Source organism: Lissotriton helveticus, chromosome 5_1 (genome assembly GCF_964261635.1).
Source record: "Lissotriton helveticus chromosome 5_1, aLisHel1.1, whole genome shotgun sequence".
Lineage (NCBI taxonomy): Eukaryota > Metazoa > Chordata > Amphibia > Caudata > Salamandridae > Lissotriton > Lissotriton helveticus.
The window spans coordinates 1,452,261,243-1,452,405,421 of record NC_136065.1 but is presented as its reverse complement, the minus strand read 5'-3'; the positions used below and the strand labels follow the sequence as shown (position 1 = coordinate 1,452,405,421).

The window sequence follows — 144,179 nt, the reverse complement described above, 5'->3', positions numbered from 1 at the left end:
GGGACTTTGGAATTAGCGTTTGTCACTGCACCAATATGGCCGCTATTGTTTCTAGTTCGTAGTTATAATAAGAAGACGCATTTCCGATTACGGCATATCAATTTGTATTTAACGGGCATTTACCGTGATTAGTCTATATACATAAATATATATTAATCCTACAAATTGTTAGGACGGTCGATAGATTTCGCTCAGCATTTTACGATGTAGGGATAGTCAGTTGACACCACTCCAAAATGGCTGCCGTAGTAGGTCGCTTTTTCCATTGCAAGCGCAACGGTGTATCACACAGGTGAACACGTTTAAACAATTACATGGGGTATATATATGAGCACAGACATGGGTCCTTTCCATCAGGCGCTATACGGACTGAGGGGACACCACGGCTGGGCTTCTTTCTCCAACACTTATTTTCTACACGGTGAGTGAACCTGCGCAATTCGGCTTTCCTTTGCTATCGATATAGGATTTTTAGTACTATGATCTCTCCTTAGATACTTTTTAACTTGTTTGTTTATGTACCCTGTTGATCACGTCTTTGTACAAATTGTTATCTTACTTACTCTTAATCTACATTTATTTTAATATGTTTAGGAGGCAGGCATTATTATTCGAATTTATGTCTATATGAAAGACACAACATGTCAATTACATTGTGTGGTTGGGTTCAGGCGTCCTTCGAATTATGTTTTGTTTCAACATCCTTCCCATTGGGAGTCCAATGGTTCGCCTTAAATATCGATCGTTTTCCCCTTTGGGGATCTATTTTGTTCAATATCTTTATTTGTTACTTCTCATATTGCATTATGTATTCTTATTCACTCCTTCTTAATTTTTCAGTAACTTGATGGAGATTTAAAGAGACATGTTTTGTATACCACACTATCAAGTCAAGTCAAGTCAAGTCAAAGAATTTATATAGCGCACTACATACCCAGAGGGTCTCAAGGCGCTTAGGGAGGGGAGGAGGATTACTTATCAAATATCCACGGTTTAAGTTGCTTTCTGAATGCTAGGTGGTTCTGGGTAAGGCGAAGGTAAGTGGGGAGTGAGTTCCATGTTTTAGCTGCCAGGTATGAGAAGGATCTACCTCCCATGGTGGTCTTGTTGATGCGAGGTACAGTGGCGAGGGCTTGGCTGGAGGAACGTAGTTGGCGGGAGGGGGTGTAGAAGGACAGTCGTGAGTTGAGGCATTCTGGTCCGATATCGTAGAGTGATTTGTGTGCGTGGGTTAGAAGTCGGAAAGTGATCCTCTTATTGACGGGTAGCCAGTGGAGGTTTTTCAGGTGACCAGAGATGTGTTCGTTACGCGGGATGTCTAATATGATCCTGGCTGAGGCGTTTTGGATGCGTTGGAGTTTTTTCTGGAGTTTAGCGGTAGTACCTGCGTAGAGGGTGTTTCCGTAGTCCAGTCGGCTCGTGACCAGAGCATGGGTGACTGTTTTTCTGGTTTCGGTGGGGATCCAGCGAAATGTTTTTTTGAGCATGCGAAGAATGTTGAAGCAGGATGAGGAGACGGCGCTAACTTGTCTGTTCATTGAAAGTGAAGAATCCAGGATAACGCCTAGGTTCCATGCGTGGTCTGTCGGGATGGGTGCTTTTCCAAGGGCTTCCGGCCACTAAGAGTCGTCCCATGCAGAGGGGGATGTACCTAAGATGAGGACTTCTGTTTTATCTGAGTTCAGTTTCAGACGGCTGTGTTTCATCCATTCGGCAACTTCTTTCATTCCTTCGTGTAGGTTAGTTTTGGCGGTGCTGGGGTCATTGGTGAGAGAAAGGATCAGTTGAGTGTCATCCGCGTAAGAGATGATGTTGAGGTTGTGTTGGCAGGCGATGGCCGCGAGGGGGCTCATGTATACGTTGAAGAGGGTGGGACTGAGTGAGGATCCTTGTGGTACACCACAGATGACTTCAGTGGCCTCGGACTTGAATGGTGGAAGGCGGACTCTCTGGGTTCTTCCGGTGAGGAACGAGGTGATCCATTCAAGTGCTTTTCCTTGTATTCCGATGTTTCTGAGGCGTTGTAAAAGGGTGCTGTGGCAGACTGTGTCGAAGGCTGCAGAGAGGTCGAGGAGGATGAGGGCGACTGTGTCTCCATTATCCAGCAGAGTTCGAATGTCGTCTGTTGCTGCGATGAGGGCGGTCTCAGTGCTGTGTTTTGCTCGGAAGCCGGACTGTGAGGAGTCGAGGGATTTGTTGGCTTCGAGGAAGGCGGCGAGCTGGTTGTTGACAGCTTTCTCGATGACTTTGGCCGGGAAAGGAAGGAGCGAGATGGGGCGGTAATTTTTGAGTTCGGTGGGGTCCGCTGTGGGTTTTTTCAGAAAGGCGGTGAGTTCGGCGTGTTTCCAGCTTTCCGGGAAGGTGGCGGAGTTGATGAGCAGTTGATGACGTCTCGGAGGTGCGGTGCTATGACGGAGTCTGCTTTGTTGAAGATGTGGTGAGGCCATGGGTCTGTGGGGGATCCTGAGTGGATGGAGTTCATCAGGCGGATGGTGTCCTCAGTGGAGATTGGGTTCCAGTCGTTAAGGGTGTTCAAGGGGGGAGAATGTTCAGCATATGGTTGGGTGGGTTGGTCTCCGGGTTGGTTGTCGAAGCTGTTGTGGATGTCTGCAATTTTGTTGTGGAAGAATAAAGCCAGGGAGTCGCAGAGGGCTTGAGAGGGGGTGATGTTGTTGGAGTTGGCCGAGGGATTGGTAAATTCCTTGACGATGTTGAAGAGTTCCTTGCTGTTGTGGGCGTTGTTGTCTAGTCGGTCCTTGAATGCTGATTTCTTGGCCTTTCGGATTAGTTGGTGGTGTGTGCGGGTGGCGTTTTTGAAGGCGTCCTTGGTGCTAGTGGTTGGGTCTTTTTTCCAGGCCTTTTCAAGGGAGCGGCAGAGTTTCTTGGACTTCTTAAGATCATCGTTGAACCATGAGGCCTTCTTGCTGCCAGGTTTGCTTTGACGTTTTTTCAGTGGTGCTAGGATGTCGGCGCTGTTGGATAACCATAGGGTGAAGTTGGTGGCGGCTTGGTCTGGGTTAGAAGAGTGGGCTGGGGTGTTAAGAAGGAGCGATGAGGAGATCTGGTCGATGGTGATTTTGTTCCAGTTTCTTTGCAGAGTTGGTTGGGGGTGGTTGATGGGTTTCGGCTTGTTGTAGGTGAAGTGAACGCAGCTGTGGTCAGTCCAGAGGAGATCCGTAGTGTGGCTGAAGGAGACATGGTTGCTGGAGGTGAAGATAGGGTCGAGTGTGTGACCAGCGATGTGGGTGGGGGAAGTGACCAGTTGTTTAAGTCCGAGGTTGGCGAGGTTGTCCAAGAGGGTGGTGGTGTTGCGGTCGTTGTTCTTTTCAAGGTGAAAGTTGAGGTCTCCCAGAAGGATGTAATCTTTGGAGGGGATCGCGTGTGGAGTGATGAAGTCCGTGATGTCTTCACTGAATTTTGCGCGGGATCCTGGTGGTCTGTAGAGGAGGGTGCCACAGATAGAAAGGTTCATTTGGACCCCCACAGGTGATTTCTTTCTTACATCAGTCCTTTTCTCTGTGCTATCCATCGCATTCTCCTCAGCCTTTCAGCTCTTTAATACATATTATTGTTTTTCCCTCATTTAGATTGAGGTGCACATCCCATGATTGGTGCACCCTATTTACGTTCATGTATATTTGGAATGAGATTTAACTTTATCTCAAATCTTGATAGCTTGTGTTTAGGTAAGCTATAGTGCCTTTATAACATTCACAAATTCTAATACAACAAGCATTTTACAATAATGTTTTCAATTCATTCAATATTAACCTCAGGAATAGCTCCTTTAATGAGTGATACTATCTGTGTTGTTCGTATCTTTAATGAACTATTTAGATCCTTCACAGATTTTTTGTATTCTCAAAATTTTAGAGTACAAATGTTAGCCCAGCTGAACATATAACTTCATAGGATCTAACACTGCCAGAGGACTACTATCTTCTACATATTTCAACAGTAAGTTATTGCCTTTGCTTGTCATATTCGTTTGAGAACATTAGGAAAAAGATTCATCGATGCCTCACCAGTCCATTTTTTACTTTTTTTTTACTTATCTTTCTCCAAACCCCCCCCCCCTGCCCCAACTAGGCTTGGTACTTGGTCCTCTTCGAATAACACTTTTTTTGTAATAATCTTTTTACCCAAATGTTGGTACAACATTGTTTCCAGTTAATTATTTTTGAATAAAAATTCTTTCCTTTATATCTTAAATTTTTATAGTTCTTATCTTTTCCATTTTTTTCTTTTCCAGTTATTGAACATTAATTACGATACGGGTTGTTACTCTCTGGCTCTCCCGCACCATCAAGGAGTTGATGCACGTTTTCGGTAGGTGTAGTATTTGACTGCTAATATATCAGTGGGGACCATATGTTACCTCACTTGTCAATCCTTTCTTTTTCTCAATTCTCTTTTTCATAGAGTAAAGCAATTTACAGTTATTTTCTCTTAAATAACTACCCAATCAGTGGGACTATCTTGAAATAAAGTAATTTACAACAAATATCCGTCCATATTACATGTTCACTTGATGAATGTTATCTCACTTTCTAGAATACTGTACCTTAAAACTATGGTCATACATGTATTGATGGGGTTTCTTGTAGAGATAAATCCTGTAATGAAAGAAACTAAAAATTGTTCGTTGCCTGACATTTGTTTGTAAAATGTCTTTTTAAATTTGTGACTATTTTCTTGCTCGGCTGAGTTATTGAATGGTCCAAGGTTTTAATGAAATGTATATGTCTTTTTCTTCTTTTTTGTAAATACAGCCCTGAAGAAGTCCCATCTGGGACGAAACGCGTCGGCTGTGCATTTTCGTTCTACTTTTGACAAATAAATTATCCAAACCAACCAGACTTTCGGACATTACTATTTGTGCTTTAGTAATAATTGTGTTATTCTAGCACTTGGTAATTTATGGTGCACCTGTGCTTATATTCAATACACGGGGTGCCGCAGGGTTCTGCGATCAGTCCCATTCTCTTTAATGTTTATTTGCAGCCCCTGCTTCCTATTATCAAATCCTTTGGAGTCAGCCTAGTTAACTATGCTGATGATACTCAGCTGGTGTTCTCCTTAGAAGGTGAACATGCGATCTCCCTGGATACTTTCCAGCAGTGCATGCAAAACACGGCTGGCTGGCTCAGGAGAAACTCCCTTCAATTTAACAGCGGAAAGACCGAGGTGTTGTACTGCTCCTCTGTGAGGATGCCCAAACCCCTACCTTGTAATTTTAAATTCACTCCTGAGGAGGAACCAATAGCGCTGGTTAAGAAGGTACGTAATCTGGGGGCTTTGGTTGATGACAACCTTCAGATGGAGTCTCATGCAAATAAGACCGCTAATGTTTGTTTCTCCTTAATACGTATGTTACGAAAAATACTTCCACGATTACCAACTGAGTCACGCCCACTGGTGGTAAGAAGCACCGTGTTAAATAGACTTGACTACTGTAACTCTCTGTATTCGGGTGCCCCACAATACATCATCCAGGGATTGCAGAGAGTACAGTATGCAGCAGCGAAATTAGCACTCAATAAGCCGCGAAGCTCATCCACCACCTTGGCTCTGAGAGAGCTGCATTGGTTGCCCATTAAGGAAAGGGTTCAGTTTAAATCCCTATGTCTGATTTTCAGAGCAGTGCATATGCTGGGCCCAATCCCTTTGCAGGAAAAGTTCATGTGGTACCAAACCAAGAGGCAACTTCGCTCCTCCAGTGCCAGCCTATTGTCGGTTTCCAGGTTTAAATGCGCCAGGTCAGGAGGGAGGGAATTCAATGTGGTGGGTGCCCGCCTTTGGAATGAACTTCCCCTGAATCTCAGACGAACGGACACTTTGATAGAATTTCGAAAGAGCTTAAAAATCTGGCTCTTCCCGAAAGCTTAATCTCCCTCTCCTACACACTATGGTCCGACCTTCTCTTCCACTCTGGTCACCCTCTACAGTCGGAAGCGCCAAGTTACCCGTAGGGTGACAGTATGTGCTATTTAAGTGCTCAATCATCATCATCATCATCAGTCTTTAAACAAGCCCAGGAGAAGGTGACTGAGGATGTCCAGTGGAAGCTGGAGGATTTTGAGAACCGACAGAGGCGGAACAATATAAGATTACTGGGGGTGGCTTAAGGGGTGGAGGGGCAGGATGCCAGGATGTTTGTGATTAATTTATTCAAAGGCGCATTCCCCGAGATAACCTCTTGGAATTGGGAGGCCAGGGTACAGAGAGCACACCGATACCCTCTGACCCTAAGGAGAGGGCATGGGGCATCTGATTCAGACAGGCCAAGAGCAATTCTGGTGTATGTAGGCAGTTACCTTCTGAGGCAGGAGATCATGGAAAAGGCAAAGTCTGAGTCAAAGCGTTCATTTAACCAAATCACGTTCTTTGCCCGCACAGACATCTGCCATGCCACTGTGGAAAGAATATGGAGTCTAAGGCAGTTGATAGTTCCCCTTCAGAGTCTTTGGTCTGAGGCATATCTGTTGTACCATGCAAGGCTTAATGTGATTACGGAGGGTCAGGTAAAAATGTTCTTCTCTGAGGTGAAAGCACAACAATATATGGAGGAACTGAAAGGGCAGGAGAGGGTATGAAGTAGGAGGTATGACTGCTGAGGAGTAGACAGTCCATATATCCTCCCTATGTTCCAATCATTGATAAATGGCAAATGTGATTATTGGATTATTCTGCAGTGCATGTAGCAAGGGGTACACCGTTTGGTTACATCTTGGCACCGGGAGGGAGGAGGCTGCGACAGCTGCGAGCTTAGTGGCCACACATAGGTCATGTTTGACCTATTTGCCCGTAAGGGGGGCTTTCGTGGGGGGGGCTTTGGGATGGGTGGGACTGGGCTGGGGGGGTCGGGGGAGGAGGGGGGACACAAAGGGGAGCACACACAGCACAGATCAGAACAATGTCTAAAACTTTCTATTTTACTGGTGGAAAAGGTGGGACTCCCATTCAATGTATTTTAATGAGTGTTCGGATTGCCTCAATTAACTTTTGTGGCCTCAATGATCACGTCAAAAGGCAGCAAGTCACTAGTGTGCTAAAGACAATGTGATTAGACCTGGTATGCTTACAAGAGACTCACATACAGGGGATGAGGGGCTATTGCCTGGAGCAGTTAGGATTTTCACTTCTGGCGCATACCAAGCAAGGCACCATTCATTGCTTGATTTTCCCCTGAGGCGGAAAGCCGGGGGTCTAGGCTCGCAAACCTAATTTTAAATGTGTGCATTTTATTTTGCTTTGTAACTTTTTAAAACTTGCTCGAATTATTGCACCCACCTTCCCCACGCCGCATCTCGAACCCTGCTCCCCGCGCAGCCGACTAGGTGCTGACGCGGTAGGAGAGAGGGGTAGCCGCCATATTGGGTGGACGGAAAGGGTTGCGGTCCAGCTGTTGGCTGCCTCCCGCCCTCCAGGATATTTAAACTGCGCTTGAGCGCCCGCGCGCTGATTTATTGCTTGATTTTCCCCTGAGGCGGAAAGCCGGGGTCTAGGCTCGCAAACCTAATTTTAAATGTGTGCATTTTATTTTGCTTTGTAACTTTTTAAAACTTGCTCAAATTACTGCGCCCACCTTCCCCACGCCGCATCTCGAACCCTGCTTCCCATGCAGCCGACTAAGTGCTGACGAGGTAGGAGAGAGGGGTATTCGCCATATTGGGTGGACGGAAAGGGTTGCGGTCCAGCTGTTGCCTGCCTCCCGCCCTCCCGGACATTTAAACTGCGCTTGAGCGCCCGCGCGCTGATTCATTGCTTGATTTTCCCCTGAGGCGGAAAGCCGGGGGTCCCGGCTCGCAAACCTAATTTTAAATGCGTGCATTTTATTTTGCTTTGTAACTTTTTAAAACGTGCTCGAATTACTGCACCCACCTTCCCCCGCCGCATCTCGAACCCTGCTCCCCGCGCAGCCGACTAGGTGCTGACGCGGTAGGAGAGAGGGGTAGCCACCATATTGGGTGGACGGAGAGGGTTGCGGTCCAGCTGTTGGCTGCCTTCCGCCCTCCCGGACATTTAAACTGCGCTTGAGCGCCCGCGCGCTGATTCATTGCTTGATTTTCTCCTGAGGCGGAAAGCCGGGGGTCTAGGCTCGCAAACCTAATTTTAAATGTGTGCATTTTGTTTTGCTTTGTAACTTTTTAAAACTTGCTCAAATTACTGCGCCCACCTTCCCCACGCCGCATCTCGAACCCTGCTTCCCGTGCAGCCGACTAAGTGCTGACGAGGTAGGAGAGAGGGGTAGCCGCCATATTGGGTGGACGGAAAGGGTTGCGGTCTAGCTGTTGGCTGCCTCCCGCCCTCCCGGACATTTAAACTGCGCTTGAGCGCCCGCGCGCTGATTCATTGCTTGATTTTCCCCTGAGGCGGAAAGCCGGGGGTCTAGGGCTCACAAACCTAATTTTAAATGTGTGCATTTTATTTTGCTTTGTAACTTTTTAAAACTTGCTCAAATTACTGCACCCACCTTCCCCAAGCCGCATCTCAAACCCTGCTCCCCGCGCTGCCGACTAGGTGCTGACGCGGTAGGAGAGAGGGGTAGCCACCATATTGGGTGGACGGAAAGGGTTGCGGTCCAGCTGTTGGCTGCCTCCCGGCCTCCCGGACATTTAAACTGCGCTTGAGCGCCCGCGTGCTGATTCATTGCTTGATTTTCCCCTGAGGCGGATAGCCGGGGGTCTAGGCTCGCAAACCTAATTTTAAATGTGTGCATTTTATTTTGCTTTGTAACTTTTTAAAACTTGCTCGAATTACTGCACCCACCTTCCCCACGCCGCATCTCGAACCCTGCTCCCTTCGCTGCCGACTAGGTGCTGACGCGGTAGGAGAGAGGGGTAGCCGCCATATTGGATGGACGGAAAGGGTTGTGGTCCAGCTGTTGGCTGCCTCCCGCCCTCCCAGACATTTAAACTGCGCTTGAGCGCCCGCGCGCTGATTCATTGCTTAATTTTCCCCTGAGGCGGAAAGCCGGGGGTCTAGGCTCGCAAACCTAATTTTAAATGTGTGCATTTTATTTTGCTTTGTAACTTTTTAAAACTTGCTCGAATTACTGCACCCACCTTCCCCACGCCGCATCTCGAACCCTGCTCCCCGCGCAGCCGACTAGGTGCTGACACGGTAGGAGAGAGGGTTAGCCGCCATATTGGGTGGACGGAAAGGGTTGCGGTCCAGCTGTTGGCTGCCTCCCGCCCTCCCGGACATTTAAACTGCGCTTGAGCGCCCGCGTGCTGATTCATTGCTTGATTTTCCCCTGAGGCGGAAAGCCGGGGGTCTAGGCTCGCAAACCTAATTTTAAATGTGTGCATTTCATTTTGCTTTGTAACTTTTTAAAACTTGCTCGAATTACTGCACCCACCTTCCCCTCGCCGCATCTCGAACCCTGCTCTCCGCGCAGCTGACTAGGTGCTGACGCGGTAGGAGAGAAGGGTAGCTGCCATATTGGGTGGACGGAAAGGGTTGCGGTCCAGCTGTTGGCTGCCTCCCGCCCTCCCGGACATTTAAACTGCGATTGAGCGCCAGCGTGCTGATTCATTGCTTGATTTTCCCCTGAGGCGGAAAGCCGGGGGTCTAGGCTCGCAAACCTAATTTTAAATGTGTGCATTTTATTTTGCTTTGTAACTTTTTTAAACTTGCTCGAATTACTGCACCCACCTTCCCCACACCGCATCTCGAACCCTGCTCCCCGCGCAGCCGACTAGGTGCTGACGCGGTAGGACAGAGGGGTAGCCGCCATATTGGGTGGACGGAAAGGGTTGCGGTCCAGCTGTTGGCTACCTTCCGCCCTCCCGGACATTTAAACTGCGCTTGAGCGCCCGCGCACTGATTCATTGCTTGATTTTCCCCTGAGGCGATAATGCCGGGGGTCTAGGCTCGCAAACCTAATTTTAAATGTGTGCATTTTATTTTGCTTCGTAACTTTTTAAAACTTGCTCGAATTACTGCACCCACCTTCCCCAAGCCGCATCTCGAACCCTGCTCCCCGCGCAGCCGACTAGGTGCTGACACGGTAGGAGAGAGGGGTAGCCACCATATTGGGTGGACGGAAAGGGTTGCGGTCCAGCTGTTGGCTGCCTCCCACCCTCCCGGACATTTAAACTGCGCTTGAGCGCCCGCACACTGATTCATTGCTTTATTTTCCCCTGAGGCGGAAAGCCAGGGGTCTAGGCTCGCAAACCTAATTTTAAATGTGTGCATTTTATTTTGCTTTGTAACTTTTTAAAACTTGCTCGAATTACTGCACCCACCATCCCCACGCCGCATCTCGAACCCTGCTCCCCGCGCAGCCGACTAGGTGCTGACGCGGTAGGAGAGAGGGGTAGCCACCATATTGGGTGGACGGAAAGGTTTGCGGTCCAGCTGTTGACTGCCTCCCGCCCTCCCGGACATTTAAACTGCGCTTGAGCGCCCGCGTGCTGATTCATTGCTTGATTTTCCCCTGAGGCAGATAGCCGGGGGTCTAGGCTCGCAAACCTAATTTTAAATGCGTGCATTTTATTTTGCTTTGTAACTTTTTAAAACTTGCTCGAATTACTGCACCCACCTTCCCCACGCCGCATCTCGAACCCTGCTCCCTTCGCTGCCGACTAGGTGCTGACGCGGTAGGAGAGAGGGGTAGCCGCCATATTGGATGGACGGAAAGGGTTGTGGTCCAGCTGTTGGCTGCCTCCCGCCCTCCCAGACATTTAAACTGCGCTTGAGCGCCCGCGCGCTGATTCATTGCTTAATTTTCCCCTGAGGCGGAATGCCGGGGGTCTAGGCTCGCAAACCTAATTTTAAATGTGTGCATTTTATTTTGCTTTGTAACTTTTTAAAACTTGCTCGAATTACTGCACCCACCTTCCCCACGCCGCATCTCGAACCCTGCTCCCCGCGCAGCCGACTAGGTGCTGACACGGTAGGAGAGAGGGGTAGCCGCCATATTGGGTGGACGGAAAGGGTTGCGGTCCAGCTGTTGGCTGCCTCCCGCCCTCCCGGACATTTAAACTGCGCTTGAGCGCCCGCGTGCTGATTCATTGCTTGATTTTCCCCTGAGGCGGAAAGCCGGGGGTCTAGGCTTGCAAACCTAATTTTAAATGTGTGCATTTCATTTTGCTTTGTAACTTTTTAAAACTTGCTCGAATTACTGCACCCACCTTCCCCTCGCCGCATCTCGAACCCTGCTCTCCGCGCAGCTGACTAGGTGCTGACGCGGTAGGAGAGAAGGGTAGCTGCCATATTGGGTGGACGGAAAGGGTTGCGGTCCAGCTGTTGGCTGCCTCCCGCCCTCCCGGACATTTAAACTGCGATTGAGCGCCAGCGTGCTGATTCATTGCTTGATTTTCCCCTGAGGCGGAAAGCCGGGGGTCTAGGCTCGCAAACCTAATTTTAAATGTGTGCATTTTATTTTGCTTTGTAACTTTTTAAAACTTGCTCGAATTACTGCACCCACCTTCCCCACACCGCATCTCGAACCCTGCTCCCCGCGCAGCCGACTAGGTGCTGACGCGGTAGGACAGAGGGGTAGCCGCCATATTGGGTGGACGGAAAGGGTTGCGGTCCAGCTGTTGGCTACCTCCCGCCCTCCCAGACATTTAAACTGCGCTTGAGCGCCCGCGCACTGATTCATTGCTTGATTTTCCCCTGAGGCTATAATGCCGGGGGTCTAGGCTCGCAAACCTAATTTTAAATGTGTGCATTTTATTTTGCTTTGTTACTTTTTAAAACTTGCTCGAATTACTGCACCCACCTTCCCCACGCCGCATCTCGAACCCTGCTCCCCGCGCAGCCGACTAGGTGCTGACGCGGTAGGAGAGAGGGGTAGCCGCCATATTGGGTGGACGGAAAGGGTTGCGGTCCAGCTGTTGGCTGCCTCCCACCCTCCCGGACATTTAAACTGCGCTTGAGCGCCCGCACACTGATTCATTGCTTTATTTTCCCCTGAGGCGGAAAGCCAGGGGTCTAGGCTCGCAAACCTAATTTTAAATGTGTGCATTTTATTTTGCTTTGTAACTTTTTAAAACTTGCTCGAATTACTGCACCCACCATCCCCACGCCGCATCTCGAACCCTGCTCCCCGCGCAGCCGACTAGGTGCTGACGCGGTAGGAGAGAGGGGTAGCCACCATATTGGGTGGACGGAAAGGTTTGCGGTCCAGCTGTTGACTGCCTCCCGCCCTCCCGGACATTTAAACTGCGCTTGAGCGCCTGTGTGCTGATTCATTGCTTGATTTTCCCCTGAGGCGGAAAGCCGGGGGTCTAGGCTCGCAAACCTAATTTTAAATGTGTGCATTTTATTTTGCTTTGTAACTTTTTAAAACTTGCTCGAATTACTGCACCCACCTTCCCCACGCCGCATCTCGAACCCTGCTCCCCGCGCAGCCGACTAGGTGCTGACGCGTTAGGAGAGAGGTGAAGCCGCCATATTGGGTGGACGGAAAGGGTTGCGGTCCAGCTGTTGGCTGCCTCCCACCCTCCCGGACATTTAAACTGCGCTTGAGCGCCCGTTCGCTGATTCATTGCTTGATTTTCCCCTGAGGCGGAAAGCCGGGGGTCTAGGCTCGCAAACCTAATTTTAATTGTGTGCATTTTATTTTGCTTTGTAACTTTTTAAAACTTGCTCGAATTACTTTACCCACCTTCTCCACGCCGCATCTTGAACCCTGCTCCCCGCGCAGCCGACTACGTGCTGACGCAGTAGGAGAGAGGGGTAGCCGCCATATTGGATGGACGGAAAGGGTTGCGGTCCAGCTGTTGGCTACCTCCGGCCCTCCCGGACTTTTAAACTGCGCTTGAGCGCCTGCGCCCTGATTCATTGCTTGATTTTCCCCTGAGGCGGAAAGCCGGGGGTCTAGGCTCGCAAACCTAATTTTGATTGTGTGCATTTTATTTTGCTTTGTAACTTTTTAAAACTTGCTCGAATTACTGCACCCACCTTCCCCACGCCACATCTCGATCCCTGCTCCCCGTGCAGCCGACTACGTGCTGACGTGGTAGGAGAGAGGGGTAGCCGCAAAAATGGGTGGACGGAAAGGGTTGTGGTGCAGCTGTTGGCTGCCTCCCGCCCTCCCGGACATTTAAACTGCGCTTGAGCGCCCGCACGGTGATTCACTGCTTGATTTTCCCCTGAGGTGGAAAGCCGGGGGTCTAGGCTCGCAAACCTAATTTTAAATGTGTGCATTTTATTTTGCTTTGTAACTTTTTAAAACTTGCTCAAATTACTGCACCCACCTTCTCCACGCCGCATCTCGAACCCTGCTCCCTGCGCAGCCGAATAGGTGCTGACGCGGTAGGAGAGAGGGGTAGCCGCCATATTGGGTGGACGGAAAGGGTTGCGGTCCAGCTGTTGGCTGCCTCCGGCCCTCCCGGACATTTAAACTGCGCTTGAGCGCCCGCACGCTGATTCATTGCTTGATTTTCCCCTGAGGCGGAAAGCCGGGGGTCTAGGCTCGCAAACCTAATTTTAAATGTGTGCATTTTATTTTGCTTTGTAACTTTTTAAAACTTGCTCGAATTACTGGACCCACCTTCCCCACGCGGCATCTCGAACCCTGCTCCCCGCGCTGCCGACTAGGTGCTGATGCGCTAGGAGAGAGGGGTAGCCGCCATATTGGGTGGACGGAAAGGGTTGCGGCCCAGCTGTTGGCTGCCTCCCACCCTCCTCGCCCCTCCACAAAATGATCACTTGTTCCCGTCCGCACAGCGGACGGGCGCAGCGGCGCGCCGGCAGCATGCCAAAGGCAAGCCCGACTGCGCCCGTCTGTGCCCATCTGCGCCGGGTCCGAGGCCTAGGGCCTTGACCCCTGGCCCCAGGAGGAAAAGAGCCCCTATCCCCTACTCTAGAAGTGAACTATTTCAGCATCGTCCTGCCCCATGTAGCAATTGTATACGGGTAGACCCAGAAAACATACCGAGGAACACAATAATAAGCTGCCCACATTGTAAGTCTGTTTTGCCTTTTTTTAACTATACTGTTAACTCTGGCAACGCTAATAACAATAAAAACTTAAATATAGTAATAGCACTTATTAATGCCCGTTCTTTGGGTAAACATAGACAGGACATAGCGGACTTGATTATCGACAGAAATATTGACCTATTATTTGTCACTGAGACATGGATGGACAATGCGTCCGATCCTGATCTAGCGGTTGCTGTTCCCGAAGGCTACAGGGTTCAACGACAGGACAGACAGGGAAAGCAAGGCGGTGGTCTGGCGATAATTTCCCGTAACATTTTCATTGTAAGAACCTCTCAAGTCCCTTCCCCTACATGTGAAGCTGTTAATTTCTCAGTTATGCTAAATCCCTCACATAATTTTAATGGAGTACTCCTCTATAGACCCCAGGAGCTCGCTCAGAATTCCTGTCGACCTTTAATACTATACTAGAATCCTTAGTGATAGAAGACTCTTTTACGGTTCTAGGCGATTTTAATTTCCATTTGGAGAATATTGATAACAATGAAACACAAGCCTTACTAACTGATATGGTAACTCTGGGGCTCACCCAGCTGGTCACCTCACCTACGCATGAGGCTGGCCACATGCTTGATGGCATATTTTCCAACCTAAAGGACATTCACATTCATGATATCCTTCCGCTTTCATGGTCCGATCATTACGCCATCATATTTACGATATCAACTAATTGTGTTCCAACAAAGAAGGTGGCCGAAATTAGTCAGGGCCTCTTAAGGTCTGGAAAGACATAAATAATACACGATTTAGAACACTTTTGAACAGTACTTGTCCAGCCATCTCCACTGATCCAAATACTGCCACTGATCAATATATTGGTTGGATAAGTAATGCCATGAACCTATTGGTGCCGAAAAAGACCATTTCTAAAAATCGGTCCTCCCCCTCTGCACCTTGGTTCTCGAACTCCCTCAGAGAACAGAAACAAAAATGCAGGAATCTTGAAAGACATTGGCGTAAAACCTATGCCACAGAAAATAAAATGCGCTACAAGGAGGAACTAGCTAAATATAAAAAGATGATCATCGAGGAAAAAAGAAAATTCTATAGTGAACACATTGAAACCGGTAAGAAATCTAATAAACAACTCTATTTAGTGGTGAAGCAACTAGCAGGTAAATCACCGGATGATGCTCCTCCCCCCTCACAGGCTCCCTGTGACGCCCTGGCTCACTATTTTTATGAAAAAGTAAACAACATTTACCTAGAATTCTCCACCAAGGTTAATCTTAACACCCTGTCAGCTAGTATCAAACCCTCCGACCAAAGCTTATTGCAATTTAGAGAAGTTAACGAACAGCAAATAGCTGATATTATCAAATTGATAAAATCAGGATCAGCTTTAGACCCCTGTCCCCCTAAAGTGTTTCCCCTGTAATTGACTCAATAACGCCGGTGATTACTCAAATCTGCAATGTCATGTTTGATGCCGGGATCTATCCAGATACGCTTACAAATACTCTCCTCAAACCGCTTCTAAGAAAACCACACCTGGATATGGACGAACTGAAGAATTACAGACCCATAGCCAGCCTACCCTTCCTGGCCAAGGTGGCAGAGAGAGCAATGAACACTCAGCTCTCAGAATTTATCGAGCAACATCACCTGTTGGATGACACGCAGTTCGGGTTCCGTAGGCTTCACGGGACCGAAACTGCCCTCATTAAAGTCACCAAAGATATCAGACTTATCAGAGACCCGGGAGGTACAGCGGTGCTTATACTGCTGGATTTATCAGAGGCCTTCGACACGGTCGATCATTCCATCCTGATCGACCGTGTCTCGAATATGGGCATTTAACATAGAGCCAAAAACCTGCTCGCCTCCTTCCTGTCCGGTAGAACACAGACAGTCACCTTAGGGCCCTTTCATTCGGCCGAATTAACCCTTCCGTGTGGAGTCCCCCAGGGCTCATCCCCAAGTCCGACACTCTTTAACATCTATGTGTCGGACTTAGCTAGAGTTATAAAAACTCATGGGATGAGCCTTACCTCCTATGCTGACGACACACAGTTGGTTTTAGCCATTAACAACAATCCAAAGAAGGGGGCGGAACGTTTCCAAGAAGGCATGCTGGCCATCAAGGACTGGATGGCCAGTAACTGCCTTAAACTTAACTCTGAGAAGATGGAGGTTGTTATTTTTGGGAAACTATCTCCGGTCTGGTCAAGTTCCTGTTGGCCACCATCACTGGGATCATTGCCTATCCCTGTTTCAAGGGTCAGGAATCTGGGAATCGTTTTTGACGATAACCTGAATTTCGTTTCTCATGCCAATCAAGTTGTATCAACAGCCTTTTACAAGCTTAGATTGATTAAAAAAATTATCCCATATTTACCAGAAAGAGCAGGAAAAACATTGGTCAGCACACTGGTAATGTCATCACTGGACTATTGTAATGGACTGTTTGCTAACGCACAATGTAGGGTCATCAATAAAATGCAGATGGTCCAAAATGCCGCGGCAAGAATGCTCTCAAGGACCCCCAAATTTAAACCGATTTCGCAGGTTATTCGAAACTATCATTGGCTGGCGATCAAGAATCGCATAAAATTCAAAGCTCTCTGCCTTTCCTACAAAGCGGTACACAAACAAGGCCCTCAATTTCTTATAAAACAGCTTATTGCCTATTAACCCACCAGACAACTGAGATCCTTGACAGCTCATCAACTAGTGGTACCACGCACCAAGACTGTCTCTTGGGGAGACAGACGATTTGTGGTGACAGCAGCCAGACTTTGGAATGCTCTACCACTACAGATTCGATCATGCCAATCCTTGTTCCAGTTTCGTAAACCGATAAAAACTTGGTTGTTCAATCAGTAAACTCCTTCCGGAATCTTGCATGGAATCCACAGTGCCGAGACGCCCACGGGCATTTGTTCGCGCTTTACAAATGTCAAAAATAAATAAATAAATAAAACTAGGGGGGTCGCGGTATTAGCCAAAAGAGGCGACATTATAGGGAACAGGAAACTGGAAGATAAACGAGGCAGATGGGTTCTTCTTGAGTGTATAATACACGGCAAAGTATTTACCATAGTTTCAGTCTATGGGTCAACGGATGATGACCCCGACATCTTTGAATACTCGGACACAGAATTAGCCTTATGGCCGAAACCAATAATATGCTGCGGAGATTTAAATATTAATGATTTGGCTGGCATAGGGATCGAGGGGGGACAGGTCTTTACGGGCCGTAAAAAAAAAACATGCCGCGCAATAGTTAACATGGCTCAACATAAATCTTTAGTAGATATCTGGGCATGATTGAATCCTACAGGTACTGGTAGCACATATTACTCAGCACCACATAAAATCTGTGTCAGTCTGGACTATTTTAGTTTCTAATTCTTTAATGGAAAGAACCCAGATAGAGAAATTCCCCCGGAATATATCCGACCATAACCCGTTAGTTATTCCCCTTAAACTGGACAAGTCAGTTAAAAAGGAGAGCTCTCATAGGGGAGGAGCCAAGCTCGTGACCGTAATGGCCGCTCTGTAGCTCGGCTCCGTCAGCCTTCCTGCCCAACACGCAAATCCTGACAAATATCATGCCCCGAGACGACACACTCGGGAAGAAACGGAAACGTGAAGCAACGCTCGTACTCACCGTCTGGCCTGGGGGCTCCTGCGTGCTGTGGATCCGAAGCTGTGCTCCTGCTTGGTCCGGGGCCTTCGCGGTGTGGAGATCGGAGCCTTGCCTGCGTGGGTCGGCCGGGGTGGCGATGTCGGCAGCGGCCCCCGGCGGGAGAGAGGGCCGACTGTGAGAGGCCGTTGTGCGATTGTTCCGGTGGATACTGACCGGGCCCGTGGATGGGGAACCGTGCAGGAGGACGCCCCCGTTGCTGCCTCGTCCGGCCATCTTGAAGCCCTGCACCCAGAGTCGGCTTGTGATGCCCGCGGGTGGTGGCGCAGGCGGACCCCCCGAATTTGGTGGCGCATCTTTCTGCACCAAGATTGCCATTCGTGGGGCCTGTGTGAACTCCAGGGGTGTTCTCGCTTAGGAGCCCGCTCCGGGAGTTGCGGAGGGTGGTGACGCGGCTGAATCCGCAAAATGGCGGCCGACGCCCTGGGACACGGATTTCCTCAGGGCGGCGGACTTTTGTGGCTGGAGTGCGCAGGGGCCTGGTCATGTGAGCTTGAGCCCACGATTGGTGATGTCCTGGACGTCCTGCAGTCTCTGCATGCGGCCTTGGCCCCCGGTGCTCCTGGGAAAGGTATACGGTCCGCCGCCATCTTTGATGGACCGTTCTTCATGGACGCGGCTCGACTTCGTGGTGGCGCTGCTTCGTCCCCCTCAATCGCTGCGAGGAGGGCTACCGCTGTGCATCGACAAGACTGCAAGTCTGCGGCCCCGAATCTCCTGGCAGTTGTGAGTGTGGAGTGCGAGGGCGTGGGCTCCATGTTGGGGCCCGATCCTGCTCGAGTGTTCGAGGAGCGTTGTGGACTGCTGCTCCGATCTACTTTGGTGAGGTCGTGCTGTTGTACTGCGGGGGAGCCTCTGCTTTCTTATACGGCGAGACTGAACTCCTGTTTTTTGCTGCTCTTGGTGTCATCGTTGGGAGTTCCGGACTGCAGAGAAGGATTCTTGTTTTGTTGCTGGTTGCCGGGGCGCCCTGGTCTACACCCTTGCCTTGTTTTGTTCCGATCGAGTAGCCTCTCCATCTTGAAATGTTTGCTTTCCACTGCTATATCATGTGTGGTAGTGATGACTAGGAAAGGCCAGGGGTGAGCCAAACTGAACCCTAAGGACTACTGGTGAACGGATTGTGATGAGGCAGACCCCCAATCATGATAATATGGACGATCCCTTTGAGAGTTTATGATACCTGAGATTGTGTCGATCTCGTTTAGACGCTGCATAATTGTGTGGGTGGGCGGGGGGCTGGGGCCGAACGACTCGATTGATGGTCTCCTTTCCCCCCTCTTGATTTCTTTCCCCCTTTTTTTTGCCTCTTTTTCCTCTCTCTTTCCTGACTTCTCTATATTTCGGGTTCTGATTTAGGGCGACAGGCACGCTGCTGGGGGGGTAGGCCGTAGCCTTCTGCAGGGGTGCAGGGTGGGGTGGGTGGGCGGGGGCTTTTTCTCTGTTTTCTTTTCCTTAGTTCTATGGCTCTTTTGCATCCTTTTATCGGAGAGCCGCGTCTGTGCTTGTCTCCCATGGTACGATTGAGGATGGGAACTGGAGGTGTGTTGTTCTTCTTCTTACGGTTTTGCCACATTGCTATTACGACTCACATGCCCACCTTGCTGGCGATATCCTTACTTTCTTTGCGTGCTTATTGCTGTGGGGCGCTTACCTCGGCGCGGCGTTCTCTCCTTCTTGCTTATATTACTTCTCCCCTTTCCTCCCTCCCTTCTCCCCTCCTTTTCTTTTTTAGGTTAGTATAGCGGATGATTATATTCACTGTTGCTATTCCGGTTCCTCCGTTCTGTCTAAAACATGTAACTGGGTGATAGGTAGACAAGAGACGAGCCACGGTGGGTACTGCTTTGATATATGATGCCCATATCCTGCTTGCTGTAAACTGTTGCTGATGATTATCCATATTGCTGCCCTTATGTTTTGCTGTTTGCTTCGTGGCCCGCTATGGGAACTCGGATATCCATACACTGCAATTGATCCTGCTATACTCCTTATTATAAAATTAACCTTCTTTGATCCTGCTCGATGGCCGTGCTTAACCTTTCCAGACTGAACTGATTGCTTCTATATTGTTGGCTGATTCCGAGGAACATCCCTCCGGAGTCATTGGCCTCTCATACTGTGTTGTGGCCGGCCTGACTGGTTGTAGGCCCATATTTGTATATTCCTAACTGCATAATAAAGGTTTTCAAAAAAACATTTAAGGCGGGTATAAGAGGCGAGACTCTGAGCTATAGCCTACATAAACAAAAACAGGAAGGAATAAAAGTGAAAGAGCTCTTTAAGGCGGTAGCAGTAGCAGAGGAGGAATTAAATATAGCAATCCAACAGGGGACATCCTTAGAGCAAATACTCCTTAAAATAATAGCCGCTAAAGCAGAGGCTGTCGAGAATATCGCTAGGAAGGCAGCAGCCAACTTTTTACTCAGGAAAGAACTATGCCACGAGTTAAGCGAGAGGGTGGGACACACTTTGGCGATACGTACAAGACAGAAGGCTGCAGCAGGAGAAATAAGGGATATTTTGGATGGCAGAGGCAGCACTATAACAGATTCTAGCGGGATTCAGGAGGTCTTTAGGCTATTTTATGCTGAGTTATATAAAGAAGACCAGCTATGGGATGCAACCGCGACCGATGCATATCTTAAAGATATACCAGTCACTGGCCTCTCTGAGGACGAGAAGGCGGCACTGTAACTCCCCATAACTATTGAAGAGTTGTTAGCGGCATTAAATAGTCTCCCTTCAGGTATAGCGGTAGGCCCCGATCAGGTACCCCTAGAATTTTATAAAGTTTTCCAAACAATCCTAAGTAAGGATATGGGAGATACGATGCTGCGGGTACAAATGGGAGAATCTATACCAAACTCTTGGGCAGGGTCAGAGATAGTAATAATACTGAAGAAGGGCAAACCATCGCTAGAGCCACGATCTTATAAACCCATAACTCTCATGAATACAGATGCAAAAATCTACTCCAAGATATTAGCTTCAAGGTTAGCCAGAGTAATAGAGGGACTGGTTAGTCCCACCCAGCATGGTTTTATACCAGGAAAGGGCACAGCGCACCACATAAGACAAGTTATCACTCTCTTTGATGCAGCGGAAGTCTCAGGAGACCCTATGGCTGTCCTACTTTTAGATGTGGAGAAGGCATTCGATAGGGTCTCCTGGGACTATCTCTGGGCGACCATGAGGTGGAACGGTATTGGGGAGGGATTTATAGAAGCCATTCAGGCTTTATATAGAGTTCCTACAGCCTGGCTCAGAATTAACAGAGGATATACTGCGCCCTCACTGATCAAGCGGGGGACTCGCCAAGTGTGCCCGTGCGCATCACTCCTCTTCGCCCTCTATATTGACCCACTGCTATGCAGACTGGAACTAAACAACAGGATTGAGCCATTAAAAACCTAACGGTGAGATTTTAAAACATTTGCATACGCGAATGATGTGGCAATTGTAACTTCAATGCCAGCTAGAACGGTTGAAGAGTCTTTTGGGCAGCTTTCATGATATGCCCTCAACAGGGCTAAAACCCAGATAATTAAGAATAATAGCGCAGTGTGTGATGACGAGAGGGTGACTGGTTCAGCTGTCTATCTCGGGATTAACATTTCAGCAGATCTTTACAAGACAGTGGAAAGGAATATTGGGCCTATGATCACTAAAACTAAACAAGATCTCGACAGAATGCATAATCTACACCTGTCATTAGTGGGGCGTGCGAACGTGATAAAAATGATTATTCTGCCTAAATTCCTGTACCTATTTAGGACAATTCTACTCTTTTCCGAGGTCAAATGGTTTGCGGCACTAGAACAAACTTTGAACAGGTTTATATGTGCTCACGGGAAGACAAGGAGAGCGCTGAGGTATATGACTTCCTAGGGCTAGAGGAGGCTGGGCGATCCCAGATTTTGAAATGTATTACTGGGCAGCGGCGCTCCAGTATATGTAGGGTCTGCTAGGGGGAACGGCAGGGGATTTAAGAGTAAAGATTGGTTCTACTAATGTATATGCAGCAATTCTGGACGAAGAAGCGGAGAACTGCCTTCTTAACTGTGCGATTTCAGCTATTATAAAAGAACAAGGTTCAAAACACTGCAGGCAGTTTGTAAGATATGGGCAGCTTTTCTAAAAAATACGGACTTGATAGGTTTAATTGGTATACGCACATGTTTAGGATTGTGTCCCTCCCAGGAGAAATATTTGCCGATACAGTAATGGCTGAATGGGGAAGGAAGGGTATCTTGAAACTGGTAGATGTGATGGGGCCTGATAGGATCTTCTAAATCGCTGAGCTGCAGGCTGTATATGGGGTCGATAGAAGGAGCTTCTTTAAATATCTGCATGTCCGGAGCTTCTTCTGGAAAAAACAGGGAGGGTCGGCAGGGTTTAATAATAATAACATTCTCGATGCTATAGAGAGTGGGGCGGACTGCTCTATCCGCAGATTCTCTTCAGAGCTCTCTGCTATAAAGGCGGACGATCTGGAGAAATATGGCACTAAATGAGTAGACAAGCTGGGGATAGAGCAGAACTACTTCCAGGAATCACTAGAATTAGGACAGACCTTACTGTGTTCAGCTGGGCTTCAGGCCCAACACTATAAGACAATATATTCTCTATACTACACACTGGCAAGGATAGCTCAGTGGGAGGGAACCACAGGGATTACCTGCCCATGTTGTGACTCCTTGGAGGCAGACATAATCCATATTTTCACCAGCTGCCCCCAGTTATATACGCTCCTCAGAGCCATGGAAACTCTTCTTTTCAGGTCCTTGGGAATCGAGATTACACTCACACCGGTCTGGATCATCCTTGGGGTTAGTGGAGAACCTGAGCAGGGACCTGATGCCCAGTTTCTATTCATGGCTATGGCGGTCCTACGGATGTGTATAGCGAGGGCATGGTTGGATAGAGCACCACCAACTCTACACCGGTGGTTGGCCTGCCTCCTCACTGTGTTCAATCTAGAAAAGGGCATATATGCAAGAAAAGGTAAAAGGGGCAGACTGGTAGGGAGGCGAATATGGGAACCTATCCAGAAATGGAAAGAAAATGTTAAAAACTGCCAGTAGGGTCCTAGCCATGAAGGATTGTATGTTTTTTTCTTGTTTTTTATCTTTTTCCTTTTTATTTCTGCTCCCGATTCTTTTTTCCTTCTCGTTGTTGTTGTTTTCTTTAAATTGATTGATTCACGCTCTCTGTACACTCCAGAAACATCCTAGAGAAAGTACTGTAATTCATTGAATTTTGTTTTTTGCTGTGCTGTAACACCTAAAAACTTTTAATAAAATGTTTTAAAAAAAACATTTTTAAAAGAAAAATGTACAATCAATACTGGGATACCTACATTTCGGCAGAAAATACATTTTAGAATACGCAGAAAGAGTAAAACCGTTCTACGGCTTAATAAAACCAGACATTTCAGTTAGACAACGGACACAGGAATACACAAAATTAATTAATTAATTAATTGTGGGTTTATATAGCGCTAGAATCAACTCCCGGAGGAGTATCTCCGCGCTTCGACCGCTGGGGAACCCGTCCTGGCTCACCCTGAGAGATGGTCCCTAATGGGTATCTCTAAGGTGCGACCAAGCATCCCCGGCGGTCTGGGGGGCCGTTGTGAAGATGAGGCAAGCTAATGCCCAGAGTTGCCGAGTGTGGTCCCTGACTGGAGTAGGCACCGAGGCGAGAATTATCGAGCCCGCTGACCCTGGTCCACGACCCTGCCGCGTCGGGAATCGAACCCTGGTCCCGGGCCGTCCTCTGCTTACGGGTCTGCTGCCTCTAACCAGTGAGCCACACCACTCCACAAACATCCTATGTTCGCTACAAGAAGACATGATAGCTTCAGAACACTTACAGACACGTGTAAATGTACGCACCTTAGTGATCCGTGTAATAGAGGGTCAATGTGGGCACACTTACTTAACCTTCAATGAAGGCGAAACAGTACCAATCGCTTACAAATCACACCTGTACACAAACGCAGAAATGCGTTTCACTTCCACAGAAAAAATCCTGACAGCAGTTAGGCTGCTGTAGCAAGAGAAAGAGCACTGGCTCAGGGAAAATGCATAATTGTCGTAACCCCAGTAACGCCTTTAGAAGCTATTACAAAGGCTAGCATTAAAAACGCATAAGCTTTACATCCGAGATGGATACAATGGACTAATTATCTTACTGCAACAGACGTTGAATACAGACATAATTAAGGCATAATTAAGCATAAAATGCTATGGGAACAGGTAGTTCAGTTGAAAAACTACCAAAGGCTCATGTGATACACACACTGAGTCATCAATGTGATGGTGTTCACGTTGAAGGGAATTCATTGGCTGATTAAGCTGCAAAGGGGCCTGTACGAGGATAGACAGTGAAATTATACGAGGGTAGACGGTGAGATTATGGTTGCTGTCGTTGCTTCGTGCAAGGGCAGCTCAGGAGTACCAAAGAAATTTCCACTCAAGTACTCCTACAAGTTAGATGCAAACAACATTCCATATGCTTAGTTTCCTGGAGTGGGAGATAGAATAATACCAAAAATGGATCATAGGCAAGGTTTGATTATTGCAGCACATGAGGGTTTGGGCTCTGCACATACAGGTGTTACAGCGACTATTTCATTATTGAAACAGCGCTATTGGTGGCCTAACAAAACAAACTAAAGACTATGTCTTGAAATGTGACATCTGCCACCAGATGAAAGGCTCCACAATAACACGCCCGGCACAGACACCATTATTAAAATCAGACAAACTTCTCACTTGTGTGTATCTGGACCACTGCAGCCCCTTACAATCTGATGGGGCTTACAAGTATATCTTGGTGGCAGTGGATTAATGCTCCAGATTCCTATGGGTTTGGCCTCAGCGCTCGGCTGACGCTCAAACTGTTATCAAAGATTTGTGAGTCTTTATAGGGATATACGCAGTTGGCACATTACATTCTGACCGCGGCCAGCATTTAGCTCTCGGGCTTACAAGAGGCCATGGAAAGTATGGGCGTAGCATTGCGGTACTCCTCTCCATACCATCCTGAGGGAAATTTGGTTGTGGAGAGGAAAAACCGGGACATACAGCAATCTTTAACAGCTAGGATATTAGGCAAGGGCGGTGGTTGGGTGAATCATTTGTATGGGGTACAGCGAGCTCTCCACAATCAGCCAAGAAGTTCTCCAGGGGGTGTTAAGCCAAACAAGGTCCTATTCAGGACCAGATTGTGGGTACCTGTTCTTGATTGTGAAGACACAGTGGCAGATGAGAAACAATTTGATATCCATGATCGTTTGGCTGTTTTAGAGGATCTAAATGAAACCAGGACACAACAAAGTAATGTCCACCTTAAACAGACTACCACTGAGGAAGTCAAGGCAGTCACGGCAAGACCTGTCTGGATCCCAAAAGCTGGGTATCTGGCCAGAGAGAAAAAAGCATATAAAAAAGAATTTGGGCCATGCTACAGAAATCCTGTACTGGCCCTAGCAGTACAAAGAACAAGAATTGTTCTTCTGCCGCCTCTTGCCAGGAAAAAGGAGAAAAGATGTGTCTCAATTGACTTAATCAAACCACACTATGTGGCCAATACTAAGCAGTAGGCCTCGTGGACTCCATAGTATCAGCCTCCCTCCTCTAGCTACAATCGAAGAAGTTCAACCAGAGAGATTCATCACGTTTGAATATCCTCCTGTATGGAATGAAGGACTATTCAATAATGCTATGGAACTTGTTCCCCTTGAACCCGAAGTTCAACTTCAAAACCAAACTCAAAATAATTCTCAAGTTTCAATCAGACCTAAAACAGATATCTACATCAACATGCCTCAACTAGAGCAAAATGCGATTTCAACAAATCCTGATGCAATTCCTACAATTGATCGAATTGCCTCTGGCTACTTCATGAACTTAGATATGTTTTCCTTGGATCAAAGTGAACCAGAAACAACACCAGCCCCAAAATCACACAAGCAGCAGGTAAAAGACTTTTTAAACTTTCTTAGGAAGACTTACCTGGTATCGCCTTGGGTAGAACTTTGGGTAATTACAAGGATACTGTTCTTTCTCTTCTGACTAGGATTAGTTATAACTTTTAGCATGCTTCTTAAAGGAAGATACCTTCAGCAAAGCTCTAGTCAAAAAAGTTAGTTTGATTTTGAAACCACATCATTCCTCACATCGTGAACAAAGAGACTTGTCATCAGTGAACATTACGGCAGTTCCTATACTGGACGGTATAATTTGGGACAAGGTTGATTTCAATATATTCGGTCCAACTGAACTTTTAAAACTTTCTCATGTATTTAAAATTTCATTAAGTGATATCATTGCCTCCAGTACACTTTCTGATGATTGGGACTCTGAAACTATTAACAGCATGTTGTTTGATTTAGAGACAACTGCTGCATTTCCTAATACTGAAATGTTAGAAATTCTTCAAACTATGACACTTTGTACTGTTACCAACATTATGGTCACCGTTTCTTATACAAATCTATAACACCTAGAAATGTTTTTGTATATCACCAGTGAAAACATTGCCCTACACCACCAAAAAGTAGGTTGAAAACCGTTGCACAGAAATTCTCACACTTTTTAGGATTTTACACTTCTGACCCAATGTCCATTTTATTATAAAGTTTCACCGACATCTGCACTGAAAATTATGCTGACAAACACTAAACAGATTTACTCTGCTTCCTGCAACATCTGGGCACACCTTGCCTTCGGGAAATAAGCGCATCTTGGCTCCTATTGTTTAGACCGGTCTGGATGGACTGCATCTTACCTGTTCTTCGATGCCTGTTCTGCGGAGAAGAATGCGTGTTGGATCTCTGTCTGACACTTACATCGGACACACCTGCGGACTTGAATACCAGGCTGAAACCTGTGAGGTCCCATGCTCGGCAATGTCACCAGCGTATTCCTATGCTGATGGCCGCATTCCTCGAGAACCTACAGGTGCCTTTTGCTACAACTGGGTTGAGCATCAGCTCTACCACTAGCATGCAGGTATCAACTACAGCACCAGCTGCCTCTACACCAGCTGTTGGCAGAACTGAATGTCATCTATGCTCCAATGACATACTCTGCAAGGTGTTACAGGGACCATCCTCTGTAGCGGCGGGCAACAGCTATGATGCGTCTCCCCGCCATGACACTTAGGGCCAGATGTAGGTAGCCCTTTACCGGTCTGAAACGGCCGAAAATACCGATTTTCTGACGTTTTCGACCAGTAAAGGGCTATGGAGATGTAGGGGCTAGAAAAATGTACATTTTTGGTAATTTTACCGAATCAGTAATTTTACCGAATCGGTAAAATTACAGAATCGGTAAATTTACCGATTCTGTAAATTTTACCGATTCGGTAAATTTGCCATTCGGTAAAAATACCGAAAATGTATTTTGTGATGTAGGTAGCACTTCTAACAGTGCTACAGGGCCTTTAGAATTCGGTATTTACCATGCAATAAAATTGCATGGTAAATTACGAATTCTTGTGTACATGCACATCTGTGCATGCACACCTGTGACACGTGGCACAGGGCATGTCTGTGTGCCTAGGGGCATGTCTGTGTGCCACATGGCGCAAACGCCAGTTACAGGGGTGCAACAGGGTGTCAAAGTGACACCCTGTCCCCCTTAGCAATTCGGTATTTTTACCGATTCGGTAAATACCGAATCGGTATTTGCTATTGAATCCTATGGGCTTCAAGGCCCATAGGTTTCAATAGCAAATACCGATTCGGTATTTACCGATTCGGTAAATACCGAATCTTACCGATTCGGTAAAAAATACCGAATTTTTACCTACATCTCATTTACAGATTCATAAATACCGAATCGGTAAAATTCGGTATTTATGGATCGGTAAATGAGATTTACCTACATCTGGCCCTTAATCTGTAATTGTCTCATCGTGTGCTGGGAAAGAATTCGGATTCCTCCTTTTCATTTCAAAACTCGACTACGTGTGGCACTCGTATTTATTGATCCTTTGTTTAGGAAAATTGAATCTAACCCTGAGATAGTAGCAGTGAGCTGGTTTGGCTTTGACACAAAGATTATGGCGTATGCCGATGATCTAGCCTTGGTAACTCCAGAAGCAGAAAGGGCCATTAAGGCTATGGAACTAGAGGCCCAAGAATTCGGGGAGATCTCTGGCTATGCCCTCAATAAATCTAACACTCATATTGGGCTGAATGAATACATAAACTGGAATGATGATAGAGTAACCAAGAAGGCTAAATACCTTGGGGTCAATATAGTTTCCAACTTGGATCCAATCTGTCTCCGCTGTATCCGATATGAAAAAATCACTTAAAAGGATTAACAATATGCTCCTGACAATCATGGAGAGATGTAATGTTTTAAAAATGACTTTTTTCCCAAATTGCTATATATTTTTAAAGACCATTCCCCTAGAATTTAACAATATAATGCTCCATATGTTTGATCAAATTTTCTCTCAGTTTATCTGGGCTTATGCTCAACCAAGAAGGGCTTTTAGATTTCTTTCACTGCGCAGAGAAAGAGGAGGGTGGGCTTTCACCAATATCAAACCATATTACTGGGCTGCGGTTTTGCAATATAGATCTGAGCTATTGCAAGACTCTCTTACCGAGAACCCCTCTGGTCTCCCGTCGCCTCCTAGGGGAAAGGGTAAGAGGATGTCTTTGGTGACAGCTAGATTATGGCTACTTCAAATGGGTCAAATTCAAAACTCTTTTGAATGCCTATAAAGTTTTTTCAAACATACGTAAATCGCTTGGGCTTACTAAATCAAATTACTGATTAGTGGTTTCAAGCGGGCTTCTCCAAACTAGGCGATGTGATCACCTCTGAAGGCATATTGCCTTTTAGTATCCTGAAAACTCTGTATAATTTAGACAATTGACAATTATTTCAGTAACATGCAATTTCAGGATATCTAACAAACAAAAGTGGTGGTCCCGCAGGATTCGTCAAGATGGCTTTAATAGATAAAATTCTAGCTCCCAGTAGACCACGGATCGGAAGCATCTACACAATGCTAAATGAGCGGAGGCCAGATGACATTAATGGAATTGACGAAAAATGGCAGCAGAAACTGAATGTACCTCCTAAAACCTTTTGTCATGCCCTAAGTCTCGCACAAACACACCTCCTGTCTTCAAAGCTGCAAGCACAATTCTAAAAAACTGGCTTCTTCTTATATATAACTCCAAGCAGAGTGGCTAAATGGGGCTCTGGCAACGGAACAACCTGCCTGAGATGTGCTGTATACAGTGCAGACTCAGTGCACATGTTTGCCACATGTTCAAAATTGCCCCCATTACTTGAAAGGGTGCAACAATTCATCAACAGAGTTCTCTTACAAGATATACAACTGATGCCAGTTACTGTGTTGATAGGATTAAACAACATGATTAATTTAAAATCTGGGGGTGCCTTTCTGTTCCTGGCCATGACTATTCTTCGGATCTGTATAGCCTCTAATTGGAAGGATCCAAACCCTCCCCCTTTTGCCCAATGGCAGGCTCGACGGCTTTCCACTCATAAACTAGAGTCAGCTATATATGCTAGGAAGGGCAGGGCCAGGAAAAAAAAGGGATTAGAGATATGGGTACCTTTGAACAGGTGGCTTAACACATTGAATATAGAGGAGGTGTAGCCACGCTTGGAAACAGGTAGTAATGGGTTTTTGATATGCAACCTAGTTTTACTTGTCGCCCTCGTCTCTTATTCTGTCACATGTCTGTGCCCCATCCCCTTCTACCTGGAGTCTTTCATCTCCTCCGTCTTTTGTCTCTGGACCTTTTGTGCTCTACGGTCAATTCTTACGTCCTTACCCTCTTTTGATATTTTTGTCTAATTGATTAATTGTTAATTTGATTTACTTATTCTTACTGCTTGCTTTATGTATTGACAATGGTTTCTGTTGGACTTGGGGTGGGGGGGTTTGTGGGGTCTGGAAAATTAAGATAATGTATTATTTTCTTTTTGTCTTGAATAAAAAATTTTTACAAAAAAACTCTACTACTAAGTGTGGAACATTTTCCTAAAAATTGACACTCGTAGCTGACAAAACCATGGCCTTCTGACACTTGGAGTGGTTTGACTTATATAAACGAACTCAACTAGAACTTTGGCTTAGAGTGACATTTCCAATACTAACTCACGGAAATATTTACCCCCATTATACCTTTTAAACTATTTTTAAAACAATATTTTATGAAGCTCACTGATTGTTTTTATGCACTGCTACCTAGTGCAAAGAATGGTTCGCTAGCATTTTTTATCATTATTGTCTGTTCGGAAGAGGACTGGGTGTTAGGTTTCATAAAGGTACCCTAATAATGCCCGGGTGATAACATACACCTTCACCTACATTACCTCCCTTATACTACATAGTAACAAGCCTTTAGGATTGAACCTTTACCTAGTTCTAGTCCTGGGTGCAGAAGGAGTGTTTCTCCTGAACAGTAGTGTTCTATGACTTCATCAGGATCTGTGGGATCTCTTTGTGTGGTGTTATCAATGTTTTAATGTTTGAAGTGTTGCACAGATACTGTGCACATTTGCCTTCAAGTTAAGCCTGACTGCTTTGTGCTAAACTACCAGAGGGTTGCGCACAGATTAATTTGGGGTGTGCTTGTGCCACACCCTGACAGGGATTGTGGTTGCTGCATGACGAGGGCTCACACTCAAGTCAACCAACAACCCAATTTGTTACAGGGAGAAGCTGCATCTGGCAATTAGCTGTCACCCTGCACTTAGGATGGGACAGCCCAGGTCCACTGAACAAAGGTATTATGTTTCATATAGGTACCCTAATATAGGCCCGGGTAATATCATACACCATCACCTACATTACCTCCCTTATATTGCACAGTAACAACCCTTTAGGATTGAACCTTTACCTATTTCGAATCTTGGGTGCAGAAAGAGGGTTTCTCCTGAACAATAGTGTTCTATGACTTTATCAATAGACTCACACAGTATGAATGAATATTCATGAGGGTTCTTGGAAACCAGGCAGGGGCTCCACACCACCAACATAATATTTACACACAAGGTTCAACCCATACGTCATCCTCAAATCCAACAATGGCTAACTACAAGTAGCAAGGGACAAAGGAACCCTAGAAACTTCAGTGTATAAATACAGCATATCTTGCTAGGGCTAAACAGAGGGAACCAAGTCTTCCAGGCCGACACACTGACCAGAGATGCTGAGGCTCCTGCATACAGACGCTCAAGCTGACAGTGGCCTAACACATCCCTTGTGGGGTGTCCAAATCGAGACCCGGACGTGGTCTCATACTCTCTCAATTCAGGTAATAGATTTAGACAAAATCTTGGAGGGATTCTTGGCTTCACACCTACTCACATGCTGTTACACTTAGGTACGTCTACATAGGCACCGTAGGAGTACGTGCACCTTTTTATCATGCATTTTATATTCATGTATGTATTCATGATTATTACAAGATTGTAGAACTGTACTATATTTTATATTCACTGTACTGCTAATCATATATATCTGCGACTGTCTAACGGTTGTTGCAGCACATATACTTTACACTAGAAGAACAACTGTGCAATAAATTCTTATTGTAACACGCCCAACTGTTTCTTCTGTGTAACCCTCTGAGACCTAACAAGTTAGTATGAGTGACTGAGCAAAAAGTAGGATTTTGTTTCCATGGTCCTGAGGGATCAGGGTTGTCATGATCTTAGGTTGCCAGACACTATTCTCTCCACAATAAGAGGAGATTCCAGTGGCACTGTGAGCCAGCTAATGCAAACAGGTTAACATTCTCTGTGGGGGTGCACGGAACCAGTCTGCCACCAATCCCACAGTTTATGTTATTTAAATGCGCAGGTCCTGCATGTGTAATATAGAAATTATACGACAAAGGAGGAGCCCCAGATATCTGAAGTAAACATAGGGCGGTGCTAGTGTTTGATGTTTTTGTTGGAAAGTGCCTGGCAGGGATATTAGCGAGGGCTGAAGCTGAGGCCTCCAGATGAGCTATGCACAGAGACCACTTGAAGGCACCATTTTGGACTGTGATGCTGTGCATGAGAGTTGGGACGGGGTGGAGGGGGGATGTGGAACTCTAGGATTGACCGGGGTACTTTGCATCTAGAACTTTCCACCCCAACTTAAACATTCTTGCGCAGAAGAGACAGAGCATTGGACACTGGAATTAGACAGTAGCAACACCATGGAGAGCTGGAAGAACAAGACTTCTGCTGCCCTAATGGACTATGGTCTCTGCCTGCAGCTGACCCCAGGACAAGTTGGTTGAAGCTGCTCATTCAGCCTTGATGCTCCTCGGAGAGAATGCCTCATACTGCTCTCTGGGGCTTTTTTTGGCTACAGCTAGCTTCCTTTTGGTGAGCCCAAGAGGGAAGAGGCTCCACCAACGCCACAAAATAGAGATGTAGGGGGCGGAAGGAGTTCCAGCAGCCCCCCAATAGGAATATTAAAAGTGACCCTAAGTTGCCAGGGTCTAGAATCCATGACCCCAGAATTGTATTCACTATTTTAAACTCTCATAAGGCTAGAACTTTTGGTCTACATCCTGAGAGTGCAGAGACCTCTAGTGGTTGGTTCTAACTTCTATGGCTACACGAAATGTGGACTAAAGTGGTTCAAGAAAGACACAGAAGTTATTTTGTTTTGCAATGCTTTATTTGCAAATGTATTGCTGACAATGACTTTTTTTTTAACACACTTTATTAGCGACTGCAAAGATGACATTTACAGTAACAGGGTTATTCAATCGATACAGTCTTTTCCAATTTATAACAATCCCCATTAAGCAAACCCTAGTAATATTTCGTGCTCAGTCCAACACATGTTGTCAGAAGACAATCAATGCCATCCAAATATAACCCTCAGTATCATTTGAGGAATAGGCAATGTACACCCTAGGCGTCAGTGCAGTGATGTGCATTTTATATATTTGAACAGGAACTTATAGAAACCCCTTACCCATACCCTCCCTAACCCACCCCATCCCTTTCCTAGTCTATCTGGCCACAGCTTCTTTATTGCCAGTGGTAATTCTGTATCAATTCTCAAGCTATAGGGTGCATTAGCCATAATAAATTACCATGTTTTGAGCTGAAAGGGCCCGTTACTCAAAAACTCCTGTATGCCCGTGCGTATTACTGGGACGCAGCCTCTTGTGTTGGGGACAAATCAAGTGTTTCTAGCGCAATCAGCATGGCTTCCCAATCTCGGGCTATAGGTTGCTTTCTCAGACCACTCCCCTCCTCCTTTCAGGGAGCCTCTCCCTCCGCCTGACCCCACTGCAGCATATCCGCCTGCCAAGTGGCAACCTCAGGGGATCTGGGAGACTTCCATCTCATCGTTAAAGCCCTGATCGCTAAAATAAGTGCTAGATCCAAGAATCACAGCCTAACTTTTTGCATCCCTGAGAGTCTACGCAGTCCCGTAAGGCAGAGTAGGACCTCATCGGGGACCGGTAGTTGTGTCACAGTAGTGAGGGCTCGACGGACCCCATCCCAGTATCCCCGTAACCAAGGGCAGGACCACATCATGTAAATAAAATCCACCTCGTCCCCCCTACAGCGAGGGCAACAGTGAGGGGAGTCCGGGAACATACGATGTAGTTTCTTGGGTGTAAGATATGATCTATGAAGTACCATCGTCTGAATAAATTTAAGTCTTGCATTACGTGATACTCTTTTGGGGTGTTCTAGCATATTCTTCCATGCCTTGTCCGTAATCTCAGTCCTGGAATCATCCGCCCAGTGTCTCCTAAGGGATGTGAGCGGAATCGCTGTGTGTGCCGGTACCCCCGTATATAGTCAACGCACTAAATGACTCCCCGCTCCCATATAATATAAAAGGCGTACCAGTTCATGTTGTCTGGATTCAGTTCTCTGTGGTGCCCATGTGGTCCTGATATAATGTGTCACCGTGGCGTGTAACAAATACAGGCGTGGTAGTGCTCCAGTGGCCTGCACGAAAGAGTCGTGGTTCAACAGAGCATTGTCTCCAAAAAACGCTCCCACATCTTCCACCCCACTATCCGTCCAGCCTGTAGTCTGGTTCGTGTAAGTCTTCCATGTGGTGTAGGAATGCCTAATAGAGAAATATTTGCTGCATATGGTGTTACCGCCGACGTGTAGGATAGGGCTTTCTTCCAGCAGCTCAAGGCGGTCTTTAGCAGGGGGGGACAGTCCAGGGGAACCCGGGCCCTTGGCAGCAGGAAAGAGTGAAGCTCTCCTCGGTCTAGTCTCTCCGGTGTGAAGCCGATTTCTTGCAAATTCCTACCCGCAGTCTGGCATGAAAGCCACTGAAGCTGACTATCATAGTAGAATCCTCAGAAATCGGGGACCCCCAAACCGCCCATCGTTGTCCCAAGCTGGAGTTTCCGAAGGCTTATCCGTCTCCAGCCAGCTCCCCAGATAAGACTAATCAAAATGGTGTTCAGTGTATTAAAAATAGATTGAGGGAAGACCACCGGTAGATTCACAAAGTAATATAAAAGGCGAGGGAGCATCACCATTTTTGAAATGGCAATTCGGCCCATCCCTGATAAGGATAGGGAAGACCAGAACCCCACACTAGTACGGAGCCTTGTTATTACTCGTAGAATATTACCGTCTATCTGATCTTCTAGTGTCCTATATACCTGTAATCCAAGGTATTCAAAAGTGGTGGGGGCCACTGGGATGGAGTAGGTGCTAAACCGTAGATAAGTTAAGTGTGGCATCTCCCGGGAGAAGAAACTGGTCGACTTTACGGGGTTTATTGCCAGACCCGACAGCCGCTCAAAATTAGCAAATATGGCAGGGAGCGGAGCGTTGTCGGTTGTCAGATCACGTAAATAGATATCAGATGCTGCATCCCGTCGACAGAGATGCCCAGGCAGTCTGCTGACCTCCGGAGGGCTAGGGCCAAGGGTTCAAGAGCGAGCATGAACAACAATGGGGACAGAGGGCATCCCTGTCTCGTGCCTCTGTAAACAGTGTATTGATCTGAGATATAGCGGCCGGTGCGGGCCCTGGCTGTTGGAGACGTGTACAATAGGCAAACCCACTTAAGGAAGTTGTCTGGGAACCCGAATCGTTTCAAGGACTCAAACATAACTTCCCAAGATAAAGAAGCGAATGCTTGTCTAAGATCTAATGCTATACATCCCACTCAGGGGAGGTCACAAGCGGTAGCCGTCATTATAGAGTGTAATCGGCGAGTGTTCGGGGATGTGCTGCGGTCCAGGAGGAATCCGCACTGGTCCCGGTGAATGAGTGTGGGGAGGTGTAGTTGTATACGGTTAGCGAGGGCCTTACTTAAAATCTTATATTCAGTGGAGAGTAAAGAGAGAGGTGTATAGTTGGACATTTCTAGTACGTCCCGTCCCGGCTTAGGTATGGACGTAACCAGTGCCTGCATGGTGGAATCAGGCAGGTGGCCAGTCTCCAACACAGGTACTAGGGACTCCGAGTAGGTTAGGTAAAACTCTACAGGGAGGCCGTCCATCCCAGGTGTCTTATTATGATTCAGACCTTTAATTGCCGTATATCTTGTTGGGTAATGGGGCAGTCAATATCTTTCTGTATATCCTTCGGGAGCACCGGGAAATGGAGTTCCTGTAGGAACTCATCAATCAAGGCAACGTCTACTGGTGCGGAGGGTGCATAGAGTGCCTTAAGATGGTCATGAAATGCCGCATTTATATCTGATTGTGTATTGACCAATTATCCCGTCTGGTTACGAATGCTGGTTATATTTGGCGAGTCAGGTCGATCCCTTACCAGGTGGGCAAGCAGTGTGGTGTATCTGTCAGCCTCAGTGTGTTTCCGATGGAGATACTCCCTATAGTCAATTGTCCGTAATGTCTCTAGCGTTTCAGCATGGTCTATATGGGCGGACTGTAATGCCCCCATCTTTCCAGGATCAAGGGCTGCCTCCCTCTCCAGTGTCTGTAGCCTATCCTCAACATCATGTAGTTTCTGATGTACCTCCTGCCTGCCCCCACTAACTGTCCGATCGTCGCCCCTCTTACCACTACTTTCAGAGCATCCCATTCGATCAGGTTCGAGGAAGCAGTGTTCCAGTTTTCCTTCAAGTAGTTAGAAATAGCATTGGACAATGACGTGCGGAAGGGAGCGTCTTCGAGTAGGAGAAGGTGCAATCTCCAGGCGGGCACTGGGGTCGGTACCCTACCCCAGTGAAGTGTGAGTTTTAGGGGTCTATGATCGGAAAAGGTCTTAGCCAGATACATGGATTCATGAGCCTTTAGTGATAATGGATCTGGAGCACAGGAACCTATCTATTCTAGTATGGAAGCTATGCACCGGAGCGTAGAAGGAGTATTCCTTATGGTTTGGGTGGAGACACCGCCAGGCATCAGAGAGTGTCCACCCATTTGGCCAGGTAGTGAATTGCCCGGCCAGTTTGCTAGCAAAAGAGGCCTGAAGTGGAGGATGTGATCTATCTAATCCTGTGTCTAATACTGCATTCCAGTCTGCTCCCAGCACCCAGGGGATCCCGTCCCAATCCGCCAAAACCGTACCCAGCTTGTACAAGAACTGATCCTGTTCAAAGTTAGGAACTTAAATGCTCCCTAGGACCAACAGAGAACCATCAAGAGTGCCCTTCACTAGGATATATCGTCCCTGATCATCCACTCGGGGTTCAAGCTCCACAAATGGGATCCCATGGCGTACCCAGATAGTCACCCCCCTAGCAAAAGCGGAATAAGTTGTAGAATAAATATATCCCCTCCATTTTTTCCGCATCTTCTGTGTTTCAGAATCCGTGAGATGGGATTCCTGAAGGAACGCAATATGTGCTTGATGTCTAAGGAGAAATGCATGAATTCGGCGACGCTTCTGAATTGCTCCCAGTCCCCGCACATTCCATGTGAGTAGATTATAGGACCCTTTGGTCTTAGCTATCCCTTCCATGCTCCCTAGTATAAGGTGTTGTTCCCCATCGTGCCAAGTAACCAGGCAGATCTGACCAGGAGCCCCATTTCCCCACAACTGTAACTAAACCTGGCACATCGCTTGAACTGCCCTGGGCCCAACAATGGTGTATAAAAAATACAAAACAAATAACGGTGCGTACGCTAAGAGGGAGGTGAACAGTCGTTTGCCTGACCATAGTGCACTAAAAAACTGCCACCCAATGGCTCAACAGTACCTCACCCCAGGGGGGGGGGGGTAAAAGATGTAAGTGTGGTGGGATTGGTAGTATGAACACATTCCTGCATCAAATCATGAGTGACCAGGAGCCCCCCCGGGCACCGGCTCAAATCCTTAGTCCACTTGAGTCTGTTGAAAATACAAATGTGGTGCGCAATCATGGAATCAAACCCCCCGTGCACTACAAGGGAGTGGACCAGTTTGCATCATAATTAACGCAACAGAAAGATATAACAGTTCCTCCAATACCAGACATAACATAAGCAATAGTAGAAATGATTACAGCAATAGCCTCCAGTGACTGCGGTTCAGGGTCTACATTCAGCATTCATGATAAGAAGCCGACGGGCATAGTGGCATCGCCGTTGGAGAGACGGGCCATTATGCCCATTGGCTTCTTATCATGGAACTGCTGATTTGTACTTGCACGGATATTGCTTTTCAACCTTTTGGGACCTTACTCCTTTGATATTGCTGCCCATTGTATTCACTTGAAATTCTTGGAATCGTCGGGTTTCCCTCATTTGCACTGCTAAAGAATTTCTTCTTTCCAGTAGGGTTACTATCGCTTTTCTTGTGTGACGCTCATTTGGCTTCCACGTACGGATACACACTATACTTCGGTCCGGTTATTGGAAACCCTTCTTTTCATCCTATTAGCCCTGACAAAGTTCCCGTGGCACGGGAGAACGAAACGCGTTGGCTGTCTGTGTGCTGTTGTTGTTTTCCAAAGAAACTCAATAAAAAGAAGAACCTTCAAAGCACTTACCTCTTATTGACTTTTTATGTAGTGCACCTTTCTTTTGTCTTGAATTAAATGTCTTAGTTTAGCTATAATAGGGTATCCACACACAATAAGAATCAATCCATAGCATACGTCGTGTCAAAAAATCTCATTTCACCCAATAATTTGATTCTTTTGCCCCTATCCTTAATATTATATTTAATACAAATGAGTTTTAAAAAACTTCCATTGGGCTAAATACCATAAACACTCCACGAGGGTATGAATTAGATTTCCTTTTGAATCGAGACCAGAATCACATATTTTCCCTGCATTTAACAATGCACCATATCTTTCAGACAACAAAAGTTGATTTATCCCACATCTAAATCTCAGAAGGCTTTTACGCATATTAATGTTGCGAAGGCTTTCCATATCACCTCCCAACTTTGAATTAATCAAGTGGAAAATAGATGTTTTCTTCCTCAGATATATGAGATCCTCCTCTCATGAGACCTGTTTTATTACTATTCTCAGTCCCTCCTTCCTCACGGCTATCGGGCTAATCCCATCTGCTAATTCTATTTTTAGTTCCCTACAAATAGTTAGTATTCTTTCTTTCATTAATATTTATTTCGGCAGTCTGCCATAAAAGATACAATAAAATGATACAAGAATCAACAATACTTTTAACTCAATAGCAAACCAAAAGAGGATGCAAAAAGGAAGCCATCACATATTCTGGAAAGCAATACAAAATCACTGCTTGATGCCTCAATCATCTACAATGGTACTAAATGCAAAAAAAACAGTCTATCATGAATACTAAAAATGATGCTGAAATACATTAAAACAATATGTCATAGGGCTGAGATCATGCATATAGTGTCATAATTTCGAGCTTGAATAACACAAGCACGGGCTAAAGTTAGGGTGCCCTGGAAATTAGGAGCAGTCTCTTGTGCCAAACTGCCTCTAGAAATTTGGCCATTGCAAACACAGTTACTTTGGACAAGTCAGTTTTGAGGATTCTAAAGGCCTCGGAGCATTTGCAAAACCCAAGGTTCTTACATAAAGGGATTACCCAAGATCTTCTGGCAGCAGTGTAGGCAGGACAAAAGAAGACTAGATGAAGTTCGTCTTCCAGCCTACAATTGCAGCCCGGGCAATTCTCCGGGGTTGACTGCTTCCATTTGCTCGTGAATGCTCTTAACGGAAGAGTACTGTAGCGCCACTGGAGGAATAACTTTCGGGCCAGGTTTGGGAAGATGTCATCGAGGACTGGCTCGAACCTGTAGGAATCTTTCACCGCAAGAAATGTGTTAGCCAGTGAATCTGGGCGTATGCCCTGTGTGTGGGATGCCAGATTGCATGCATAGTAAGTTGCCACAAGATGTTTCCGGGGCATACCCTGGCAGGCGACTAGAGGATCGCTCCACAGGGACGGAAGGCTCAACCGGTCAAATTCAGATTTAATATATTTGAACCATGGGATATTCTCTACAGCTGGTAGAGCAAGAATTCCCTGCAATTCCTGCCTATAGTTGACTAGCTCAGGGGTAGACCATAGTCTTCTCCAAAAGGTTAATGGTTTCACACCCACCACTTGATCCAAAGGCTTTAGACCCAAATCCAGCCTTAGTGGCAGGAGCGGTGTGCTTGACGGTAGCTTTAATAATTGCCTGAGAAATTTATTTTCTAAGGTAACCAGATCTTTTTTACAAGCATACCCCCAGAGTTCGCTACCATGGAGGATCGCTCCTCTGGCCTGGAGTCTATAGATCTCCAGGGGAGGGGCTAGCGGCCTGATGGATGATCTGTTGGAATTCGCTAGCCTAATTATTCCCCCTGTTAATGGCGCCAGTCTGAGCTGTGACTTAACCTGGTGATCGCCCCATTCCAGTTTGTCATTAATAGTCATGCCCAGATATAGAAAGTGTAGACTCTTTCTAATTTATTAGGGCCTATAGACGGATTGGGATGTGTCTTTTTGGGGGGGTTGAAAATCATAAACTTAGTTTTCATGGCGTTTATTTCAAGCCCATGCTCTCGGCAGAATGCCTCAAACCCCTCCAGAATACGCTGAATCCCCATAGGGGATTTTGAGAGCAGTAGGGTGTCATCCGCGAACATAATCGCGGGCACCCTAGTGCCACCAAGCCTGGGTGCATCTGTGTTGTTAACATTATTTAAAAAATCGATTACCCCATTGACAAAGAGGCAAAACAGGGTCGGCGCAAGGACGCAGCCCTGCCTTACCCCTCTGCCAACAGGGAATCTATTGGAGAGACAGCCCAGCCTCCCACACCTTACCTGTGCATAATTTTGGGTGTGCAAGCAAATGATGACATCTAGGAGAGCGTGGGGGAGCCCGAGTTTAGCCAGTACCGTCCAGAGTTTACTCCGCGGAACAAGATCAAATGCCGCTCTGAGATCGACAAAGACGGTATATAGGGTACCCCCCTCCACCCTCACAGTCTTCCAAAAAATAAGGGCCAACCGGAAAAGTTGGTCCGTAGTTGAGACCTTGCTCCTAAAGCCCGCCTGGAATGTACTCAAGACTGAGTGGTCTGTTATCCAATCCTGGAGGCGGTCAAGAATCAGCCTCGCAAAAAGTTTTTGCGAGACGTCAATGAGGCTGATTGGCCTGTAGTTGGCTGGGAGCAGAGGAGAGCCTTTCTTGAAGATTGGTACAATCTCTGCTCCCAGCCAAGTATTAGGAACCGCCATTCCTGCCAGGACTGCATTAAAAACCGCTAACAGATATTGAGCCCAGACCATGGGTTGATGTTTAAATAGATCACCCGGGATTTTGTCTAATCCGGGGGCTTTCCCTGACGGTTGGTTAGATATTGCAACAATTACCTCACCTAAAGAGAACTGCAAAGGGTCAACGCCTTCCACGTTTGAAGATTAGATAGTTAGGCCACCCGGCGACAAAGGATGTTCCAGTAGTACACCGGCATGCGGCATGGGCAGACCCAGGGCAGCCTCTTCATAAAGGCAGCGGAAATGGTCCTCCCAGACCGCAGCCGCAATGTTGGCCTCAACTGCTTGAGTCGGCTCAGCTGAACCTGTTTTCACAATTTGCTAAAACTTGCGAGTGTCTCTTGTCTGGAGGGTGGTCAACATGTTTTCCCAGTTTGTGTGGTTCCATGCCACCTTCGCGTTGTGGATGGCTTGCTTTAACTCCACCCTCCTTGACCTGATTGCCCCAGAGTCCCTAGAGTGCTTCAGTGCAGCGATCAGTTTACCCTTTGCCTCCCTGCAAGCTGAATTGTACCATGACTGCCTTTGTGCCCTGCGGGGCCCTTTGCTCACAACTGGGTTCAAGAGCTCCGCAAGGGTGCCCACCAGGTCCATGTGAAGAGTGCCCAACTTCAGAAAATATTCTTCGGAGGGAGGATGGTTTATAATTGTCCCCACGGATTCTAATGTGGGGAGTATCCTCTCGTAGAGCTCCGAAATGTGGGCAGGATTATCTAGAAGTTTGGTCCAGCAAACTCTGCGCCTGTCATTAGTTAAAGTTAAGTTATTCACTGATGTCGCCTGGTCCAGCTGGTCATCCGTGGGCCCAGATGGCAGGGCCAACGAGAGAGTCAGCGCATTGTGGTCGCTCTCACTTCTTTGTACCACATCAAAGGCCAAGACCCTATTCCAGTCCAGGGTCTGTACCAAGATGTAGTCCAAGTGGGACTCCTGGCCGGGCCTTTTGAAGGTCGGTTTAGAAGGGATATCCCTCCCAGATCTGCCATTACAGGCCCTCAAAGAGTTGCTAAGGGTAAATGCCAGGATTTGTGTCGCTAAAGGCGTCGATGGTTTTGCTGGGGGACCCACCAATTGCGGTATTCCCCACTGACCATCCTCTTTCCCAAATGCTCCCTCCAACATCAGGGTGAGCGGCTCGAACTGACAGTTGAAGTCTCCCCCTACCAAAATCCTAGCGCCCTTTGGGAGGTGTGGGAAGAATGCAGAGAGCTCCTCAAAGGTGGGTGATGGGATTGTTAGACCCACCGGTCTGGAATAGACATTGATCAGTGCGAGTTTTGTATGGTTGAGCCATTCCAATAGTACGCACTGAACATCCAGTGAGGTAGTTTTGAGGGCCCTAGCCTTGCAACCCAAATAAGATGCCACCCAGATACAGAGGCCCCCCGAGGGCCGTCCTCTCCCCTCCCATTTTGCTGGGATGGTAAAACTCGCATATCCCAAGCGCCATTTGTCCTCCCGTGCCCATGTCTCCTGGAACATGCAAACGTCTTGGGTGTCGATAAAGGATCCCCAATCAGGAGAGTCTAGTTTGTTCTGTAACCCCGCTACGTTCCAGGAGAGAATAGACACACTTGAAGTGCACCCGCTTATAGCCAGAACTTGGTCAGATGGCGGAGGCATAGTGGTAGGTGTCGGCTCATAAGACGGATCGTTAAAATAGGCTCCCCCACCAGACACACCATCGACCATTGGTTTGGTTTGGACACCCGTGGACTGATCATGCTGTAAACTTCAATCGCAACTGTCCAAACCAGAAAAGACATCAAACCTGTTTGCTGTCTCCAAGGGTGTAAAAGGTCTCAAGTGATCCATTCTACTATTAGGATTACTCTTTGACCGAACTGGTATCGTGTTCCACCCAAAGGGATCGGTAGCGTGATGGAAATATGGAATTTGAGGCGGGTAGGTGGGATTATAAGGCAGTTGGGGGGCAATGTGGATGGGTAACTGACCACCAATATAGGTAGGAGGAAGCAACGGAGATCTAGGATAAAAATAGGTCAGGGAGCGTGGGATGATACAGTTACTGCCACCACCCTGAGGCCAATTTAGAATATAGTTAACTGCTCGAGGGTCCCTGAAATTTATGACAACAAGATCACCATCGTTGTCCTTGACGCTACTACCCAACCATGAGAGTCGTCTTACATGCACAATATCCCCATTGATATTATGCGTAAGTGGTCTATACTGGGCAAGCCAGTGCAATATTTTATTTTTGAGTTGGAAATACCCCTCCCTTTTATTGACTGGAAGGGTGGGTACTCCCATCAGGACAACCACATATGGGGCAGCTTCAGGGGGCAATTCTGTTTGATGGGTTCTCTGAGGTGGTCTGGTAGGTCTGATAGAAGCCCTTGTATTCTGCTGTGGGATCCCAGCAGAGGGTTTTACCGGACGAGCCTGAGTTGAATTAGATGGCAAGGGAACTGGATTAGTAATCTGTTTGGTGGTGGGAGCCTTCTGCTGCTTGGAGTTCGTAATACTACTAATTTGAGGAGTGCCTTTAGAGGTGCTAGAGGTGCAGGAGGTCACCTCAGTTGATGGTACAAGGACACTACTCGGCGGTCCGTTTATAGCCGCAGCTTCGAGCGCTTCAAGCTTTTTCTCCACCCTCCTCAGCCTCTCTATAATAGGTAAAATGAAAGACCTTTTTAGATGTTCCAAGTTATCCAGGGAGGCGACATTAGAAACAAGCATTGGAGAGGGATCAGCAAGAATGTCAATTGGGCCATTGGTGGTCGTTGGTTGTCCAGCTTGTTCCAATAGTTGCGGGGAAACCGGTTTAGGGATATTAGCATGGGTTACCACTGAGGCCAGGTCAGTTTTGGTGATTAATTTAGAAGATTTTCCAAAGTCCGAATGGCTGATCTTTGGCTTTAGCGGGCCCCCCCCCTTCCGTCTTCTCTTTGCAGGTGGTGGATGATGGATGTTTACCTGCACGTGTTTCCTCAATTTGGTTTGAGCATATTTAACCTGAGCCGGGGGTTAGTATTCTCCCTCTAGCTTTACGGGTGCAGGCTAGCTTGCTTCGCAATATCTCCTTTTTACATAACAGGGAGACTTTTTAGACTTCTGCTCTATCTATTTGTAACCAAAATGTATTATCTTTGCATGTCCTACATGCGTCCATGTTGTTTCCATTCTGAGTGCCTTAAACATAGATGATGATGGGAGAGAGAGTAGCCTTTTCAGGCACCTGCCTTCTTCAAGGTCCCACCAATGTTTGTCCCCTTAGCCAATCACCTCAGCACCAACTGAAACTGAGGCTGTATTCTTTCCTGGTACTCCACCAGCGCTGGCCGCAGGGAGGGTCCTCCATAACGATTATCACATTTCTTCAGATCCCCTACTGATGAAAGTGTTTAGGCTTGTGTCGAGTAGAGGTGATCCTTCCATCCTAAAATTATGATAGACCCATACCCCTAAATATTTGTATATTTTAACACTTTCGATCTTGGCTTTATTTATTGCCCAACACAAGCTGTGACTTTGTTTCCCTACCAAGAGCACTTTGTTTTTTTCATATTTCTTTTAAATTTCTTCTTCTGGCAATAATCTGCAAATATATCAAATTTGCTTTGCAGCCCTATTCCTGTCAAAGAAAAAAATCACAAAATTGTCTGCTTATAAAAGACAGCTAATGTGCTGACCATTTATTATGTGGCTAAACGTATTTGATTGATTGAGAATTTTGGAAAGGTCAGCCAGAAACAAGGAAAATAGTAGTGGTGTCAATACACACCCATGTCTCAGGCCATATTTCATGTTTATTCTTTTGGTAAGGGATCCATCATTATCCAGTTCCACTTGAGCCCAATTATCTCTATAAAGTTCCTGTAAAATTAAAATAAATCTGTTTGAATCCCATATGCAATAACGCTTCCCATAGCAGGGTTCGATCATCAGAATCGAACGGAGAGCTAAAATCTACAAAGCAACAATACAGGACTCCACACTGCTCCATAGACTTCTTGGCAAAAGCCCATAGACTAAAGCGGTGCTCAATCGTTGAGTGGTTCTGCTTCAAATCACCCTGTTCGTGTAGAATAATAGAATTTACTTTAACCCACTCCTTTAACATCCCCAACAGAATTTTTTTTAAAGATCTTTCCACTTACATCCAACAGGTTTATTTGCCAGTAGTTTCCAGTGGGGGCATTCTCCCCTTTTTTAGGTCTCGGCAGCATAGAGAAAAGACCTTTTGGAATCGATTCACTTTTCGCCCTAAAAACGTGCATGCGTTGCATTGCTTTCAATATCAACGCGTGCACGTTTGTCGATTCCCTTGCGGGAGCAAGCTTTGGCGCCATGTGTTAGCAATTATCGCTCCTGGTGCTGCTCTCTCCCGCAAGGGAAACGCTTTCACTTTTGCCGACACTTTTGTTTTTTAAACTTTTAGCTCGAGGCGCACGCACTTGTTATGGATAGCTAAGGGGGAGTGCATTGGGTCTGGTGTTATTGTTTGTTTTTAAGTTTCGCTTGTTAGACTTCTGTCCCTTGTAGAGTACAATTCTCATTTCTAAGGGTTGAGATGGGGAATGAGTAGGGCGCGGTGTAATGAACACTACTCTTAAATAATCCAGGCATTACTCGTGGAGTTTCTGCAGGGATTTAAAATTCGTAAAAGCATGCAAACACATGTTTACGAGTCCCGGCCTTCAAAAACTTCATATTTTATCATGAAGTTGCAGCTGTCCAGTAAATTAGGGACAGCTGTTAGGAGCAAACACTGTCAATACTTTGGAAGGACTGTAATGTAACCAATCTGAATGCTAATGTGTAAGTCACTGTGAAGCGTGCTCCCTGCTTACTTGCTGTTATTGACACCTGTTCTGAATGCCACCTTGGCACCTAATGGTGAGTCTGACTAAGATACACACATGCTTAGCATGCTGGCATGCACCACACAGTTGTTTATCTGCATTTTAAGCTCAGTGCAAGGGTGAGTCATGAGCATGTAGCAGTCAGAGAATGGGGGCAAGTCTGTATGTCTGTGGTGGGTGGCAATAGAGGACGTGTGCTAATTGGCTCATTGTCCACTTGCTCATAAGCTGTTAATTGCCCTTTGATCTATCATGATGGTGAGATGGGTGCTTGCACATTTATTACCCAAGGGCAGTGAGGCCTTCACAGCTAAAAGTTTCCCTTTTACCTCATGATGCGCCTTCGCCTTTGGTTAAGGCCCTTAACAGCGGGCATTAACTGTTGTTCATACTGTGAGTGAGCACGGCAATAACACGTAATGCTTGGCTTCAAGGTTTGCAAACAAATTAAACATGTTGCTTGGTCCTACCTGGGTCTAACAATTCACTTCGGGTCACCTGCAGTGTGCTTGTCGCTGTTCTGCTTCCCTCCAGTAATTATAAGTATGAATCTTACCGGCTCCTTGCAGTGTGGCCGAGGGCAGACAGGGAGTACTCTCTGCAGCCAAAACCCAAGTTTAAAAGTAACTAGGAGATTCCTTAAGGAACTGACACAGAAAACTACCTTTAGTAAGACTACTATTTTGTTTATGCTTTTTATAGCACTAGCTGAGTCGCAACCTGCTTTAGAGACCTTCTCTACTCCTTTACTTGATCTTCCATTTCCGCCAAAGTACGTTTTAATAGCGCTGCTTGCTGCTGAATGCAACACAAAACAAAGAATGTGACTTGACATTTAGACCTCTGGTCGACTCTCTACACTTGATTGTGACTAGAGATGTATTACTTTTAGTTGGAAATGTAGCAGTATTAGTTGAAATCTTTCAAAGTACGCAACAGAACATTACACAATATTAGAACATTGGAATGTTGGGAGCTCCATTGAAAACAATGGAGTCCTCTGGGTTTATAATGGCTGGTATAAGCCTGGAGCTCCAACATTCCAAAGTTTCTTTGTTCACAGCTCTGGCTGTCAACAAAAGCTTCAGGGAGCCTGAGGGGATTCCAATCCTCTCACGCTCCCATAAGGCTTTGTTCTTTTTTGTTAGAACATTCTGCCCTCTGGTGCCAGAATGTTCTAATAGCCTTATAGCCCTTCGTAGCAGGGCTATACCGGCTATTAAAGTCCCTCTCCCTTGTTAAAGGCCCTCGCCTTCGGCTCAGGCCTTTAACGCTGGAGAGGGCCTTTAATATAGCCTTATAGCCCGCCGTAGAGGGCTATACCGGCTATTAAAGGCCCTCTCCAGCGTTAAAGGCCCCGAGCCGAAGGCGAGGGCCTTTAACAAGGGAGAGGGACTTTAATAGCGGTATAGCCCATCTACGAAGGGCTATCAGGCTATTAGAACATTCTGCCACTAGAGGGCAGAATGTTGTTACAAAAAAATAAAACCTTTTGGGAGCGTGAGGGGATTGGAATCCCCTCAGGTTCCCTGAAGCCTTTGTTCACAGCCAGAGCTGTGAACAAAGAAACATTGGAATGTTGGAGCTCCAGGCTTATACCAGCCATTATAAGCCCAGAGCACTCCATTGTTTTCAATGGAGCTCCCAACATTCCAATGTTCTAATAGCCTGTAAAGCCCTCTACGGCGGGCTATAAGACTATAATATAACACAAAGCAACGCAACAAAACCATAACAGGGCATAGCACAACAATACACTTAGAAAATTACGCAAAACAACAGACAGTGCAATGTAACAAAAACCCAATGCAATAATGCAAAACAAACAAGCATTAGCGTGGCCAATAGGGCTCGCCTTTGGGACCTTATAATTGTTTAGCCATGCAACGGTTGATATTGTTGCACCAAGGATATTGTGCTGCATAACTAAATACTTATATAGTCCCAAAAGCTAGACCTATTGGCTATGCCAATGCTTGGTATATATTGGTTTGATCCCTGCTCCCTTCCAACTATCCGGATATATGCCTGTCACAAGTATTTCTTGGAATAGGAAATGAAACAAGCTGGACCACCATGAAGAAGTTGACTTTATTACTACTGTCGTTAGATTGTGTGGGCACTGGATGATTGTGGCACCATTATTATAGGCCTCCTCTAAAAACAATTCTCATGAGTTTTCACCCATGGAGCCGGTTGTCTGCTCAGGGGACATTCCCATCCCACTCTGTACCATCCTCCCAAATTTTCGAATGTATTTCGTTTCTGTAGTCACCATCATTTATTCCTAACATTTTGCATTTTCCCTCTTCTTCTTTGTGACCATATTTTTTAATTCTGTCTTTAAACTAAGCCACCAACTTTATTTCTTGAGTATCTAGTGTGTCTTTCTAGATTTCGAATATTTATTTTTAAGATTCTACATTCTTTATTCAACCAACTGTTTCTGGCCTGCTTCATGGATCTAAATTTATTTTGTGTAGTATTAATGGTCAACACTTCCATTTTTAAACAAGCTACAATCTTTCTTATTACTTCATCGTACCAGGATTTAAAAAATCAGACGGGATCATCCCTTGTTTTATTCCTTTAAACTTGTTTTGAAGGGTCTTCAGTAATCTTAAATGCTTCTCTGAGAGACTTGTTCTCAGACACTTTGACCAGCCAACCTTTAACACAATGTCTCTTGCCCGCCTAGGTACCATATCTAATCTAAGAATTGTACTTAATGGGTAGTGATCACTCCCTTTCATCAGGAGAACCTTAAACGTTATAGTTAGTTCAAAAGCCCATACCAGTACAAAGACGCGATCAATTGGGCAATTCTGATTACCCTGCTGAAACTTTTTTTTAGGGGGGTGTCCCCGGGCACTCGCCCATTTAGACTCACAAAGTTATTTGATATAGCAATTCTAACAATATTTGCTGTCGTCTAATTGACCACTGTATGCTGGTTTCACTCCCTCTTCTTTTGGCTGGAGCATTGACCAAGTACTGATTGCTTCAGCTTTATGGCTTTCCTTTCAAATCATACTGTGATAGAGGCACTACTATTCTTTCTTCTACCCTGTCGTCCTTGTTAAACCTCTTGCCATTTGAAGCTATGCTTTACTATGTCACATGTACTTGAAAGTAGCCTCTTTCTCCTTTGAAATGGGTATTAATTGTGATTACATATGTTTTCTACTTTTATTGTGGTGCATGTAATCTTTTTCCAAACGTAGGACATGGGTGCAATTGCTTTCTTTATGTGAGAGGATTTTTTTGCCAAATGCTGTATGCTTTTTTTTCAAGCATTGGAGATTAACTCATGTGCTCAGAATCACAAGGATGTTGTGCCAAGACCTAACAAGCATGCATAAAGCCAACAGCTCTCGCCTTAGAGACTATTGGCTCTGCTGTTGCCTTTATTCATGCTGTACAGCATGGACACTGCTGACTTTGGCAATTATTTGTAGCTGTGCTGTGTAGCAGTGTGGGTGTTGTGCAGCAGGGCTGCAAATAATAATGAAATAAAAAAGGACTACTCCTCAATCGTAGACATAAACTGCCCACCTATAGAATCTTTATCCCCCAATGCAATTCACCTTGGGAGTGGTTAAAGTGTACTCTGGAAAATTGTATTTGATTTCAGCAAAATACATTTTTGAAGTGGCTATAAGTCCCTCCTTCTTCTCTACTCACAACCAAAGCTGTGGTTTCGTATCTTCTTGAAAATGTGGAAGCTGCTGAATATCATGCTCGCAGACATTTACTGAGAGCTTTCTCTGCTGGACAGATACCTAAAGAAGTGATGGCAAAGCGCTAAAGCTGGCTCACCCTTGCATTTCAGAACCCATGCTTCCGGCCACATATTTTTTTTCTGTTTCAAAAACCACCAATGCCCATTTGTTTGTGACGGAACCAAACTACGGAAGTCCATATTGCTAGTACAATTGTTGGTGGAAGTTACAATTTACAAATTCGTTTGGTTGCAGCGGTTACCAAGTGGGTTCTTGACATCTTCTCAACATCCAGGGAGAAAGTTCCAGTTGAAACCAGTTCCATGTTGGCGCCGGCTATTGGCGTCTGAAGATGTTTATTGCCGAAGAGTGAAGCATCCCACCGTTCTGGAGTGAAGTGACCGCCTTGTTTATTCTGCTCGTCCCATAAGCTCATACATCCAATAGCTCACACTCGGCACCTGCAACTAGGAAAATGGAATTTCCACCTGCCTACGATTTATTTCGAAATCTAGCCACCACAGTACTTGTCGAAAGGGGGTGCTAGTACGCCACAACAGTACCTGTAGGTGCCTCAGACAGTCGAGCGCTATCTGAAGGACTACTTTCGAAAGTTACTTTTGACCGTGCATCAATGTTGAAAAAGGAGGAGCACAACAAAACTTTTAAGTTCTAGTGTTTTTTTCTGTACTTTTCGATGGGAGTAGAAAAACACTCTTTTTCTCCGTTCCGTCTGGAGCTTTATGCTGTGTTGTATCTTCTGCGAGCTGCTCTGTAACCGCCAGCCATGGCCAACAGCACGGCGACTGAGAGCCCGTACAACGCGGCCTACATTACGGTGGAAACCATCATAGCCGGGCTCGCGGTGCTGGGCAATGCACTGGTCATCGGGGCAGTGAAGCGCAACCGGGGCCTGAGGAACGTCACCTTCTGCTGCCTCGGGTCTTTGGCCCTGGCCGATATGGCCGTGGGGCTCGTCGTCATCCCGCTCTCCATCGCGGTGGACAGCGCGCTCCAGACCAACTTCTACGCGTGTCTCTTCATGTGCTGCAACCTGATCATATTCACCAACGCCTCCATCCTCTCTCTCCTGGCGATAGCCGTGGACAGGTATTTAAGGATAAAGATGCCCACCAGGTAGGTGTACTAAGCATGCTTGTGTTATATTTTAAGTAACGTTTGCATAGCGCTTTCCTGCTCCTGGAGAGGTCGCACAGCGAGTTCAGGTGAACTAGTAAGAAGCTGCTCCGTTAATTGCGCACGCTCAGTAAATGTTGTATAGAAACACGACGTTTGCTTTAGTGTATTGATGAAGCATGTTTCATTTTTTTTATTGTTGCACTTATTTTAGAGAACGTTCGACAGTAAAGGAGCCACGCTACTTAAAACATGCACCGGTGCATTGCAATTGTGCACTGAAATTTGCAAAGGCCAACTAGTGCAAAAATACATTGGAGGTGAAAGAAGGCACTTTTGCCCTGGTTGGTGGTGGTGCACGTTCGGGTTGTGCAGAAATTCCATGTGCGCACCCTGTGAGCAGTGGCTGTCTCAGTTTCTCTATATATAACCGCAATGCACTGGTGCACATTGGCCTCGTTATTATTCTTAGATATAGGACTCGATCACGCTGAATGTGTTCTGTTTTACTGTATACCAATAAATAGTGGAGTGATATAAATGGTTTTCAAACTCACTCCTAGTTTCCACATTAAAGGTGTAGAGCAACTTGTATTTAATCATTAGCTTTCTACCAGTGCTTATATTGAAAAAAAATGCCAGAGTCCTCGTCAGGCATTGCATCACCCCTGCCCTTGCAAGTGTTGCCAATGACAGCAGTACCAACAAAACTACAAACCAAGAGTGACAATCCTGACTATTCCAGACCCCAATAGCTGTATGAATGGTTTGGGAATTAGACGTTTAAATCTATTGGGTTGATAGTAGGTGCTGTAGTGCTCATCTCTAAACTAGTCAAACAGCGCCACCACGGGGATAATGTCAGATGTGCCAGTTTTGACAATTACGATGCTGGTGCTGAACACCAAAAATCACCGGCTCAAATTAGACACTGCTTACTACATGAGCTTTAACTATGGTACCACGTTAGGATACTCTTGCCCTCCCATCTAAAATATTTATTTTATACTCCATGCCAAGTTTGGGGAAACCCTATTTAAAGCTATTCATTGATTATAGAAGCCACAACAGTTGAGTAGAAAGAATTAACCGTATTTTTACATTATATGGCCACATCCTTGGAGGAGTGGGAAGACACAAGTGGCAGACACGGTCTAAATCAAAGTGCAGTGACTACTTTGTCATTTGTGAAACCAGACGTCCCCAACACCATGGCTGGTCTGTGATCCTGCCAACTTATTTTTCCTCCTAGGGCTTAATTTAGTTTTGAGGTCATCTGCTAAATGATGAAATTAAATGAAAAAAGAATATATGAAGCACGTTGAACCCGAGGTACGTCACATCTGATTTCAAAACCCTAGCTAACATCACCAAACTAACATTCTACAATGCCTATTGTTGCCAACTGCTACAGAAGCAAGTCTGGGCACAGAGAACATTTTGTTCGCTACACTTATCTGCCCAAATTAGGCAGGGAAAGGCTAGCCCTCACTAGGCACGGCATACAGTGTTCAGCACTTGCACAGTGAAGTGCTTTTTTAAAAGTGATTTAATTATCAAAATTTGGTTAGAATTTCACCGAGGACGACGTTATATAAGGTTCCCTAACATGTAGAGAAAACAAACGGAGGGCAAATGCAACAGATGTTGCAGCAGTGAGGTTTTTAGGAGGAGGACGAGACCCACATCTGGGCATGATCCTAGCACTTAGGATGTCTCACTGAGAAAGGCAGCTATGTGTTGAACATAATGCTTCAATTAATCTCAGGCCGTGCTAATTACTCTGGATAACATTTAACTCTACAGGTTGTTGATCACTGATTTCTGCCATCCTTATGAAAGGATTGGCAGCAAATGTATCAAGCGTCTCAAGAATCTGTCTCGATTGCCACTATTATGCCAGTGCCACCATTTCAGCAATGGCATCCATAATGCCAGGCTTGCCCACAAAATGCAAAGGATCTCCTTCAAATTGCAAGGGGTCGGCACTGTCTTGCTATAGATGCCTATACTGTGCCACTATTGGAGAACATTATGCCCAGGTCACCATTATGCGAGGGATGGCTCTGCCATGCAAATGATGCTTACAATATGCCAAGAATGCCCACCAACATTAAAAGTGAGGGTCCATTGTGTGAGAGATAGACTTAATATATCAAGTGTGGTCCCATTATGCGAGGATATGTATTATTATGCCAGCTTTGGGCACAGTTGTGACATAGACTCTGATGTAGTGTTTCCTGGGCCCCATTAAACAAGAATTATCAATGCAAGCACACACCTCTTGAAGAAATGTAGGCGAGCCAAAATGAATCATACCATGAGTCCAGCTAAAGGTATACAGGAAAATAACATTAGAATTTGATGCTCTGACATCTCTCTATTCGGATCGCCTCTAGTCATTAGTAAGCTCAAATTGGAAATGTACTCTCACTTATATAAGGATAAAACATGACAGCTGAGACAAAGTAATACATGTAGTTTAATTTATCAAATATTAGAAAGATAAGTGCATCAATAGACAAATAAAGAAAGGTCCAAATAAGTACCAAAATCTCAAGAGTTCAGAAAAGGGAAAATTGTGCCAGTTCCAGTAGCCTCCAAAGGAAGAGACCACAACCACATGTAGCATATGTGTCAATTCGGAAAGATGCCAGATGAGTCTGCAGCAGACTAGTTAATTTGTCAGGTAAGTTCTGAAAAAATCTCTGTTAGCAGTTCGTAATCAGCAGGCAATGCAGGACAGCAGATCTTCTGTCACCACCTTCATAGCCATAATAATGTTTGAGAGCGAGAGAGAGAGAGTAATAGAGAGAGTGCCAGCCATCCATTCGGTCAGACAATAATTTATTCTTAGCATTTCCGAGGTTGACACCACCTGGAGTCCCCTCAGCTGGTCAGACCACTCAGCTAATTGGTCAGCTCGTATGGAGTGTGTGTCAGGCTACATAAAGTAGACACAAAATACAGAGAAATAGATGGGGCAATTGTGCAGTCCTTAAGCCATCCAGTATTCGAAATGTTAGAACAATGCTCCTTTAGTTAGAGCATAGAAGAAAGTTAAAGAGGGCACGTTGCCAGAATCTTTTATTCAATACATGTCAATTCAGTAAGGAAAAACGCTGTTGCACACAATTTGTTATACTGGTGAGATTTCTCACAGGCAGTGAACTTAGCAAGGCAGAAAACTTTGTGAGTGTATTCAGGCATATATTAATTTGAGCTAATATAATGCAGTATATTGCATTATAAGCTTACATTCATAAAAGAATATGAAAATGTTACGTTTTAGTATGTCTTCTGATGCACTTAGCAACATTTAGTAGGATTACAAATATTACGTGCCAATATAGTGTACTTATAACTTTTGCATGTCCCAACATGTAAATACATTTCAAATCATACAATTTTAATATTGGTTTGGACAAATAAGATTGTAACATAGATGAAGTACATTCTCTATAAATTTCATGGAAGCATCATCAAATAGAAATGGGTAGCACCTACTTTTCATTTGTCATTTTTGGTGCACATGGTTACACACACACAAAGAGGTAGACTTTAGTACATTTTAAACTATTTGATACATCTTATTAGTTATGCTTTCATATAAATGATGTTCAGAAAACTTAAGGTAAACTTTATAATGCAAAGGTTCATCATTTGAAATGAAAATTAAATTTATAAAGCGCTCGAATGCCGTGGCATCTTGGCGCTGAAAGTGGTGAGACAGTGGTGGTCTGCAGATGATGTAGCTAATTTGGGAGGGAAACAGCCAGTATTTATGTGATTTCCTAAAAAGCTGCAAGTTAGGTTGCAGCCTCATGACAGTTGGCATTTTATTCCATAGCTTGGATGCACAGTAGGAAAAACTCCTGCCACCCCATCTGGCTCTGCAAAATTTGGGAGTATGAACAAGATCCACAGTAGTTGATCTTAGGTTCCTCATAGGTACAGACCGTGGGAACAATTTTTGGATGTCAGTGGCTCCGTCACCATAAAGTGCCTTATAGACCTGACAAAGGGCCTTAAACTCCACTCGTTGCTGAATGGGGAGCCAATGTAATGCTCTAATTCCAGCTGAGGTAGAATGATCTTTGGAGATATTTAAAAGCCGATGAGCAGCTGCATTTTGTTGAGACTGTAATTTGGACAACTGAGCTTTGTCAATGCCCACAAAAAGAGTGTTACAGTAGTTAATTCTGGATAGAATAAGAGCCCCCACCACCGTTCTCCTGAGTTCCTGAGGGATAAAGAGGAAAATCTATCATAGAACTTTTTAGCAAGGAAAAACAGGAAGACGAGAGGCGGTTTATCTGGCCTGCGAAATTTAATTCATTGTCCAAGATGATTCCTAAATTCCGAACCTTGGCTGTTGGACAGGGACACTAACTCTCCTCTGTTGGCCACCAATTTTGGTTCCACACGGAAGGGCCCTTACCAAATTCCATCAAGTCAGTTTTCTCGGCATTAATATTATGGAAGTTTTGACCCATCCAGCTCATCATTTCAGTCAAGCAGGAATGGAAGCTATGAGCAGTGACTTCTGGATTTTTTGATACAGATATAATGAGTTGGGAATCATCCGCATAGGAGACCAAGGTGAAACCATACTCTCTAATGATTCTGGCCAGTGGAGTGACATAGATGTTAAAGTGGGTGGGTGATGGGGCCGAGCCCTGTGGCATGCCGCAAGGAAGCTGAAAAGTGTCAGATTGCAGATTGCCCCAGACTATACTCTGCTCTCTGGAGGCTAGGAAGAAGGTGAGGAGGGCCAGGGCCATACCCCCAATCCCAAGAACCTTCCGCCGCTGCACTAACACCGTGTGATTCACAGTGTCAAATGCTGCAGATAGGACTAAGAGGACGAGGATGGTCTGGCCCCCCCTGTCAACCTGACTGCGAATCCTTTCTGTAGCCATTATCAGCGCCAACTCGGTAGATTGGCATGATCAAAAGCCATGCTGACTAGGATCTAGTAAATTGTTAGATTCAAGGAATTGAGTCAGTTCCATATTCATTGATTTTTAAAAAATGTTGGCAGCTACTGGCAAACAAGAGATTGGTCGGTAGTTCTTAACCTCAGTCAGGTCCAGGTCAGTTTTTTTTAGGATCGGCCTGATACAAGCTTTTTTCCAGGCACATGAGAAGCTCCCTGAGTCAACTACTTTACTAATGAGGGGAGTTAAGTAGCTGCTGATTGTATCTGAAACTTAATGTAAAATCGCGGGAGACAGGGATCATTGGGTGAGCCTGACTTAGTAGTTAAAAGAAGGTGATTCACCTTCTCTGGTGAGAAGCTAAGAAAACTTGTGAGTTGGCTCTGAGAGCTAAACTCCTCCACTGGTGACTTAGTAAAAGCAGTTGCGGGGGTTACTGAGAGAAGGAGATCATCATAAATACCTTGGACTTTTGTTTGAAAAAAAACGAGTCAGCTTGTTACAGAAGGCTTGATCAGGCCTAAACTAATTGGACTGTTGCGGCTTGGATAGAGCTTGGACTGTTTTAAAAAGTTGCTTAGAGAAGTTTTTGGCCTCCCTAATTTTAGCCGTAAAGTAGTCCTGTTTGGCCCTTATAATACCTTCCTTGTATTGCTCCAAAGCTAAGTTATAAGCTAATTTGTTCTCCTTACTATATTTGGATCTCCATAATCGTTCAGCTCTCCTACAGTTACATTTAATGCTTTTAAGACCTTGTCCAAATCATGGAGATGTCGCCTGACATCTTTGAGTTTTAGAGATTTTTTCCGGAGCTACCCGATTTACCACTTGTCTAATCCAGTCCTCAAATTGGGAAGCTTTATTGTTGTCAATGACCAGTAGGGGCGGGGTGATGTTGAGCGCCTGTTTTAGCTCACTTCCCTCTATTTTATGCCAGGTAAGGTTTTTACCACAGAGAGTCTGTTTAGGGTGGAATTATTGGAGTTGATGTGATTGAGTTTAAAGTATACAGCCTTATGGTCAGTCCAGGGTAGTGGGGCGATTTTGACCAAAGTAATATCTGGGTTGTTAGTAAAAATGCCATTGAGTGTGTTGCCGGCCAAGTGGGTTGAGTCCCATACAATTTGTGTAAGGCCGTAGGCAGCCAGGTTATCACGTAGCCTTGTGGTGTCACTATTGTTGTTAAGATCTAAGTGAAAATTAAAATCACCCAGAATAGTAAAAGTGGCAGACTCTAAACAGGATTCAAGGAGAGCATGTAACGCACGTTTTCTAACACAATTTCTAACACATGTTAATAACATATTGGGCCATATTATCAAGAAAGGGCGATACAGTATCGCTGCTTTTATCGGCAGGAAACTGCCGCTAAAGCGGCGATAATGGGCTTGATAATATGTCCTTGTGAATTCCCATAGAAGCCCAGGTTAACACCAGAACCTGGGCTTCTATGGGATTTCACATGGGCATATTATCAAGCCCATTATCGCCGCTTTAGCGGCAGTTTCCCCGCTGATAAAAGTGGCGATAATGTATCACCCTTTCTTGATAATATGGCCCATAGTTATTTTTTTCGTAAAGCACAACATATGTTACTTATACATATGACATCTTCAAAACTACTCTTTTTCTGTATGCTTTTATGATGCAGTAACTAAAATTCTAAAATTCTTTATTATTGCCATCTTTTTCTATTATGTGTATTTGACGCACGTTTATTAATTTTTCTCTAAAAAAGTGTCATATTCAGTTGGTCTTGTCATTAATGGTAAACATGATTTTTCCTTTGTAACAATTCCCCATTTGAGCCATCATACTCTTATCTTTAGCACATTCGATTTCACTTCATAGTTCTGTTGTTCTCATTAGTTTTAATCTAGATTGTTCTCGAGCCTTCATCTCCTCGTAATAACCACATTGTCTATCTTCTAACTCTATCTCATCTCTCTTTCCTTTCACTCCTCTTGTCTCTTTGCTTGTTTTTAAGCGTTTGTAGATTTTAATAGAGATTTTTAATATTAGTATGCAAGCAGAAATTGTTAATATGGGCTTCAAAATCTGTCCCATTGATCCATTTCCCAGGGTAGTAAACCATTTTTCCATTGAAGAAATTCCCTTCCCAAGCACCATTAATTTTTAATCCGCTCAAATCTTTTTCCAGGTGAATTATGTTGGGAATATACCCCTTCAAATCTTTACTTTTGTCAGGGATCTACGTGCAACATTTTTGAACCTTCAGGATTCAACATACAGCTTTCTTTTGGGGAAAGGATGTCTAATTCAAGTCTATTTTGGAGTACCATAGATCTCAAAGCAATAATTTCAGTATCTATTGCTAAGAACCCTCCTGCAATATCAGTTGACAATCTGTCAACTAGAGTAGTAAGTTTCTGAATTTTTGTTAGAATATTAATATTACCTCAACTGATGGAATTATTGCGCCAAATATATCTCCTACAACTTCAGCAGCAGCTGCACCTCTTTTGAGTAACATAACATAACATAACATAACATAACATAACATAACATAAAATAACATAACATAACATGATATGTGTACTTGGAAAGAGCACGTTCACCTGTAGGCATCTTGGTGATGAATAACATATGTTTATTGTTACCCAACTAAATGGAAGTATGTTTTACTTCATTCAACTGATCCATATGGTTCATTTTTTGTAAAAACGATTCTCATATAACACCATTTCCTAGGCAGCTTGAAACAGGCATTTTTGTCCCATAAATATAGTAAATACCTGGAAATACAGGAGCCATGCCACCCAAGTATAATCCCTAACCACCTACAATTTGGAAAGTGTGATCACACTTGTTGGACCTAATAAAGATATTACTGTATTCAGTTCTGCACTGTAATATGCATAGCGTCCCTTTATGTTGACAGTCCAAAGCGATAGCAGCTTGTGTTCCTGCCTGTTTAAATGCAGGTTCTCTAAAAACCAATGGTGGGACTTTTGTCTGTTAGCAACTTTTCCAGTGATATCTCTTTGTCTATCCTCTATAGAATCTATAAATTCCTTTTCTACTCTATGTAAATGGTAGTTTAGATTGTGTTGATATGCTTATGCAATATATAAGCTTTGTGTAGGTTGGTAAAATTCGCCCATGATTTCTGCAGTCTGAGTATCAGGCACATGATTCAAATGCTTTCTAATGGTGCAGAGAAATAATATTGAGGTAAAAATAACGAATTGCACAAATATCGTGATAAAATGATTGTGGGTCAGGAATATCAACAGTAAATTCCTCATGGTCAAGAATATCAGTTTTAGGCAAGTACTGTCGATTTAAAAAATATCAAAGTGTTTAATATCGTTTGTAAAAATATAGTTGTTAAAAATATTGATTTTTTTTATTAATGTTATGTATTTTAGTATATACTTTATATGTGTGTGATGTTTGTTTTTTTGTATAAGAATTGTTTGTATTTTTATTATACGTGTTAAACTTTTAGGGCCCAATTCCGATGACATTGGTCGGGAACCGTGACCGACCGACCTACTGTCGTCGGCTACCACCCTGCAAGTAGGATGCAACTGAACCCTGTTTGATCGCAATCGTATGTCAAACAATGGGAGCATGCATTCCGCCCGGAATGCATGCCCGCATTGTGAAATGGAGGGGTGCAGTTCATCCCTGCACCCTGTGGCCGTCACCCCAAGGTGCCTGCAACTGGGTGCAGGGATCAACAGGGAGGCACCTTAGGTGCCTCCAGGCCGCCATTTGGCAGTCTCACACCCATGGGGGCCCTACTGGGGGCTCCAAAAGACAGTTTCCAACCTCCTTTTCGTGCTGTAAACACTGGTACGAAAAGGCAGTGAAAAACTGCCATCGTACTCCCTCTGTCGTAAAGGGGCGACTGGGGGAGTACTGAAGGATTTCTGAATGGAGGAGAGGCTCTCCGAGTCTGTCGTAAGCCATCCGGGGATCTGAGTTGTATTCCTTTCTGACTGAGCCCATCGGAATGGCTCGGTCAGAAAGGAATCCAGCCGGCACATTCCGATGCGGGCGGAAGGGCTCCGAAAGTCGGTTGGAGCCCTTCCGTCCAAAATCAGAATCGGCCCCTTAGTAGTTATTATTTTTTTTTAATTGAATTTTGCGTTTTTAGTTCCTTAGCAGGTTGTGGGTTTATAGGGGAATAGGGTGGGAAGTCGTTTATTTATTTATTTAGTGTTCTATAGAGCCGAACGTGACCTGTTAGGGTATCACAGCGTTTTACAGGGATAACACATTGTATACAAGTATGAAATAGTCAAAGAAAAAAAATAACATAACTAGGAGTAGAAGAAGGTGAAACATTTGGGGAATAACAGGTTGTATACAATGTTCAGATCATAATGCAGAGAAATCCAGCAAACACATTTGTGGGAGTACAAGGTCAGTAGATGGATAGCAGCCAGTCAGTCCAAACTCTAGCGGCAACAAAAATGAGCAAAGCCACTGAACGGTATATGCAATGCATGATTTATGGGAGAAACATTCCCATTAGGAAGGTTTTGGCTTCCTTTTTAAATATTGACAGAGAGGGAATTTTTCCGATGAGAGACGGGAGCAAGTTCCAGATTCTTGGTGTGGCCCCAGAGAAAGCACGATTGTACGTTTTTTCCTTTAGGAAGCGGGGTGGCTGGAGCACAAAGTCTCTGGCGGACCTGGAGTTTCTGGCTCCTTCAGAAACCATGATTTTCTGGGGGAGATATGCTGGGGATTTCGTGTGAGGTGCTTTGTGGGTGATAAATGCCTGTTTGAGTTGGATTCTGGCTTCAAGATGAAGCCAGTTCAGCGCCTTCAGATACGGTTAGATGCGGTTGAATTTTCTTGAGTCTGTTAAAAGTCTGGTGGCAGCGTTGAGGCAAGCTTTCAGGGGGGATGTGGAGATCTTGGACAGGACTGAAAGGGTTAAGCATCCGTATTTGATTCTGGAGATAACTTGAACTTAGGTCCAAGGCATCAAGGAAAGGTTTTAGTTACCTCAGGTAGCTCAGGTGAAACCTGGCAGTTTAAGCCACTGAGTTGATGTGGTCTTGCATATTCAGGTTGCTGTCTAGGATTATTCCGAGAGATTTGGCAGATTCCACTATGGTCCGTTTGCAGTTTAGTGCTGTGAGTGACTTTGTCCATTCCCGGATGTCAGTGTTACTTTTAGGGGGGGAGATTAGAAGGAACTCCGTTTGTTGTGGTTTTAGTTTGAGCTGGTTGCAGGCGAGCCATTGAAAGTCAGCTTTAGGGCTTCATTCAAAGAGTAGATCTACTCTAGAGATGAGATTTTGATGTAGATCTGGGTGTCATCGGCATACATGTGGAAGGAGATGTTGGCGGTACATAGTAATTCAACTAACGGTTTAAGGTAGAGATTGAAGAGGGTTGAGGAAAGAGTTGATCCTTGGGGGACTCCGATCGATATCGGTGAAGGAACAGATAGGGGATATGTTGCCCATAGTGTTGTCTTGCGTTGGGAACACCATGGGTAGAGTGGGGTCAGTCTGAACCTTAGGAGAGGGGGTAAAAGGGGGAGTGACTGTAGCTTTGAGGGATATTAATGGGAAACCCTTAGCCTTGTCCTTAGAGCTGCATTGACCGGAGCTATGAAAAGAGTCAGATGGCATCAGCAGGCACTGGGTGAGCATAGAGGGATAGGAGTTATGCACATGTTTTTTAAGGAAGGTAAAAAAGTCAGCAAATTTGTTGAGATCTGTGTGGCGCTTGGATCAGAACGGTACATTTTTGTATGGGTAATGGTACGGTCAGCTCCTTGATTATGGGGGGGCATGATCGTGAATTTGGCGCCGTATGGACTGTTCCTGGATTCATGTACGTTAAGTAGGTTTGATATGGCTGTGCGCCACAGTCGTGTTTTTCCGAGAGATTTCACAGATTCTACTATGGTCGGTGTGCAGTTTAGTGCTGTGATCGACTTGGTGCATTCCCGGATTTCAGTGTTACTTTTAGGGGAGGAGATTAGAAGGAACTCTGTTTTTTGTGCATTTAGTTTGAGCTGGTTGCAGGCGAGCCATTGAACAGTCAGCTCATTCAAAGAGTAGATCTTCTCTAGACATGAGATTTTGATGTAGATCTGGTTATCATCAGTATACATATGGAAGGAGATGTTGGTGGTACTTCGTAATTCACCTAACGGTTCAAGGTAGAGATTGAAGAGGGCTGGGGAAAGAGTTGGTCCTTGGGGGACTCCGAGAGTTATCGGGGGAAGGAACAGATTTACATTTAATTATATAAATATAAAAATTCGGCACCGAAACTGTGGAATACCTTGCCGCCGTCAAATAGGACAAGTCATTCTCTCTTGTTATTCCGCAAAAGGCTAAAAACTTGGCTGTTTAATCAGTAACCCTCATATGAACCATTAAGAAGAATTTCGCAAGAAGTCTTAGCGCCGAGACGCCCATGGGCATTTGTTCGCGCTCAATAAATAAATAAATAAATAAATAAATAAATAAATAAATAAAAATAAATGTGATTGATTTTTTCTAGTAGTTATAAAAAGAATTATTTGACATTTGCGTTTTTAGTTCCGTAGCGGAATGTGGGTTTATTGGGGAATAGGGTGGGAAGTAATTTAATTATATAAAATGTATTGAATAATTTTTATGTAATAATATTTGTTTAATTGTGATGTTATAGTGTTAAATGTGTAAAGTAATGTTTTAATAATTCTTTAAGAATTAGTTGTTAATTAATTTTAATTAATTATTCAGTAATTAATTATGGTAATTGTGTAAATAATTGTGGGTGTGTTTTGTGGTGTTTATAGGTGTAAATGGTGTGAAGGGTGGGAAGTAATTTATTTTTTATTGATGAATTATTAATTAGTTTTTAATTAATTTAAATTAATTACTTAGTAATTAATGATGGTAATTGTGTAATTAATTTTAGGTGTGTGTTGTTGTGGATATAGGTGTAAATGGTGGGAAGGGTGTGAAGTAATTTTTTTATTGATGAATTATTAATTAGTTGTTAGTTAATTTGGAATTAGTTTATTAGTAATTAATTATGGTAATTGTGAAATAAATTTTTAGTGTGTGTTGTGGTGTTTATAGGTGTAAATGGTGTGAAGGGTGGCAAGTAATTTATTTTTTATTGATACATTATTAATTGGTTTAGTTAATTAGTAATTAATTATGGTAATTGTGTAATTAATTTTAGGTGTGTGCTGTGGTGTTTATAGGTATAAATCGTGTGAAGATGGGAAGTAATTTATTATTTATTGGTGAATTCTTAATTATTTGTTAATGAATTTGAATTATTAATTAGTAATTAATAATCGTAATTGTGTAATTAATTGTAGGTGTGTGTTGTGGATATTATAGCGTTAAAGAATGTGTACTTCATGAATGTTTATCATCTTTTTTTAATAAGAATATATTTAAAATTATTTCTTAATTATGTTAAGTATGGAATTACATTTCAATAAAAATGTTGATATCTATTTTTATTGACCTGGTGTTATAGGATCGGAAATAAAATGAATACATTTATGTTTTAAATAATTTGTTTGAGAACATTGTTTCCTTTAAAAAAAATATGGTTTATAAATGTATGTATTATTTTTTTATATAATATTTGTAGGTTTTTGTTATATGTAATTAACAATATAATATGTGTTATTTTTATATGTTTAATATATAATTGTATATTTTTAAAATATTATTTACTTTTAAGATATTTTTTAATTGTTTAAATGTTATTAGTATTTTTTGTTTTTCTGCTATCCACTCCTTTCCATACTGTAGCACTCACTGGAGTGGGAATAGTAATGTTTACCCCTCTACTATCCAGTACTTTCCCTACTGTTGCACTCACATGAGTGGGAATAGTAATTCTTACCCCTCAGCTAGACAACATTTTCCCTTCTGTTGCAATCACTGGAGTTGGAATAGTAAATTAAATGCTTCTGCTATCTAGCATTTAGCCTACTTTTGCACCTCAATGGAGTGGGAATAGTAAATCTTACCCCTCCACTATCCAACACTTTCCAACCAGTTGCAGTCTTTGGATTGAGAATAGTAATTTGTACCCCTCTGCTCTCCAACAATTTCCCTATTGTTGCACTTATTGCGGAAGGAATACTACATTTAATTGTTTCACTATCCAACATTTTCCCTACTATTGTATTTATTGTGTTGCGAAATGTATGTTTTAATGTTGTTTTAGAAGTTTAATGTTTTAATTCATTATAGAATGATTTATTTTAATTTTACATTATTGATATATGTATATATTTTATTTTGTTATAACTTAAAAGCTTCAAAATTAAACAAACATAATAGTTAATAAAATATTTTAAAGTAAATATGTGTATATGTATAAATTCGTATATTTGTGTTTATATTTTTCAAATTAAGTTACATTTTCATATTTAGTTAAAATATATATTTAATTTATTTTGTTAACAATAATATTTATATTTTATATTTTTAATATATATTATTTTATTTCATTTATATTTTCAAATCAATATTCTTTACATCTATATTTTTAACTTCGATATTTTTGATTCAATATTTTTTACTTACATGTTTAATTATAGGGAGTCGATATTTTTTCTATCAATATCTTTTTTTCGATATTTTTGCCATCAAGGTTTTCACCATCGATATTCTATCAGTGAACCCTTTCTAATAGGTACTTCAGAAAGGAGCAGATCATAATTAGAATATAATATTGAAAGTGTCATTTGCTAATAATAATAATAATAATCCACATTTGTAAAGCGCACAATCACCCGTAAGGGTCTCTAGGCGCTGGGGGCCGTCGGGAAGAATAAGCAAGTTATTGCCCAGAGTCACATGGTGCTGGGCTAACTTGCCGCCGGTGCCGGGGATCGAACCGTGGTCCCCAGATTCCAGCGTCAGTTGCCCTGGCCGCGACGCCACACCTCTTCCTATTGCTATAGAACAAAATAGTTAGTACACTTCAAGAAATTCCATAAGTAGCAGGCAAGTGGTGGCAAGTCACTCCCTTTGAGACGTCCGAAGTAGGGAATTGTAAACACACATAAGAATTTTGTGCATCCATGGTCTCCACATACTCATAGAGGAGCTTGGTGAAAGTATTCAATGAAAAATCACTAGTAGATTGATCTCAATGCAAAGTCCTTTCAGCTAACATACGTAGGGCCTGATTCCGATCCGGTTAGGGAAACATTCCCACCTAGGGACCGATAAGGATGCGGTTACGAAAGCCTCCTAAGGACATTTGCTCCCTCCAAATCGAATCGGGAACGTGTCTTCCTGACCAAGGGCCAGATTATGATGCGGTTAGGAACATAGGCTTCCATAGAAGTCAATGGGAGTCCAACCAAATCTTATCTAGAAGCTTTTGGATACATCATAGTCAGTCGGTTAGACTCTCCCGATCCAAGTTGATCGGGAACTATTTCCAAACCGATTAGATCGGGAAGATTTTCTAACCACATCAGATCAGGCCCATAGTCTGTTATTATTATTTTCTAATGAAGATTTAGGAACAGAAGTAGGTTTAGCTTTCTCTAGATACACATAATGTGGCAAATTCAGAATTATAAGAAATATGACAAGAACTATAGAAAATGCAGCAAGTATACAGGCACAAATGCGTTTGCGTTTCACTGATGATGACCCTGAATACCATGACATTAACAGAATCAGACTATGTGAGTTTGTTAAAATTTGGATTAGATGTTAGCAGCGTTTGCAGCAAAGGTGAAAATCAGGAACTTTTATCACTCACGTGTCAGCTGCTCTGCTCCTTTCATTTGGGTCAATACCTTGCCTAGTCAGCTCTTCTTTGCTTGCCTCTTCTGTGCCTACAAAATCTGATTCTCTAGGGCCCTTCTTGGGATTAGTGGCAAGAATCTCAGTAGTTGGAGCCCCCTCAAAAGTTTGGCTAAAAAGAGAAGGCTGTTCGACTGTATTCACCGGCACATCTGAAACAGGCACTGTATCTTCAAGGGGACATGGGACTCGGTCAGAGAGGTCAGCGAGAACCAAGTTTTGAAGGCCACCACATTTGACAGCAATTGTGGTTACCAGTATCACTTGGAATGGCCCAAGCCAACAACATTCCAGGCATGACTTGCGTATATGCTTCTTCACCAGGACCCAGTCTCCAGGACTGAGGTTGTGGACTTGTGACACTGCTCCTGTTTAGGCAAAATTGCAGCTCCCCCAACCTGCTGGGACACAGACCGTACCACGTCAGCCAGTCCTTTACAGTAAATGAGCACCAAATCATCTGTTATGTTTACTAATTGGCTCGAAGGGACTGCAGGCTGTCTCATGGCTCTCCCCATGATAATTTTATGAGGAAAGAGTCCCGTTCTTCTGTCTGGGGTTCATCACAAACTCATCAGCACAAGAGGCTATGCATCAGTCCATTTTAGGGATGTCGAAGCACAGACCGTTTCCAACCTGATTTTAATATTCCGTTCACCTATTCAACTATGCCTGATGCTTCTGGACATTGAGCACAATATAGTTGTTGATCAATTTGCAATGCTGCACATGTCATCTTTAGAACCTCATTGTTAAAGTGAGCCCCTTGGTCTGATTCCAAATAAGTCAGAAATCTGAAACGCAGTATGAGCTCTGACAACTGTAATTTGGCTACAGTCAAACTGTCAATATGGCAGGTGGGGTAGGAGTCTTCCGAGTGAGAAAAGACACCTACAGTTACAAGGATGTATTTCAGACCATTACAAGTAGGCATCTAGAATACAATTGAGTTGATTTCTGTTAATCGGTCCTCCAGAGCTTCCTACTTGACTCATTATAACTTGTGTTCTCCTACCCACATTTGGTTGTTGACAAACTATACATCATTGACACATGGCTTCTGCTACTGCTTTGAATCTGGGGTTAAACCATGTTTGTCTAAAGAGCTGCATCATAGCATTCCTTCAAACATGTGCAGGACCATGGTGGTGACGAGCTATGGGGGAACAGGCCCCCATCTATGTATGCTTATACCTCAACTTCTTGTCTCTGGATGCAACCTGCTCTCATCCATTCCTGTCTCTCAGTATTTTATAATTCATTGTGTAATGCTTTTACTTCCTCCCAAGTTTCTACAGTTGACCACTACAGTTTACATTTAGTAACATCAGTGTTCTCTTGAAAGGGTTCTCCATTGAAAGTATAATCATTTAGAAAGCAATAGTGTGCAGTCTCATCTACATAGTGGTTGCCGACTGTGACATAATCATTGCCCTGCCAATGGGCACTGCACTTTACCATGGCAATTTGGGCAGGCTGTTGTAATGACAGCAGAAGGATCCTTATGCCTTCCACATTTCGGAAGGGGTATCCTGACAATGTAATGAACCCACACTGTGACCACAACTACCCAAAGTCGTGTATGACTCCCAACCCGTACTGACTGTCGGTGAAGATGGTACCTCACAATTTTTCAGATAAATTGCATGCTTTCTACAATGCACCCAACTCATTAACTTGGGCAGTGTATGCACCTTGCAACCAAAAAGCTTCAATCACATCTACTGCTGTGCATACTGCATATGCAGCTTTCAGGTTTCCTTCTGAATCATGCAAACATGATCCATTCACAAACATCATGGATATCAGGTTGAGGTTTTGTACACAATTCAGTCACATCCAGGCAATCATGATCTGCTTAATTAAATACAATTTTGTTTCTAGGCAATGGCATCAATGTTGCTAGATTCAAACTCTTACACCTCATCAGAGTCACATTTTCGGGTCCCAAAATCACTGGTTCATACTTTATAAGGTGGCTATTGGTGAGATGTTGCATATGAGTAAGCATTATTTCAACATAATTGGGCACATACATTTTCAACAGATGTCTCATTAAAATGCTCTCGCTCTGGTACAGACTCACACATGTTGCAGCAACAGCTTTAAGACATCCAGGCGAAAACATATGCTACAGGTCTACGGGCAGCACCATACATTTGGGCTAGACAGACAATGCGCAACCTTTGTGCTCACTGCGAAATAGAGTAAAGCTTCTATTGTAGTTGGGCTTCTCAAAGCTGGCGCTTGACAAAGACTTTCTGATAGATACATCTGCCGTGTGGATTCCTCACCTTGTGAATATCCCCTTGCGTCAGCAACATTCGGAAATTCTTTTTTGTAGCCTCGCGCCGACGTGGACTCGGATGCCATAGAGACGCGACCTCGCTCGCGACTCCGCTGACGTCACCGACGCCTATAACAGGCCCACGCCGGCGTGATGACATCAGTTCCCTTTTTTCCGCGTCGTCGACGCTAACGGTTTCGGGATACTCTGTAGCTTTACTAGTGACTTTGTTACTATTTTTCTTAGATTCTCCATTCTCTGCCCTTTTTCTTCGATTGTCATGTCGACAAAGAAAACAGGTTTTAAGCCTTGTAGAGAATGTGGAAAGATGATGTCCGTTACGGACCCACACCAAGACTGCATTTGGTGTCTGAGCTCTGACCACGACGTGGATGGGTGTTCGTCGTGTCAGAAAATGAATCCGAAGGCTCTGCGAGAAAGGGAGTCAAAACTTCTTGTGGCTAAGCTGAAGGCGAGTAAAGTTAGAAGATCTTCAAAACACTCGAAGAGGTCGAAGTCGAGGTTCAGGTCGAGATCTCGTGAGGCGTCGGTCTCGAAGTCTTCATCTGATCATGCTTCCGGCTCTCGTAGAAAACATAAGAAGAGGAGACATGAGTCCCGAGGTCATTCGGATGATAGGTCTGGCTCAAGATCGAAATCTCCAAAGAAACTGAAGTCGAAGGTAATTCCTGCACAAGTGTCTGATCAGGAAGGTGAGGCCTCACCTTCGGAGTCGATAGTCCATTCTCCGACTCCGGTTCCGGATCCGACTCCGGCTCCGTCTCCGGCTCCATGTTCGAATCCGGAGGACGCCGATGGAGTTCCTGTTGAAGAGGAGACTTCGAATCCTGTTAAATTAACAGATTCTAATCTGCCTCGAGGTCAACCTGAGCATCCACCATTTCCAGCTCCAGGTCAGGACCCTTCTGCGTTTCTATACGCAATGTATGGTGTTTTCTCAAGATCATGGCACCCCTCTGGAGCACCTTCGGGTCCCATGGGTCCAATGGCTTTTATTTTGGGTGTACCTCACTCATATGCTCCGGCACCTTTCATGCCATATATGCCAGCCCCGACCCCGCTGTGGCAGTACCAGGCTCCACCGAGGTCGACGCCGTTATCGACGCCGGTTCGACCGAAGTCGACGACTCCGGCATCCTTCCAAGCCTTCGGATTCGATTCCGATGTCGGCTCCAGCGCCGTCGGATTCGGCTTTGGATCCGGCTGCACTTCGATTTAAACTGAGGTCTAGGAGAGAGGCTCAACGTCTCCTAGATGAACAGAGATTTTGTGAGTCTCATTCAGACTTGGAAGAAGGTGAGCTGGATGGGAATGATTTCGAGGACCTGGCAGAGGCGAGTGGTCTTGAATTTTCTCCAGAATGGGCTTTACCTTCGGGGTCTGATACACCCTCTAGAGATGTTCAGCCATACCACGTTGTTATGAAGAAGGCAGCAGGACTTTTAGGTTTGACTTTACCTACTGTCGAATTTAAGTCAAATTTATTGACTGAGGTTCTTCATTCTCCAAACTCAGCGGTGGAACCTTTACTACCATTTAATGATGCTTTAACAGAGCCCATTATGGAAGTATGGAAGAAACCTTTTTCTGCTCCTGCAGTTTCAAAGAGTGTGGCTAGGAGGTATAGAGTGGCTTCTGAAGATCCTGCCTTCTTGTCATCTCACCCTTCTCCTGAGAGCTTGGTGATTCAGGCTGCTTGTTCTAAGAAGTTGGTTGGTGCTTTTCCGCAGGTGCCTGGCAACAAAGAGGCCAGGAAACAGGATCAAGTCGCCAAAAAGACTTTTTCTTCTGCTAGTATGGCATTAAAATCATCTAATGCCACTTGCCTTATGGGTAGATATGTACATGCACTTATGGACTCTATGCGTTCTTTGATCCCTAAGGTTCCGGAGGATAGCAGAAAAGACTTTGAGGAAGTTTTATCTGACTCTCAAGCGGCAGCCCGTCAGGTCATACAAAGCGGCCTCGATACTGCTGATTCGGTGGCAAGAATCATGGGCACAGCGGTTGCCACAAGGCGTTCTGCTTGGTTGAAGTCATCTGATTTTTCAGCTGATGTGCAGTCTTTTTTATTGGATTTGCCTTTCGATGGTGAAGGACTTTTTGGAAAGAAAGCTGACACGGCCTTGGAGAGATTCAAGGATAGCAGAGCAACCGCTAGATCTCTTGGCCTTTAGATCAGAGGTTCTACAACCAGGAAATTCAGAGGGTTTGGTCGCTCTTCCTTTCGTTCATATAGACAAGGTCAGCAGCAGCAGCAGCAACAGCAGCAGAATAACTTGTATAGGTCATACAGGGGAAAGCAGAGAGCACGTCCTCGAGGACGTCAAGCCTCTTCCTCCTCCACCTCCTCCAACCCCCCAGCCACAGAAAAGCAGCCCTAGATCCGCCATTCAGGATCATGTGGGTCCGGTGGGGGGTCGGCTTACCCACTTTCTACGGGATTGGGAATCGGTTACATCAGATCTTTGGGTTCTCAATCTCGTAGAAAATGGGTATGCCCTTCCCTTTCGGGAATTCCCTCCAAATTACCCTCCTTGTCAGGGATATTTCTCAGAGGAACACCTGTTACTCCTTCAGGAGGAAGTTCAAACTTTATTGAGAAAAGGTGCGATAGAGGTGGTTCCGGAGCAGGAAAGGGGTCAGGGATGCTACTCCCGGTATTTCCTGATACCCAAGAAGGATGGCAGACTTTGTCCAATCCTGGATCTCAGGATCTTGAATTTTTATCTAAAGCAGGAGAAATTCAAGATGCTCACCCTTGCTCAGGTTCTTCAGGCTCTGCTGGAAGAAGACTGGATGGTGTCGCTCGACTTGCAGGATGCGTATTTTCATATCCCAATCCTGAAGTCGCACAAGAAGTATCTCCGTTTTACGGTGGGATCGCAGCACTATCAGTTTGCGGTCCTTCCGTTTGGTCTTACTACAGCACCTCGAGTCTTCACCAAGGTGATGGCAGTGGTGGCGGCGCATCTCAGAAGATCAGGGATTCCTGTATTCCCTTATTTGGAAGACCGGCTGATCAAGACAGAGTCGTCAGAGAGAGTGCTCCATCATCTGCAGGAGACAACCCAGTTGTTGTACAGGTTGGGTTTTTCGATAAATGTACCCAAGTCTCACCTGGTGCCCTCCCAGCGCAACCTGTTCATAGGTGCTGTACTGGACACAACTGTATGTCGTGCATTCCCTCCACTGCAAAGGATTCACGACATACAGGCAATGATTCCTTTATTTTACAATGGAGCGGTTGTTCCAGTCCTGAAGGTCCTTCGCCTGCTCGGTCTGATGGCTTCATGCATTCTGTTGGTCAACCATGCACGCTGGCACATGAGGGCGCTCCAGTGGTGGCTCCGCAGGCAGTGGTATCAGCACAACGGAGATCTCAGGGAGTCAGTGAGGATCTCCAGAGAAGCTGCGGCGGATCTGTCTTGGTGGGGCGTGGAAGGCAACCTGTCTCAGGGGAAGCCTTTTCAGCTGCCTCCTCCGGTGGCCACAGTGATAACGGATGCATCCACTCTAGGGTGGGGTGCTCATCTGGGGGATCTGGAGGTCAAGGGTCTTTGGTCTCCAGAGGAAAGGTTGCTTCACATCAACCTTCTAGAATTGCGGGCGATACGTTTGGCGCTCAAGGCCTTCCTCCCTTCCCTTCGCGGTTGTTCGGTTCAAGTCCTGACGGACAACACGACCGCGATGTGGTATATCAACAAACAGGGAGGATGGGGTCGCAGTGTCTCTGCAGAGAGGCTCTGCGTCTCTGGTCCTGGGTTCAGGACCATCAGATTTGTCTGATGGCAAATCATCTGGCCGGGGTTCTGAACGTTCGTGCAGACAGTCTCAGTCGGCAGTTCTCTGCCGACCACGAGTGGAGGCTTCACCCAGAGGTAGTTCACAACATCTTTCGGATGTGGGGGACTCCTCGGGTGAACCTGTTCGCCACTCGCGAGAATGCTCACTGCCTGTCGTTCTGCAGTCTCCAGTATCCGATGCAAGGAGCCTTGGGGGATGCGTTTCAGTTGAGTTGGAGAAATCAACTCCTTTACGCGTTTCCTTCCATACCTTTGATTCCTCGGGTTCTGAGGAAGATTCGCCAAGACCGGGCCCAAGTCATATTGGTCGCCCCGGACTGGCCAAGAAGGGTGGGATGTATGACGTTACAACGCATACTTTTACAACGACTACCTTTACAACGCATTTTTTACAATGCAGGATCCATTACAACGAAGTACCATTACAACGCATGTATTTACAACGCAGATACCTTTACAATGCATACCATTACAACGTAAGTATTAGTAAGTATATAATTTTTTTGAAATATAAATTAATTAAAATTAATTTAATTTAATGTAATTTAATTAATTTATTTAATTTGAATAATTTAATTTAATTAATTTAATTTAATGTAATTTAATATAATTTATTTATTTTAATTTAATGTAATTAATTTTATGTAATTTAATGTAATTTAATGTAATTTATTTAATTTAATTAAGTTAATTTAATTAATTTAATTTAATTTAATTTAATGTAATTTAATTAAATTAATTAATTTAAATAATTTAATTTAATTAATTTAATTTAATGTAATTTAATATAATTAATTTATTTTAATTTAATTTAATTCATTTTATGTAATTTAATGTAATGTAATTAAATTAAATAATTTAATTTATTTTAATTAATTTAATTTAATTAATTTAATTAATTCTAATTTAATTTAATTATTTAATTTAATTTAATTTAATTAATTTTAATGTAATTTAATTATTTTATTTTATTTTATTTAATTAATTTTTTTTAATTTTATTTAATTTAATTATTTAATTTAATTTAATTTATCCTGTACACCTTTACGCCAAAAACCCAAAACTGACCCTGAACCCTAAAAATACCCCTTTACCCAAAAACCCAAACCTGACCCTGAACCCTAAAAATACCCCTTTACCCAAAAACCCAAAATTGACCCTAAAACCTAAAAATACCCCTTTACCCAAAAACCCAAAACTAACCCTGAACCCTAAAAATACCCCTTTACCCAAAAACTGAAAACTGACCCTGAACCCTAAAAATACCCATTTACCCAAAATCTGAAAACTGACCCTGAACCCTAAAAATACACCTTTACCCAAAAACTGAAAACTGACCCTGAACCCTAAAAATACCCCTTTACCCAAAAACTGAAAACTGACCCTGAACCCTAAAAATACCCCTTTTCCCAAAAACTGAAAACTGACCCTGAACCCTAAAAATACCCCTTTACCCAAAAACTGAAAACTGACCCTGAACCCTAAAAATACCCGTTTTCCCAAAAACTGAAAACTGACCCTGAACCCTAAAAATACCCCTTTACCCAAAAACTGAAAACTGACCCTGAACCCTAAAAATACCCCTTTACCCAAAAACTGAAAACTGACCCTGAACCCTAAAAATACCCCTTAACAAAACCCAAACATATAACATTTTAAATATAATTATATACTTACCAATACTTACGTTGTAATGGTATGCGTTGTAAAGGTACCTGCGTTGTAAAAACATGCGTTGTAAATACATGCGTTGTAATAGTTTTTGCGTTGTAAAAGTTTCGTTGTAATGGTACTGCGTTGTAAAAGTTGCGTTGTAAAGGTTGTTTCCCAGAAGGGTGTGGTATACAGATCTTCTCCACCTCTCCTCTCACCCGCCGCTCCGTCTCCCTCTCAGGGCAGACCTCCTCTCTCAGATGGAGGGGCAGGTTCTACACCCCCACCTCCAGACATTACACCTTCATGCCTGGAGATTGAACGGGGCAACCTGAATTCCTTTTCCCTCCCGCCTGACGTTGTGGATGTCATCTTGTCAGCCAGGCGTGACTCCACTAAGTCCATTTATTCTTATAGATGGCCATAATTTGTCATGTGGTGTGGGGAAAAGTCTATTGACCCTTTAAGAGCCCATTTGTCGGATGTTCTCCAGTTTGCCCTTTCTCTGGCGCAACAGGGGCTTGCTGTTGCCACAGTGAAGGGCTATCTTTCTGCGCTGTCGGCATTTCTCTGCTTGCCTGACCAGCCATCTCTTTTTAAGTCTCCTGCGGTTTTAAGATTTTTGAAGGGCCTCACAAATAAGTTCCCTCCTTCTCCTTTCATTGTGCCTCAGTGGGACTTAAATCTTGTCTTGACTTTTCTGATGGGTACTCCCTTTGAGCCTCTTCACAAATGTCCCATGAGACTTCTTACTTTTAAAACAGTCTTCCTTGTTGCAATAACCTCGGCAAGGAGGGTAAGTGAGCTTCAAGCTCTTAGTTTCAAGCCCCCTTTCTTGACCATTCATGCTGATCGAATGGTTCTTAGGACCAGGGCTGCTTTTCTGCCTAAGGTGGTAACTCCTTTCTATTTAGGACAGTACATTACCCTACCTACCTTCTATCCTCCCCCTCACCCTTCTATTGAGGAAGAGAGACTACACCGTCTGGACCCCAAGAGGGCGGTGTCTTTTTACTTGGACAGATCTAAAGACTTTCGTTTGGATGACCAGCTCTTCATTGGGTTTGCTGGCTGCAAGAAAGGAAGAGCGGTCCATAAAAGAACCTTGTCAAGATGGATCGTCCTCTGCATTAAGATCTGCTACTCTGTGGCCGGTAAGGAACCTCCAGAGGGTATAAGGGCTCATTCAACTAGAGCTAAATCTTCGACCTCAGCATTGGCTAGAGCTGTGCCTGTTGAGGATATATGTAGAGCGGCAACTTGGTCTTCCCTCCACACTTTCGCGAAGCATTACTGCTTGGATTCCGAAGTGAGGAGGGACAGCTACTTTGCTCGTTCTGTCCTTCAGGATTTCCTGGTTTAGAAGAGTGGACACCCTCCTCCGGGAGTGGGGACTGCTGTGGGACTCTATTCACAAGGTGAGGAATCCACACGGCAGATGTATCTATCAGAAGAACAAGTTACTTACCTTCGGTAACGCTTTTTCTGGTAGATACAATATCTGCCTGTGGATTCCTCACTGACTCACCCGCCTCCCCGTTGTCCACTCTTCTATGCCAGAGTTACTGTAATGTAATGTATATTTATTTTGTTGTCAAGGTAATGTTACAATTGCTTTCCTGCATTTGCTTTACACTGTGTGTTTTGCCTTGACTATTGTGTACTGTGTATACTGTATACCTTTCTACTGTCATTGGTCCGTCCGTGTGCCTTGATGGCACGGAAAAAATGGCGGAACTGATGTCATCATGCCGGCGTGGGCCTGTTATAGGCGTCGGTGACGTCAGCGGAGTCGCGAGCGAGTTCGTGTCTCTATGACGTCCGAGTCCACGTTGGCGCGAGGCTACAAAAAAGAATTTCCGAATGTTGCTGACGCAAGGGGATATTCACAAGGTGAGGAATCCACAGGCAGATATTGTATCTACCAGAAAAAGCGTTACCGAAGGTAAGTAACTTGTTCTTCTCGCAGTTCGGTAAATGAGAGCATGCATTCTTCAGTCGATCGTCCACATCCTTGTGCGTAAGCCTTTGAAGAAGCTTTACTGTCATAGAGAATATAGGAATCCATTGTCAACAGTAACAAACCATTCCCAAAAACATGTAGGCTTCTTTCTGTGTACTGGGAGGTTTCATCTGCAAAATCGCAGTACTCCTGTCATGTGACACCTTCCGGGCTCCATTCTCCATGTGATGTCCCTAATGTAGCCCAGTGAACTTGGAGTATTCCCTTGAGTGAGAATAATTGGGAGAAGCCCAAAAGGGGTCAGGGGAAAACAATACCACAATACAAATATATATAAAGAATTCTTACAATTTATTGAAGTATACAAATGTTAAAAGGAGAGTGAACCAAAAATGGAACTCACTCAGCATTAATAAAACAATAAAAACAATTAATAAAAAGGTTTCAATTTTGGCCAGCAAGATTGAATCACAAAAACAGAAAAAACAGTAAGACATGAAATTAGTGCAATACTTCTTGTATATTCGGACTCTATTGTGAACACCTAAGCTATATGTACTATAATACAATATTTCAGCAAAGATGTCGAGATCCTGAATTATACTGGTATGAAGCGTCGACGCGTTTCGGTGGTTTTCCAAATTATTGTCCACCTTTATCAAGACACCTTTTGGTTTCTGTCGTGGTGTTGGGGTCTATATAATTGCCCTTGAAGTCCGTATGTCTAAATTGAATTTCTATATTGTTCCATTTTTAAATGCCGAATGTATAGACTGTGTCTCTGGGTTGTGTATCCGGTATGGTACTCCTGTAGATATAGGTACCTAGGCGTATAATCAATTCAGAGTTGTTGTGCCTAAAATATATATTGCTGGTCTTCTTTACTTGTTTAAAATCCAGAGGCGCCTAAGTCTTGTCCTTGCAGGATTTGGTTCTGTTTCTCCAGTGCTCCGCCAAGGACTGCTCACTTCTCTGATTATAGATAGTCTTAAAAATATAGAACCAGGGGCATTACTATAATGTCCTCAAGTTGTGTGGTTCTGTTGTTTCACGACGGACTGCCTGCTTCTCTGGTTCTGCCGGGCACCTATATCTACAGGAGTACCATACCGGATACACAACCCAGAGACACAGCCCTATACATTCGGCATTTAAAAATGGAACAATATAGAAATTCAATTTAGACATACGGACTTCAAGGGCAATTATATAGACCCCAACACCACGACAGAAACCAAAAGGTGTCTTGATAAAGGTGGACAATAATTTGGAAAACCACCGAAACGCGTCGACGCTTCATACCAGTATAATTCAGGATCTCGACATCTTTGCTGAAATATTGTATTATAGTACATATAGCTTAGGTATTCACAATAGAGTCCGAATATACAAGAAGTATTGCACTAATTTCATGTCTTACTGTTTTTTCTGTCTTTTGTGATTCAATCTTGCTGGCCAAAATTGAAACCTTTTTATTAATTGTTTTTATTGTTTTATTAATGCTGAGTGAGTTCCATTTTTGGTTCACTCTCCTTTTAACATTTGTATACTTCAATAAATTGTAAGAATTCTTTATATATATTTGTATTGTGGTATTGTTTTACCCTGACCCCTTTTGGGCTTCTCCCAATTATTCTCACTCAAGGGAATACTCCTAGTTCACTGGTCTAATAACCCTACTTCCCTTGACTTTTGTTAAGGGGTACCTCTCACATTTACCCTCATGTCCCTAATGTAGAACATCCCTTTTGCAAAACTTCAATTTTGTTGGTTACACTTTATGGTCATTTTCTGCCAAATGATTCAACAATGCTATTGTGCCACTTATGCAAGTCTCCTCTGTACCTGATTCTACCAACAGGTCATTAGTGTACTGAACAAGGACAGAGTAATTTGGCACCATCAATGACTCCAAAATATTTTTCAAGATTTGATTGAAAATCGAGGGACTTTCTGTACACTCTTGAGGGACTCTGCACCATGCCAAAATAAGATTGCCGAACGGAAGGCAAAATAAAAAGTGACTATCCTCATACAATGGGATAGAAAACAAGGCTTTACACAGATCAAAGACAGAAAACTATCCAGCTTCACATGGAATCTGGAAAAGCATCACAGCTGGATTTGGCACAATTAGGCAACTTAGTATTACAATATGGTTAATCCAGTGCAGGCCCTAGACTATCTGGTACTTCACATTGGGTTTTTTCATACACATAATAGGAGAATTGCAAGGACTGCCCTTTATTTTCTATAGGATTCCCTGCTCTATCAATGACTCAATTAATGGAGTAATTCCTGCAACAGTTTCTGGACTCAGATTGTACTGAGGTGTTCGAGGAAATTGAGCATTTTGCTTCACAGTAATTTGTACTGAAGTCACCCCTTGATCAAACCAATGTCTTTCCCTGTGAAATCCCACACTTCTGGAAATACATTTTCTCTAAATTCATTAGGTAAGTTATCATTGGTTAACACAGGAAATAATCCTTCAACTCCAGATTTTTGCTTTGCCACTTCAAAAACAATATTCATATAATTAGTATGGAACTGTTCCCTTTCGGTGGACAGTACATTGAACAGTTGAGCTTTCACAGTAAGTCTCATCCCAACAAATTCACAGGGTTTTAGTCACATACCACAAATGAATGCAAGTCCTCAAAGGACCCAATTTGAACTGGTATGGCCTAGTTTTGGGGATGGACATTAATCAATTTGAGATGCCCACAAGTTGAATTCTTTCTCCCAAGAGGGGTAAGTTCTCACAGTGGTACAGGTAGCACCAGTTTCATCAAGAAATGAGACCCCTTTTCCTTGTCATCCTTATAGAGATCACAGTGGTCAACCTCCAAGGATGCACCAAGTACGCATTCTTCTTCCCCTCCCAGGCACCATCATTGTGACATATCTGAATCTGTGTCATCCATCAGATATTACTGAGCTACATTCTGATTTGGATCGCCCTGAAAATCTGTATGAAACCCTTTGTTCAAATTATATTTCTGAACCTGACCATTCATTTGAGGCAACGGGGTTTGAGGCATGATTGGACTCTGATTTCTCTAACTATGAGTTTGCTGACTCTGTACCATATCTCCTCCTTTTGATTGTACATCTGCAGCTTGTTGACCCTGTCCATTTATCTGATTAAGAGGATTAAATCGACACTCGCGCATTCAATGCAAATATTTGCCGCAAACGTGACACACATTTCTCTTTTTCATCATTTCAATAGAAACACCTCGGCCCCTACCTTGCAGTTGCAGACCTTGTTGTTGTCCTCCATTTACTCCTTGCATTCCAGAATTCAACTGATCATTTCCCTGTACCACATTTGTAAAATCACTACTGCAACCTTTCTTGGCAGCTATCATTTGAGCTATCATCAATTTCTCTTTAGTCTTTTATGTTTGGATTCAAGTTCATCTCCGCAATATTTGACATATCAAAGAATTTCATCTATGGGCTTGCTTTGCCAGCAAATCAAATGCTGCTGTATCATGTTGATGATTTCAAGTCTCAATCCGTACACAAATCGGTAGGCGATATATCCCATATCCTTCTCTGATACAGTCGCCATTCCATTATATTGTTTTAACACTTGTCATAACCTTTCATAGTAAGCATGCACTGTTTCAGTGCATGCTTACTATGGGTTTTTGGGGGAAAATGGGAAAAAAGTGCTGCAAATGAAAGCGTCTGGGTTTTTCCCTGCAAATGGTATCAAAAAAGGGTTTGTGGGACTGAAATTACTATTTTCCCAGCTTTTAGGGAATGACAGACGTTTGTCAGAAAACCAAAATGTTTAACACAGTTTTGCCATTTTTCTGGGACATAGCCTATTCTTGTTATTTTTCGTGCTTTCCACCTCCTTCCAGTTAATGGTAGAAATGGGTATGAAAGCAATAATGGATCCTGCTATACATGTTAGAAAAATAGACAACATTTTGAATTCAGCATGGGTTCATTTGTGTAGATTCATCAAGGTTTCTTTATAGAAACTAGCAGTTAAATATAGGAAAAATTGAAAATGAGTTGAAAAAAACAGCCTTTTGTGTCAACGTTTTCACCTGTAACTTCTTCTAATTATGACATTTGTTTGAAGGCAATGTACCATCACATCCGCTGGACCTTTATGGTTGTGGGAATACATAGGACTTGTAGGTTAACCAAGAACTCAACAAACCCAGAGTCAAAAACTGAGCCACAACTTGCAATGTTTTTTTATTATGTCCAGGGTATATAGCAATTATTCTGGGAAAATGTATACATGGAAAAATCGGTATGAAAGACACTATGTATTTCTGAAATGGGAATAAAATATAGAGTTTAGAAACAGTAGATATTTGCACATTTCGGAAATTGGGAATACTTATACTAGCATGAGAATTATCGGTCATTTTTTAAAATGACTTCTTTTTTACACATTGTCTTCCATTTGGAAGGCAGAAATGCATCGAAAGTTAATAGGTAATAAAAGTTGCTTTACAAATCTGAATTGCCCTAAGTCTCCTGATAAAAATGGCACCTCACTTGTGTGGGTAGGCATAGTGCCCACAACAGGAAACGGCTCAAAACGCAACGTGAACACACCACATTTTCACAATGAAGAATTACCCTTTTTTTTGCAAAGTGCCAAGCTGTAGTTTTTGAACCGTAGCTCTGTCGGCACCTAGGGAAACCTAGAACACCTATACAGTTTTTTAAAACTAGACACCAACGGTTCTCCAGGATGGGGTGACTTGACTAGCTCTCACCAGGTTCCGTTACCTAGAATCCCAAAAAAATTGTCAAAATAAACACATTTTCCTCACATTTCCGTGGTGAAAATTTCTAGAATCAGCATGGATCCACACATTTCTACCAACCCCGCTTTCCCCAAAGTCTTCCATGAAAAATGGTACCTCTCACTTGTGTGGGTAGGCCCAGTGCCCGCAACAGGAAACGGCGCAAATGCAACATGGACACACCTCAATTTCACAGTGAAAAATGACCCTTTTTTGGCAAAGTGCCTAGCTGTAGTTTTTGAACCCTAGCACAGCCGGCACTGAGGGAAACCTAGCAAACCTATATATGTTTTATAACTAGACACCCAGGGAAATCCAGGATGGGGTAACTTGACTGCCTCTCACCAGGTTCTGTTACACAGAATCCCTTGCAAACCTAACAAATTGTCCAAAAAACCACATTTTCCTCATATTTCTGTGTTGGAAAGTTCTGGAATCTGTGTGGAACCACAAATTCCCACTCACCCTGCGTTTCCCAAAGTCTTCAGAGAAAAATGTTACCTCACTTGTGTGGGTAGGTCTAGTGCCTGCGACAGGAAACGGTGCAAAACGCAACGTGGACACACCAAAATTTCACTGTGAAAAATTACCCTTTTTTTGCAAAGTGCCAAGCTGTAGTTTTTTAACCGTAGCTCTGCCGGCACCTAGGGAAACCTAGAACACCTATACAGTTTTTTAAAACTAGACACCAACAGTTCTCCAGGATGGGTTGACTTGACTGGCTCTCACCAGGTTCTGTTACCCAGAATCCCTTGCAAACCTAACAAATTGTCAAAAAAACACATTTTCCTCACATTTCTGTGGTGGAAAGTTCTGGAATCTGCGTGGATCCACAAATTTTCACCCGCCCAGCGTTCCCCAATGTCTTCCAAAAAAAATGGTACCTCACTTGTGTGGGTAGGTCTAGTGCCCGCGACAGTAAATGGTGCAAAACGCAACGTGGACACACCAAAATTTCACTGTGAAAATTGACTCTTTTTTGGCAAAGTGCCTAGTTTAACCCTAGCTCTGCCGGCACCTAGGGAAACCTAGCGAACCTATACAATTTTGAAAACTATACACCCAGGGGAATCCAGGATGGGGTGACTTGACTAGCTCTTACCAGGTTCCGTTACCCAGAATCCCTTGCAAACCTAGAAAATTGTCAAAAAAACACATTGTCCTCACATTTCTGGAATCTGCATGGATCCACAAATTTCCTCCCAACCTGCGTTCCCCAAAGTTTTCAAAGAAAAATGGCACCTCATTTGTGTGGGTAGGCCTAGTGCCCGTGACAGGAAATGGTGTAAAACGCAACGTGGACAAACCACAATTTCACAGTGAAAAATTACACTTTTTTGGCAAAGTGCCTAGCTGTCGTTTTTTAACCCTAGCTCTGCCGGCACAGAGGGGAACCTACCAAATCTATACATTTTTGAAAACTGGCGGAAAGTTCTGGAATCTTTGTGGATCCACAAATTTCCACCCACCCTGCGTTCCCCAAAGTCTTCCGAGAAAAATGGTACCTCACTTGTGTGGGTAAGCCTCGTGCCTTCGACAGGAAAAGGACCCTTTTTTGGCAAAGTGCCTAGCTGTAGTTTTTGAGCCCTAGCTCTGCCGGCACCTATGTAAACTTAGAAAACCTATACATTTTTAAAAACTAGACACCCAGGGAAATCCAGGATGGGGTGACTTGACTGCCTCCCACCAGGTTCTATTACCCAGAATCCCTTGCAATCCTAAAAAAAATGGTCAAAATAAACACATTTTCCTCACATTTCTGTGGTGGAAAGTTCTGGAATCTGCATGGATCCACAAATTTCCACCAACCCCGCTTTCCCCAAAGTCTTCCGTGAAAAATGGTACCTCACTTGTGTGGGTAGGCCCAGTGCCCGCAACAGGAAACGGCGCAAAATGCAACATGGACACACCTCAATTTCACAGAGAAAAATGACCCTTTTTTGGCAAAGTGCCTAGCTGTAGTTTTTTAACCCTAGCACAGCCGGCACTGAGGGAAACCTAGCAAACCTATACATTTTTTAAAACTAGACACCCAGGGAAATCCAGGATGGGGTAACTTGACTGCCTCTCACCAGGTTCTGTTACACAGAATCCCTTGCAAACCTAAAAAATTGTCCATAAAAACACAATTTCCTCATATTTCTGTGTTGGAAAGTTCTGGAATCTGTGTGGAACCACAAATTCCCACCCACCCCGCGTTTCCCAAAGTCTTCCAAGAAAAATGGTACCTCACTTGTGTGTGTAGGCCTAGTGCCCGCAACAGGAAATGGCACAAACTGCAATGTTGACACACCACAATTTCACAGTGAAAAATGACCCTTTTTTGGCCTAACTGTAGTTTTTGACCCTAGAACAGCTGGCACCAAGGAAAACCTACCAAACCTATAAATTCTTTAAAACAAAATACTCAGGGGAATCCAGGATGGGGTAACTTGACTGGCTCTCACCAGGTTCTGTTACCCAGAATCCGTTGCAAACCTAAAAAATTGTCCAAAAACCCACTTGTTCCTCACATTTCTCTGGTGCAAAGTTCTGGAATTTGCGTGGATCCACAAATTTGCACTCACCCCGTGTCCCCCAAAGTCTTCCAAGAAAAATGTTACCTCACTTGTGTGGGTGGGTCAAGGACCCGCGACAGGCAAGGGCCAAAACCTATTGAGGCAACATAAAAATTACCTATCACAAAACAACCTGGTTTTGCCAGGGGGTTCCCATGAGTTTTTGGCCGGGTGCTCGGCGGTCATCTAGGGAAACCTACCAAACCCACACATTTCTGTAAAGTAGACACTGGGGGAGTCCAGCAAGGTATGGCTTGTGTGGGTCCCCCAACATTCTCCTTGCCAGAATCCCCTGCAAACCGCAGATTTTGCTGAGAAAATTAAATTTTCCTCACATTTCTGTGGTGGAAAGTTCTGGAATCTGCGTGGATCCACAAATTTCCACCCACCACGTTCCTCAAAGTCTTGGGAGAACAATGGTACCTCACTTGTGTGGATAGGTCTAGTGCCCTCTTACCTGCTGACATTGTTTTGTGTTTGGCTGCGACAGGGAGTGCCATTGCTGCCCGAGCCCCGGGCCAACTTGCCTGCTGACTCTTGGCTTGTCCCCGGCGACGAGGTCCGCTACTGCCGCCATTGCTGCTTGAGCCCCTAGGACTCTATTCCCCGGCATTCTTTGCGGCGCGCACGCCACGTTCTGTAATGTTCAGCGCCAGGAGGCGCTCATAAGGGGGGCGGGAGCCCTCTTACCTGCTGACATTGTTTTGTGTTTGGCTGTGACAGGGAGTGCCATTGCTGCCCGAGCCCCGGACCAACTTGCCTGCTGACTCTTGGCTTGTCCCCGGCGACGAGATCCGCTTCTGCCGCCATTGCTGCTTGAGCCCTGGGACTCATTCCCCGGCATTCTGTGCGGCGCGCACGCCGGTCTCCGCAACGCTCTGCGCCAGGAGGCGCTCATAAGGGGGGCCAGCGCTCCAGCAGCGCGGGATGCGCGCGGGTGTAACCTGGGCCAAGGGCAGGCCCGACCGTGCCCGTCAGGGGCTGGAAGAGGCCGGGCTGGGCCATGTCATTTTCATTCCTCGATTAATGCTTTATGGTTAAGCTTTTAAATTACATGTTGATGCCTTCTTTCTTTTGGTTTTAGCAGGTGGTTAAAACCTATTACTCAAGTCCCTGCAGGTGGGATAAGTGGATCTTTCTGGGGGTCTTTAAAAAAAAAAAAAAAAAGAGGATTCTCATTTTGTTTGTTTCTGGTATTGCGGCCACACCCGATAAAGGTTATAAATAGCGGGGAGGAGAAAGACACAGGTAAATCAAGAGGGGTCTACAGCTGCATCTAGAGCAACAGTAACCAGCATGGACGCCTTTTTGTCAAGGGCTGCCTCAGTCATTGACAAAGAGATTGAATTGGTTAATAGGCGTCTATCTAGATCCCCTTCCAGTGGTCTTTACTTCCTTCTGGGTGGCCCCAACAACGGTTCTAAGGAAAATATTGACAAATTACAGGGCACTTCTCTTTCCCCGGGGTTGGGCAGCGATACACAGGCCAAGGATTTGCTTCTCCCCATTCCGGAAGTTCTGGGGGAGGTACCCCCCAGGCCCTTGTACCCAGTAGTGATAATTGCATATAGGAAGGGTTAAAGCAGGGAAGGGGGAGATTGGTGGGAAGATTATTGACCCCCTAACAGAGGAACACCGTAGCCCTATACTACCTCAACAATTGGGAGAGATTAGTCGTCCCGCTGGAAGCCTGAAAAGAAAATGTAAAGCAATCGGTAGCCAAGACAAAAAGACAAAACCTAATGCGTCGTTAAAACTTCCATTTGAGATAGGGGTATCTCCGGTAGTAGTGGCCCCTATGTTAGAACATCCCACGTTGGAAGTTTTTATATCCATTCTGAGCTCTATGTTGGAGGAAAGGTTGTCCCCCATAGTGGCCAAGCTAAATTTTATAGAGCAAAACATAGCAGATCAGTTTAAAATTCTGCAATCAACTCGACCACCAGATAGAATTACCACTGTGTTAACCAATCTCAAAACTACATTAGACATTCCGGGCCCATCAGGGGTATCTAGGGACCCTTGTTCTTCTAGTATTACTTTGACCAGTGGTATAAACTCGGATTATAGTAGCTTAGGGGGGATGCCGATACTACAATATAGGGTTGGTGACGAATGGGGCACGACCAGTAAGGCAAGATGATCAAGCTACTCAGGACCCGGGGAAAAACACGGGAAAGCCGCAGGGATATTCCACCAATACCTTGCCGAATTCCGTAGTCATTAACCTAGGTCCCCAATCCACCCCTTTGGTGGTCATCCTTGGGAACGTCCCGCCACTCTCACGGGGTAACAATGAGGACAAGTCAAGAACAAGGTCACCCACTGGTTGTCTACTAACACCGCTGTGGGCCTAGCAGTAGAACGAAATATCATCATGGTGCGCGGCGTAGGCTGGCTGGGTAATACTAAGAAAACAGGAGGGGGTGATTGCATAATCGTGAATTTGAATAATTCAATGATTGTGGAGAGACTCTTTAGGGAGGTCCTTGGCAGTTTGGCTAATAGGGACCACGGCACCGAGATTCTGCCGCTGTTTTTTTTTTATAAGCCTGAGCTTCCAAGGTCTAATAACTCAACTTTATTACGTAATTGGCAGCTTCAAGGACCTGCTGAAGCATTTGGGGCCAGACAATTTATCTCCATGGTAGCGAGGCATAACACTCTGGGGGATCGCCACTTTTCCCCCATTTGTCAGGGGTCAAATAGATTCGCAGTACTTTTGAGATTGGACGACTGCGATTGACTGAATACAAGTTTAGAACCCATTGTGCCTTCTGTCCAACACCAGGTGTCCTACCACCCCCCCTCAATAGTGCTGGACCCCTTATGCAGATGTCACCCAGGGCGCCTATTCCTGAGTTAAGTGAGGTTTTATCTACTGTACCCCCAGGGGAGTCAATGGAGCAAGTTGATTGTATTGTTCTTTCTTGAAACATTGCAGGGCTAGCGGGGAAGTTTCATGATCCGATGTGGGTGCAGTTCATCAGGCAATTCCCTGTGATTTGCCTCCAGGAGACCTGGCGGTGAACTGTAACTTGTTCCTAGAGGGTTATAAAGCCTTTTTTCGTGCCGGCATCCCTGTCAGATAGTGGCAGAGCTAGGGGCGGTTTGGTTATTTTTACAGCATTAGCTAAGAATTGCAGGATCAAGGAACTTGCCACCAATCATAATGACCTTAAAGCTCTCATTTTAAAGCGAGGAAACATGAGCCTGTGCATGATTAGCTTTTACAATGCAGTAAATACCCCGGGGGTTTGTAAGATTGCTCAGTTGAGTAACTTTATCAGACAATATTGTGGTCATGTTGAACTTCTAGATCCAAGCACGCTAGGTAGGAGCACAAGGTTTCGGGGACTAATTAATAGACCCTTGTTTGAGAGGGAGGGGGCAGAGGATATAGGCTCCAATATAAACGAAGATGAATGGGTATCCCACTTCGGGTCTATATTCAAGAGTGCCATAACCCATATACATCCCCATACTGCAGCTCAAAAGGAATCCTTGATCCCATTTACGGAGAGTGAGGTGGAGAAAGGTATTTCTGGGTTGACATGTAACAAGGCTCCAGGCCCGGACGGTATTCCGCCGGACCTTTTTAAATCAAATCCATCCCTCTGGGCCCCGGTCCTCGTGGTCGTGTTTAATGCGGTGGCGGGGAGCGGCTGCCCAGAGTCATGGTGTACATCAACATATGTCCCGGTATTCAAGAAGGGCGATCTCAATAGTACTTCTTGTTATAGACCGATCTCCCTTATTGATTCTGTGGTCAAGGTCATGGGCGGAGTTGTGCTTAATAGACTGTCAGCCTGGGCAGAAGGTAATAGGATTATTCCTGACATTCAATATGGGTTTCGCCCAGGGCACTCCACCTTAGCACAATGCCTTAACCTATACATGATTCTCGGGAAGTACACGGTTGCCCGCCAGGGTACGATCTACATGGCGTTCATGGATCTTTCCTCTGCTTTTGATTGCATTAACCGGGGGAAATTGTGGCAGTCCATGAGGGCCATGGGGGTGGAGGCTAGCCTGGTTGACTTCCTGAGGGATCTACACAGGGACACAAAGGCAAACGTAAGATTCGCTCAGGATCATAGGGTATCTAGGAATTTCAATACCGAAAGGGGAGTAGGGCAGGGGTGTATCATGGCCCCGTTTCTTTTTAACTTGCACAGTAACGATTTGGACAAGACTTTGGTAGAAACTGGGACCGATTTCCCCTGTGTGGGGCGTAGGGGTCTGCCCATCCTGCTTTATGCAGATGACGCGGTCCTCCTCGTCAGAACCGCCAGAGGTTTGCAGTCTCTACTCAATACCTTTCGTAGCTTCTTGGTTGAATGTGACCTAGCAATAAACATTTCTAAATCTTATATAATGCAGGTTGGTTCGCGCCCCAAGAAGCAGTACCCTTTCATAGTGAACGCTGAGAAAGTGCCCATAATGTCAACCTTTTCATACCTGGGCGTCCTTTTTGATGACCATTTAAATTGGAGCGCTCTAGTTCAGAGAAAAAGGGGGGAGATCACAAGAGCGAACACAGCTATCTTCAACTTTGTCGCTAAAATGGGTAAGCGCCCAATTGCGGCAATGCTGAAAATATATCAGGCAAAAAGTGTCTAAATTGCTAGCTACGGCACCGAGCTATAGGGCTATGCAGCATCTGAGGGTATCCAGGTGGCCAGGAATAACTTTTTAAAACAGCTTCTGGGAGTACCAAAAGGAACCTCAAACTTAGTAGTTCATGAAGAAACAGGGTTATTATTTATTTGCGATACCCTGGCAATGCGCCCTTTGCTTTTCTGGCTTAACTGTTGGTTAAATAAAGAACTGGACCTTAACCATCAGATACTGAAAGAATTCTTGTGCCTGGATCATATGCTTAATATTCCATGGCTAAAATATTTAAAAGGTTGTTTTGCGGAGCTGGGGCGATCTGGCCTTTTTTTAAGACCCTATTTTATTACCGCTGCGGATGTGGAGTTCGTAAAGAAGTCTTTTATCACACTCAACATTTTTTATAGAGATGGGGTAGATCTGTGCAAACCAAGCATCCATAAATTTTTGATGCTTAAAACTACACCATCCACGGAGCTATATCTTTTGTGGCCCTTGTCGGCCTACGAGCGGTTTTTATTAACTAGGTTCCGAATGGATTATTTCCATTTTTTACTTGCAGTACCGAAGGGATGCCACAGAGGCCAGGTGCTACCACCCTGTGGCTGCGACGGAGTGTCTCCTCAGGACCTGGTGCACTTTATGTTTTTTTGCCACTTCTATGACGCTCCCCGGAGGTTCTTTTTAAAGCCACTTTTAATAAGGTTGAATTTTATTCAGGTCTGCCCAGCCCTTTGCTTCTTACAAATGTTGAAGACCGAATCCATTTTATTTGTGGTTGGTTATTTGAAATCTTCATTGAAAATCAGAAACTGCATGGTGAATTAATAGATCCCCATATTGCAGCTGTCACCCCAGTAGCTATCCCCTGAGAGTTTACATGTTTTCTATAGTCGATGGATTTTATTGTATAAATACCCCTTTAAATTTATAGGAATGAACATTTATGCATTGTGTTTAGAAATTAGGTATATGAGTTCTCATAAATCCTATACATTTTACTGGATGTAATGTAACTTTTATGGTTTTTCAATTTTTAAAACTGAATAAAGTATTTTGAATTGAATTGACTGGCTCTCACCAGGTTCTGTTACCCAGAATCCCTTGCAAACCTAAAAAATTGTCCAAAAACCCATATGTTCCTCACATTTCTGTGGTGGAAAGTTCTGGAATCTGCGCGGATCCTCAACTTTCCACCCAGAACGCGTTTCCCAAAGTCTTCCGAGAAAAATGTTACCTCACTTGCTTGGGTGGGTCATGGACCCGTGACAGGCAAGGGCCCAAAACCTTTTGAGGCGACATCAAAATTACCTATCACTAACTAACCTGGTTTTGCAAGGTGGGGGGTCCCATGAGTTTTTGGCCCGGGGCTCGGCGGCCATCTATGGAAACCTACCAAACCCATACATTTCTGGAAACTAGACACCCCGGGGAGTCCAGTGAGGTATGGCTTCCCTGGGTCCCCCAACATTCTCTTACCCAGAATCTCCTGCAAACCTCAAATTTTGCTGAAACAATCACTTTTTTCTCAAATTTCTGTGTGGGAAAGTTCTGGAATCTGTGTAGATCCACAAATTTCCTCCCACCCAGCGTTATCCCAGGTCTTCAGATAAAAATGGTACCTCATTTGCGTGGGTGGGTCAAAGACCCGCGACAGGAAAGGGCCCAAAACCTATTGAGGCGACATCAAAATTACCTATCACAAACCAACCTGGTTTTGCAAAGGGGTTCCCATGAGTTTTTGGCCCTGGGCGCGGCAGCCATCTAGGGAAACCTATCAAACCAACACATTTCTGGAAACTAGACACCCAGGGGAGTTCAGCGAGGTATGGTCCCCCAACATTCTCCTACCCAGAATCCCTTGTAAACCTCAAAAGTTGCTAAAAAAATCACTTTTTTCTCACATTTCTGTGTGGGAATGTTCTGGAATCTGTGTGGATCCACAAATTTCCTCCCTGGTCTCCTGATAAAAATGGTACCTCACTCGCGTGGGTGGGCATAGTGGCTGCAACAAGAAATGGCCCAAATTGTACTGTGGAGACTTCAAAATTTCCTATAAGAAAACTACCTGGTTTTGGGGGGGGGGGTCACCTGAGATTTTGGCCCTTGGCTCTGCGGCCATCTTGGGAAAGTACCAAACTCAAATATTTTTAAAAACTAGACCCCCAGGGGAGTCCAATAAGGTAAGGCTTGCGTGGATCCCCCAACGTTTTCCTACCCAATTCAGGTCTTGGACATACTCTTATTATTTAGAACTTTCAACATTCTGTGACAGCCCATCAGCAGGGGTGGGGAGTTAATAAAATGTATATTACTGACTAGATATATGTCCAGGAAAATAATATAAACATGAAATGAAATCTGCACAAGCTTTATTCTATGACTCTAAAATTAATTCAGCCGCAAACTCTCCCAAAGAAATTTTTAAAATAGCAAAATCTTTAATTTCTCCTGCTCCTGAGCGTTTGTCATCAGTGGGCGCTCAATCCCGTTGCAATAACCTGGCCACCTACTTCTTTCAGAAGATTCAGACCATCTACTCCTCATTCACTTGTGGCAATGACGTTGGGGCATCTACCAACACCACTGAGCCTGTCCCCACTGCCCTTTGCACGTTGGACAAATTCCCTCCCTTAGACTCCTTTACACTAGATAAAATGATCTCCAAAGTTACTGACCCTGCACCTCCGCGGATTCTTATCAAGGCCCTGGATGCTATCCGTCCGGTCATCCTGGATGTTCTCAATGCGTCCATCACCACTAACTCTGTCCCTGCCCCTTGGAAGTGTGCGATGGTCAAGGCCCTATTAAAAAAGCCCTCTCTGGACCAGAACAACTTGGCCAACTTCCGCCCAATCTCCTTACTCCCCTGGATGAGTAAACTGCTTGAGAGGCACGTCAACACCATCTTAGTAGACTACTTGGAATCAGGGGGTCTGCTATGTGCCTCTCAGACAGGGTTCCGCCCCCAGCACGGAACCGAAACTGCCCTTATAGCGGTGACGGAGGAAACCCGAGCCGTGCTGGACCGGGGAGGAAAGGCAGCCATCATCTTACTTGATCTCAGTGCCGCGTTCGACACAGTTAACCATACCACTTTATTACATCGTCTAATGGGTTTGGGTGTGTCGGGCGCGGCACTGGAGTGGCTGTCCGCCTTCCTGGATGAGCGTTTCTTCCAGGTGTTTGAGGATGAGGTAGTCTCCCCCAAACATCCTCTTAGCTGTGGGGTGCCTCAGGGCTCCTCCCTGAGCCCCAAGCTTTTTAACGTTTACATGCAACCTCTAGCAGGGATAGTCCAACCCTTTGGTGTGCGTATTGTCACCTACGCGGAGGACACCCAACTGGTGGTCTCTCTTGACCACACGGAAGGATCGTCCAACACCTTAGGTCCCTGTCTGGAGGCTGTTGCTAAGTGGATGCAACTCTCCTGTCTCAAACTTAACGGAGAGAAGACGGAGATTATGCTTCTGGGCAACTCCCCGCCTACCCCTTTGGCCTTCATTTGGCCCACCTGCCTCGGTGTCCCCCCCCCCATAAACCTCAGATAAAGAGCCTGGGCATCTGGCTCGATAAAGCGCTCGACTTCTCGGTTCAAGCCACCAAAACAGCTGCTACCTGTGTAGGGCTTATGAAGATGCTCCGCAAAGTGCTCCCTCTGCTTCCTCTCCAGGCGAGGAGGGTCATGGTTCAGGCCTTGATCCTCTCTCGCCTGGATTATGGAAATGCTTTATATCTAGGAGCCCCGGCAGCAGTGACCAACAGGCTTCAGGTTACACAAAACTGTGCCGCTCGACTACTGTACAACATTCCTCGTTGGCAGTCAGTCGAAGTATACCTTAAAAGATCTGCACTGGCTTCCAGTTGCTGCAAGAGCACAGTTTAAGGCCATGTGCATTGTGCACAAATCTTTCCATCGAACTGGCCCTGCCATCCTGTTCCCCTTAGTTGTGCCTTATATCCCCTCCAGAGCCCTTCGCTCCGGATCATTGCATCTAGTGACCACAACAAAAATTAACAAAGCACGGTGGGGTGGTCGCTCTTTCTCCCATACGGCTTCAAGGCTCTGGAATTCCCTTCCCCTCGCCCTGAGAGGGAACCCAAATAGGATGGCTTTCAGGAAAGCGCTGAAAACACACTTGTACGCAAAAACATGTTAATTTCTTCTGGTAGCCCGCCTTAGCAATCAGTGTAAGCGCTGTGAGGCCTCCGGGTAGTCTGGCGCTATATAAATATAATTTTTCATTTCATTTCATTTTCATGATGGGAAGAAATGTTATATTCGAATGATAACTATCAATTTGGGTGCCAAGAAGGTGTGACTGTTATTGTGGTACTCGGTTGCAATATGTTATGATTGTACGCAAGTTATGTCACTATCATGTATATTTGTATGATCTTACTACGTAGAAATAGATCATCGATAAATTCCTTACTCTGTACTGTTACTGGAGAAAATGAATAAAGATTGTTATAAAAAAAAATAAGAGACTTGGCCGCCTTGTACTTCTTGCGTGTTTATGTCAGTTTACATAGATTGAAGAGCAGCCCTTTATGTCCTCTACCTCCCTCTTTACTGTGTTAGCTACGTGTGCTGTACCTTCATGTATGTGTGAGAGAGTTAAGTGATGTTGATTTACATGTGAAACAAGCAGTTTTTGAAGTGAACTAGAAGTTTTAGTAAAATTTTAAAACATAGCTAACATGTGTCTCCATGTCATGCAGAATACCTTCTACCATTTCAGGCATTTGAGCCAACACACTGTGTGTTCCAGGGTTTTCGATCCATAATGGAAGGATTAATATCAAAACTACAAGCCCTGCATTGTACATGCTATTAGTATTAAATGTCAAACTACCAGTTAGTAGATATGTGAAATGCAAAATAAAATGTAGCTCCTGACTCACTGCCTTTTTCCTTGCAGAAAATATATGGTTAACCAGCTCAGTCGGTGAAAGGGTAGAGATTGCCTTTCAAATGCAAATGCTAGCATTTCATTGTTAATTGTTAATGGGCTTACATTAATACCCCTTGGAAAAAGCAAACTATATGCTAAAAGGCGCTATTTACCAGAACAAGGTAAGTAGCAGCACCCAAACCTTTACTAAAAGATAAAGAGAAAGGAAAAACAATTGGCTGGCACCACACTTTACGACACCCGTTCTCTGCCTATGTTTTGAGGTGAAATAAAGACAGTGGAGCACCAGCTCCAACGTGAAGCACCCTGCCTTGAAGAGGAGTAGCATGTGCTGCAGGTGCTGCCATGTGAGGGCCTCCAGTGCTCTTTGGATTGGCTGCATAGGACCAGGGCAAGGATCGTAACCAACTGGCTTGCAGGACAGCAGGGTCCTTGGCTGAAAGTAGAGGTGGGCTAGCACTGAAAGCCTAAGCCACATCCGAGCCGTAAATCGGGCTCTGACTCAGTTTGAAGTCCTGTTGGAACCTCGAGCCAGTAACGAGCCGAGCTTTCATGTGGCTTCTGTTTACCACCATTCCTGCATACAGGATGTGGCATTACAGCCAGAGCTGCCGACTTTGGAACTGGGAAACCAGGTTTGAGTCTCGCCGTCGGCTCAGCATCCTGCGATTCTGGGCAAATAATTTGGGGCACATTTACCATAAACTAACGCTGAATGGTGCTGCCAGGGATTTTGCTGCACCGTGCTGCACTAGTTTGGAATCACAGGGATGCAACATATTTACAACAATGTGGTTTTCAACTTCTATGTGTGCTGCATTAGGACAAGTGGAACCTGTAAAACGTCTTTATTTAAAGGATTGTTTATGTGCAGGAAGGGACACCTTCCTGTATATAAACAATCACAAGACGTTATTTCCTCTTTCTATGTGTGCTGCAGATTGCAGAAAGCATAGAAAGAGTGAACAAACCGAGGAGAACTGAATACATTTATTCTAGTTGCGCCTCCCCTGGGGAGGTGTAGCATTCAGACACATTTCCAGATTTACTATTTCTTGTAAATCTGGAAATCTGTCTGGTTCCATGGGTGTTGCGTGGGAACACCCACAGCAACACTCATGGAACGCCCCTTTCACGCAAAGTGCTGCATGTAAAGGGGCCGTATTTACAAGGACAGAAAAAGCTACGCAGGGTGGCTTTAGCCGGCCGGGTAAATATGGAGCAGAAAAGATGCGTTGCCGGTGCATCACAAAACGGATGTATGACATTACAACGCATGCTTTTACATCGCATGCTTTTACAACGCTGTTTTTACAACGCATACCATTACAACGCATTGTGCTTTTAGGCGCTGGATAGTGAATTGTTTAATTTACTATTCCAACTCCAGTCCCCGTGGATAGTAGGGAAGGTGTTGGATAGTACATTAAACACATTCCCTATCCTAGAGCGCCCCCCAGCGCAATTCGTTGTAATGGTTTGCGTTGTAAAAGTTGCGTCGTAAAGTCACTGCGTGGTAAAAGTTGCGTTGTAAAGGATGTTTCCCTCACAAAACGTGATGCACTGGCAGCGCAAGGGGCTTGTAAATCTGCCCCTTGGTCTCCACGTGCCTTTAAACAATGCATGCAACGTTGGGTAATGTAACTAGTGCACTTGAAAAGCACTCCAATGCCTTCAGGCTGAGCTCAAGCTATTAAAAACTTCAGAAAATACACAAAGAGGTACAAATATAAACACAACATAACATAATGTGTATTTGTAAAGCGCACATTCACCCAGAAGGTTTGCAAAGCCTTAACATAATGAAAGACAAATAGATACCCATTTCTTGGCTGAATTGTACAAAATGAAACTAGAAACCTAGGGTAATTGTGGCTTCCCCGCTTAAATTATGTGATCTTCGGAAATATTTTATTTCATCAAAACTCTTTTTCTTTCATTATCGTGGAAGAAAGCACTTTCAAATATGTGAGTTCAGAATAGCAGTTGTGTAAAAGCATATAGTGCTTGATTTAATAGACTATCAAGTTGCTCTATACTAATCTGGGCCACATATGGGTTATGTTATGTTATGTTATGTTATGTTAAATTGATTTGTTGAGCGCGGCTAACACCATTAGGTTTCTTGCCGCTGTGCTGGAGCGTAGTGACAAAGGATGTGAAACAGAATCTAAGGGTATGAGATAGTGAAGAGGAAGGTTTTAAGGAGTGATCTGAAACCAGAGTATGAAGGTGCAAGTCTAAGGGAGAGTGGAAGGGAGTTCCAGAGGGATGGAGTTTTACATGACAACTGTCTTGCTTCTTAGTGCACTAATGGTTTTTCCTTAAAAATTATCATTTTTAACAAGTACTTATCAGTGCAGTGGTATAAAATGACATATCTATGTCAAAGCTTCACATGTTAAAGAAATAGACATAGACTTTTTTTTATATGTGAAGTAAATTTTTCGTATTTTACACAATGCTTGTTGTGTGATTTACATAGCAAACTTTTTCAGGGCTAGGCTCATGCAGGGGCTTTAAGATACGAGCCCGACCCTTGGCTCGACTCTCCCTGTAAATTTGACAGCTCGCCCACCTCTAGCTGAAAGTGACCTCCTTCATGTGGGCACAGAGACCACAGGACAGTGCCATCTTAACGCATGGGCTAGCTGGGCAGTTGCCCGGGGTCCCGATGAGCATCGGTGCCCCATGCTGATCTATTTTTAATTTCAAGACACTGTTGGAGGTACCATTAAATATAAGCATATTTTATAGATAATTTACATTTGTATTCCTGTGAGTGGTTGTGTAGGCAGGACCCAGTGCACTGCTTTGCCCGGGGGCCTATAATGCTGTTAAGATGGCCCTGCTACAAGATCCTCCCCTCCATTCCTCCTCCCTTTGCTTCCCATTCCTTCCCCTTTTACTTTATTTTTTAATTTGTTCCGTTCTCTTTTTTTCCATTCCCGTCTATCTTTCTCTACAAATTCTTGCCTTTTTGTCCTTCTTGCACTTTGTCACTGCAGAGGTATCTCGTGCCCTTCCCTGATTACCAGTGGCAGCTGGCACAGGTAAGAGTGGTGAGGTGGTGCGAGGTGGGTTAGAGTGGGCGGGGGGAGTGGCCAGACGATGCGATAGGTGAAATTAAACAAAATTATTAATTAAACCACTTACCTTTCACTCACCACATCACGGAGTTGGAGATGCAGCGAGCAAGGTAAGTGGTTTTATTTATTTTTGTGATTTAATTTTACCTATCCGTAATCTTGACTGCCACGCCACCCCACCCTGCTCCTGCTCCACTCCACTGCCCTACCGATTTCTTACCTGTGCCGGCTTCCACTGCTGATCACTATCACGAAACTACCTCCCCATGTTGAATACTCATGATGCTCTTGCTTGGCACTTTCTGGGCAGTTGATTTTCAAGGATGTATGAGCTAGATGCGTTATTTTCGAGCACAAAATTAGGGAACTAAGGGGCATATTATCAAGAACGGCATTACAATTATCACCGCTTTAGCGGCAGGAAACTGCTTGATAATATGCCCTTGAGAATTCGAACAGAAGCCCATGTTCACACCAGATCCTGGACTTCTATGGGAATTCGCAAGGGCATATTATCAAGCCCATTATCGCCGCTAAAGCGGAGATAATTTTAATGCCGGTTCTTGATAATATGCCCCTAAAGCTGTTTTCTGAGTTGGGCACTGAAATGATTTAACTGTAAAAATGTAAATCGGCAATCATAGTCCTCCAGTGATATGAGGCTGGGGGTTCCTCTGCACTCTATCTTCCATCTTCACTGGGCTGGTTTTGGCGCTTTGTGACAAGGTTTTTGGACCCGTGATAGTCTGTTTTTGAATGGTATATGTTAAGATTTTGTGATAAGGACTTAAATATCATGTTTCTGGATGAGAGATATTGTGCAGTGTGGGAGGAGGGAGAGGCTGCTTTGGTTTTTAGGTGACGGAGATCAAGGTATGAGGGTTAGGTGATTCGGGTTTAAAGCTGTGTTGCAGTGATGCACGTGGTATGGTTTGCAGTCATAAGTTGTTTTGTTTTCAAGTAAGGATGGTCAGGTTTGGTGGTGCAGGTGATATATTTTTGGATTGAGGGCGATCTAGTTTGTGATGAGAGAACTATATTTTTGGGTGAGTGTGACATGGTATGATATAAACACCTCCCATTCCCCAACTCTCCTTGAGAGTTGGACTGGTCTCACCAGACTCACAGGCTCAGCTCCTGTGTAAGCTGCTTCGCTTATCGATGTGGCCCACCCTATGAACCCTCAGAGAGTGGGTTAGGAGGACATTGGGCAGGGCCTCATGCAAGAAGGGAGATTCAGTTTTAGAAACTCGCTTTGGCATGTTCTAAAGGCAAAATCACTGCCCTGGTTCTCAAATCTCATTTTCGATGTTTGGATGGTTTATACTGTATATTTCCCCATGTGGCTATTATCATAAGGTTATTTCTTCCTTCCAGTGCAGCTAAAGCTCTTGAAAGTTTCCTATATATTCATCCAGCCATTAACTAACATTTTCAATCCTTGACCAGATTAGCTGTCTTTGATGAAGCAGAGGACTAGTGGTAGCCTGGCAGTGGATAGACTGTTTGCCTATCGCAGTACGTATCAAAGTACATTACAGTATTATATCATATGCAAATAATGTTGTTTCTTTCTACATTTCTTCATCTTCCAATTGCATGTTGTTTAGAAAAGCCTCCTCTGTATTCCCAAAACCCTGCATGAAAATCTCTTCTCTTCCTTTCTCACGAGTGACCATGTCTATACTTTCCCTCCTCTGCCTGCCTCCTATTTCTGACCACAGCCTACATTAAGTCACATGCCACTTTGCCTTACTCATTATTACTGTATTTCTGCCAATTGCCTTAGTTTCATTCCAAAAATCACAACCTCTTCTTCTTTGAAAATGATACCTACATCCTAATAATACCAATTCACCCTCTATCTCATCTGTAAATCCCATCTACCATCAGCTTGAACTCACACACACAGTCTATTGATCACACCTATCTCCTGTTCTGGGGCATAGCTTCGGATGGGGGGGGGGGGGGGTTTGGGTGTTACACCCTTCCAGTAAATGTATTTTCTGGTAAATCGTTAGGTCCAGGTGTTTTCAGTCGTGTGTAGTGTGGTTTCTGTCGGATTTCACCGTGAATTGTTCCATTCACACAGATAAAAATGCATACACTCTCTCCCTCCCTGTTCTAAAAATCTTCAAAAATGTTCGTTATTTTACAAAATATTGTGTTATCTCTCACTTTTAATCCGTACCCATCTGCATTCGTCTCCCTTTCCACTTCTCCTGCAGCCCCTCTCGTGCACCCTGCTTGTCTTATTATGTATTTTAATATTGTATGCCAGCCTGATTGTTGCAAAATCTGAAATCCTCCCCAATCTTACTGACCAAGAAACACCCCTGCTCCTGTTAATATAAACCACTGCAATGAAACTGAAGTGAATGCATTGAATGGTTAGTCTAAGAGAACAAGACTAATCCTAGTAACATCTGGATTAACCACTAACCTTAGATCCAGAGCACCAGCGTAAAGCTCTTCAATTCCTTGTCAGCCGCAGTAAGCACTATATAAATGCAACTACAATACAATACAAGGCATAACCATCTTGCCCCACAGTAATACCATAAAACTCAGCATTCGGGCAGTTGATTGCAGCTCATACAGGCTGCATAATAATTCCCTTTTAATGGTTAACAATTTTACACTCACATAAAACAGAACTAGTATGGATTATGTTCATTGTCCGGTGGTGTACCAGTCCACAGAAAGTGAAGAGGTATGGGATAACTGAAGAGATCTGCCACATGCAGCTGGCCAATGGAAGACTTTATTTAGTCCACCACTGCTGGTCCCGAAATGCTACGTACTATGACCACTCCTTGACATCAATCAGACAGGTGTTTCTCAACAGATCTCTCCATCATTTCTTCCTCTAAACTATGGCTGCTCAGGACCATAAACTTTAAACAAAATGTTGCAGAATGGACAACCAGTGAAGTAACCAGTTAAGTAGCCTATGATCATAAATAACACCATAAAAAGACCTAGAGAGCTGCTCAAAGCTGTGTTTACTATAAAAACATAAACTGTGCCACTGTCTCACACAAATCATCACCTATCACATTACTAAGCAATGCATCCCATGATACGATAACTGCCACTGAGGGGGTCATCACACATGGCCTAAACCACGTTCTAATTAGGACCAAGACAAAGACACCACACTTCCAACCAGACACCATACATAGTGTAACATCCTACCCATGTAGGCACGCACTTTAGAGCCCCACGTTGCAGTAGTAAGCATTATATAAATGCTGCAGTTCAATACAATGTTCCAGTAACACAGTAAAACCTTCAACATGTCTGTGCCACTCCAAACCCACATTTGTTCCGCAAATTTGAAACTAATACAAACACTAAAGCACTTGTTACAAGTTTGATGGATTTTGGTGCAGGGATACTGTGGGCTGTAATGTCCTATTGTGGCTAGTATCCCCCCCCCCCCACCAAAATCCAGCAATTACGAGTGTAATCAAAAAGAGGTGGGAACAACTGATATTTTTCTGGTCGTTTTTCTGCAATTCCAGGGAAAAATCAGCGGCCATTTTCCACCTGTTCAGGGCAGGTGGAATATATCAGTGAGAGGGTTGTTGTCATGCAAGGTTTGGGGGGAACTAGTCCTCTGTAGCGTTAGTCTACTTATAATGGCCCAGGGTGGAATTCCTTCTCCCTCCCACCACCCAGAAAGTTAATGGTCCACGTAGGATATCAAAATTCGCAATGAGAGCTTAATTGCGGAAATCGGGGTTTTTCCCACTTTTACCATTTGTATATTATCAATGCCTGTTTATTAGCATGCTATACTCATTCTTCGTCGTGGCCAAAGATGGAGAGAAAATCATATATGATATTGTTAGACCTGGCATCCTTGGCGTGGTTTACCCTGTCTTTTTGCCTCTGCCTCCTGTATTTTTTACGCTGTGCTGGATTTCATTTTTGCTTGTCTAGATGCATTGGGCACTTTGCCACTGCTGATCAGTGTAAAAGTGCAAGTGCTCCCTGTGTAAATTGTTATTGTAAATTGGTTATCCATGATTGGCATATTTGTATTACCAAGAAGTCCCTAGTAAAGTGCACTGAGTGTGCCAGGGCTGGTGATACAATTGCTACTAGTGGGCCTGCAGCACTGATTGTGCCACCCACAGGAGTAGCCCTAACATGGTGCCTCAGGCCTGCCACCGCAGTGCCTGTGTGCAGTCTGTGAACTGCCATGTCCTCTTGGTCAGTGTCCCCACTGACCAGGCCTAACCCTCCCCTTTCTGTGCACATTAGTCACCCCTATGGAAGGCCCAAGGTACCCCCTTGGGAAGGGTGCAGTGTATGTGAAAGGTAGCCTTGCGCTCCGAAACATGTTGACACCCTGATGGTTGATATACCCTAATACGTATACTATCAACCAGATTCTGCACCCTTTTATCAATACCAGCCGGGGACATAATAAATAATTGTTCTCCCACGTGCCAGGTATTTTTATCCACCCTTTTATCACCTCACTCACTCCCCTTAGTACACACACACCCTCACATAGCTCACTACTTAGTGCTTCTACGTAGTCGTTTGTCGTAGCACGCCGCTTCCCGTAGAGGGACGCGAAGGCCCCGATGATGAAGCATGACACCAAGGGGCCTGTTGGTGTGTGAGGGGCATTTAAACAACACTGTGTGTTCCCCATCACTTTAGGGATCACAAACACCCCCCTCCCCCCTTCTGAGTGGATTCTACTTTGTTTATTCGTATTGCCCAGGGAGACCGAATCCACTTCTCTCTCTCTCTCCCCCCTTTTGTTATACCTTGTGAAAGGTAGAGCATGTAGTTGTGCAGGTGACATGCTCTGGTAGTGAATGACAGCCATTTTCGTTTTTTACTATTGGAAGGCTACCTTGCCCATAGGCTATCATGGGGAATGCTGGCTACAGTGGCTACCAGCATATCTTCACATAGGAGCAAGGTAGGACATAAAAGTCTGTTATCCCTGAACTCAGAATTTAATAACACATCTTTTAGGAAAGGTGTTTTTTAAATCCTGTGTTTGAGAACAGCACTTTTAGAAAGTTGCTGTTCTCTTGTCTGACCTTTCTGTGTGCCTTGGCCTGTTTGTGAATTGACTGTCTGGTCTGAGAATGAAAGGGGCTGGGGAGTCCCCATGAGGTTGGCTGAGTCAGCCCTAGGCTGAATGACTGCATCTGCATCTTGAGTGGTGGGAGGGGATAGCACCTGGGCATGAAAAGGGCTGTGCCTGCCTTCCACAATGCGGGCTCCACCTCCTGCTGGGCGGCTCACGACACTGCCCCTCTCTCTGAAAGGAAAGGAGAGGTCAGGAAAACAAAGTGCTCAGGAAACCCCCAGAACTGGTTCAGACCGGGCTCAGAGCCCTCATGCACAAAGGGAACAAAGACTTTTAGGGGTATACGTACAGGACCTCAGACTACAGACAATTAGATCATCCTGGAATCAAGAAGGAACCTCTACAAGGAGAAAGCTGAAACTGAAGAAGGAAGACTGACCTGCTGTTGTTTTGCTGCCAAGAAGAGGGGAAGGGCTTTGCTTTGTGCTGTGTACCCTTGCTTGAAGGAATCTCCAAGGACCTGAGAAGAGCTAGCTCCCTGTTAAGAAGTCCCAGGAACAAAAGGACTTCACCCCCGGCTTCCCTGAACTCTGCTGAGAGAGTTCTGTCCTTGCTAGAGGTTTGGGCTAGTAGTGGTGCCTCTGGAAGTTGTACCTGTGTTGGGAAGCTGGAATCCAAGATTTTAAAGACTTTCTGCAAGTTTTCACGCATCGCTTGCTTGCGGAGTGCATCCCCGTCAGTGCGAGGAAATTCCCGCTGCTACGAAGGTCTAGACCGCCGCTGGGCCTGTTGCCGCTGCCAGAGCCGTCGCATCCTTCGTTTGCGGGATGCACCCGACCAGTGTGGGAAGATTACCATCGCTGCAAGCATCTTCGCAGAGCCGGCCGTCACTGGGTGAGATCGACGCACCGCTTGCTTGCGGACCGCATCACGTCGCTGCGAGAGTTGTCGCAGAGCCATCGCATCGAGGGGCCGCACGATTAGATGATCATCGCTGAACCGCGCATCGTCGCCGCACCGGAGATCGTCGCTGCCCCAAAGATCGTCGCATCGTCCCTTTTGCGAGCCGCTTCCACGAAAACCTGTGCACTGGAATCCACGCAAGGTATCGCATCCCTCCCCGTACAGACCGGAGTCACCGCAACACGCACGCTACATCGAGCGGGGTTGTTGCATCGCCTCCCCAGAGTCTCAGGAGTGACGCATCGCTTGCTTTCCATCGCAACAGCTTTTCACTTGGAACTTTGTTACAGTTAAAGGTACTGTTGGCTAAAACGTGACGCAGCTGTGGATTTTTTTAACACAACCTTAAGAACTCTTTTGAAACCATATTCTTGAACTGTGTATGTTGGATTTTTGTCGTTTTGGTCTTGTCTACTTTAGATTAAATACCTTTATTTTCTAAACTGTTGTGGAGTCCATTTGTGGTGTTTTCACTGTGTTACTGTGAGTGTTGGTACAAATACTTTACACATTTCCTTTGATAAGCCTGACTGCTCGTGCCAAGCTACCAAGGGGGTGAGCAGGGGTTATCAAAAGAGTGTATCCTCCTTACCCCGACTAGAAGCAAGGGTCCCTATTTGGACAGTGGTACCTACCTCTGCCAACTAGAGAGCCCCAGTTCTAACATTGGTGGCAGCGGTGGGATTTGAACTTGTATTTGTACTAGACCCACAGTGATTGGTGTACATCACTAGTGAGTGCAGACCACTACGCCACCGCATACTACGTTTTTTTTCGGGGTTGATTCTATTTTTGAGTAACTCTTCAAAGCCTCATGTCTGTGAATGGAAAGGCACCCAGTGTGGAAGCAGAATTGGAGTTTGTAATTGAAGATTTGTATTCCTACAAAGTTACACAGCTCAGACAATTTTGCAACAAGTTTGAGTGCCCCAAAAAGAGCGGCTTCAGGAAGGAAGAGCTGCAGAGCATCTCGAAGGCCTGGTGGGAGGCCCAAGAGGGAAATGATGCAAGTGGAAGGGGGGGTTTCAACCCCAGGATTTGCCAGAGGGCAGACCAAACTCAGGGGCTGGCAGTCACCACTCCAGCCGGGGCCTTACCCCAGAAGAGTTAGAAGAGAATCAAAGAGTAAGAGACTATGACTTGGAAGTCATGAGATTAAAGATGAAGCAATTGGAAATGGAGAAGGAGAGAGAAAAGGCTGTGGGGGAGAGCACTAATGCCTGTGCCTTGGAGGAGAAGAAATTGCTGTTGGCTCATGAGTTGAGCATGAGGGAACTGGATATCAAGGCCAAGCAGGTGGATTCCAGTTCAAATGGTGGAGCGCACTGCCAGTGTAGGGGGTAAAGAATATATTCCCAAGGATCTGGTACAGAATTACCATAGAAGTGAGGATATGCATGCCTGATTTACTTCTTATGAGATTGCATTAAGAATGAATGATGTGCCTGAACAGCATTGGGGAGGGCCTGTGGAAACCTTTTGAAGCTTCTGGGAGGAGTGCTCTAGAGCCCTTAGAGTTAACAGGTACCATGACCTACCCCGATATGAAGGAGGCCCTATGTCTCAGGTATGGATTTACTCCAGAGCAGTACAGATTGCAGTTTAGGAACTCTAAGAAGAAAGAGTCTGGGACTTGGATGGAGTGTGTGAATTTGTACTCGCGTGCACTGGAAGGTTGGATGAAGGGCAGCAAAGTAACTGATTACAGGGGGTTGTTGCATTTAATTAGTTGGGAGCACTTGAGTAGTCTTGTGTTCCAGAGCTGTGCCAGCATCTTTTAGACAGCAAGCTGACAGACCCCGTTGAGCTTGCTAAGAAGGCGGATCGCTGGACCAGTACCAGGGTCCACCGAAGAATTGTGGGTACCACAGCCAAAGGTGGGCAGGGTCCCCAGCAGAAGAGTGAGGGGGACAAGGTAACCAAAAGGAGTTCCCTCAAGGGCCCCAAAAGAAATCCCAACCCCCCAGACCTAGACAGCCATGGCCCCCTAGGGGCTGGCGGGACAACAGGGACAACAGGGGTCCCCCTACTAGCTATCACTGCAATGAGGTGGGCCACTTTGCTCCTAAATGCCCCAAAAACTTCCAGCACCCACTGGTGCTCCAGCCCCAGTGTTAGCCAGTTTAGCTTTGGGAGGGGGTTCATTTTCAGTAGAGAGGAGGGACTAGCAGTCGTGACCCTTGTCTCCCTAGGAGACCAAGAGATGGTCCAGAATACCTGCCTGCCAGCTAACACTAAGAAATATGGGCAGAAGGTGACCATCAATGGGAGGGAGATAGAGGCTCTGAGAGACACAGGAGCCAGGTAACATCCGTGAGGTGTCAGTGGGTGTCTGAAGAGCAGGTCATTCCCAATGTATTCCACCCCATTATTGCAGCTGACAACTGAGTGCGCCTCTGCAAAGTAGCGCAGTTCCCTTTTGAGTGGGGGGGGTCTCAGGTCTCTTGAAGGTTGTTGTACGTCCATCCATGCCTGTAGACTGTCTGCTAGGTAATGACCTGGAGGGTTCCCCGTGGAAGGAAGTGGAACACCAGGCTCATTTGGAGATGTTGGGTCTGCCTGAGTGGGTCTGTGTGACCACTCGATCTTTGGCAGCCAGTAGGGGTGATTCAGCAGAACTGGAGTCTGAAACAGTGGTCCAGGAACCTGCCAGGAGAGGAGGCAGGGGCGCGGGAAACCAGCCCCAGCCGTTCCCATGGTCCAAGAAGGTACAGAACATGAGGGGGATGCCCTGAAACCTACAGGGGAACAGGTGGCTGAACTGGGAGACCTACCTGAGCTGACCCATTGGCAGCAAGTAGTTGGTCACTCCAGGGAGGAATTCTGCAAGGTGCAGAAGGAATGCCCTTCTCTCATTGGTGTGCAGCAACAGGCTGCAGACCAGGCAGCAAGTTGAGCGTCCAAGGATCATCTCCTTTACTGGGAAGATGATTTGCTTTATAGTTAGCCTAAGTTCACTGACCCCGGTGCAGCCCGTGTGCTGGTGGTACCCGTGAGGAACTTCCTAATTGGTCTGGCTCATGACGTGCCTCTCGCAGGACATCTGGGGCAAGACAAGACCTTCCAAAGGCTTGTCACCCACTTCTATTGGCCCCAGATGAAGAAGCACGTCGGTACCTTTTGTAGATCTTGCCAGACATGTCAGGCCAGTGGCAAGAGCAGAGGGAAGTGCAAGGCACCCCTCCAACCCATTCCTGTGGTGAGTACCCCTTTCGATTGGGTGGGCAGCGACATTGTGGGGCCACTGGACCCCAAGACAGCCTTAGGCAACAGTTTCATCCTGGTCTTGGTGGACCATGCCACCCGGTACCTGGAAGCAGTCCCTCTCAGGACAATCACAGCACCCGTGGTAGGCCGTGCATTAATGGGGATTTTTTCCCATTTGGGTTTCCCCAGAGAGATGGTCTCCGACTGGGTTACCAACTTCATCTCTAGGCACATGACGTCTCTGTGGGAGGATTGTGGGGTAATGTTGGACCCGGCCCCACGGCGTGGTCCTAACCCTCCCCGCATGGCGGGCTCAGGACGACAACGGCCCTCCATCAGACCCCGGGCGCCCCTTGGCCCGACCTTACACGAACTACCAACGAGAGCAACCCCCCTGACACACCATCGCTCTCCTCCCCTGGAACATGGCGGACCCAGCATATCCCCAACCCTACCGGCCCGACGCCATCCTGGGCCCATCACGTTACGAGCACAAGGCCTCGTCTGACTCCATCTTGGACCACCATGTCCCGAGCACGTGGCCTCGGCCCCGGCCAAGGCCCCAGCGAAGCCCCGACATCGAGGCACCAAGATCCCCCCGGGTGGTAGAGTGGCCACTCCAAAGATCCTAGAGGAGGGAAGTTTCGATGGCCCTCCAGTTGTCCCCGGACGCCTGGTATCGATCGGCCTCCGGCCTCCCTGGGCGCTGGCTCCACCCCCCTGCTGGGTGTCTGGACACCACCATCCCGGCCCCTCTGACCCCCAGGTGAGAGGGTCCGGACATCAAAGGACTCCAGTCCTATATCTGGGCCAGCCCCGGAGTAGGACGGCAGTTGTATCCTGGAGTCAAGAGCCCTGCTGACGCTGTCGCGGCTGACCCGAGAAGAACTCAGTTACCCTGAAGCCTGAACCATCCTTGGAGCCTGCTGGCGCTGCCGTGGCCCACCTTCGCTGAACCATCTTTGGAGCCTGCTGGCGCTGCCGCGGTCCACCTTCGCTGAACCATCTTTGAAGCCTGCTGGCGCTGCCGCGGTCCATCTTCGCTGAACCATCTTTGGAGCCTGCTGGAGCTGCCGCGGTCCATCTTCGCTGAACCATCTTTGGAGCCTGCTGGCGCTGCCGCGGCCCATCTTCGCCGAAACCATCTTTGGAGCCTGCTGGCGCTGCCGTGGCCCATCTTCACCGAAACCACCTCGAGGCATGCTGGCGCTGCCGCGGCTCGACCCCTCGGAACCCCCCGGCTCGAGGATTGAGAGCTGTGCGCAGGGTATCCCTTCCTTCCCTCGTACTGAGACTGTCCCCTTACCCTGTCCCTTATTTACGAGACTTTTCAGATCCCTCGATCTACCTGTATATATCGATGAAGACAAGCAACCTTTATTCCTGATAAAGCCTAAGAACTTATCCTCTTGTGTGGTGTCCATTTGTAGTGGTGTGGTTACTCTGCTGTACGATCCTAGGAGAGTGCCCTCACCCAGGAGGCCTCTCGATACCGCTCGGCTCCTTCTAGACGGAGGGGTGGACTCAGGGGTGGTCAGTCAGACATCTTCTGCCTCCCCTGGGATCGCCTTTCTAACATTGGTGGCAGGCGGTGCGATCTGAGCCAACGCAATTCGTACAGAGAATGAGCTAACCACTACCGAGAAAAACACACCGCAAACATGACTACTCAGGAAACAAGACCGACTGCAGAATTCCGGAAAGAGAAAATGGAAGAGTATAGTCATAAGGAGTTGAAACAATTCTGCAAAGATCTGGGCATCGCTACCACTGGCCTGAGCACCAAGGAAGACTTTAAACTGGCCCTACAAGCATGGGTGGAAGCCGGAGACTCGCCACCCCGGAATGAAGATAACCCGTCCCCGAACGGAAGTCCGGAGACCAACGCGCCCCCGGCGGGGGAAAGACCTGCAAACCTAGACACGGGCCTCTCCCACGAAGACGCCCGAGAACGAGAGAGGAACAGGCTGCACGAACTAGACCTAGCCCGACTCCGGCTAGACAGAGAACTACAGCTGGCCGAGAAAAAAATAGCCCTCGAGCAACTACGACTAGAGGGAGACCTGGAGGAGAAACGAAGACAAAGAGAACTCGAAGAAAAGAGACTCACGTACGAGCATGAGCGTGGCTTAAAGGAACTGGAGCTCAAGGCCAAGACAAATGAGGCCAACGCCTCCGGGGGCGAGACTTCGCTCCCTCCGGTGGACACGAAGGTGTAGATACCCAAGGATGTCGTCAAAGAGTACTATAAGAACGACAACATCCAACAATGGGTCAAAGCCTATGAGGTAGCCATGACCGCTCATCGAGTACCCCTCAAGGACTGGGGCGCCGGCTTACGGGGGAAGTTCGTCAACGAAGGGAGGGACGCTCTGCTAGAGCTTCCCGATGCCGAGATGACCTCGTATGAACACATGAAAACCGCCCTCCTCACTCGCTATGGACTCACCCCCGAAATGTACCGGCAGCGATTCCGAGACTGTAAAAAAATCCCCGGTACCACCTGGGTGGAATACGTGAACATTTTTAGCAGAGCCTTCGAGGAGTGGATCAAAGGCAGTCAGGTCACCACCTTCCAGCAGTTGGCCGACCTCATTATATGGGAACATCTTTCCAACAACTGCTTCATCGAACTCCGGCAGCATCTACTCGACAGCAAACTGAGGGAACCACGAAAACTTGCTGTTGAAGCGGATAGATGGGTGAGCACCCGAGTCCCCCGGAGCCCGATGGGAGACTACGGCAGGGGATCCCCGGGGAACCACCGACCACGAGGCGGTGGAGGAGGCCAGAGCAGGGGCCGAGACGCCCCCGCAGGGTCCTTCCCTACCTCCACTTCGCCACCCCTGGGCCGAGGGGGGGCCCCTCCTGCACGGCAGGGGCCCAGCCCCAAGGTTACTTGCCACAGATGCCAGCGGCTGGGTCACTATGCTAATGACCCTCTCTGCCCGATGAACCAGCGACCAGGCACCACCGGTCCTCCAAACCGCCAGATCATGGCCACCGCCCTGGGTGAAGAAGGAGGCGAGGAAGAGGACGAAGTCCCCGAACAGACCGAGTGGGAGCCCGCAGCTATATCCTCGGTGTGCCTGGGCGAAAGAGACATGATCCCCCGAGCCCCGATCCCAGGCAACACCCAGAAGTACCGCCAGTGGGTCACCATTAATGGACACCGGGCTGAAGCCCTCCGTGACACGGGAGCCAGTGTGACGGCGGTCCGCTGCCATTTGGTGACCCCTGAACAAATCCTGCCCAACATCCTGTGCCCAGTAAGGTCGGCGGACAACTCCGAGAGCTTGTGCCAGATGGCACGCATTCCCTTCGAGTGGGGAGGGTTGTCGGGCATGCTGAAAGTGACTGTCCGGGACGATGCCCCTGTGGACTGCCTCCTCGGGAACGACCTGGAAAGTTCCCCCTGGGCCCATGTCGAGAGGAGAGAGCATCTGGGGATGCTCGGCCTGCCCGAGTGGGTCTGTGCGACCACTCGAACCATGACCGCCCGGGCCTCCGCCCCGAACGAAGACACCCCACCTGATGAACCGGAGTGGCCGGCACCTCCGCCGCCCGCCGTCTCCGAGGACGCCAACACTGAAAACGGGCCCCAGGAATTCGACGCTGAAGATCTCACCAAGCTCGGCCACCTTCCAGAACTAGCTCAATGGCGCCAAGAAGGTGGCCCCACCCGCGAACAGTTCCGACAGGAACAGAAAACTTGTCCCTCCCTTGAGGGAATCCGTCAACAAGCCGCCACTCAAGCCGCCGGAGACCCCCTCGGGGTCCCACTGGGTCTATTGGGACCACGACCTCCTCTACAGCGAACAGAAGATTGCCGAACTGGGGGCCGGCCGGGTGCTGGTGGTCCCCCTCCGATTCCGAGACTTTCTTCTGAACCTGGCACATGACGTGCCCCTCACCGGGCACCTAGGGCAGGACTAAGCATGAGCGGATTTTGCGTATTGGCAATACGCGGATTTGCGGATTTGCGGATTTGCGTATTTCGAAAATACGCAAAATCCGCGGATCCTAGCGTATTTTTTTTTTGTGTGTTCGCACGGGTTTCTGCAAGTTGGCGAGGGTTTTGTTGTACAAAACGCTCGCGAACGTGCAGAAACCCGTGCGAACACAATGTGCCTGGGTATTGCGCTCGTGAAAGTCAAGGATGCAAAGTCTATCCAGCATCACAGCTGATTTTCGACAGTAAATTTAGGAAGAAGGCACATCTGCCCAGCCTTGACAACGCTTACGATTGTTTTTGGGCTGATGAATGAGTCACTGAATTTAAGCTTCAACTAGGGCACATGCTTTATTGATATCTGTAAGTGCTTCCTGTTGAGGTTTAATTTTTGTGCCAGGACCATCGTGCCAGAATGAACCCTGCCCTTCATATTTATTCAAGAAGACGCCACCGTTTTGTGCCATACCTCTACTCAACTGGAGTACTTTCTACTGGATAATCATCAGTAAGTGCTACCTCGTTGGGTAAATGTATAGTGCTTTTACTATACTACAGCTTCCTAAAGTGCCAGAGAGTTGTCTACAGCGACCATGTGTGTGTTACTATGCAATCGCCCCGAAGGGCGCAGGGGTCCCTTGGGTGAGCTGCTGCTGTAATTTACAATGGCGCCAGCAAGCTGCCAGCGCCGTTGTAAAATAGTTACAAAGTTAGCTTGCACAGGAAGCACTTAGATAAAATAAAGCAGCACCTGCTTCGTTTTATCTAGTGGTTCCTGTGCAAGCTAACTTTGTAACTATTTTACAACGGCGCTGGCAGCTTGCTGGCGCCATTGTAAATTGTGGGGGTTCAACTTTTGAACCCGATACGTCCGCGCGGATTTTTTTCCGGATTTCGTGGGAAATCCGTAAAATACGCGTATTGCGGATTCCCCAAAAATCCGAAAAATCCGTGGGCGTAACGGATTTACCGCTCACACTTAGGCAGGACAAGACCTACAGCCGCCTGGTGACCCATTTTTACTGGCCGAAAATGCGCAACGACGTGAATAACCACTGCCGAACATGTCCGACCTGCCAAGCCAGCGGGAAGAGCGGGGGAGAATCAAAGCCCCGCTCCAGCCTTTTCCCGTGGTCACCACTCCCTTCGAGTGAGTGGGGATCGACATCGTGGGGCCCCTGGACCCCCGCACCTCTCAGGGGCACCGCTTCATCCTCGTCCTGGTGGACCATGCCACCCGCTATCCAGAAGCCATCCCCCTCCGCACCATCACGGCCCCCGTGGTGGGTCGAGCGCTAATGGGGATTTTCTCCAGAGTCGGCTTCCCCCGAGAGGTCGTGAGCGATCGGGGCACCAACTTTATATCTAAATATATGCGGTCCCTGTGGCAACAGTGCGGGGTCACATATAAGTTCACCACCCCGTATCACCCCCAAGGAAATGGACTGGTAGAACGGTTTAACCGAACCTTGAAGGGGATGATCAAGGGCCTCGAAGAGCCGCTACGACGCAAATGGGATGTCCTACTGCCCTGCCTCCTGTTCGCCTATCGAGAGGTGCCCCAGAAGTCCCTGGGGTTCAGCCCTTTCGAACTGTTGTATGGGCATCCTGTCCGAGGCCCCCTCAGCTTGGTCAAAGAAGGCTGGGAGACGGCTGCCCAAGATGCACCCCCGGACGTCTACCGGTACCTCCTGACCCTCCGCAACCAGACTCGGAAGTTCCGGGAACTTGCCGAGGCCAACCTTGAGTCCAGTCAGGAAGAAATGAAACGCTGGTATGACCAGAATGCCTCGTCCATTGAGTTCGAGCCGGGCCAGCAGGTCTGGATCATGTCCCCGGTCGAACCTTGCGCCCTCCAGGACAAATGGACGGGGCCCTTCAAAGTGGTGGAGCGCAAGAGCCCCGTCACTTACTTGGTGGACATGGAATCCCCCCGGAACCCCCTCCGGGTTCTGCACGCCAACAGGCTCAAGCCTCACTTTGCCCGCACCGAACTGAGCCTACTGCTAGCTACCGATGACGGAGCTGAAGACGACTCCGAGCCTCTACCAGATCTCCTGAGCACCACCGAGAAAGACGGCTCCGTCAAAGGGGTCACGCTCTCCTCTACCCTGACCCCAGAACAGCACCAGGACTGCCAGAAGCTGCTGGGACAATTTGCAGACCTCTTCTCCCTCACTCCCGGAGTCACCCGGTGGTGTGTGCACGATGTAGACACTGGGGACAGCCCGCCTGTACGACACCGGGCTTTTCGAGTTCCCGACCGAGTTCGGGCCTGCATTCAGTCCGAAGTGGCCAAGATGCTGGCTCTGGGGGTAGTCGAACCCTCAAACAGTCCCTGGGCCAGTCCCGTGGTCCTGGTCCCTAAAGCCGCCGCCCCCAGTGCCCCCCCGGAGCTCAGGTTCTGTGTCGACTACCGGGGGCTGAATGCCGTCACCAGGACCAACGCCCATCCCATCCCCCGGGCGGATGAACTGATCGATCGCCTGGGGGCCGCCAGGTACCTCAGCACCTTCGACCTCACGGCCGGGTATTGGCAGATCGGCCTCACCCCTGGTGCCCAAGAGCGATCTGCCTTCTCGACCCCTGATGGCCACTACCATTTCACCGTGATGCCCTTTGGCATGAAAACCGCCCAGGCCACCTTCCAGAGACTCGTGAATAGAGTGCTGGCGGGGCTAGAAGAGTTCAGTGCCGCGTATCTGAATGATATTGCAGTATACAGCCTCGACTGGGACGAACACCTGACCCACCTCTGGGGGGTCCTGACGGCCCTCCGACGGGCCGGACTGACAATAAAAGCCAGCAAGTGCCAGATAGGCCAAGGGTATGTGACCTATCTGGGGCACCAAGTAGGGAGCAACCAGGTGGCTCCCCTCCACCGAAGATTGACGCCATCCGGGCCTGGGAGCCCCCGGTCCCCCAGACCGCAGTCCGAGCCTTCCTGGGGCTCACCGGATATTATCGGCGGTTCATAAAGAACTATGGGAGCATTGTGGGGCCCCTCACAGAACTAACCTCCAAGAGACTCCCCCACAAGGTACACTGGACCCCCGAGTGCCAAGCGGCCTTCGAAACACTAAAAACTGCCATGTGCACCGCCCCTGTGCTCCAGGCCCCTGACTACAGCCGAGAGTTTGTGGTCCAAACAGACGCCTCGGAGCACGGCATTGGGGCGGTCCTCTCAAAAGTGAACCCTGACGGAATCGAACTTCCCGTGGCCTTCATCAGTCGGCGCCTGCTGGCTAGGGAACAACGATGGAGCACCATTGAGAGGGAAGCCTTCGCCGTCGTGTGGGCCTTAAAGAAGCTCAGGCCCTACCTCTTCGGCACCCACTTCCGGGTGCAGACCGACCACCGGCCTCTGCGGTGGTTGATTCAGATGTGGGGTGAGAACCCGAAGCTACTACGATGGTCCATCTCCCTCCAAGGGATGGACTTCACTGTGGAGCATCGCCCTGGCAACGACCACGCCAATGCTGATGGCCTGTCGCGGTTTTTATGCCTCGGCGAGGAGACCCCCCAAGAAGATGGGTGACTCTCCCCTGCCTTCAGCTGGGGGGGACGCGTGTTGGACCGGGCCCCACGGCGAGGTCCTAACCCTCCCCGCATGGCGGGCTCAGGACGACAACGGCCCTCCATCAGACCCCGGGCGCCCCTTGGCCTGACCTTACACGAACTACCAACGAGAGCAACCCCCCTGACACACCATCGCTCTCCTCCCTTGGAACATGGCGGACCTAGCATATCCCCAACCCTACCGGCCCGACGCCATCCTGGGCCCATCACGTTACGAGCACAAGGCCTCGTCCGACTCCATCTTGGACCACCACGTCCCGAGCACGTGGCCTCGGCCCCGGCCAAGGCCCCAGCGAAGCCCCGACATCAAGGCACCAAGATCCCCCCCGGTGGTAGAGTGGCCACTCCAAAGATCCTAGAGGAGGGAAGTTTCGATGGCCCTCCAGTCGTCCCAGGACGCCTGGTATCGATCGGCCTCCGGCCTCCCTGGGCGCTGGCTCCACCCCCCTGCTGGGTATCTGGACACCACCATCCCGGCCCCTCTGACCCCCAGGCGAGAGGGTCCGGACATCAAAGGACTCCAGTCCTATATCTGGGCCAGCCCCGGAGTAGGACGGCAGTTTTATCCTGGAGTCAAGAGCCCTGCTGACGCTGTCGCGGCTGACCCGAGAAGAACTCAGTTACCCTGAAGCCTGAACCATCCTTGGAGCCTTCTGGCGCTGCCGCGGCCCACCTTCGCTGAACCATCTTTGGAGCCTGCTGGCGCTGCCGCGGTCCACCTTCGCTGAACCATCTTTGGAGCCTGCTGGAGCTGCCGCGGTCCATCTTCGCTGAACCATCTTTGGAGCCTGCTGGCGCTGCCGCGGCCCATCTTCGCCGAAACCATCTTTGGAGCCTGCTGGCGCTGCCGCAGCCCATCTTTGCCGAAACCATCTTTGGAGCCTGCTGGCGCTGCCGCGGCCCATCTTCACCGAAACCACCTCGAGGCCTGCTGGCGCTGCCGCGGCTCGACCCCTCGGGACCCCCCGGCTCGAGGATTGAGAGCTGTGCGCAGGGTATCCCTTCCTTCCCTCGTACTGAGACTGTCCCGCTACCCTGTCCCTTATTTACGAGACTTTTCAGATCCCTCGATCTACCTGTATATATCGATGAAGACAAGCAACCTTTATTCCTGATAAAGCCTAAGAACTTATCCTCTTGTGTGGTGTCCATTTGTAGTGGTGCGGTTACTCTGCTGTACGATCCTAGGAGAGTGCCCTCACCCAGGAGGCCTCTTGATACCGCTCGGCTCCTTCTAGACGGAGGGGTGGACTCAGGGGTGGTCAGTCAGACATCTTCTGCCTTCCCTGGGATCGCCTTTCTAACAGGTAACTTATAAGTTCACCACTGCTTACCACCCGCAAGGAAATGGGTTGGTTGAAAGGTTCAACTTCACCCTGAAAGGTATAATTATGGGCCTAGCAGGGCCCATGAGATGGAAGTGGGACGTCTTTCGACCATGCCTGTTGTTTGCCTACAGGGAGGTGCCTCAGAAGTCCTTAGGGTTCAGTCCCTATGAACTGCTGTATGGCCACCCTGTTAGAGGACCTCTCACACTGCTGAAGGAGGGGTGGGAGAAATCCCGTGGGAAAACCCCCCAGGACGTGTTCAGCTATGTGCTGGCCTTCCGCAACTAGACACAACTCTTCAGGAAACTCACTCAGGAGGACCTAGAAGCTAGCCAGGAAGAAATGAAAAGATGGTACGACCAGAATACCACTCTGGTCGAATTTCAACCTGGGCAGAAAGTGTGGGTGATGGTGCCAGTGTAGCCTTGTGCGCTCCAAGAAAAGTGGACTGGGCCATATGAGGTGGTGGAGCGCAAGAGCGAAGCAACCTACCTGGTTAACTTGAAGACTCCCAGGCAGCTCCTAAGAGTCTTGCATGTGAACCGCCTCAAACCCCACTTTGAGAGGTCTGAATTGACAATGCTCATGGCTACAGATGCTGGAACGGAAGAAGATAGTGATTCTCTCCCTGACCTCCTGGCAGCCAAGGAGCAAGATGGGTCAGTGGATGGTGTGGTCCTCTTGCCCACCCTGACCCAAGAACAGCAGAGGGACTGTCGCCAGGTGTTGGGTCAGTTTGCCTCCTTGTTCTCCCTGACCCCAGGTGTCACCAATTGGTGTGTCCATGATGTGGACACTGGAGATAGTCTGCCTGTGAAACAGAAATTTTACAGGGTAGCTGACAAGGTCAGGGTCAGCATCAAGGAAGAGGTTTCCAAGATGTTGGTGCTAGAGGTAATTAAGCCCTCCAGCAGCCCCTGGGCTAGCCCAGTGGTCCTAATGCCAAAAGCTGCTGCGCCCGGTGCCACTCCAGAACTCCGGTTTTGTGAGGACTACCGTGGGCTCAATACGGTCACCAAGACTGACGCACACCCCATCCTAGAGCTAAAGAGTTCGTGGATCAGTTGGGAGCTGCCCAGTACCTCAGTATGTTTGCTTTAACGTCTGGGTACTGGCAGATTTTCTTAACTGAGGGGGCGAAAGAGAGATCTGCATTCTCAACGCCAGAGGGGCACTTCCAGTTCCGAGTCATGCCCTTTGGGTTGAAGAATGCCCCTGCCACATTCCAGAGACTCGTTAACCAGGTACTGACCGGGCTGGAGGAATTTAGCACCGCATACCTGGATGACATTGCTGAGTTCAGCTCCACTTGGGAAGAACACTTGCAACACCTCTGTGAAGTGTTGAAGGCTCTGCAAAGGGCAGGCCTCACTATCAAGGCCAGCAAGTGCCAGATAGGGAAGGGATCTGTGGTGTATTTGGAACACCAGGTGGGGAGCGGCCAGGTGGTGCCCCTACAGGCGAAGATTGATACCATTCTGGCTTGGGAGTCTCCCAAGACCCAGACAGAGGTGAGAGCCTTATTAGGTCTCACTGGGTATTACCAACGGTTTGTCAAGGGATATGGCACCATCGTAGCCCCCTTGACGGAGCTGACTTCAAAGGAATAGCCCAGGAAAGTGAATTGGACCAATGCCTGTCAAACTGCTTTTGATGCCCTGAAGACAGCCATGTGCACAGCACCTGTGCTCAAGGCACCTGACTTCTCCAGTGAGTTCATAGTACAGACAGATGGTTCAGAGCATGGTGTGGGAGCAGTACTCTCACAAATCAACAACGAGGGCTGGGACCAACCTGTAGCTTTCATTAGTAGGAGGCTACTCCCCAGGGAGCAGAGGTGGAGTGCAATTGAAAGGGAAGCTTTAGCTTTTGTCTGGGCTCTGACGAAGCTGAGGCCCTAACTGTTTGGGTCTCACTTCCATGTTCAGACAGACCACATGCCCCTCAGATGGGTAATGTAGATGACGGGTGAGATCCCAAAACTGTTGAGGTGATCCATCTCCCTACAGGGAATGGACTTTATGGTGGAACACCGCCCTGGCTCAGAACACGCCAATGCTGATGGTCTGTCCATGTTTTTCTTCCTTAGTGAAGAGAACTCCAAAGAGGGTGGGTACTTCTCCCCACTTTCAGCTGGAGGGGACACGTGTTGGACCTGGCATCCTTGGCGTGGTTTCCCCAGTCTTTTTGCCTCTGCCTTCTTTATTTTTGACGTTGTGCTGGATTTCGTTTTTGCTGGCATAGATGCTTTGGGCACTTTGGCACTGCTGATCAGTGTCAAAGTGCAAGTGCTCTCTGTGTAAATTGTTATTGTAAATTGGTTATCCATGATTGGCATATTTGTAGCACCAAGAAGTCCCTAGTAAAGTGCACTAGGTGTGCCAGGGTTGGTGATACAAATGCTACTAGTGGGCCTGCAGCACTGATTGTGCCACCCACAGGAGTAGCCCTAAAATGGTGTCTCAGGCCTGCCACCACAGTGCCTGTGTGCAGTCTGTGAACTGCCATGTCCTCCTGGTCAGTGTCCCCACCGACCAGGCCGAACCCTTCCCTTTCTGTGCACATTACTCAACCCTATGGAAGGCCCAAGGTACCCCCTTGGGCAGGGTGCAGTGTATGTGAAAGGTAGAGCATGTACTAGTGCAGGTGACATGCTCTGGAGGTGAATGACAGCCCATTTTCATTTTTCACTATTGTAAGGCTACCTTGCCCATAAGCTATTATGGGGAATGTTGGCTACAGTGGCTACCAGCATATCTTCCCATAGGAGCAAGGCAGGACATAAAAGTCTGGTATCCCTGAACTCAGAATTTAATAACACATCTTTTAGGAAAGGTGTTTTTTAAATACTGTGTTTGATAACAGCCTTTTTAGAAAGTTGCTGTTCTCTTGTCTGACCTTTCTGTGTGCCATGGCCTGTTTGTGAATTGACTGTCTGGTTTGAGAGTGACAGGGGCTGGGGAGCCCCCAGGAGGTTGGCTGAATCAGCCCTAGGCTGAATGACTGCATCTGCATCTTGAGTGGTGGGAGGGGATAGCACCTGGGCCTGAATAGGGCTATGCCTGCCTTCCACAATGCTGGCTCCACCTCCTGCTGGGCGGCTCACAACCCTGCCCCTCTCTCTGAAAGGAAAGGAGAGGCCAGGAAAACAAAGTGCTCAGGGAACACCCAGAACTGGTTCAGACCGGGCTCAGAGCCCTCCTGCACAAAGGGAACAAAGACTTTTAGGGGTACCCCAGACTACAGAAAATTAGATCATCCTGGATTCAAGAAGGAACCTCTGCCAAGGAGAAAGATGAAACTGAAGAAGGAAGACTGACCTGCTGTTGCTCTGCTGGACTGACCTGCTGTTGCTTTGCTGCCAAGGAGAGGGGAAGGACTTTGCTTTGTGCTGTGTCCGCTTTCTTGAAGGAATCTCCAAGGGCCTGAGAACATCTGGCTCCCTGTTAAGAAGTCCCAGGAACAAAAGGACTTCACCCCCAGCTTCCCTGAACTCTGCTGAGAGAGTTCTGTCCTTGCTAGAGTGCTTGGGCCAGTTGTGGTGCCTCTGGGAGGTGTACCTGTGTTGTGAAGCGGGAAACCCCCTCACTCGCTTGCGGAGTTCATCCTCCTCAGTGCGAGGAAATTCACGCCACTACGAAGGCCCAGATCGTTGCAGCGCCTGTTGCCATTGCCAGAGCCATCGCATCCTTCGTTTGCGGGACGCACCAGACCGGTGCAGGAAGATTAGCATCGCTGCGAGAATCATCGCAGAGCCGGCCGTCACTGGGTGAGATCGTCACACCGCTTGATTGCGGACTGCATCAAGTTGCTGCGAGAGTCGTCGTAGAGCCAACGCATCGAGGGGCCGCGACAGTAGAAGATCGTCGCTGAACCACGCATCGTCGCTACACCGGGGATCGTCGCTGCCCCAAAGATTGTCGCATCGTCCCTTTTGTGAACCGCTTCCTCGTAAACCTGTGCACCGGAATCCACGCAAGATATCGCATCCCTCCCCGTACAGACCGGAGTCACCGAAACACGCCCGCTACATCGAGCGGGGTTGTCGCATCGCCTCCCCAGGGTCTCAGGAGTGACGCATCGCTTGCTTTTCATCGCTACAGCTTTTCACTTGGAACTTTGTCGCATTTCAAGGTACTGTTGGCTAAAACGTGACACAACTGTGGAGTATTTTAACGCAACCTTAAGAACTCTTTTGAAACCATATTCTTGAACTGTGTATGTTGAATTTTTGTCATTTTGGTCTTGTCTAGTTTAGATTAAATACCTTTATTTTTCTAAACTGTTGTGGAGTCCATTTGTGGTGTTTTCACTGTGTTACTGTAAGTGTTGGTACAAATACTTTACACATTGCCTTTGATAAGCCTGACTGCTCGTGCCAAGCTACCAAGGGGGTGAGCAGGGGTTATCTAAAGATGTATCCTCCTTTCCTTGACTAGAAGCAAGGGTTCCTATTTGGACAGTGGTACCTACCTCTGCCAACTAGAGACCCCCAGTTCTAACAGATATCATGTCACTCTACGTGAGCGTAGCCATCATCAGGTCAACAGGTACAGTGTCACTGAGACAAAGGGGCCTGAGGGGACCACCATCCCAATAGTGTCTTTCTTCTACTACCTCATTGTACTTTTACGAAGTCTACATAATTCTGGTGTTTTACTCACGCTGACTTGTACTGAATAACATTCTTGTATTTATGAAGACTCTTTTTTCCCAACAGGTACAGGACTCTGACAACTAAGAGAAATATTTGGCTCTGCCTCTTGGCCTGTTGGCTAGTATCTTTCGTCGTGGGACTGGTACCGATGTTTGGCTGGAACAACAGTGCAACCATACAAACAAATGACTCCTCCTTCATTCAATGCCGCTTCACCACTGTGATGAGCATGGATTATATGTTCTACTTCAATTTCCTTGGCTGGGTCCTCCTGCCTTTGCTTCTGATTTCAGGCTTGTACCTTGAAATATTCTACCTGATCCGGAAGAACTTAAACCGAAGCATGACATCAAGGAGAAGCGGCACTTTTTATGGCAGGGAATATAAAATTGCAAAATCTCTAGCATTGGTCCTGTTCCTCTTTGTTCTCTGTTGGATGCCCATTTCGCTCATCAATTGTTTGTTATTCTTTTGGCCACACATTTGTCAGGGTAAAGCTTTCATTTATGCACTTTATTGCAGCATCCTCCTGTCTCACTCCCACTCGGCCATGAACCCTGTGGTGTATGCTTTCAAAATACAGAAGTTCAGAGAAACCTACAAGGACATTGTCTGCAAGGTCGTCTTTAGGAGGGGTGGCGAATCCTTGAGTATTAGTGAAGAGAACTCGTTAGATCCCATATCTTAGCTGTGAACTATGGATTGACTTTCGGTGGTGACCACTTCACATGGACAGTGGATGATACACTCAGAGCCCAGATTCTGGGCGAAATCCCTTAATCTCCCTATGCCTACCAAAAATGAATGTGTCCTTGTGTAATGCAACTAGTGTTCAGGTCGAGTTTGCGCTATATAAAAACTGCGGCAAAAAAAATCTTGCAAAGAAACTGGAAAGAAAAAAAATGAATTGTCAAGTGCATTCAGTGATCAATAGTTTAATCCCTCAGGCGAAGGAGGTCAAGGGAACTCCCTCACACTGTTCTTTTACATCGAAACAAACTTCATGCAGTTCGTGAGAGGGCTGAAAGCACGGCAATTCCACGGAACACTCCTTAACTAAACATTGACAACAGTCATGCAAACGCCTCTACTGTAACGTCGCCTTTGCCTGCCCACTGACGGAGATTTGAAGTAGACCACAGTGAGACAATATGAGCAGCAGACTCAAATGACGAATTCAATAAAAATAAAAATAAATCCTTTAAAAAGTACTTCGGTTCACAACTTAGATCATATCCTTAGATTTGGGCATTGGCATTTAAACCTGACAGAATAAAGGGGCAGTGGAATTTGAGCTTAGAGAAAGCAAAGTGTAAACAATATTGCTCAGAAATAGTAAAATACACTTTTGTTCTGTTTCACGATGTAGTGCACGGCGTATAGTATTTTATCAATACTGTAAGAGAATGCCTACAAGGAAACAGGATAAAAACATATAGAAAGACTGCAAACACTTGGTGGATACCTGTTACAAACTCACGGCCTTTTTATAGAAATTGATGCAAATGACAGTAAATACATTGGAAACATTAAAGAACAAGTATTGACAAAGGCAATAGGAGTGGCTTTTGCGTTGTACGTGCACACAAAAGCATAAAACCTATAGTGACACATGCGCACAAGGAGACAGAGTAAGACTGTTGAAAACGTCTATGCACAAAAAAATAAACATACCTGGAGGTACATATGTACACCGACAACACACAGTCTACCCAATCACAGACTCTCGTGCACAGAAACACGTGCAGGTGACCTTGCACTCCTGACAGTTTTAGTTTGTTATAACGTATAGTTAATATCAGTGAACATTGCTTACACATTTGTCAGGATCTAGTGAAAGTCTTTTTTTTTTTACCACGGAAAATGTAATTAAATCCAAATGCCTATGCCTCTTTTTCAGAAATGGTCATGAAATTCAGTGGCGGTTAGTGACCCACGAAAATGGTGAGTCAATATAGATAAAATGTAATAATATAAAATAAACATTTACATTTTAAAATGAAGAAAAAAAGTTTCACCTGCCTTTTCAGCCTGTAGCATGTCCTGTACTAGGCAGGGTATGCCCAGACTTGGGTCCCTTGCTCACTTTGCCACTGGATTCAAGCTAGCCTGGCTGATGACGGCTGTTAGCTAGAAACCCGACCCAGGATGCTTGTTTACGGTCCAGGGATGACTTGGCTTGGCAGTGCGGGCTGGACTGTTCCCATGAGGCACAGGATCAAGACTGATTTGCAAATAGCTGTGTCTGAACTGGTGTGGCAAAATGAGCTACAGAACAATGATGGATTCAACCCAGATCTGTTAATCGGGATGAGTGTCCGAAAAGTTTCAGCGCTCTGTCCATCATCTCCTTGTGTTTGCTTTGTTCACCTGCCTTTTCAGCCTGCAGCATGGCCTGTCCTCAGTGTTCTCCAGCCGGCTCCTGACTCCACCAGAGCAAGGTCACTCAGCTCCTTAACCAATCCAGACACTGCTCTCATGCTGCATGAGAGAATTGTCTGGATTGGCTGCTGCGGGCACTGAAGGCCTGTATCTGCTCTCCAACTTGGCTCTCTATGACAGCAGGGATGGAGAGGTTGAATTATGCATGTCTGTTTGGCCGTAATAATTTAGCTGGCCAAACCGACATGCCCAATTCACACTGAAAAGCCACTCGCCATTGCTGCCAATCAGCAGCAATGGCACACTGGCCCTTCCCTGTCCTCTCAGTTCAGCAGAAAGCTAGATAACTAAAATGGTAATAAAATCTTTTCATTTCTATTTTGTTTTTCCAGCTTTCTGCAGCTGGGTGGGAAGGGGGGCGGCACTCTTCCGCTCCCATAGAGGAACCGCTGCTGATGAAATTACCAAAACGACAGGATGAGATTATAAGAACATTTATTGCAGAGCAGATGGTTAGAGACCCCACCAGGAGGAGAAAATACTATCCCCTATCTTTCAATGGGCATCAGCTGTTTGCATCACTGTAGCAAGTACAGAAAAAAACACACAAGGGAGAGCCTCCCTCTCTCTATCGCTGAAACACGCACACACACATATACAAACCTACACATACGAACATTTGCATGTACACACAAACATACAGGAAAATGAAGAAAATACTAACACTCAAACATACCTGACACACTCAGACACACCTACACAACCTGAAATCACAGCAAACCTGCCTCATTCTATTCAAATGGGCAGTAAAAAATAGAATACCAATCCTACCAACTTTGATAAGAATCTTGAGATTATTGGCTATCTGGAAAATCCTGCCACTGGCATTTAACTCTGGTGCTGCAATCACCCCTTCTTCTCACAATACTTTTAACCATACATTGACACCAGATTGAGGTTTCAAACCTCCTCAGCCCCCTCATCTATTGTTAAAGCATAGTGACTTTTAAGTATTGAGTGCAACAAAACTCACTTCTGGTTCATATTCAAACGACTCAGATGAACAAGATCATCACATTTAACTCTTACCAACTATACAACGTTCCTTATTTTATATTTGCTTTTATACTTTCCCTGAAGTCACAAAACCAAGAGGGACTGGAGAAGTTTTAAAGCTGTTGGTTGTAAATAGAAGCTCCACTTTCTGTTGTTTCCAAGCATTTAGAATTGGGTCCTGTAAGAGAGGGAGGGTAGAAACCTACTATGAGGAGGAGAACTTTCCTAAGGGTAATGAAGATCACTGGTAGTTCATTACCCCCATGGAAGTCCTCCTCATCATGGTCCTAACATGTGATGATGTACCCGAGTAAAAAAATCACTAATGAGACAACCGTATGCATCTGATTCAGAAATATATTTACAAAAATTCATTCATCACTGTTTTCAATACCAATTCACCAATATTGTCCGCATTTCATGAGAACAGATCTAATCTGTAATGTGACAGAAAGATATTGGAATTGGCCCAGGTAGCTGCCCTGCAGATATTTTGTAGAGAAACCCCACCAGCCTCAGCCCAAGAAGCAACTACTGCTCTGGTGAACCTGGCCACAATTCCCTCTGGTAAATCTACCTGCCTAGAAGAATAGGTCTGAGCAATCGCCTGCCTGACCCATCTACTGCTAGTCATACTAGATGCTTTTTTTGTCTCTCTATGTAGAACCGTGAAGAATAAAAAGGGACTGAGAGGATCTAAAGGGCTTAATACGATCCAACTACACTAAAAAAAGCTTGGCGTATATCTAAGGAGGATGGATTGTTGTCTGCAGACTGAAAAACTGGTTGGACTATTTCCTGAGATCAAGGAAAAGATGATTGAACATTTGGACGGAAATTAGGATCCAGCCTCAGTACTACCCTATCCAGAAAAAACTTCATGTAAAGATAGGTGATAGTCAAGGAAGACAATTCTCGAATTCTTCTTGCCAAAGTAATGGTCAAAAAGAATGCCACCTTAAAAAAAGCCAGACTAAACTCACCTGCTCAAGAGGCTTGAAGGGCGCTTTCAATGTCACTCTAGAGCTACTGACAAGTCCGAGGAGGGAACCAGACAAGAAGCAACCGACTTCCTCAACCTAACACTCCTCAGTAGCTTTTTTGCCAAAGGATGGACCAACAAAATATCATGCCTAAACTCCCTCCATGACCTAATGGCAGTCCACTGGTAAGCTAAAGTGGAAAGCGCTAAACCTTTTGAGAAGCCATCTCGCAAACACCCCAAAATATGTAATAGATCCCCAGAGACTGGACAGCAGAAATTCTTGGAGCACTAAATACAAACATCTCACCAGTGTATGCTTTGAGTGTGCAATTCTTCTTCACTGACTGAACGCCCTGGCCAACCTCTCATGAACAACCTAATTGCTGCAACTCTCAATTTGCAGGGCATCAATCTTAACTGGTTGATCTACTTCAGAGAGTGATCCGGGAACCAGAGGGGGTAGGGAGAGAAGAGAAACTGCAGGGGAGGTTCTATTGTCAGGAGATTCAACAATGGAAACCATGGTCTAGTGGGCCAGAAAGGTGCCACCAGAATTATTGTTCCTCCTTCCCTCCGATTCCTCTAAATCACCCTCAGGAGGTAGGGAATTGGAGGAAAGACATAGAGGAGGTCATGAGGCCATGGAACTGCCAATGCATCTATCCCCCATGCTTCTGGACATACTTTCTCTCTGCAGAACTGAGGCAACAAAGCATTCACTGGAGGTGCAACAGGATCCAGAGAGGTTACACCCAGGTTGGTTGTTATCATCTGAAAAGCCTGAACACTGAGATGAAAATCCACAGACGAAGGCATATTCCTACTGAGGCTGTCTACCTTCAAGTTGACCACTCTTGGAATTTACGTAGCTTTGATCGAGGTTAAGTGGACTTCTACTCAAGAGAGAATCTCATTGGCCAGTTGTGCCAGAGATGAGGATTTCATGCCCCCCTGCCTGTTCACATAAGACCTCGCCACCCGATTGTCTGTCCTCACAAGAACTGCCTGGCCCATTATATCAGGAGCAAACCTGAGAAGTGCTCTGCCAATTGCTGCTAACTCTCCCCAATTGGCAGAATTGTGAGCCTCCAACATGGACCACCTGTCATGTGTCTCCCTCTCTCTTAAGGTTGCACCCCAACCCCACTTACTTGTATCCATTGTAAGAATGAACGTTAATGGCTTTACAAATTGCACCCCTTCCTGGAGATTTGAAGGAGACAGCCACCACTGTAGACTCTGAACTATTGTTCTAGACACCGAAATTGTAATTCAGTGAGGCTGGAGACCAATGCGCCAGAACATGCTGGAACAGCGGCTTTAAATGGAGATGTGCCAAAGGCAAGGCACCACTCATAAACAAGCTGACATGAGGCCCTGAACCTTCAACCACTAATGATCTGGAGATGACTTAGAATGAAGAAGGATCTGAAGATGATGCTGCAGAGTTATCATCTGATCCTCTGGTAGAAAGACTTGTGCCTTCTCCGTATTGAAAAGAGCTCCAATTATTTGTTTCTTGCGGGTGGGATACAGCTGTGACTTGACTTCATTCAAGAGAAACCGCAGGGACTTGAGAATGTGGCACACTCTGGACACATCGTCCCCTGCCTTGGAGAGGGGAGAAGCCTTCAGTCATCCAAGTAGGAAAAGACTTGTGCTCCAAGTAAATGTAAATGTGCCACTATCACTGTCAATATCTTTGTGAAGATCCGAGGCGTAGAGGAAATGCCAAAAGTCACACCCTGAACTGAAATTGGTCTGCCCCCAAAGCAAGTGAAAGAAACTCTGCAAATGAAAGTGAACTGGCACGTGGAAGTATGCATCTTGCAAGTCTAGTGTCATGAGAAAATCCCACTGAGACACTGGAGGAATTATCCTCTGGAGATTCACCTTTTCACATGTTTGTTGAGGGACTTCGGATCCAATGCTGGACGGAAACTGCCATCCACCATTGGCACCAAAAAGAGCATGGAATAAAATCCAGTTTCTCTTTCCAATTTGGAAACTAATAATATTACTCCCTTCTGTAGAAGCAACTGAACCCCCTGATTGCCAGGTGTCTCACTTGATGCTTGGGCACTGGACTTTGCAGACAAAAAAGGGATCTTGGCAGCAACTAGAACTCTATCTTATACACATGATCAATCACTGACAGAACCCATCTGTCTGACACTATTTCTCACCAGAGATAAGAAAAGAGGCGTATTCTTCCTCCCACAGTAAGAAAGTAATTGTCATTATTTTGTTTGCGACTGTTGCATACCCTGCAGTTGCTGTAGTCAGGATTTTCCAGGTGCCACAGCTCCCCAGCCTCAAGCCCAGCCTTGAAAGCGCTGTTTATTTTGAAGAGCCTGATTAAATGCTTGTTCACAAATGAACACTTATTCCCAAAGGGCCCAAATGGTTCTAGCAGCTTTCTTTCCTTTGCTGCCATTTTCACCAGTTCATCTAGTTGAGAAGAGAAGCATTTATCACTGGTAAAGAGAATCCGCAAAAGGAGTATTTCTGGACTTGCTCCAACTACCACATCTTCAACCATAACAGATGTAGAGCTGCAATAGAATCCCCCACCAACGCAGAAGAAGATTAAACACAATCAAGTGAGACATCTGAAAGAAACTTAGACAGAAGCTCCATATCTGCCAAGATCACAACTTGGTATTTCTGATCTTGAAGGCAACCAAAAAGGAGTTTAAAGTCTTTCAAGAGAGTTTGAGATGAGTAGTTCACAATGGTTGCAACCATGTGGATAAAATGTGATGCCACATATGCCCATTTCAAAGAATTTTCAATTGTTTTATCTGCAGGGTCAGACAAAGACGATTCTTCCAATGCCAATCAGGTTTGCAAATACCCACCGCTATTATTTAGCCTCATTGTAAATTATCCTAAATCCTAACTAAGGGCCAGATGTAGGTAGTGATTTAGCGATCGCAAACGCTGAAATTTTCTGAATTTCCACGTTTGCAATCGCTAAAACCCCATGCGTAATGTAGAGACAGAAACACCGAATCGCAAAATAAGGAATCGCTAAAATTAATGGAAGGAACCTAGCGATTCCTTATTTAGCGATTATGCCACACCGACTCACTATCGAATCGCTAGATAAGGAATCGCTAAATAAAGTCGCAGAACAATGTACCTAAAATCTCTAATACCAATTCCATTAAAAATTGCTAAATAAGAGTCGCAAATTACCACTAACTCAAAGCAGGTGGTAACCAGGTGCACAGCTTATAAACAGCCCCAGAATGTATCTGCGTGAACACAATTGCGGCCCTCTATGTCATTGCAAGGCGGATACGGATACAAGCTGCAGCTCAAAGGATCTGGAGACGACAGGAATGCGTATACAGAATGCGCATCACACTATTCCAACTCACAGAGGCAGAAATCCATGAGAAGTACAGGCTTTACCCAACCACTGATACGTGACCTGCACCCACTCCTGCAGCACCAGATACCAAGGGCGCATGCAATACCTCCACATGTGCAGGTCCTCTGTTCCCTGCACCTGCTAGCATCGGCAGTTACCAGGGGGTAATAGATGTGGCTGGTGGTGGCCACATGTAGTAGGGTGCATTGATGGGACCCACATACCAATCTGCCCCCCGCTGCTACTGAGTACATCTACCATAACTGCAAATCAACACATTCAATCAACATACAGGTCATATGTGATTTGTCCCACATCATTACCGACATCGTAGCAACATTTCCAGGGAGCACGCATGATTCCTACTTCTTCAGGAACAGTGGTATATATACCAGTCTAGCTGGGGGTGAATTTGGAGAAGGATACCTGCTAGGTAAATAAAGTGACACACCCTAATGTCTACCTTTGATGTATCTATTGCTGACTGCGAATAATCTTTCTTCCTTTAACAGCTAGGTGATTGCGCATGTGCGGTGCGAGCATTCATCCTGACTCCTTACCTCAACCCATCTACCCCAAGTGAAAGGTGATTCAATGTTGCACATAAATCAACGAGGAATGAGGTGGAGCATACATTCGGACTCCTCAAAAGCAGGTTCCGTTGCCTGCACAAAAGTGGAGGTGCACGGCAGTACCGCCCTGGGACCTGCTGCAAAATAATAGCAACATGTGCCATGCTGCATAACTTAGCTACAAGGAAAGGAACACCTGTGAAACTGACTAATTCAGAGGAAGAGGATTGTCCACGACCACACCACAGCAGGAGTCACTGCAGCACCAGATGGGAGACACAGATGGGCTGAGATCACACACAACTATATCTGAGTAAGTAATGAGACAAAGCGAGTAACTGCAATAGCGTGACAGTGTTTAATTGACCTTCAGTCAGGCAATAGGACAGCACACCGCACACCATGATGGCCTCACAGTGCCTCAACAACCCCAACATGGCATAGATACTCCCCATGCAATGTTCACAATCCCGTCATTATGTCAGATGGGTTACTTCACCAATCTACCAATGCCAGGCGACGCCTGGTTTATTTTCTGCACCCACGTGCAGCACTGCTGCGTTCACTAGGCACACTGTCCTCCCTAGCGGTCTGTGCTGCGGCTGGCCGTGCCTCCCTCTGCGCCTCCTCGACTCCTTTAATGGGGGAGTGATGCTGCTGCAGCTTGATATCTCCTTATTTTCACCCCATCCACTGATCCTGTGGCAGAGAATTGAAAGGTCTGCAGCACCTCCAGGGCACTGGTGACTGTTACCAATCCCCTTGTGATGTCACAGTTGCACTTGGCCATCTCCAGCTGCATGGCCACCGAGCGACTGATGATTACATGGGTGGCATTGCATAGCCAGTTCACTGCCTTGGTGTACCCATCCAACCTCTGTCTGTCCCTGAGCCTTGCCCCACGTTCGCTTTCCATCTTTCTGCATAACAGCCTAACAGCCTCTGACATGTCCCGCATGCCCTCAGCCACTGTGTTGCTCAGGCAGTATATGACCTCCTTCATGTCGCGCATGTGTTTGTTGTTCGCCACCATCTGGCGTTGCAATGCCCTTATTGTCTTACCTTGCAGGCGCTGCACTTTCAGCATCTTTCCCTCCAGACCTGCAAAAACACTGGACTCCTCTACCTCAGGACTGTGTGCCCTTGGTCGGCGTCTTCGGGCATCAGTGGAGCTCTGATTGAAACTGTCCTGCTCACATGCGCGTTTCACCATTACGCTGCTGCAATTGAATTTGAATTTTAATATCGCCGACGGACACTCACTTAGAAGTGTTCGTTCACCTTTTAAATTGTCACTTTATTTGCTCATGTCACACTGTAATTGATTTAATTATTTACCTTGTGCATCGGCGTGTTTCCCCGTTCCACGACCGATTGTTTGGCTAGTGTGGAGGGATTTAGCGCCTAACAGGAAGTGTGTTTTCCTCACTTCCGGTTTGCCGCAGAGGATAGCAGTCCTGCTGCTCGACCCTACCGGCATAAAAGCCCTTGAAGCCTTCTGCTCGGGGATTCTTTCTAATAACACATTGCGCTGAGCGGAGCTCTGATTGAAACTGTCCTGCTCACATGCGCGTTTCACCATTACGCTGCTGCAATTGAATTTGAATTTTAATATCGCCGACGGACACTCACTTAGAAGTGTTCGTTCACCTTTTAAATTGTCACTTTATTTGCTCCTGTCACACTGTAATTGATTTAATAATTTACCTTGTGCATCGGCGTGTTTCCCCGTTCCACCACCGATTGTTTGGCTAGTGTGGAGGGATTTAGCGCCTAACAGGAAGTGTGTTTTCCTCCTTTCCAGTTTGCCGCAGAGGTTAGCAGTCCTGCTGCTCGACCCTACCGGCATAAAAGCCCTTGAAGCCTTCTGCTCGGGGATTCTTTCCAATCACACATTGCGCTGAGCGGAGCTCTGATTGAAACTGTCCTGCTCACATGCGCGTTTCACCATTACGCTGCTGCAATTGAATTTGAATTTTAATATCGCCGACGGACACTCACTTAGAAGTGTTCGTTCACCTTTTAAATTGTCACTTTATTTGCTCATGTCACACTGTAATTGATTTAATAATTTACCTTGTGCATCGGCGTGTTTCCCCGTTCCACCACCGATCGTTTGGCTAGTGTGGAGGGATTTAGCGCCTAACAGGAAGTGTGTTTTCCTCACTTCCGGTTTGCCGCAGAGGTTAGCAGTCCTGCTGCTCGACCCTACCGGCATAAAAGCAGGATGCCCCCGCTGACGCGCAGCGGACGAGCGCAGCGGGCGCGCCGCTGTCGTGCCGAAGGCGAGCCAAAGGCGGGCCCGTTTGCGCCCGTCCGCGCCGGCTCCGGGCCCAGGGCCACTCCCCCTGGCCGTGCAGACTGGGCTGCCCAGATCACCAGGATACGCTACTCCCATGCCCAGCTGATGGATCTTAATTCTGGGGCCCCTAGTAACCGGTGTTTATGTCTGCCCCCCTCTACCTGTCTAATATCCGTACCCGCCGCTTGTCCAGGCTGCAACTTTGCTCTCCCCCGTCCCTCCCCTGTAAAGCTCACCCCTGGCCCAAGACCTATTCGCCACATCCAAGCAGCACTCATTAACGTCCGCTCTCACCCGAGTCACTGTTGGGAAATAAGGGAATTCATTATAAATCAGGAGCTTGATATCTTGTTCATCACTGAATCTTGGGGAGTTGCGTCCTCGGGCCCGGATTTCTGTTCAGCCACCCCGGAGGACTTCTGTGTGGTGAGACAGGACAGAACTACGGGGAGAGGAGGTGGCTTAGCCATAATTTATAAAGCAGACCTAAGAGTTAAAGTTGACTCTTTAGGTCGACCAGACTGTGAAGCGTGTGCCTTCTCTATCGCACTTAACCACAATCAGGCCTTTAAAGGGATTTTGTTATATCGACCCCCTGGCCCGCACTTGCGCTTCCTTTTGACCCTGGAAGAATTTGTAGAACTCTCTATAAGCCATCCGGACTTTACCATCCTAGGAGATTTTAATTTCCATTTAGAGGACCTAGGGGATAAAGACACTACCCAACTAATAGATGATCTACACGTGGCCGGCTTATCACAGCTGGTGGACGTCCCCACTCATCAAGCAGGAGACACGCTGGATGGGCTGTTTACCAACAACCCCAAGCTTTCCCTCTCTTTAGTCAGTCCCGTCGTATGGTCGGATCATTCTGCTGTGATCTTCACCATCCAGGCTAACAACCGCAACGTCTCTAAACCTATTCCCTGCATTTCCATCAGCTCTAGAGCCTGAAAAAATCTGGATCACTCACTTCTATCCCAGACTCTAGTAGACTCCCGGTATGAGGTCTCTACTAATCCCAGCGTAACGTCCAGCAGATACCAGGAATGGATTTGTGATGCAGTGAACCATGTGGTCCCTGCTAAATCCTTTATTTCTAACAGGGCATCACCATCCGCACCATGGTCCACGGAGGATCTCCGCTTACAGCGTCAACACTGTAGGAACCTGGAAAGGCGGTGGCGAAAGCACTATAATCTTGCAGACAGGCAAACTTATAAAGAAGCCCTAGCACTATACAAAAAATCCATTGTAAAATGCAAAAGTACCTTCTTCCTGGCCCAAATTGAGTCAGCTCAAAACTCAGCCAGAAAGCTGTTTCAGGTAGTTGACACTCTTTCCAACCCCCCTACAGGCCCTCCGACGGAATCTTCTCAAGTCCTGTGTAATGCGTTGGCCAGTTTCTTTTTCACTAAGGTTTCCAGGTTCTACTCGTCATTCTCCCTCCCTACACGTCTCATTGCCCCTGATCCCCCTTCTCACATACCCAAGTTCACTAACTTTCTTCCGGTCTCAACCGAACACATCAGTAGGTTGATTACTTCTATCAAGTCCGGCTCCCCATTTGACCCATGCCCCCCAGCGATACTGAACACTCTCACTGAGGTCATAGCTTCTCCTTTAACGGACCTTTGCAATTCCATCTTCCAAACAGGCATTTATCCGGAAGTCTGGAAAAAGGCAGTTATTAAACCGCTATTGAAAAAGCCGTCTCTAGACCCCACTGACTCGGCCAGCTATAGGCCTATTGCTTGCCTACCTTTCCCGGCCAAAATATTTGAGTCGGTCATGAACCTGCAACTATCTGAGTTCATTGACCATCACGATCTTCTAGATGATACTCAGTTCGGGTTCAGGAAATATCATGGCACAGAAACGGCCTTGATAAAGGCATCTGATAAGATCAGGACCATCATGGATCGGGGGGGCGGCGGTCCTGGTGCTCCTTGATCTGTCCGCCGCCTTCGACACGGTCGACCACTCCATCCTGGTCGACCGTGTCGTATCCATGGGGGTAACTCATCGCGCAAAAGATCTCATTGCCTCGTTTCTGGCCAACCGAACTCAAGCGGTGAAACTGGGCAATTTCTACTCGCCCACTTTCACTCTTCCTTGCGGGGTCCCTCAGGGATCCTCACTAAGCCCCACATTATTCAATATATATGTGGCGGACTTGGCGAGGGTTATAAAAGCTCACAGCCTGCGGCTAACCACCTATGCCGATGACACCCAACTGGTGCTGGCAGTTCAAAAAGATGGTCCCGCAGTCGCCGCTAGATTCCAGGAAGGGATGATGGCCATCAGCTCTTGGATGTCGGATAACAGCTTAAAATTGAACTCGGATAAGACCGAGGTGCTGACCTTTGGCAGGCTCTCTCCTGAGTGGTCTACGACCTGGTGGCCCAGTGATATGGGTCCCCCCCCCACGCCAGCCACCGAGGTCAGGAACCTCGGCATCATGTTCGATGATAGACTGTCTTTTAAGCATCATGTCAACGCTGTGGCAGCATCCTCTTTCTATATGTTGAGGAAAATCAAGAAGCTGCTGCCGTATCTCCCCTCAACTGCGTGAAAAACCTTAATCACCACGCTTGTCTTCTCAAAAATGGACTACGGCAATGCCCTTTTCCTCAATGCTCAGGAGCAGGTTCTATCTAAGCTGCAATCAGTGCAGAACGCGGCAGCTAGAATACTGCTCGGCGTTCCAACTTGTCATCCCACTTCCGCAGCCATATACCACCTACATTGGCTGAGAGTAAAGAGTCGGATAAAGTTCAAGGCTCTTTGCATCGCCTATAAAGCCATTCATGACTCAGGACCCAGGTTCCTGAAGGACACCTTCCGAATCTATGCTCCCAAAAGATCTTTACGATCAGCCTCCACACACATGCTCCCGGTGCCACGCACCAGAACCACCACATGGGGAGACAGACGCTTCTTGGTAGTGATAGAGATCGCAGGTCACCCGGCCAAATAATTTCACCATTTCACGTACCAGGCCCATATATTTCCAATTTATCATATACCTTGATCAGGTGACCTAACACTCTACTACCAGTAACCCTGATTCCTTCCTATTTATTTCTAGTGTACCCGACTTACCACTCCACCGTTTACGGGTACCTATGACCACAATGGATCAGGGAGCTAGCTGTAAAAGAAAGGCAGGCAAAATACAATATCAGCTTTTATTTCTTTGTATTCATCAAATAACCACAGACTACTGGGAAGTTTTAAAAGTTTATCTTAGAAATCAGTATCTGAGAGCATACAGTTGATAACAAGAAGGCAGTCTATAATCAGAATAACGAAAAGTACATAACCATACAGGAAAAATATAAGGGCAACCATTTATGAGTTATTAGAGGGTAAGAACATGAAAATATGCTAAGCAGGTTTCAGGAATGGAATTCGAGACTGGATAACTATAACGGGCAAATTCATGCACATACTAAGAATTTACTACTGGGAAATACGACAAAGGTTTAAATACGTTTGGAAAAATCCTATGCATCTATAGGTAAGGGGAAAAATGGAACACGCTAAGTTCTAGCAACTTTTACTTCAATCAGTTTGAAAAGAGAAAATTATAAACCACATCTATGATTCAAAACAGTATGGAGAGAATGTGCTCTAAAAGGTAGGGTAACATAGGAACATGCTAAGAAAAACAGCAATAACGTATGAGCTTTCATTCAGTAGTTTTGCGAAAGCATGGAAAATCAATTATGCAAAGGTATGTCTTTATTGAAGCAAAGACAGAAAAATAGAAGGTGCGGTATAGAGTTCAGCACTATATTTACCTAGAAGGGTGTGAAGACCAACCCTGGCCACGGATCAGTCAAGGACAGGAAATACCCCAAGGAAGGACAGTCATCAATGGGACAGCAGGTGCAGAATGGACACCCCAGGACAGGACAGGAAAACCAGATTAGGATCAGGACAGGACCACCAAGGCACGACCAGCACCCGCAGGTTGGAAGCAACGCCTGCGCTCCACCCTCTCTGCAGCTATCAGTCAGAACCCCGATTGGGTTAGCGAACTCCCCAGCAAAGTGCTCCGCCAGCACTTAAGGTTTAGTAAAACCTCCAGAGTCTATGGTATATTTCTGACATAGTGCTCCGCAGCACCTCTGTATCAGTCACCTATTGAGTGCGTTGGGTCAGTGACAGGTCAGCTATTCAGACAAGTCGGACAATTTCTCTAGCTAAACCTAGGCTAGATATACTGTTTTCGGGTCAGTGTACCACCCCCCAAATGTTGCAAGTGTCAGAATCCCCAATTTCGATTGGTCCTCAAGTAGGATAGGTTAACACACCAATCAGAACAAACTTCTACAAGCTCATATTTGCATGTTATGGAACCGCCTAACAGATTTGGGGTTCTCACGAGAATACAATAGAGAAATAACAATTGTAACAACTAAGGAACCGGGCAGCTCCATCCCGCTAGTTCATAGGTCGCGTTCACAGGAGCATCTTGACTCTGGCTGCCAGCTGGCTGAGTTCCACTGCTCAAGGTTGCCTTCTATCTGCGGCAGTGTCATGCGCAGAAGGGACTTTCAAGATGGTTCACGTCTCACTCAGACCCCCAATATCGCGGTACATGAAAAGTAAGCGAAAACAAATTAAAACATAGAAATAAATGAATGTACTATATACCATGAGTAGCCACTTTATACTTCTTACTATACAAATATACTATGCAATTACGAATTAGTGCAACAGACAATAACACGATAGCATCAGCGCAAGCTTCACCATGTGAGTATACAGACAGCCATTTAAGAGGCAAATATGCATGCGCACATTTTCCCACCAGAACTGCAACTACGTCACGTCACGTGAGTGTGACTAACGCATGCGCAGTAGAAAATCCCCAAGCGGCGGCCATTTTAAGGACAAGGGTTATTCGTATTAGTAAAACACATAGGCAAGCATCACTAATATACACGCACATCCAAAATAAAAGAAATTAGTAAGACACACAAGTTGAATTACATTGTTACATGTTATTCGAGGTTCATGAATTCAAGCAAGTCACGTAATATGTGAAATCTTGCTTCATCAATCCCCTCTTTGATGATATTTACTATCATCACAACAAATGGAACCAGATGCCAACTTCTCTCACACTTTGTGCATCTCAATCTCTTTCAACAGGCGATTCAATTTCTCTTTCACATCTTTGTTAGCGTGAGAATTTTTCACCCTTTTGTAAATTTGATTATTCATTTCTTCCAATTCGAGCACATCCACACTCCGTTTCACACCTCTCTTATTCATAGTGTACTTCCTTTGGTGTTTGCGACATTTGCAGCAGACAAATATAAGGAATATGATGAAACCTATCACTCCAATTGGCATCAGTACCTTAAACAGTAAACCTTTACCTAAATTAGCAAACCAATGACCTACAGCGGAGAGACCATCAGTAAGTCTCTTCCAGGCACTATCAACCTCCAGTGGTTTAAGTTCCTTTTCCAAATTTGTAATGTTCCTTACATATTTTTGGATTTGCACACTTTTGTCCGGAATGTAAGTGCAACAATGTTGCGCTTTCAACATCCGGCAGACTCCGCCCTCTTTCGCTAATGAGGCGTCAAGAGCAAGTCTGTTCTATAAAAACATAGATCTGATCGCAACCATTTCGGTATTGACCAGCAGAAATCCATGAGCTGTGTCAGTAGACAACACATCCACTATTGTGGATAATTTGCAAACTCTGTGTGTGTTCAGAACCACTCCCACTCCAGGTATCAGTGCACTAAAAATACTACCCATTATTTCACCTACGCTTTCTCTTTTACTACGCACTAAGCCATTAGTGTTTTCATTGCTTCCAGCAATTTCATTCACATGGTATATTTTTGGGAAGACAATGCCAAAGTAGCAGCTTCCATACCAGTGATCCGGCAATTTGAAATAAGCCTTGCTTCCACATATATAATAAATTCCGGGAAACACAGGTTCTGACCCATTTTTGAAACCCCAACCTCCAATTACTTTGTAATTGTGTTCACATTGACTGGAACCAATGAAAATGTTATTATAATAACTAGTCTTTTCACGGTGAAGACAGAGTTTTCCCTTTCTTTCGAAATCCAGCAACAAAGCAGGACCACTCCCACCATCTGAGGTGCTTTCCATGTTTTCAGCCCATTTAGGAGTTTTCTGTCTTTTATCATTTGCTTTTCTTTGGAAACTCTCCCTTCTTTTCTCTGCCATATTTAGAAACATTTTCTCTTGTTCATGTAATGAACAGGTCAAGTTATCTCTGTGTGCGTCATTTAAGTCTATGGTACCTATAGTCAGAAAGTATTCTCCCATATAACGTGTAACGTCACTTTTAGTATGTACAGGATTCAGATTTCCATGTATAGGAAGTTCAGAAAAGATCACGTCTGAATTAGAGTAATAGTACTGTAATGGTCCTCTTTTGTAGAATAAGCTTGCTAAAATACTACAAGAAATTCCATAGGTCAAGGGTAGGTGATGATAAGTCACGCCTTCAGCTACAGAAGTGGGTAGCTTCATGCAGACATAGCAGTCTTCTATTTCCATTGTTTCTACATAACGCACTAACAAGTTTGCGAAAACATTTAAATGAGTCTGGTTCTTAATTCCGTGGTAATGTAGTCCTTCCTCATCTGGTGCTTCTAAGTCTCGTTTTGTTTGTCTGAGTGCCTTTTCACGTCTTTCTACACTTCGTGTTGTCAGCTCTTCAGTATCAGTAGTCACAGTCTCTGTAGGGTCAATATTAGTATTTTTGCTTACCATATAAGGAATGAAAACTGTTAGTCCTATCCAAACTATTAACACTATAGCTACACTACATATACATACTTTGCAGCATGTTTTGCAACAACTGCGTCTAGGCCTTCCATTCACATTTGAATCAGACATTTTCGCTCAGTAGAAGTTTTCAACCCCTCTTTGTAACTTTTCACAGGTAGCTTACTCTGCGCAACTTCAGGTTAGTTCGTCTTCTTCTTCCGCAGACTGATCAGCAATCGGTTCTCCGTCACTTTCGTCAGTTATATCAAGATCCTCAAAATCCTCCAAAATTAAATATGTCCATTCAGGATCTTGGTATTTTTCGTTCAGTCTTTTTATTCGATCACTTCTTCTTTTGGAGCTTTCTCCAGCTTGTTCTGTAATACGAGGACTTTTTCTTCTTTCTGCAAGTTTCTCTTCTACTGTTTTTATTCTCAGTCTCAGTCTCTTAATATATCTTGGTTCGATATTTTTCTTTTTCTTGAGTCTTTTAGCTGGCACTGTGATTTGACTTTCTTCTAATGCTCTTTTATTTTCGTTGGTTTGTGGCACTTCTACTTCTGTTTCTTCCCTTCCTGTCTGACTAGTTCCAGGTCTTATCTCTATTTCTTCTGCCTGGTTACTAAGCTGGCCTTGTTCAGGTGAATTCTGGTTTTGGCTTTCAGGTGTCTCTATTTCTGTGTCCTGAACATGTTCTTCTAATTCTATCTGATCCTGTTCAAGCACTTCGATCCCTTGATTTTCTTCTGCTCGAACCTTTTCACTAGCTCTAGTCTGTCCCTTTTCAAATGCAGGAGTTTGTGGAGGTGTGTCGATTACTTGCTCTGTCCCTGTCTGACCTTCTTCTTCCTCAGACTTGACGTGAATCTCAATATTCTGAGGATCTTCGCCTGTGCCTATCTCTTCCTCTCTATCCCACTCTCTGTCTGCTCGTGTTTGACTTCTTGTTCTGATGGGGTCGTCAGTCAGGTCGATTATAGGTATCCACTCATCTTGACTGGTGCTCGGGTGTTCGTCGTCAGCTACTTCAGGACCATTATCTGGAGACCCCTCAGCTGGACAACCTTCAGCGTCAGTTTTCTCGTCTGGAATCACCTTCTGTGTATGGCTGGCATGGATCCACTTTGGAACGCCGGCACACTTCACCGCTGTCGTGGTCACCAGTATCACCTGGCGTTTCTTTCCCCACCTTGGTGCCAGGCAACTTGAACGAGTATGTTTCTTGAGTACAACCCAGTCGCCAGGAACCAATTTGTGGACTGGAGTTGTTGGATTGGCGACGGCGTCTTCCCCAATCTGGCGAGAGATAGAACGCACTTGGTCACCCAGTTGCTTGCAGTACTCAAGTACCAAATCATCAGAAATGTTTAACAGTTTGTATCCTGGTACCCATGCCTGTCTCATTACTCTTCCCATCAGGATTTCATGAGGGCTCAGGCCTGTTTTTCGGTCTGGAATACTTCTGAGTCCCATCAGAACAAGAGGCAAGGCATTTATCCAGTTCATGCCGGTAGATTCACACATCTTTCCTAATCTCGATTTTATAGTGCCATTTATCTGCTCCACCACTCCAGAAGCCTCTGGACGATATGCACAGTGCAGCTTTTGTGTGATCTTGAATGCTTTACAGAGCTGATCGATTACCTCATTCTGAAAATGTTTACCTCTATCTGATTCAATTGTGACTGGCACCCCAAACCTAGGTATTAGTTCTCTTAGTAACAATTTGGCTACAGTTATGGCGTCATTCTTTTTGGCAGGGTAGGCTTCCACCCATTTTGAAAACAGGCAGACAATGACAAGGACATATCTCATTCCCTCACAATAAGGCAGGGTGATGAAGTCAATCTGTACTCTTACAAAGGGACCTCCTGATTTTCCAATTTTACCCATTTCAACTACTGTTCTTTTCCCAGCGTTGAACTGCTGACATGTCAAGCACCTCTGGAGAGTGACTCTGCTACCTTCCTGAACTTCGGATTAAACCATGTCTGTTGGAAAACCAGAACCATGGCGTCCCTACCAGTGTGTGAATTTCCATGTATCAGTCTGGCCATAGAAGCAAGCAGATGTCTAGGCAACACAGGCATACCATTTGGGCCCACAATGACACCATCCTCACTTCTCTGTCGACAACCAAGTTTCCTCCATTTTTCCTTCTCTTTCGATGGCACAGCATGCTGCCAATCTCTCAACTCTTCCCAGGTAGGCACCTCTTCAAACACCATAAGTTGGCAGCTGTTTCCTGTTCCCCCCAGTTTAATATTTACAGACATGCGATTTCTGGCACAATGTTTGGCCACCTCATCAGCGAATTGATTTCCCAAAGTTACATGATCAAAGCCAGATTTATGAGCCGCACATTTGACCACTGCCAATTCTTTTGGTAACTGGATTGCCTCCAGTAAGTCTTGTACAACTTTTCCATTTCTGATGGGAGTTCCTGAAGAAGTTAGAAACTCCCTCTGTAGCCACAATTGGCCGAAGTCATGCACAACCCCATAACAGTACTGACTGTCAGTATATACTGTTATTCTTTTGTTTTTCCCAATTTTGCAAGCTCTTGTTAATGTAATCAATTCGGCTACTTGTGCAGACTTCACTCCATATAAACAGGATGCCTCTTTAATGCTGTCTATAGAGACTACAGCATAAGCAGCACTTAGGCCTACAAGTTCGTGCCTCATGCATGAGCCATCCACGAAAAATTCCTCATCTTCCACAGGCAAAGGCATTTCCTTAATGTCTGAGCGGGGTTTAGTACTAAATTCTGTCAGGTCAATGCAGTCATGCTCGTCCTCTCCCTCTGCTTCTACCATCATTGAGTCAGGGAGCAGGGTAGCTGGATTCAGGATATTACACCGAGTAATGACTACATTTGCAGCACCCACGAGAATCCTCTCGTACTTAGTCAGCCGACTAGGGGTGAGATACTGGGTCTTAGTTCGGGTCAGCAAAATTACAACTGCATGTGGAACATACACAGTTACAGGATGTCCCATAACAATGGATTCAATCTGTTCTAAACTCGTGCAGGTTGCAGCTACTGCTTTCAGACACCCAGGTAATCCAGCAGCCACTGGATCTAACGTAGCAGAAAAATATGCGACTGGACGTCTAGTCAAACCATGCTCCTGAGTTAGGACTGACAGTGCACAATTATCTTGTGTGTCACAAAACAGTACACATTCTTTGGAATAGTCAGGCATACCTAGAGCAGGGGCTGTACACAGACATTCTCGCAATTTAGTAAAAGCTGTCAAGCTTTCATCATCCCATTCCACTGGGTCCTTGGCTCCTTTCTTTGTCATTTTTATCAAAGGCTTTGCCAGGACTGCAAATCGCACAATCCATTGCCTGCAGTAACCTACCACCCCAAGGAACATTCTGACTTCTTTCTGAGTACGGGGTAACTGCATCTTTTGAATTATTCTGACTCTCTCTGAGGTGACTTTTCTGATGCCTTTTTCTATCTGGTGCCCCAGATATTTCACTGACTTTGTACAGAACTGCAATTTATCAGGGGATACTTTATGTCCTTTTCCACCTAGGTGATTCAGTAGGGCAAGGGTGTCAACAACACAATCTCTATGACTTTTAGACGCCACCAAGAGGTCGTCTATATATTGCACCAAAACAGAGTTTCCAGGTAAAACTAAGGATTCAAGGCACTTTTTCAGAATCTGATTAAAGATCGAGGGGCTTTCCGTGTACCCTTGGGGGACACAATTCCAAACATACATGTGACTGTCGAAAGCAAATGAGAAAAGAAATTTGCTGTCTGGATGCAATGGGATCGAAAAGAATGCGTGACATAGGTCTATCACAGTGAACCACTCAGCATCCCAGGGAATCTGATACAGGATTACTGCTGGGTTCGGGACAATAGGGCAGCAAGGAACAACAATCTTGTTTACCTTTCTCAGGTCCTGCACTACCCTGTACTTGCCACTAGGTTTCTTGATTCTAATTATGGGTGAGTTACACGGGCTACTCATCACTTCTTGTATGATGTTCGCTTCTAGCAATCTTTTTATTTCAATGGCAACTCCTGCTCTCACTTCTGCACTCATTTTGTATGGCTTGGTATTGGGGTAAACTGCATTTTCTTTCATAGCTATTTGGATTGGGTCTACATTTGCCATTAATCCTACATCCTTTCCAGTAAAATCCCATACTTCTGGTTTCACTGTCTTTTGGAGTTCTTCGGGTAAGTCTTGTATAGTCATTTGTTTAATTTCTGAGTCAGGTCTGATTAACATTAGTTTGTATATGCCATCTTCATCTGGGGTTTGAATTTCGACGCCCTTTGGTGAGCAAAAGATGGTGCAGTTCATTTTGCACAACAAATCACGTCCCAGTACGTTTACTGGACTGGTATCACACACTACAAATCTATGCATTTCTTTGAAGTTCCCTATTGTGATCTCCATGGGCTCAGTAACTGGGGTACTAATCAATTGATTAGACACACCCACTACTTGGATTGCTTCTCCTGAGAGGGGTAGGTTTGGAACGTCCGCTGTTCTCACAGTAGAACGGGTAGCACCAGTGTCCAATAGAAAAGTGACATCATTTCCGTCAACCTTTCCTTCAATGTATGGCCCTGACTGGTCTAACGGCAAGGAGGCGCCAAATACGCACTCCTTGTCCTCCCCTCTCAGGCCCCGTCAGTATTGATCGTCACAGAAAAATGTGTCATTTACCAGAAACTGCGAAGTTGCTGCATTCCTATTCTCATTGCCTCCCCAGATTTTTATATAATCACCCTGTGGCGATTTTCCCTTATAATTCGGTTTTGGCGCTCGGGGCAATTGACTAGCCTTTACCTGATGCTGGGTCTTTCTTGGTTTTTCATTCTGCGTCTGTGGAGTTAAATCAGGGGTTTGGCTATTATCATTCTGTAAATATGGACACTCGTCTCTCCAGTGCCCGATTTCTCCGCACTGGTGGCAGGGAAATTTCTTTTTAGCTTCTTCTCTGCTCATTTTTACTTTGGGCTTCCCCCCACCCCCAGAGCTTTGATTTTGGGTATTCTTATTCATTTTATTCAATTGCTTTTCCTGTTGTTCTGCCAATTTCACCTGGGCCCACATCACTTTCTCTTTCAGGGCCTTTCGCTTGTCTGCCATCTCATCCTCGCAATACTTTGCATAACGCAATACTGCATCCATTTTCTTAGACTGCCAACAAATTTTGTTATCTTTGATCCACTGGCAAATTTCGGGTCTTAAACCGTTTACAAACCTGTAAATGAAGTGAGTCATATCCTTCATCTCGATGTTATCTATACCACTGTATGTTTTAAACACCTGTAACAATCTTTCATAAAAGGAGTGCACAGTCTCATCCCTTTCCTGCGTGGTCCTATCTATCTTGGTCCAATCAGTTTCCTTTGCAGGCACCATTTTCTTCAAGTGTAACATGACCTGTTCGTATTTTTTCATTACCTCATCAGAAGGAGCTCCTGTTTTAGAGTCCCTCGGGTATTCCTCACTAGGCCAACCAATGGCAATCTTACATTCGGTCCATAAATCCACAGGAACCACTATGTCGAAAAACCCATCCAGGTCTTTCCATAGGCATTTTTGCACCTTTACAAATCTTTCCACCTGCCTGTACCAATCCACAGGTTTTTCTCGTAATTTTGGAAAGTCATTGGTAAAGGACACAATATCCTGTCTGGACCATGGAACGTGCACATACTTTCCACCTGGCACTTCGCGCATAGGGTATAACTGCTCTGGTTTGTCAGCTTCTTTTAGAACAAATTCAGGAGTCGCCTGTTTGGATCTAGCCTCATCTTTTTTCTTGGCCCATCTGGCTTTCCATCTCTCTACATCTCCCCATTTTTGCAGCACTGTCAATAATTCTTTGACCTGGGCCTTTTTCCCTGACACATTCAGGTTTTCCAAATCTTTGTCTGAGAAATCTGCTCCGTACGGTTTTTGCAATGGTTTTGATTTTGAAATATCTATTCCCATACTAGCTGCAGTGTCTGTTAGTTTCTCATGGAGCACTCTGGCATTTCGGGTAAGACTCTTGCAGATGAACAGCAGCTCTTCTTCAGAGTAGGTATTTAATCTGTCTAATCCTACGTTTCCTGCCATCAGTTCTTCTATTTCTACTCTCAGTTTGTAGAGATCTAAAGGTTTCGACTGTGGAGTTTGTTTTTCTAATTCTCGACTCCATCTTTCAATTTCTTCAGGAGTCACTAACGTGACACTCTTAGTACCCGAAGTCAATTCCATTTGAATCTCCCTCATGTTGAAAGGATTATGTCTTTTCTGCATCCTTTTTCCTGCATCCCTAATGGGCAGATCCATTAGCGAGACCTCAGATTCGCATTCACTGGTCTGGTCATCTACGATTAAGGGTTCTGGTCTCGGCTGTGCTATAATTGGGGTAATAACTGGAGTTTTTGGACTCCCTTGTCGGTCCCCATACAACGGAACCACTGGTCCAATAGTTACCGGGATTGTCAATGCTTCAGGACTTGTATTTAACTGGGAATTTTTCTGAATTATCTCAGTTCTCTGTTGAGCTAGAGCCTCTCGCTCTCTTTCCTGCAGTAGTCTATCCAGGCTTATTTCAGGTACTATTTGCGGAGTCAATGTTGGGGCAGTTGGGTGCGTCATAATAGGCCCTTCACCATAATTAGGTTTCGGGAACAAACTTCCTGTGCTTAAGGATCTTGGTTCTTCCGTATATGGAGGTCTTGAGAACGGATTCTCTGTATTTGGGGGTCTTGCCTCACCTTCATAGGGTGGTCGGGGACTGAAATCTCTCTCACCTGCGTATCTTGACTCCCCACTAAATGGTAGTCTTGAACAGGTATCTCTAGCACCTTTGGGTCCTAGGCCCTCATTATAAGCAGGCATTTGGCAACTGTCTCTTGGGTTTACAGATCTATTCCCTTCCTGACACGGAGGTTGTTGGGAAGTATTCCCTACACTAGAGGGTCTATTTCTTTCATTATAAGGAGGCGGACTTCTCATAAACAGGTCATCTAATAATTCATCATCTGACTCCCCAATGGGCACCCAATGTTTGCACTTTTCTGTTTTCTTCTCCCCCCCAGGAGGACCACCCACTGGCATCATTGGAAACAGTCCTTCTACAATCATATTCTGTCTCCACTGTTTCATCTTTTTATCTCGGGTCTCTTGTTTCAGTTTCGGATACCATTTTGTTAAACCTTTATCCATGCGGGGCTTGTCTCTCTCAAAAGCCTCAATCTCCCATTCCTCTAGTGCTTCGCACTGCGTTAATCTAGGTCTGGGATGTAAATCATTCATTCGGGTTCTCAAATTAAATAGAATCCTGCCATTAAATGTACTGTCTAACGGAAAAGCCAAAATTCCGTCATCCTTGGTGTATTCCACCCAGTTTTCCAACCATACACACGAGTGGTACCCTTTATCAAACATCATGAAAGATGCGGTAATATTCGGTGGTGGAATGACAACACCTTCTCGAGTTCTAATAGGCTTGTCTTTCTTGAAATAATTCTTCACTTTGTTTACAAGGGACAATTTTCTCTTATTTCCGTACATAATGTCGGTTTTATGACCTTTCCACTGATCGTTCTCAAACCCTAACAGTCTTGGATAGGGTCTAGTCGCAGGTCTATACGAATGCCACATATAACTTCCTACAAGCGACTTTGTTTACAAAATCACTCCCAATCCAAGTGCGTCTTTTATTTTCGTGCGACCAATGAAGTGCACGGTTTCAAATTATTTCGACCAATGGGTGCGCGGCCTTTTCGCGAGACAGTTCTCACGCTTCGGCACTCACCCCTCCTTTACAATTCCAGCTCCGCTACACACCCGCTGCATCTACCAATCCCAGCGCGGCACAGAGTGACATCAGAGCAGCTCCGCAACTGCCTTCCTCCTTTACAAGGTAACGGAAACTTTATTTCTTTCTAAAGTGCTAGTGCTTGGTTATTTAACAACGAATACACATTCGCCACTGTACTCAAGTGTCTAGACAGTAAGATTTGTTTCACTGCAAGTAAACTACTTCCATTTACTTTTCACGCACTACGGATAGATCTCTTCTGCCTACCCTTCACTCAAGCATTAGGGAACCTGCTACTTCTTCGACTCATCCACTTCTTTTCGGGATATATACAGAGCCTAAAGTTTCACCAGCGAACCCCTTTGCTGTCACCCAAGCTCCGACGAGCCTGCTACTCCTTCCGGTGTGACCCTCACTAGGTTTATATCACAATAGAAGTTTTGCCAGTGAAGTCGTTGCTACCATTTATTCAAGCATATATACAGAAAACCCTAATCAGTGCTTCCAGTTCTGCCTAACCTGCACCAATTTTCCTTGGGCCAGTGACCTCAAAGCAAGTGGATTCTCTTCACCACTCACTATTCAATTCCCCGGGGATTCCCAACAAACATAATACATTTACTTACGAATGGATTAGTACATTTATCAATATAACAGTAAAAAAAACAATTTAAAACATTTCATAATTTTTCAAAGCAAGCATTTCACGTGAGTGATCAGTTCACCAAATGTTTACCTTTTTAGCAGCAATAAAATTTTATTAGCAGCATCCAACCTATCTAGCTTAACTAGTCCTACCTAACTTTAACTAGTCTCTAACCATTACCTCTGCTACCAGAAAATTACTGATAGAGATCGCAGGTCACCCGGCCAAATAATGTCACCATTTCACGTACCAGGCCCATATATTTCCAATTTATCATATACCTTGATCAGGTGACCTAACACTCTACTACCAGTAACCCTGATTCCTTCCTATTTATTTCTAGTGTACCCGACTTACCAATCCACCGTTTACGGGTACCTATGACCACAATGGATCAGGGAGCTAGCTGTAAAAGAAAGGCAGGCAAAATACAATATCGACTTTTATTTCTTTGTATTCATCAAATAACCACAGACTACTGGGAAGTTTTAAAAGTTTATCTTAGAAATCAGTATCTGAGAGCATACAGTTGATAACAAGAAGGTAGTCTATAATCAGAATAACGAAAAGTACATAACCATACAGGAAAAATATAAGGGCAACCATTTATGAGTTATTAGAGGGTAAGAACATGAAAATATGCTAAGCAGGTTTCAGGAATGGAATTCAAGACTGGATAACTATAACGGGCACATTTATGCACATACTAAGAATTTACTACTGGGAAATACGACAAAGGTTTAAATAAGTTTGGAATAATCCTATGCATCTATAGGTAAGGGGAAAAATGGAACACGCTAAGTTTTAGCAACTTTTACTTCAATCAGTTTGAAAAGAGAAAATTATAAACCACATCTATGATTCAAAACAGTATGGAGAGAATGTGCTCTAAAAGGTAGGGTAACATAGGAACATGCTAAGAAAAACAGCAATAACGTATGAGCTTTCATTCAGTAGTTTTGCGAAAGCATGGAAAATCAACTATGCAAAGGTATGTCTTTATTGAAGCAAAAAGAGAGAAAAATAGAAGGTGCGGTATAGAGTTCAGCACTATATTTACCTAGAATGGTGTGAAGACCAACCCTGGCCACGGATCAGTCAAGGACAGGAAATACC

General features: G+C 45.7%; 1 protein-coding gene across 2 annotated transcripts; it reads left to right on the top strand.

Annotated features, from left to right (window-relative positions):
- Positions 1-48,901: 48,901 nt before the first annotated feature.
- On the top strand, positions 48,902-118,263 carry LOC144753645 (adenosine receptor A3-like). 2 transcript variants are annotated; one of them, XM_078641266.1, is made up of 3 exons: positions 48,902-49,979; positions 95,854-95,922; positions 117,219-117,354. In XM_078641266.1, the coding sequence occupies exons 1-2, from the start codon at positions 49,630-49,632 to the stop codon at positions 95,882-95,884; spliced, it is 381 nt and encodes a 126-aa protein (XP_078497392.1). In that variant the 5' UTR covers positions 48,902-49,629; the 3' UTR covers positions 95,885-95,922; positions 117,219-117,354. The 2 variants fall into 2 exon arrangements, with proteins under 2 accessions (XP_078497392.1, XP_078497391.1); XM_078641265.1 differs by lacking the exon at positions 95,854-95,922 and having other exon boundaries at positions 117,219-118,263.
- Positions 118,264-144,179: the final 25,916 nt, after the last annotated feature.

Coding starts and splice junctions, on each gene's coding strand:
- LOC144753645 (XM_078641265.1), top strand. CDS start 49,630: ATGGCCAACAGCACGGCGACTGAGAGCCCGTACAACGCGGCCTACATT. Junction 49,980..117,218: donor AGGATAAAGATGCCCACCAG/GTAGGTGTACTA, acceptor TTTTCCCAACAG/GTACAGGACTCTGACAACTA.